This window comes from Geotrypetes seraphini, chromosome 6 (assembly GCF_902459505.1).
Source record: "Geotrypetes seraphini chromosome 6, aGeoSer1.1, whole genome shotgun sequence".
NCBI classification, from domain to species: domain Eukaryota; kingdom Metazoa; phylum Chordata; class Amphibia; order Gymnophiona; family Dermophiidae; genus Geotrypetes; species Geotrypetes seraphini.
The window spans coordinates 235,510,784-235,654,962 of record NC_047089.1 but is presented as its reverse complement, the minus strand read 5'-3'; the positions used below and the strand labels follow the sequence as shown (position 1 = coordinate 235,654,962).

The 144,179-nt window shown below is 44.2% G+C and overlaps 1 protein-coding gene across 13 annotated transcripts; it reads right to left on the bottom strand.

The window, feature by feature from the left end:
* Positions 1 to 54,222: 54,222 nt before the first annotated feature.
* KCNJ15 (potassium inwardly rectifying channel subfamily J member 15) lies at positions 54,223 to 129,056 on the bottom strand. 13 transcript variants are annotated; one of them, XM_033947397.1, is made up of 5 exons: positions 99,133 to 99,189; positions 98,295 to 98,352; positions 98,161 to 98,192; positions 97,920 to 98,025; positions 54,223 to 55,762 (listed from the first exon to the last, which is right to left on the bottom strand). In XM_033947397.1, exon 5 carries the CDS (start codon positions 55,752 to 55,754, stop codon positions 54,645 to 54,647), a length of 1,110 nt encoding a protein of 369 aa, XP_033803288.1. In that variant the 5' UTR covers positions 55,755 to 55,762; positions 97,920 to 98,025; positions 98,161 to 98,192; positions 98,295 to 98,352; positions 99,133 to 99,189; the 3' UTR covers positions 54,223 to 54,644. The 13 variants fall into 13 exon arrangements, with proteins under 13 accessions (XP_033803288.1, XP_033803287.1, XP_033803290.1 ...); XM_033947396.1 differs by lacking the exon at positions 99,133 to 99,189 and adding an exon at positions 99,081 to 99,109; XM_033947399.1 differs by having other exon boundaries at positions 97,920 to 98,192.
* Between the last annotated feature and the right edge of the window lie 15,123 nt (positions 129,057 to 144,179).

Below are 144,179 nucleotides of genomic sequence, written 5' to 3'. Positions count from 1 at the left end.
TATGGCACAAGCTTTAGCCAGGTTTCAATTGCTCTCACTTCCACTTTTGCCATTAGCTAAAGTAATGACCAAAATATTCTAATGATAATATTAAGTTGTTGCTTTGTTTTTTAATTTATAACATTTTATCGAAGGAAATAATTCAATATAATATAATACAAATAGATTTCATTTCAAATAGATTCCCAATTATAATATTTATACATATTTCTATCATTCCTTCAAAATATATTTCCATATGACTCAAATCAATCCCCCTACTACCCCCACCTCCCTTCCCCCCACTTCCCCTCCCCTTCTCCCTTCCCCCATCCTATTCACATTGTATTGAAGTAATTAATAAAACTATAATATAAAACGAAATTTATCATTCCTTCAATATACATGTCTATATGACCTATTTCATACTACTCCTACACCCCCCAATTCCCCCCCCTCTTTTGAATGGAAGATGACACATATTACCAGTTATAAATGTTTCCAAAGCTTCAATGTAAAATATTAACAATCATACTTCATGCTCTACAGGAAAGATTTTGAATATATGGGTCCCAAATTAAAAAAAAAAAAAAAAAAAGTGTACATCTTGGAAACTTACAACAACCCTAACTTCAAATAAAATTCAACAATGAAGTTGATTCCTCCAATGCCAAAAACTAGGAGGATCTTTCTGTAACCAATATTGCAAAATACATTTGTGACCAATCATGCACGCTTTTTGAAATAAAATACATCTACCTTGTCCATACACCCCACAAGCATTAGCTTTACCAAATAACACCCCCGTTGGAGACTCCATTAATTGACAATCCCATAATGAACCTCAGTATAATAGTATGGCAGACCAGAATGACTTAAGAGGACATTCCCACAATGCACGAGATAACGTATTCGGAACTTTCACACATTTAATACAATATTAAGTTTATTAACTGCAGAGACTCTGAGCATGCCAAGACAGATAGGGAAAATGCTTGAGCGTCTGAGCTCCTTTGGGAGGATGGGCTAAAAAAACAGAATGAATGGATAAATAAATAAATGGCAAGGGCCATATTTGGCGGGGATGACTGCCCCTGTTCCCGCTAAGCCAACTGCATTCCTGCCTGCGGGGTGTGGTTAGGGTTAACACGAGCAAGCAAAAATCCAGCAGTGATATGTCGAACAAAGAAAAAACGGCAGGAATGGTGTACAAGACGCCAAGCCTTTAATGAACAAACACTACAATGAACGCAAAACAGTTTGGATCCAAAAAGGGTGGAGGGCTCGGACCCGACATGGCCCGTGTTTCGAACAAACACTCCTTCCTCAGGGGAGCTTACCCAGCCTGTTCAGTTGTTCACATCACTGCTTCCAGTTGTTATTCACAAGGTTCCCCAGTATATCATACATTTTTGGACCCCTGAGGAAGGAGCGTTTCTTCAAAACACAGACCATGTCAGATCCGGGTTCTCCAACCTTTTCGGATACACACTGTTTCGTGCTCATTGTAATGTTTGCTCATTAAAGAATTGGCTTCTTTTACACCGTTCCTGCCGTTTTTTTGCCTTTGTTCTTCGTATGGTTAGACTTATCAGATGTCCAGGAAAACTCGGACATGTCCTCTTTTTAGAGAACTATCCGGGTTCCCGGATGGAGCAGTCTGTCCGGGTTCTAGAAAGCCTCGATGAGCTCCAGCTGCATCTGGAGGGCCTCCGAGCATGCGCGGATGGCGTTGCACCCATCCGTGCATGTTCCAGGCCCTCCAGACGCGACCGGAGATCATCGGGGAAGAAGAGCAGAGGCTTTGTGGGGGGGGGCGGGACTGGGGGGAAGAACAGGGTGAGGCCACAGGCGGGGCTGGGACAGAACAGGGCAGGACCAGACATGGAACAGGATGAAGCAACGTGTCTGGGGTTTTACCGTTCAGAATATGGTAACCCTAGGTATGGTGCTTCAATATCGTGTTTCCCAATTACTAGAGGAAGGCAAGTTCCCCAGAATCCTGCAGAGCTTGCCTGTGCCTCGCTATTAAAAATGATATAGTGAAACAGCACCCCCCACTGGCAAGTTTAAAATTTCTTTATTTTTGATATACCATTTATCAAATAGGTATCTAAACGGTCTAAAAGATAAGAATTAAAATAAAAGTTATAACTTATATAAAGTTAATAAAATCCAAATGCAAAGGGAGTTGGAACAGACTGACGTACACAAAACGAGAGGGAGGAGATTTAAGGTAAGTTAGTAAATACATCAAGATAAAAATAAAGGGGAGGAAAGAGGAAGGAACGGAGATACATTATGATCGGGCTCGCTTCAAAAAGAAACGTTTTTGGTTTTTCCCAAAATACTTCGAAGAGATACATGAGAATTGGTTGTGTTATGGTTCTATTGCTCGACCTAATATAGATATTATTGAAAAAAAAAAAGAAAAAGAAAAGAAAGAGCTGGGATTAGAAATTATAAGCATCTTTAAAAGGAAAAGGCTTGAGCTTAGATTTAATTTTTTCTAGAGAGTTTTCTAGACGGAGATCTAATGGGAGGGTATTCCACAGAGAAGGCGCTGTGACTGGAATTTTTCTAGAGAGTTTTCTAGACGGAGATCCAATGGGAGGGCATTCCACAGAGAAGGAGCTGTGACCTGAATTTTTCTAGAGAGTTTTCTAGACGGAGATCCAATGGGAGGGTATTCCACAGAGAAGGCGCTGTGACTGGAATTTTTCTAGAGAGTTTTCTAGACGGAGATCCAATGGGAGGGCATTCCACAGAGAAGGAGCTGTGACCTGAATTTTTCTAGAGAGTTTTCTAGATGGAGATCCAATGGGAAGGCATTCCACAGAGAAGGAGCTGTGACTGGAATTTTTCTAGAGAGTATTCTAGACGTAGATCCAATGGGAGGGCATTCCACAGAGAAGGAGCTGTGACCGGAATTTTTCTAGAGAGTTTTCTAGACGGAGATCCAATGGGAAGGCATTCCACAGAGAAGGAGCTGTGACCGGAATTTTTCTAGAGAGTTTTCTAGACGTAGATCCAATGGGAGGGCATTCCACAGAGAAGGAGCTGTGACCGGAATTTTTCTAGAGAGTTTTCTAGACGGAGATCCAATGGGAGGGCATTCCACAGAGAAGGAGCTGTGACCGAGAAAATGGATTTGTGAGTGGTATCATAAAATAGTTCACGGATTGATGGGATGGTAAGTAGGTTCTGATTATTGGATCGGAGTGTCCTGCAGGAGCATATGGAATCAGGAGTTTGTCAATGAAGGCTGCTTGATTGGAGTTTTTTGTTTTGAATGTTAGTAGGAGTATTTTGTAGGAAATAGGCAGGACCATAGGTGGAGGACTCCCACTCAGAGGGACCAGTGATGGCTACCAGAGCTCATGCGGGTACTGGTAAATGCTTCAATATCGATGACAGGCACCTGTATAACAGCTGTTCCCTCCCAAATGCCACCCTCTGCATCTCCCCTGACCTGTCCATTTTTTGAAGGACGATCAGAGGTGATACTCAGCAGCACAGATACGTTTAGTGCCACTGAAGTTGGGGGGGGGGGGGTACAGGGACACAGGCAATTTAAGCAGGAGGCGTGGCTAACTGGTAGAGCTGCTGCCTCTGCACTCAGAGGTTGTGAGATCAAATCCCAGGGCTGCTCCTTGTGACCTTGAGAAAGTCACTTAATCCTCCAGTGCCCACCGCTTTGAATGCCAAAGTCTCAAAAAGATAGTATACAAGTCCCCATTCCTATTCCCTTTCATCAAGCCCAGTATCCTGTGGCCAACCCAGGTCACAAGTACCTGGCAGAAACCCAAAGAGTAGCAACATTCCATAACTAAGACTGTGATGTCATAATGCCTCATTCCACCAATGCCTAGGAGCCATCTTCATCAGTGATGTCACAATGGCTTGATTGTCCTATGATTGGCTCACATAAGAATTGCCATACTAAGACAGACTGAAGGTATGGCTCACTGGTAGAGCTGCTGCCTCCGCACCCAGAGGTTGTGATATCAAATCCCAGGGCTGCCCCTTATGGCCCTGGGCAAGTCACTTAATCCTATCATAAAATATGCAGGAGAGTAGGTTCTATTCAATATACCAACTCTATCCTCTTCAAATTAATTGTAACACAAAAATTAACTAATTGTGTACCAAAATAACTGTAAATTGATAAGGAGGAAAAAGCCTCAGATCCCCCCCTCCTGCCAGAGTCTATCCCCCAGTGCTGACTACTTTGAATGCCAAAGCCACAAAAAGGCAACATACAAGTTCCCATTCCCTTAAATTACTTTGAATATTGGTCAGATTGTATTTTAAATACTGCAGCCATCATAAAAAAATTAAAAAAGTTTGACACGGGAATGTGGGAATGCCCTAGATGAAGTTCATTATCTGGCAACGTATCTATGTTTGAATGGAACGTCCTAACAAGCGAGAGACTCACAATGGCGGTGCCCCGCTGAGAAATCTAGATGCTAATGAACAGTACCACCTTGTAGCCCAGTTATTACAATATCCTGGTAGGAAATTCACATATGAAATTATTTTGCCAACAGAAATAGGAATACCTTGAATTTTTCCATGTCTATCCCAGTGAATGCTTAATGTCTAATGTACCTGGGGCAATGGGGGGCTTAAGTGACTTGCCCAGGGTCACAAGGAGCAGTGTGGGTTTGAACCCACAACCTCAGGGGGCTGAATTTAACCACTTGTGCTACTCTAGAATTCAAAATGTAGGAAAAGTGAGCTAAATATAGGACAATCAAGCCATTGTGACATCACTGATGAGGTTGGCTCTTAGGCCTGCACTCACTTGAGGAAAGACGAGAACGGGGGGACATGATTGAAACGGATAAGTACATCACGGGACGTATCGAGTCGGAAGACGATATCTTCTGTCTCATGGGACCCTCAACCACCAGAGGGTATCCGTTGAAAATCAGGGAAGGAAAATTTCATAGCAACTCCAGAAAGTACTTCTTCACCGAGAGAGTGGTGGATCGGTGGAACGGACTCCCACTGCAGGTGATTGAGGCCAGCAGCGTGACGGATTTTAAGAGGAAATGGGATACTCACGTGGGATCTCTAAGGGAGTGAACTCTGGGGGGCGGGCACTTGGAATCGGCAGACTTGGTGGGCTATAGCCCTTTTCTGCCGTCATTTTTCTATGTTTCTATGTTTCTAATACCAGCTCTGGTTATCAGAGGCTGAAACTTTTCACACTATTTATTTATTCAATTTTCTATACTCTTCTCCCAGGGGTGCTCAGAACGGTTTACATGAATTTATTCATGTACTCAAGCATTTTCCCCTGTCTGTCCTGGTGGGCTCACAAGCTATCTAATGTACAGTACCTGGGGCAAATGGGGGGGGGGGGGGGGGGAGATTAAGTGACTTGCCCAGAGTCACAAGGAGCAGTGTGGGTTTGAACTCACAACCTCAGGGTCAGAGGCTTTTCTATCACACTGTCATGCCAGGATGCTCTCTTTGTAATATATCCAGGCACGAAGTAGTATCTTTGGAAAGACTTGAGAACCCTTCTTCTGGATTTATTCTCTCAGAAAGTTATCCTATATACTTGTCCCTCCAGAAAGTAATTGTCCTGGTTTTTGCTAGACAGGAATGTTTCTATTTAGTGAAACTGAATCTAGCCACAGTGATCCTATTTTGTTTCTTGTGGCAGGAAGTTTCATCATTTTGTTACCTCAATGGAAAAATTGTCCGAGCAGGAAGTTCCTTGTTTATATTGCTTTGATATGAAAATCAAATTCAGGTAATTATTCTGCTCAGCAAGTTCTCCTGGGGATATGCACTGACAGGAAGTTGTTGTTTTTTTTTTTTTTAGCAGTATTTTGGTATCAGAGAAATCATGTTGGAAGAAATGTCCTGTCAAAGAATGCTTACATTGTAAAGTTATGTTGGTCTAAATTTTATGTAAAAGATTTCCTGGGATGTCTCATTCTAAAATCCAATATAATAAAGCCCTAAGCACGCATGCGCACTCCCATCTGCGTGTTCCATTTTCCGTGCGCTGTAGTCTCCCGCAGGTAGGAGTGCACATGTGCGAGAATCTTCGCGGCAGCTGTCCGAGGTGGATGTTGGCCGCTGCGGCTGTCGGTGGCTGCAGGCCGCCGCCGCGGCAGGCCTCGGCAGCTGCAGGCTGCTGAAGACTGGCTGGAGGAGGACGAGGAGGAGCTGCAAGAGCTCCGCAGAGGCAGGAGGTAAGGAGAGAGAGACAGACACAGATGGATGAGGACAGAGGGAAAGGGGGGGGGTAGAGGAAATGCTGCTGCTGCACAGGGAAGTGGTGTAGGGGGAGGGAATGCTGCTGTGGCTGCTGCACAGGGAAGTGGTGGGAGAGAAATGCTGCTGCATAGGAGGCAGGGCGAGAGACAGATAGATAGAAAGAAAAGAAGAAAGACACAGGGGTAGGGAGAGACACAGAAAGACAGCCAGCCAGCCAAAGGGGGCCAGGGAGAAAGACAGACAGCGGGAGGGAGAAAGACAGAAATAAAGACACACAGATATATATTCTAGCACCCGTTAATGTAACGGGCTAAAATACTAGTATAGTATATTTTGCTCTTCATTTATATTTATTGAATACAATCTGATCACTGAGGTTTTTACATTTACAAAGCCACGGCAGAGGTTTCTACCTCAGACCAGCGACGTTCATAGGATATCTATGAGCGTTGGAGTATTTATTTCGCCGGCCCTCGGTCGAAACCTCTACCGCACCTTTGTAAAAGCCAGCGATACTTTCTAGTACATTACGGAAATATTTAAGATCTGAGAAGGATTGTGTCTGTGGCAAATCATTTCTGCTCAGTTTTCCTTTTCAATATGTCTTCGGGAAACTTTCAGGAAAAATTCTGCAAGAAGACTGCTTGAGAAAAACGCGTCTTTGAAGTCTTAGGGCTCCTTTTACGAAGGCACGGTAGCGGTTTAACACGCGTAATAGCGCGTGCTAAACCGCCGGCCACGCTAACCGCTACCGCTTCCTCTTGAGCAGACGATAAGTTTTTTGGCTACTGCGGGGGTTAGCGCGTGATGAAAAGTTGCACGCGCTGAAGCCACTACGGCTGCTTCATAAAAGGAGCACTTAATTTCCTGTAGTAATTTCTGGTGAGTAAAAAAAAAAAAAAAAAATCTAAAGAAAAATAAGTGGGAGAAGAAGGACCTCAGGGGGGGAATGCAAGGTGCGGTAAGATTTCACCCGTTAACGCACCTTTATACTCCATGAGATTCAGCAACCTGCGGCATCTTGGACTGCTTGAAAATCACCTCACAAGTAGAGGAGGAGGGGGTGTCGCGCCCTTAGCAAGACAGCGCCCAGGGCAGACCTCACTCCCCATACTCTACCACTGCTGGCACTCAGCCATTTTTGTCTGCTCCGTTATTTCTGGTCCATGCTCATTTATCCTGGGGAGGGTCTGTCTGTACGAACGTAAGGAAGTTCTTCTTCACTCGGAGAGTGGTAGAGAACTGGACCGCTCTTCCGGAGTCTGTCCTAGGGGAAAACACCCTCCAGGGATTCAAGACAAAGTTAGACAAGTTCCTGCTGAACCAGAACGTATGCAGGTAAGGCTAGTCTCAGTGAGGGCGCTGGTCTTTGACCTAAGGGCTGCGGCGGGAGCGGACTGCTGGGTACGATGGACCACTGGACTATTCTTATGTTCACCATAGGCAGGTACAAATGGGAATACTATAGTCATTTTCTGCTCACAGCTGCTATATTTTTAAGCCATACGGCCTCAATGTTTCTTTTACGCAGCCTCTTAATCCTTTTATCACCTGTCAACAATGAACCCATGGTCCTGTAAAATTGCTACATAATTACCTTAAACCATTCCTAAACTGCTCCAAACTAGTTCTAAACATTGCTCTTTCAGGTTCTATTAACAGTATCTCACTGTTTACTTGCCTCGGAGCTATACCCTGAAATTAAAGGCTGCGTACCGATTTCACAATATAGGTTGTATCATGCAAGGTTGTGAAACCTAGTGATCATCTTGCACACCTAGGGACAAATCAGCTGGCAAACATTCAGAATACATAAGGTGATTGATTATGTGCTCATTCTGCACCAGGACTACACACACCACAACCAAATGGTTCCGCCCTCCTCCCTCAGCTCAAGACCATCGCAACAGTTCAAGATTCCCGTGCCATCTCTTCAGCAAGTCCACAGGAAAGAGACGTTCGAGTCCACATTCGAGCGTTAGCGTTATATCTATATTTGAATGTTCTAATGTGTGCTTATTAGGTGTTTCATGTTGACATTGTATTACATCTCTCTAATTTAAATTTCAGTGCTGTTAATAAGTATATTTTTTTGGAAACTGTTTCACGGTAGTCCTATTATTAAGTTTCACTTTGTTGATTTTGAGTTTACTTCATTGAGGGTTGGACAGGGAGCTAAATCAGGGTAAAAGACAAGAGCGGGGGCAAGACTGAAGTTGACCATCTGTGGATGCGATAGAGAAGAAAACTAGGTGTACCAATTGGTCCCTATTTGCATCACTGGTACTGGACAGACTTGCACGGTCTGTGTCCCATATGTGATAATTTGGTGTAGTATTGGGCTGGGGAAGGCATCAATGGCAACTCCACTAACTTGGAACTTGAGGATGTTACTGGCCAGACTTTATGGTAGAGATCCTGCAAACAGGATGGTTGGATAGGCTGGAGTGAGCTTGGACGGCAACTTCAGCATTTGGAACCTAAGACAATACCAGGTGGACTTTACAGTCTATGACCCAGAAATATCAAAGAAGAGACAAGTTAATTTAATCATGTATTTTTAATGGGTATAACTAATGGGCAGACTGGATGGACCATTCGGGTCTTTATCTGTCGTCATTTACCCAAAGAATAGCAACATTCCAGAGCTGAGATTGTGATGTCATAATGCCTCATTCCACCAATGCCTAAGAGCCAACCTCAACAGTGATGTCACAGTGGCTTGATTAGATGGCAACTTCAGCATTTGGAACCTAGGACGATACCAGATGGACTTTACAGTCTATGACCTAGAAATATCTAATCTAATCTAATCTTCTATTTGTGCGTCGCTCATACATATACAGACTCAGGGTGACTTGAAAGAGAGGAGAGGATAGAGAGGGAGGGAGGGAGGAAAGGAGGAAGAGAGGGGAGGAGGATAGGTAGGAGGGAGAGGGAGGGGAGAGAAGAGGGGGAGTGGAAGGGGAGGAGAAGAGGAGAGGAGAGGATGCAGAAGATTAAGTGTCGAACAGATGGGTTTTCAGTTTTCTTTGGAAGATGTGGCAAGGTTCAGTTTTGGTCATTTCTTTAAGGCCATTCCAAGTTTTTACTCCTAGAAAGGTAAGTATGGAGTGGAAAACTAATTTGTAGTGAAGATCTCTTGTGGATGGGAGATTTAGTAGCATCTGGTTGAGGGTTCTGTGAGAAGTAGACCACAAAATTGAGAAGAGTTGGATGAGTGGGGCCGCAGAGTTTCCATAAAGTATGTGGTGAACAATGCAAGATATTTTGAATGTTATTCGTGATGGGATGAGTAGCCAGTGCAATTGTTTGATGAAGGTTGTGACTGAGTCGTATTTTCTCCGGTTGAAATTTAGTCTTATGACAGTGTTTTGGATGAGTTGCATTTTGTGAATTAGAGCAGTGTTGATTTACATGTAGATGGAGTTGCAGTAGTCCAGTTGTGGTAGGATCGTCAGTTGTACAATTAAGGCAAAGTGGTGTTGGTGAAAATTCGGTGTGATCAGTCTTAGTTGACTCAGGGTGAAGAGGGATTTCTTTCAGAGACTAGATATTTGAGGTTCCATGGTAAGAGTGGAGTCCAGTATGCAAACTAGGATTTTGGAAGACTCATCAATGGAGAGGGTTTTGCCCGATCGAAGGATGATGCTTGTTGGTGCCGTTTGCTGGGCTGTGTGGAAGTATAGAACTTTGGTTTTAGTTGTGTTTAATTTCAGTTTGTTGGTTGTTGCCCAATTTTGGATTCTTTCTCTATTGTGTGAGATTTTGTTGGAGATGTCTTATTGATTTTTGGTTGTGGGAATAAGGAGAAAAATGTCATCTGCAGAGGACATTATCTGACGTCATTTACTATGTTACGCAGCAGAAACCCAAAGAGTAGCAACATTCCAGAGCTGAGATTGTGATGTCATAATGCCTCATTCCACCAATGCCTAAGAGCCAACCTCAGCAGTGATGTCACAATGGCTTGATTAGATGGCAACTTCAGCATCTGGAACCTAGGACAATACCAGATGGACTTTACAGTCTATGACCTCATAAATATCAAAGAAGAGACAAGTTACTTTAATCATGTATTTTTAATGGGTATAACTAATGGGGAGACTTGATGGACCATTCAGGTCTTTTATCTGCCGTGATTTACTATGTTACTAATGTCCTGTAACCCTCAGACACTCGTGAGAATGACATTCTAGCACAGTAATTACTCATTCTGAGATATCTCTTATTGTCTTGTTTGGGTTTTTTTTCAACTTCTTATTGTCTTGTTTGTTTTTACTAAGGAAACATCTGAAGCTATAATATAGGTTCGGAAAATTAATGTACAATTCTATCTACACTTCATAGCAGCACTGGAATGAAACGTCTCGTTGGGCTATGCAGCAGGAAACGTTATCTCCCCCCCCCCCTCCTCTACAGAGCAATGCTGAAAGCAAACTTAAAAACATAGCAATAGGATCAGGGAAAAAGCCTTGGCTGGCCAGCTGCAATTTTGTGAGTTCTCCAGCATTCTCCTTTAAAGATCAATTATGAGGAAAGACTAAAAGGGTTAGGGCTCTTCAGCTTGGAAAAGAGACGGCTGAGGGGAGATATGATCGAAGGATTGGGCTTTTCTGCTGATGCTTCCAGCTGGTGAGATAACCCCTACCTTATCAGTTTAGAACAGGGGTAGGGAACTCCGGTCCTCGAGAGCCGTATTCCAGTCGGGTTTTCAGGATTTCCCCAATGAATACGCATGAGATCTATTTGCCTGGGTGTCAGGTCAAAAGCGCGCCGGGACAAAGGCGCGCCCAGACAATTGAGCGCACCGCTCTAAATGACTGTTTTTAGGGCTCTGATGGGGGGGTGTGGGGGGGAACCCCCCCACTTTACTTAATAGACATTGCGCCGCGTTGTGGGGGCGTTGTGGAGGGTGGTAACCCCCCACATTTTACTGAAAACTTCACTTTTTCCCTGTTTTTAGAGAAAAAGTTAAGTTTACAGTAAAATGTGGAGAGTTACAACCCCCCAAACCCCCCACAATGCCGGCGCGATGTCTATTAAGTAAAGTGGTGGGGTTCCCCCCCCACGCCCCCCCCGTCGGAGCCCTAAAAAAAGTCATTTAGAGCGGCGCGCCCCTCCGCACTGCGCTCAATTGTCCAGGCGCGCCTTTGTCTTTTGCGCCGTTGTCTATGAACCATTTGCCTGCACTGCTTCAACGCATATTCCTTGGGGAAATCCTGAAAACCCGACTGGAATACGGCTCTCGAGGCCCGGAGTTCCCTACCCCTGGTTTAGAATGATAATGCAACTTGCAGTGTGCACTGCAAGTATCTTTTGAATTTATACAGCAATGAGGTGTTTTGCATGCATTTGCACATTTTGCATCTCATTACTACGTAACCCACGGTGACTTAAACATCGCTGCATTAGTTCCCTTTAAGTCACATGAAGGTGAGAATAATGCAATTTATTTTCAAGCCCTAATTCAGCTTGATAACTCCACCCTCCTCCATGTTGGCAAAGTTTAAACATACGAGTGTATTTCTTCAAGAACTATTCATAGGGTGAAAAATCTCACATGCTAAATGGCTTACAATTATGTTTAAATGTTCTAGAGCTTTGTTGTGGATAAAAGACTGGCAGAAGATGGTTAATCACTACATGAAATGAACACTGAAAGTAAATTTACTGTAAATACGGGACAGTTACCACAAACCAGGTGTTGGCAAAGCAGAAGAGAAATTACTTGGATCTTATTTTGTTTGCAATGTAAACCATAGTGCATTAAAAAAAATTTTTTTTTTAAAGAATCGCGAAGCACATTCCTACCAGAATCACTTAGATATGTTCCTTCACTCTAGAAGCTAAGAAATACACATTCATAAGGGTGGGATTTGCTGATTTTGGCAAACAGCCCACATGCTTTCTGCTGTGTATGCTGAAGGTCACAAAATATTTTCCCATCAGCCACATTTTTTTTTCTGTTGAATCAGCTGAACTGAGCGTGTGTTTGGGTGAGCTCGCTTGGTAACAAAGAAAAATAAAATCCCTTTAATTTTGTTGCTCTGAACCTGCATTTCAAGCCCAGGAACATAAGAACGTAAGGATTGCCATACTGGGACAGACCGACGGTCCATCAAGCCCTGTATCCGGTTTCCAACAGTGGCCAAACCAGGTCCCAAGTACCAGGCAGAAACCCAAAGAGTAGCAACATTCCAGAGCTGAGATTGTGATGTCATAATGCCTCATTCCACCAATGCCTAAGAGTCAAAGTCATCAGTGATGTCACAATGGCTTAACTGTCCTATACTTGGCTCACATACAAACATAAGATTTGCCATACTGGGAAAGACCGAAGGTCCATCAAGCCCAGTATCCTGTTTCCAACAGCGACCAACCCAGGTCCCAAGTACCAGGCAGAAACCCAAAGAGTAGCAACATTCCAGAGCTGAGATTGTGATGTCTAAATGGCTTCATTGTCCTATACTTGCCATACTCTGACAGACCAAAGGTCCATCATGCTCAGCATCCTGCTTCCAACAATGGCCAACCCAGGTTCCAAGTACCTAGCTAGATCCCAAGTAATAAAAACAGACTTTACACTGCTTATCCTAAGAATAAGTAAAATAAACCAAAAATATAATGTGATTTAACTTAAAGCATCCCTTGACTAAATCTCAGGACTTTATAGTGCTCATTTCTATCAATTAATTCATTTGCAGCCACATACAGTTCAAACTCATCTTACTGACCTACAAGTATATTCAGAACTCCTCTGGATCTCCTTTCTAATCTCTCCCCACACTTCCCCCACCAACTTAAGCCTCTCTTATCTAAACCCTTCTCCTCTACATCCAACTCTAGACTTCGACCCTTCTACCTTGGAACAAACTGCCTGACTTGATACGTTAATGGATTGCCTGAGTTCTTGCTGCCTCAAACCGAGACCTACCAGTGTATTTCTTGGAAGAAAACATTCCTACGATGATGGATAATCCCCTCTGATGGAGTCTTTCATACTGGTCCACATTAAGTACTACCCTAGAAGTGCTTAACCTGATGATGCTTTTAGTGAGCCCACACAGATTAAGGTGACCTATAAAAGCAGTACATTTGGCTTATTGAATACGTTTTATCTCTCTTGGCATTAAGACGTCTTTCAGCGTCAACATATTGTATGTGAATTGTTATTACATGGTAAGATATCCTGAAACCCAACATGGGGTCACCATAAAAGATGCAATTAAATCTGCAGACTTGTTATTCTGAAAACCATTTTGTTGTTTCTTTCCAGACCCATGCAACTGAAAGGCGATTTGTTCTGCATTATTTCAAGGGTTCTGGGCGGTATTGTAAGTTCATACATTTCTGAGCCCAATTATATTGGCAGCTATGAATATGTCTTGTTATTTAAAATGAGCTCTTTCACTTTGCCTTCACTTTTCCTGGCCCCTTTATGCTTTCTAATAAAAAAAATATTGATGTATCATTCAACAGAAGTGCTGTTTCAGCTCGTTTTAGCTATCCACATGATCTAGTGAATGGTCTGTTGTGAATCCCTTCTGTCTCTTTTGGTCTTCCCTGGGGCAGAGGATGTGCAGGGGATAACAAGGTCTGAAATGTCCTACCAGGGAGGATGATACAGGACATCGCTTTAAACAGATTCTGGGCACTCAACATGGAGGGCAATGGAGTCGAAAATTCAGGGAATAGATATGGGGAATAAGGAGCTGCTGTCGGGATAATAATAATAATAATAATAACAGTTTATATACCGCAGTACCGCTAAGTTCTATGCGGTTTACAAAAGATTAGTGAAGTACAAGTTGAGAGAACTTAAGGGAAGGGAGAGCAAGTGGGGGAGAGGAGAACCGTTAAGGAGGGGAAAGAGAGGAACGGGTCAACTGTCTAGGTACTTCAGGAACAGGTGAGTTTTGAGGCATTTCCTGAACACCTCATAAGTGGTGGGCGAGAGGAGTTGTTCTAGGTCTTTACCCCATAAAGCTGCTTGATGTGAGAGAAGGTGTCCATAGTGTTTTTTTAATTTGCAACCTCTGACCGGGGAAGAAACGAAGTGCAAGTGGGAGCTTTTCTTGTGTCTGTTGGCTGAGAAGGAGAAGAGATCAGTTATGTATTTAGGGGCAAGACCGTAAAGAACTTTAAAGCAGAAGCAGGCGAACTTAAATTTTACACGAGCTTCCAATGGCAACCAGTGTAGCTGTTTGTAGTATGGTGTCACGTGATCGAATTTCTTTAGACCGAAGATAAGTCTGACCGCAGTGTTTTGCATTAATTGTAAGCGTCGCATATTCTTTTGGGGGATTGCTAAATAGGCGATGTTACAATAGTCAAGTTGACTCAGTACGAGGGATTGTACCAGGATTCTGAATGCAGAGTTATCAAAGTATGCTTTAATGGATTTGAGCTTCCAGAGGGTGAAAAAACCCTTTTTGATTAGGGAGTCCACCTGGTCTTTCATGGTTAGGCATTGGTCCAGAGTTATACCCAGTATTTTAATGGTGGGCTGTATGGGGTAGTTAAGTTTGTTGATGCCTAGTGGTGTTTTGGTGTCGAGCGGGCGTGGTGAAGCGACAAAGAATTTTGTCTTCTCTGTATTGAGCTTGAGCTTGAAGTCTGTCATCCAGTGCTCCATCAAGTTTATGGCTTCTGATGCTTTGGGAATGGTTTCCGAGATGGAGTTGGCAAATAGGATGATGATTGTAAAGTCATCAGCGTAAGTGAATAGTTTTATCCCCAGCTGGGTTAATTGAACACTCAGTGAGGTCATGTAGATATTGAAAAGCAGTGGGGATAGTGGGGACCCTTGCGGTACACCGGATGGGTTGCTCCAGGAGTTGGAGAGATCATTATTGAAACGAACCTGATAGGTGCGGGACAAAAGGAAGCCGTGGAACCAGTTTAGCACTTCACCCCTGATGCCAATAGCGTCTAAGCATTGTAGCATTTTCATATGCCTACATCAGTGTATAGCAAAACTGTGTGCCGTGGCACAAGAGAGTGCCGCAGTGAGCTTAGAGTGTGCCGGGAGATGCCGGAGAGGAGGAGAGGCACCGGGGCTGGCTATACCTACGGGACGTGCTTCTCGGGGCGAGAGGCATGTCCTGTAGGCAGTCAAGCCAGCACCGGCACCTCTCCTTCCAGGGTTAGCAAGCTCAGGGCCCTCCGCGCATGAGCGGACATCGACATGAAGATGTCACACACGCACACGATGTCATCACATCAACATCCATACATGTCAAGATGCCCATCAGCCGCAGCCCAGAGTATAGGGTGCCGCAACTTCAAAACGTTTGCGACACACTGGCCTACATGGAAGAATCACAACTGTGCTGCCTGGATGCATTGGCGTAGCGAGGAGGGCAACAAGGGCACGTTGCTTTGCTCTCACTGCAGTACGCTCTTCCACACTCAGCTGCCGACACCACCCCGGATTTAAACCTGAGAATAGGAAGTGCTTGTTTTTATGTTTACCCCTGTGCTGGGCCGTGGTTGTTTGTTTTGTTCTGTGTTTGATGCCATCCAGTTTAGCTGCACATGGAACTGAAGGCAAGGCTGATAGCAGCTGAGTGCAGTAAAAGATGATGGGGAGAGAACGCATTGCTGGAGGTTGTGGTATGAGCAGATAGCGTAGCTGGTTTTAAGAAAGGTTTGGACAAGTTCCTGGAGGAAAAGTCCATAGTCTGTTATTGAGAAAGATCTGGGGGAAGCCACTGCTTGCCCTGGAACGGTAGCATGCAATGTTGCTATCTTTGGGGTTCCGGAATCTTGCTATTCTTTGAGATTCTGCACGGAATCTTGATACTCTTTGGGGAGTTCTAGAATCTTTTGTTACTCTTTGGGATTCTGGAATGTCGCTACTCTTTGGGGTTCCAGAATCTTGCTATTCTTTAGGATTCTGAATGAAATGTTGCTACTTCTTGAGTTTTGGCCAGGTATTAGGGATCTAGATTGGCCACCGTGAGAACAGGCTAGTGGGCTTGATGGACCATTGGTCTGACTCAGTAAGGCTATTCTTATGTTTCTTTTATTTTATTTATAACCCGCTTTTCCCAAAGCGGTTCACAAGTATAAACATACACAGTAAAATATACATAAAATACATATAAAACATCACACAATTTTTTGGACCCCAGTTCATTTACAAATGTTGGACAGTTCAAAGTCTAGTAGATGCTGGCATTGTCATCTTGAACTAGGGACACTGGATCACTTGTTGTTTTATTGTCCCTCGATAATCAATTTTTGGAAATCGATCTGGGGACATATTAATAGGATACTGGGAACATTGATTCCATTGTCCTACGATGTGGTCATATGCGGGACATTGTTGAAAGCTAAAAATCCATTGGGCAGGTATAAAAGCAGACTTCTTATAATTATGACGGGGATTGCCATGCAAATTATCACCAGGAATTGGAAGAATTGGACAGGCTAAATTTTTTCTTTTGGTGGGAATCTTTGTGTCAATGTTATAAATATGAAAAAATGAACTCGGAAATATTGGGCCATAATAAAATATTTAAAACATGGGATCCATTAGTGGAATTTGTCAAATCAGATTAATTGTATAATCTTTTAATTCTTATTTGTTTTTTGCACACATCCAGAGATGTGGGAAGGAGGGGGGGGGGAGGGGGAATATGTTTTGTATTATATTATTTGATTGGATGTTAGTGCTGTTCTTTGTATTACTTGTTTGAAAAATTTTTGCACTTTGTATTAGAACTGAAAATCAATAAAGAATTACCAAAAAAAACCCAAAATAGCGCTTACACCTAAACAACAATGTTAATGCCCATACTTCATATGACAAAATAAATGCCTCTTCAATAGTTTCTTAAACCCATCGAGATTACATTGGTTTCTGATGTACAAAGGTAGGCGATTCCATTCCTGGGGTCCCCTTACAGGAGAACATAGCCAGACGTGAGGAGTTCAATCTCAGGTCCCTCTGACGGCACAGACAAATCGCCATGATGAACAGAATGCAATTTTGACAAAGGAACACAGCTATACCATCGCAAGCAACCTGAAATGAGCACAGAAAACACGCTCAGATTTGAGATGGTAAGGCAGACTTCTGGTGTTCCGAGCCAGAGTTTTACCTGGCTCATGCCAGGAAGTGATGTCAGAGAGGGATGAAGCTAGCACGAATAGCGGATAAGGGATGCTGCTCGCAACCATCGAAGATTTGACGACATACGGGGAGATGGGGGTGTGGAAGGATGCATGGGGAGGGGTAAGAGGATAGGTGACAATGCCCCCTCCAAAGAGGTACTTGGGGCAGTCCGCCTCCCCTCCCCCACTACACCAGTGATTTAATCATTTTGGGTAGTCCACTCAACATTGGCCTATAGAAATAGTGAAGTTTATCAGTCTTCTCCTTCCTCGGCTTGATTAGCTTGAAATACTTTCCAAACAAGTTGAATCTCTGCTCTGTTGATAGAGCTTCTGTTGTAAACCGAGAAAATAATCTTGTAGACTAGTATCTCTGTTGCTTTTAATAATAAAATGCATTTTTTATCCCAAAACAGAATGTGAAACAAAAGCAATAAATCTTATTAGGTTGGCCGTTTTGCAGTGAGTGTCATGACTGCTGATTAACATATTCTGGAGCATCATAATTAGTCCTTCCAATAAATTACTACGCGTATTTTTAGACTGCTAGGTGTTTCTCTTTAATTATAACCACCCACATGGAAGGAAGGCAACAAACAGGAAGACCTGTGGAGATTGACGGAAAAGGAAGTGAGGCTGGCCAGGTTTCCTTATGGATAAGAATCCTGTTTTCTACTGAGTAGAAATACAGTTTTGAGAGCTGATTTCAGGAAACCTTTGAATATCACTATGTTTTGAGGGCTCTAAATCTACCTAGCTATCTCACACCCACTAGCTCCTGTCAATCTAAGCACTCTAGGCTCCTCCTATATTTACATGTTCCATAGAAGAGCTCTTTTGTTCTACACCCACTGGCCATTTTATGTCAGTTTATTTAAGGTTAATGACTTCTACTGAATCAGTGCTATTTTCAAAGTCATCGAAAAAGAAATGATAGGAGCAGCCTTTCTACAGGATAAGCAAGTATACAGAAACCATAGTGGGGATTGGGTTATTGAGGGGGGGGGAGAGGGCAGATGAGAGCGCAAGAGCTAAGAGGTGGGATTTTAGTGATGGGGTGGGAGGAGATAGGTGAGGGTGGTAGGGTAACCAGGTTAATCCAAAATGAAGGAAACCCCCCCCCCCCCCATGAACAAACTAGGTAAACCAAAGAAGGAGTGTGGAAGGGACTGAACACATCAACCTTAAGGAACAAATACAATTTTATTATAAGCAAAAATAACATAAAATCATCATATCATATATGTAAAAACAAGCCTTATAAAAAAAGTCTAAAATCTTGTGAATTTTGTGGACCCAACGCGGTCCGTGTTTTGGCTTCTGTGGAGAAGTCTTCCTCAGGGGTCGGCCCAGTAGATGGCGCTCAATGAAAAACTCTTCAAATGACAAGGCTGGATGGAAGAGGCATCTTTGGTGGTTTAGATGCCCTCTTCCATCCAGCCTTTAAGCCTTGTCATTTAAAGGGTTTTTCATTGAGCGCCACCTACTGGGCCGACCCCTGAAAAAGGCTTCACAGACTGCAGACTTGCGCCCAGCATTCCGTTTGGTTTTACGTTTTGCGAATACAAATTGGTTTTGGATTTCAAGTCTTCTTGCCACAATTGCCAAAGTGGTTTATCATATCTTGGATCCCCGAGGAAGGCGTGTTTAGCCAAAACATGGCCTGTGTCGGGCCCTTGTATGATATATGTGGATTTAGTCTTTATTATCATTACTGCTTTTATCAAGAATATTTTTTGAATACACTATATCCAAAGATCTGAGATCATTGTGTTTCCACAGTTTTGTTCGTTTGGGCAGTGGTTAAAGCTACAGCCTCGGCACCCTGGGGTTGTAGGTTCAAATCCACGCTGCTCCTTGTGACCCTGGGCAAATCATTTAATCCCCTCATTGCCCCAGGTTAATTAGATAGATTGTGAGCCCACCAGGACAGACAGGGAAAAATGCTCGAGTACCTGAATAAATTCATGTAAACTGTTCTGAGCTTCCCTGGGAGAACAGTATAGGAAATTGAATAAATACATAGTGTGAAGTTTCAGCCTCGGATAACCAGAGCTGGTATTGTGACATCATAATGACTCATTCCACCAATGCCTGAGAGCCAACCTCATCAGTGATGTCACAATGGCTTGATTGTCCTAGACTTGGCTCACTTTTGCTTCATTTTGATTTCTAGAGTGGCGCAGTGGTTAACCCTTTCAGGACCATAAGGATCGTAGGCCAATTTTTGTGGTTTTGACGACATTTTTATGGTAAAAAGGGCTTGCAGATGCCAAAAAATTGATTTTTTTTGTGAAATATCATTATTTTTTTTTTAAAAAATCACACTTCTGGCTTATGGACAGTGTGGCAAGTGAATCTTCTCGTCAATCTGGCAACGACGCTAATGAATGAATGTCGGAACCAGTTTGTTTACATAAAGGCAGTATCATATGGAATCCGTACATATCAAATTTAGAACTGTAGACTATCCCAATCAAAATTTATAGGATTTTAAAGTTATGGGACAAATATGTCTCTTGGTCCTGAAAGGGTTAAAGCTACAGCTTCAGCACCCTGAGGTTGTGGGTTCAAACCCACGCTGCTCCTTGTGACCCTGGGCAAGTCACTTAATCCCCTCATTGCCCCAGGTTAATTAGATAGATTGTGAGCCCACCAGGACAGACAGGGAAAAATGCTTGAGTACCTGAATAAATTCATGCAAACCGTTCTGAGATCTCTTGGGAGAACAGTATAGAAAATTGAATAAATAAATATGGGGAAAGGGTTGAGGAAACTGTAACAGTAGAAAGATTCAACAAGAGCTAGGTTGGGATTCTTAGACTATGTTTATTTATTCTTAAACGTGATGTATGTGTATATTCAGTGGTGTAGTAATGGGGAGCGGGGGGGGTGGGGGTGGCGGATTGCCCTAGGTACCCTCTTCCTCTCCACCCCCCCCCCACTCCTCTCCTTGCTGCGTGCACCCCTTGCCTTACCCCGTACCTTTTTTTACTTCCCTGGCATGAAGTTGCTGCCTATGTTGGCACTGGCGGTCTCTCCGATGTCACTTCTAGAGACCTGCGCTTTGGAAGTGACGTCACAGGATGAGCCAACACCGACGTGGGCATGCTGCTCGTGCCGGAGAAAATTAAAAGGTATGGGGAAAGGGAAAGAGGTGTGGCATGGTGGTGGTGGCTGGGGATGAGGAGGGGGAGGGGGAGGGCTGCTGCCGGCCCAGCCGCCACTCACCATTACTACGCCACTGTGTCTGTTCGTTCACAAATGTTCCGTATGCACCTTTTGAGCCGCGGCACACTAAAGGTAATGGCCGTGGCTCCTGGAAGTGCGCAGATATCGCCATGATGACATCACGCATATGCGTGACATCATCATGTCAATGTCCACGTGTGTGCGAAGGCCCTCCAGGCGGACGCTGAGACGCCAGTGGGAGATGCCAGAAGGGAAGAGGGCCAGCGAGAAAGATACAGTAGGTGCTGGTGTCCATTGATTGCCTACAGGACGTGCCTCTCGCTACGAGAGGCAGGTCCTGTAGGCAGTCAGCTGGCACCGGCGCCTCGGCACATAGTTTGAGATACACTGTTCTAAAGAGAACCGTGTTTTAAGAGATGGTATAATGCCAACTAATTTCAATTTATAAATTGTTTTGGATGGGAGACCTAGTATGGATTGGTAACTCAGATAAACGCGAAATCGTCTAGAAAAGGTACCTGCATAGCTTACGAGAGAATTAAAAAAAAAAAAAAAACCTGGGGAATTTGTTGAACCATAAAAGAACGATCCCCCAAATCCAGGAGAACAGTGGTTCAGCTCAAGCTATGGGGGCACGCGCCCTGTGGCGAACGCAGTTTATGCGATACCTCTCTTACTTGTTCTACTTGGGGGAACATCCCAAATCTAGTAAAGTGTACAAGTTAAAACAAAGATCCTCCTGCAGAGCATTCTGGGCTATTTACGTTATCACCTGCCCTGGTGATCTGATTTACATGGGATGTACCACGAGGAAAGTAAAAACGAGATTGGACAGAGCACGGGCGCAGATTACATACGGCTACAACTACAGCTCCCAAAGTGCCCCATTGTCTGGAGCTTCAACTTTGGAACAACTTTGGAACAACTCCAGTGGTTTGTGTTGGAATTTATTTCAGAAAACTTCATAGGCCATAAATTACATTACATCCAATACAGAGAACAATATGGAATTTTTTTAAATGAACGCTTTATTCCCGAATGGTTTGAATGAAAACATTGAATGGAATACTATTTAAAAGTCCTGTCACGTGTGTCCTCTGACATCATTGTGGTTCCTTCTTAATCGGTTTTCACTCAGTCCTTGTCCGCAGTCGCTGCTCGGCTCAGCGGCTTGCGCACCTATTTTGTTCCTTATTCCTGCTGTCTTCATGAAATTGCATTCGCAGCAAGAGGAGGTTCCTGATGAAGGATTTGTTATCCAAAACCGAAATTCAGCAGAACCGCCACCGAGCTGAGAAACAAAATTCATCAGCCAACACGGCAAGATCATCAGGAGCTAAGATTGCCTTTATTAGCTCTTCTAAATCCTTTATATTTTTCAGGGCTGTGCAGTTATTGTGCGTTTGAGATTGTGTGTGCTTTATTGATTTTCACATTTAAGTCTGGTGTGGTTTACACCGATTCACGATTAGACACACGTGGGTAAACACTACGATGGTGTGTTGCACTGAGCGTTGGCTCAGTTCAATGTAGGCCAGCATTGTAAAGGCCTACATTTAAGGTCTAAAGAGGCACATAAGGCCTAAAGAGGCACATAAGGAAGCCTACGGATGCCTAAGGCCTCTTCCGGGGCATGTCACACCCACGCCGACCTTAGGCATCCGTTTGCATCCCTGAGTGTCTCCGTAGGTGCATCCCGATTGGTTTGTTAAACAGCGATAGGATGCCTACCGCTGCCTAACGTCAGGACACTATTTGGAGAATTTGGCCCTAATTAGGAGCCTACTTGCCCTCTTATAACTAGGCACCTCCTTATAAAAACTATCCTTCACCAGTCTATGTGTATTTTGGAACGACTAAATGAAAATCCACTTTCTTTTATCCTCCTTTTCTGTACAAGTACAAAGCAGAATGCGTCTCCACCTCAATTTTACTGCATACTGTATAATAATATAAAGAAATCCATGTGGGAAGACTCTCCATATTGGTCTACGAGCCATATTTAATAGATTAGAAAAGCCGGAGACAAACATTCCAACTTCAACATTGTCAACGCCTCTTCCCACTCTACTTCTTCTTGCATATAATTTGAACAAACAATATTCCCTGTCCCGACTGGTTCATGTTATAGATGTTTTTGTCTAGACTCTAGTGTTGACTGTGTGTTCATACAAATATATTACTTGGCTTCTGCAAAGATCTACAGTAGCAGTCAGACTTATTAAACTCGGCTGCATAGTGGTAGGATTGATTGTTCCTCATCCAGGATTTTGTAATTTTGTGCTCTTGTTTCATAGAGAATATTGCAAAGTAAATTCTTGCAGGGAGAGAAATTCTCATCTTATTCTTATGGCCTACCTGTTAGTTGGGTGTGCCACCATATTGCTTCCAATTATCTGAAACCAAGCTGTTTCCAACATGCCTGAAACCCCATAAATCTGACTAGAGGTATTTTGAACATGCAGCGCTATCATGAATTCTTAACTAGCTTCAATCAGCATATTTCATCGGAGACATTAGAAGAGCAGATTTGGGATAGGTTTTTGGCTTGTAAAGCTTTCCCAATATTCCAGAATTGGATGCCGAAGGGAAGAACTTGATGTACGAGTAGATCTGACCTTCATTATTTTTTCCGTTTCTCATGCCAGTTATTACATGATCACTAACTATATTATTCTATTTCAGGAAAAAAAAAATGTACTGGCATACTGGCAACTGGTGTTGTGATGGAAAATCATGGATTTGCTTACTTGACTTTTCCAAATCTATGCTCAAGGTGAGCTACGATTCAAGCATTGCAGTTATCCTCTGTCTACCGGAGAAAATGGAATGCGATTTCTCCAAGGTCACATTGAGGATCAACGGAAGAAGTAAATTTGATGCAAGACTCTCCTGGTTCTCATCTCAGCTCACTATGTTAACATATCACAGGACTCCACAGACCCCAACATGGGAAAGACACCTAGCTTAAGGGGAGTCAAATGAGAAGACAGTCCCTGCTCTAAAGAGAAATCTAAACAGACAAGACAGACAAACAGGATGTCAGATACAGTTAAAGAGAACGGTTAATCTGCTGGCTGGGCTGGAGGGCAGAAGGGAGCACAGGACAATCAAGCTATTGTGACATCACTGAGGAGGTAGGCTCTTATTGGTGAAATGAGGCATTATGACATCACAATCTCAGCTCTGCTTCCCAAAGACTGAAACTCTTCACGCTACTACTACTATGAATTATTTCTATAGCGCTACCAGACACACGCAGCGCTGTACAGAGTCACAAAGAAGACAGTCCCTGCTCGAAAGAGCTTACAATCTAAACAGCCAAGCCAGACAAACAGGAACGGTTAATCTGCTGACTGGGTTGGTGGGCAGTGGGGAGTAGGGTTATGGATCGAAGGCTATATCAATATGTTACCGTGACATGAGCCTTGATCATGGAGCTATTGTTCTGTAGTTTCAAGACACTAATCTGGTTTTGTGTCAAGTAAGAGAAAATATGCAATAATGAGAACATGGAAATAAGAATCTGTTTTCAGACTTAAGTCCAGAAACTGTAAGGAAAAAGAAAGAATTGTGGTAATCCTAAGAAGGAGTTGCAGGAAAAAGGCCTAAAAGCGGGGGTGAGGTTCCCTGCCAAGTTGGTGACAACTGCTAATAGCTGGCAGCATTTTCTGTCCTTCCTGAAAGAGACAAAGAAATGATTTAAATCACTGGATGCAACTGCAAAGGGCCAGGAGCAGCCAAAAGGGTGCATGAAAGGAGTCTTCCTGACCAAACGACTCACCAGCAGTTGGCTTAGAGGAGGGGAGGTATCTGCTGGTGGGAGACAACCTGCTCGCCAGAGAAGAAATGTTAACTCTTCTCCATTGCCATCCGTGAATCTCTCCAGCATTGTCTCTTCATCTGATGATGAAATGACTGAGCATCTACCTGATAGGGGGGGGGGAGGGGGGCTGCATGTGGCCTACGACGAGTTTGGCACAATGGTTTGAGCGGGGGGGGGGGGAAGGGGGGGAACGAGGGCCGCAATCCAGCTAGGTTTTCAGGATTTCCCCACGAGATCCATTTGCGTGAACTGCCTCCACTGTATGCAAATAGTTCTCTTGCATATTCATTAGGAAAATCCAGGAAATCCAACTGGATTGTGGCCCTTGTTCCCTCACCCCTGGGCTACAGCTACAGCCTCAGTGCCCCGAGGTTATGGGTTCAAGTGAGAATGACACTGAAAGAATTTGTCACCGTCCCCGTGGATAACCACGGGGAAACAATCCCCACGTCATTCTTTAAGGAGAGAGGGAAGAATCGGAGTATGAATGGGCACAACCACTGACCCTCAATTCTTGCATTGAAGAATGCTGTTGTAGAAGGACTGAGGTTGAGATAGACACTAAAGAATGCCATGGGATGGTTAGACCATAAGACCATAAGCGTTGCCATACTGGGACAGACTGAAGGTCAATCAAACCCAATATCCTGTTTCCAGCAGTGGCCAACCCAGGTCCCAAGAACCTGGCAGAAACCCAAAGAGTAGCAACATTCCAGAGCTGAGACTGTGATGTCATAAAGTCTCATTCCACCAATGCCTAAAAGCCAACCTCATCAGTGATGTCACAATGGGTTCATCGTCCTATAATTGGCTCACATAAGAATCAGAGTATGAATGGGCCCAGCCACTGACTCTCAAGCCTTGTGAAGAATGCTGGTGTAGAAAGACTGAGGTCGAGATAGACACTAAAAAATGACAATGGATGGTTAGAACATAAGACTATAAGAATTGCCATACTGGGACAGATCGAAGGTCAATCAAGCCCAATATCCTGTTTCCAACAGTGGCCGACCCAGGTCCCAAGTACCTGGCAGAAACCCAAAGAGTAGCAACATTCCAGAGCCGAGACCGATGTCATAAAGCCTCATTCCACCACTGCCTAAAAGCCAGACTCATCAGTGATGTCATAATGGCTTCATTATCCTATACTTGGCTCACACAAGAATCAGAGTATGAATGGAACCAGCCACTGACCCTCAAGCTTTGCATTGAAGAATGCTGGTGTAGAAGGACTGAGGTTGAGAGAGACACTAACCCCCTTATTTACTAAGTAAAGTACCCATCTGCTCAGTGGCGTAGCGAGGGTGAGAGGTGCTCGGGGTGGTGCCGCCACCTTTCCCTGCCCTCTTCTCCGCTCCCACCCCCATCTGCTCCTTCCCCGCCCGCCCCCTTTCCTTCCCTCGTACCTCTAACATTCTGGGCGCGAACAGGAATCCCCAACCAGATGCTTGTGCCAGCATCGACTCTTCCTCTGATGTCACTTCCTGGACCCGCGCCTAGGAAGTGACAACGCTGGCATGAGCAGCAGGTTGGAGTTGTTGCTCGTGCCTGGAATGTTATTGAGGTACGGGGCAAGGGGCGTGGCACGCATCGCGTTAGTGGAGAGGCGGAGAGGAGGATGGGTGCCAGTGCCCAGGGTGGACTACCCCGTCCCCCTTACTATATCTGTGTTTGTTATTCCCTCTATAGTCCCCTACCCTATCTACCTCATCATTCCCTTTGCAATTCCCTACCTGACCCACGTCTATAGATTCACCTTCTTTATCCTGTTTGTCTATCTTAATTAGATTGTAAGCTCTTTTGAGCAGGGACTGTCTCTTACATGTTTAATGTACAGCACTGCATGCATCTGGTAGCGCTATAGAAATAATAAATTGTAGTAGCAGTAGAAATAAGACTACCATGAAGCAGTTCAAAAATATACTCATGAGCAGCACTGAAATTCAAATGAAAAGAGATATAATATTTTTGTAGCCCTCTTCAGTTAGTACCAAAAGAAATTGTAATTTTTGAAGGCTCAAAAAAAAAAAAAAAGAGAGAGAGATAAACTTCTCCCTCCGTATTCTCTGTGATAGGGGATTAACAGACCTGCGAATACAGAAATACTGCAAATAACTTTTTCATGTTATTTGCTGTTTTCTATTAAAAACCATCGTGAATATGGTGAAACCGCCAATAACATGGTGGGAGACTTGGCCAGTTCCTGAAGAAGAGGCAAAATATGATGAGGAAAGTATTGGCAGTCAGCGATTTTCTCTGTAAACGCTTGGAATCAGCGATTTCTCTATGCAAACTGATGTAATTGGGGGGGGGGGGGGGGAAGAGGAGCCAGCAAACTAAAAAAACGCAAATAATCGAAACCACTAATGCTGAAACCGTAAATACGGAGGGAGAAGTGTAATGCTGAATTCTAATTGTAGGAGAGCTGAGAAATGAAAAGAAATACAGGCAGAGGGGCTTTTTTTGACAGGATGTCTAAGGCCGACTTTGGACGTTTCCCACAAAACGTCCGAAACTGGACTTCCAGAAGGGTCCATTTTCGAAAATGCTAAACGTCCAAATTGTTTTTCTTGAAAATGGTCTAGTTGGATGTCTTGGCCACCAGGACTTCCAATCAGATGTCCAACTTCAGGACATTGAGGAAGAATAGGGAATAAGACCTTCATGAGAATGAAGGTGAAGATCCCTAGGAGACCCCAAAAGTTATATTTTTAAGAGAGACATTGTGCTATTGAATTTTATTCCCCATTTTTGACCGCAAACTGTCCAAGTTAAAAATGTCCAAATAAAGCCCATTTGGACAATGGAGGGGCCAGATTTTTAATGCACTGGTCACACTGTCATGCCAACAGAACATTGGGGCACATTAGAAGGCACTGCTGTGAACGTCACATAAACAGTGCCAGAGGTACATCTCACCATAATCCCTTTATAATGTACTAGCTGATGCCCCGGCATTGCACGGGTATTTAATAATAGCAATAACACAGTAAACGGATTGAAATAAAGATACTTTATAGTGGTGAATGAAATTATTGTTTTACAGCTTAATAAAAAGTACAATATTCAAATTATAATGTGAAATATTTGACAAAATGAATACAATACAACTAACGCAAAACGTGATTATAAACAACAATTTTAGTTTCACCTCCTGGAGCAAGAACAAATAAATTCTTGAGTGAACCCACCCTTGAGCAAGCAACATAGAGTTGTGGGCCGCGAGACCCCCAGAACATATCACCCCAGGTTTCGTTCAAATTGGTCAAGACGTTTTTGCGTGATCGCGGCACATACACACATACATACCTCCGATTTTATATATATAGATGGTGAGCCCTCCAAAACTCCCCCAAAACCTACTATACCCACTTGTCCACCACTCCAATAGCCTTATGGCTGCAGGTGGCACCTATACGGTAGTATAGTAGGGTTTTGGAATTTGTGGAAAATTTAGGATACGAAGGATTTAAATGCCTATTAAAATTCTCAAATTGTTCCAATTTCTTATGCATTGAGGCATTGTCTTTAACTGATGCAAATGATGAATTTCCTCCTTCATTTGCTTGGTTTGGCCTGTAAAGTCCGATTTCATTAATTCAGCAGTTTTTGTAAAGATTAATGTATAATTAGAAAGAAAGAAAAAAGAAAAATGTCACTTATCTCTTGTTGATAGTTGGCCGTTCTCCGTTCTCACAATAACGGTTCTCCCTCCCTGTGTTTCTTTTACCCGCATGATTTGTAAAATCAATGCAGGGATCCAAATCATGGGGATGAAAGAAAACGCCGCAAGGGAGAACCGTTATTGCGAGAACGGAGAACGGCCAGCTATCAACATGAGCTCAGTGATATTTTTTTATAATGCTGAGCCATAGTTTATTGTTGGAAGATTTTTCTACAAGACGCTTTTCACCACTAGTTTTTCACCGACTCAGTTGGGAGGTTTTTTGGGCCATATGAAGCTGAACTGAAGCCTTTTTTCTTCCACTTTTGAGAGTGTGAAGGCTTTGAGCAAAATTGCTATGATGGTGAACCCAGGTTAGGTAAAAATTTTCCTGCATTTACACTTGAGTAAGGATATTTTTGATAGCATTTTTTTGTGCCGACTGCAGGGCTGGCGCTAAAAACTGCACTACAGTTTTGTATAAGGCGGGGGTATATGAGGGGGATCGCCGTCCATTAATAAGGCATTTTAAACATGTACTACTGTATGCAGTTTGTCTATGCATGTTATCTATAACAGTATCCCGGGAGGGGGGGGGGGAGGGCCCTATTATTAAAACACTTTCAACAAAGTAAAATACAAAAATAACATATTCCGGTACGCTTTGATTTCTATTATCATCACAGAAAATGAAGTAGCATTAAATACTGTCGGCCTCTTTTACAAAGCCACGCTAGTGGCTGAGATGCACTAATGGCCCCGAAGCCCATAGAGATTTAAAGGGTTTCAGGGCTGTTGCGACCCGCGGGCTCCTGAAATGCGCAGTGAGCCTGGGCCATAGTGACCGATACTATTCCCCAGCATGTTCCCTCCAACTAGGGAATCCTTCAGGCTATCTAGGCAACAGCCTAGGGTGAAAACAATAGGACAAATGTCCACAGTGAAAACAGGCAAGGAAATCACACACACTCCACAGGTTCAAAAATAAAGCTAGACTTTTATGCCTGACTCGGAGTCAGGTTTGCTCTGAGGTTCTCACGTAGCTAGGTTGTGATATTTTCCAAATACATTAATGCAAAAAACCAAAATATATAATGCTGGGCCAACCTGGCCACATTGGTTTCATAGAAAGTCAGAATAGCTATTTCCAAAATGAGAAAAAAACCCACAAAAACCAAAACTATGGCTGGGCTTTAATTTTAATAGCTCAGTCCTTGTCACCAGCCTAATTGGGATAAGGTAAGTTCAGCAATGAGGCAACATACACACAGGTCTTGCTGTACCACAATGAACTTTTCATAAGCAAAAGATAAACTGTTCAAGCTAAAGCACTCTTACACTCCCTGACTGCAGTCAAGGAATCTATCCCAAACGGAGCTCCTCTGTGGCTGACATTCCCTGCAGTGGCTTATCAGTAGTAATTAGTCTCCAGCTGTTGTGGAGAGGAGCATAAGCCAAAAGCTCAGTAGTGAATTGTCCAAGCAGAGAAAGGTCATAAACACTATAACATAGCTCTGAAAAGTGAGCCAATTCTGTTGTACACCAGAAATAACACAGTCCCAAGCTTTCACCAAAAACAACAGGTAAGAAAAAAAATATCAAACACTCCCACCTTTTCAGCTTATGTCCATGACTTCTAGCCTCTCCCTAGGCTCACTGGAAAAACCAATATCCATCGGTTCACCACTTCCAAACTGCTTCTCAATGGTGGTTTCAGATTCTTCTGACAGGTCCACCATCTCACACTCTTCCCCTGGCTCATCAGCATTCAGTTGGTGAGGGAAGTCATGCTGCCTTTCTGGGAAACGCTCACAGCTCCTCTGCTTCTCCTCCTCTCTGGGTCTCAGCTGCCCTGTTTTAACAACCTCCAATTCACCTCTCCCTGCTCTGAAGAGGGGGAAGGGAGAAAGCTCCCTCTGCAGCTGTGTCTGCATAACTGACAACTTCCTGCCAGTTCTCTGGCTTTCTGGGAGATGTAGTTTCCTAGCTCCTGAGTTTCTTTGAGCTCTAATAGCAGGCTTGGGAGAGTAACCTGCAACTGGACTGAACTCTCCCTGGCAGTCAGTGTCTAGCTCAATGTCGGTACGAGGAAAGTCAGCGCTATCACACTCAGCAGAACCAACCTGGTCAGCTCTCCTGCATAGGGGTTTACTGCTCCTCCTATCTAACCCTGTGCCAAAGCTAGAAAGAGAGCTAGATTTGTCACACCGTGCGGCTTTGTAAAAGAGGCCATGTATCTTCTTCAAAATGGGTACTAACCTCCCTCCTCCCGATTCTATAACATAGAAAATCTTTTGTTTTCTGTGATAACACCATTACAAAACATTTCTTCTAATAAACTGTTCTGTAGAACATCCCCAAACTCCCTAAAAAATATATATTTATATGCAAAGGAGATGAAATGAAGATGAAGGAGAGAAACATCAGAGCTTAAATTGGATCAGGATCATGGGGTCTCCTATAGCAGACAACTATTTCAGTACCCACTTCACCGGTGTTTAATCATTTGTTTCTCCCCCCAACCCCACCCTACCCTTTCTTCACACATCTTTAATAAATATTATATCAACTTTCACTGCAATGAATTCTAAGCACAGTACAGGGTAAAGCTTTGGATTCTTGCCCAGAAATAGCTAAGAAGAAAAAAATTAAAAAAAAAAAAAAAATTTTAAATTGAATCAAGTTGGGCAGACTGGATGGACCATTCGGGTCTTTATCTGCCGTCATCTACTATGCTACTATGTAAAAAGGCAATAAACGTGTGAGACTTAATTGTCCCCATGGACTCCGGTGCTGCTCAAATTATTCAAAAACCTTATGATATATCTTGAATTCTATTATCGGCAGACAGCAGCTCGCTTTTTGTCAGTATTTCGACCCGTGTCAACTATAGTTTAAAGATTTGTCACAACCTGTGAGTATAACGTGCACAAGTACCTTGCAACTAGATCAACTGCATATTTAAAATCGCTCCCTTAGCATGTCAGACTACAGGGTCCTTGATTTTAAACGGTTACAAAAACAAAATTTATTGGAATGTTCGTTCACCTTTGAGGCTACAGTTTCATCATATGGCATCTGCTGATGACATACACTCGATGTGCGCCCCACCTGTTTCTCGGCAAATGTCGATGCGATAATTGAACTCGGACCAGACTCTCCGAAGCATATCCGGCGTGATCGCGTTTATAGATTCAGTGATGCGTTCCTGCAGATAATCCATAGTTGCGGGTAGTGGAGGTACGTACACTCTGTCTTTCACGTACTCCCAAAGGACAACACGGTAATGTCCAGTGATCTCGGGGGCCACTTGAGGAACACCTGGTCATTTTGTCGCGTTGCATTGTCTGAAGGTTGTAACTTCTGCACCAATTGCAGCTTATAAGGGTGAAAGTGCAAGCGACTGGGTAAGATCTTACTAACCGTACTTTTGGGGACTTTTATTTGCTGTCATCTTATTTATAAATATATTCCAATAAGTTTTGATTTTGTAACCATTTAAGATCAATGAGTGTTTTTGTGGGCACTCTTTATATTTGAAGCCCCTATGGACTATCTTAGAGCATTTTTGCCGTTCAGAATAGTACCTTCTAGGGATTTGCACATTAAAAAATTCTGTTCATTTTTGAGTCATTTTCAGATTTTTCCTCGTTTTTCAAATAGTTTAATTGGAATGTTTCACCTGAGTTTTAATTAAAAAAAAAAAAATTAACAGTATGAATTGATTTAACATGCATTAATTCATATGTTAATTTACACATATCTAACTGCAACAGTTCAAAAAAATGCAATGTACAATGCCACAAGAATGTACTAAGGCAATGTTCAAGTTTCAAGTTTTTATTAATATTTGATAAATCGCTTATTCAATTTGCTAAGCGATGTACAACCTTCTAAAAAACAAAACAAAACTAAGTTACAATGAAACTAACAAAGTAACATGATTCTTACAAATAAAACAAACATGAATCGGGGAGGGAAGGAGGGAAAAGTTACAATTCTTTCTTAGAGGGAATAAACAAAGAAGGAACAAACGAAAGGAAGGGGAGAGAGTTAAAAAGCCTGAAACATTATATCATGTGCAAAGGTTAAATATTAAAAGCATCTTTAAAAAGATAAGTTTTTAAGGAATTTTTAAAAGAAGTAAGGTCCTTTTCGTGCATCGTTTGAGCAAAAATGGCAACATGCTCAGTATATAGATTATTTTAGATAATAACATCATCTTGATATTTTTTAAAAAAAACAAGATCTGTTCTGTGGTCGAGTGACAGTTTTTCCGGATGTCTCGAGACATACTCAGTTTAAAAGGAAGCAATTCCTTCAGCTAAAGCATAAGGGCTCCTTTTATCAAGGCACGCTACGGGGGTTAGCACGTCAGACATTTCATCACGCGCTAACCCCCGCGGCAGGCCTAAAAACTAGCAAAAGCATGCATCAACTAACAGGAACTGCCTTTCTTATGCATATCCCAGTGTGAAAGATGCAGCTTATTTTAATCTGCTTTGCTTCAGTTCCTTAAGAAACGGCGTTAGCGACTAGCGCGGCAGGCGGTTGAACGCGCGGTATTCCGCGCGTTAACTGCCTACCGCACCTTGATAAAAGGAGCCCTAAGGCTTTGGCAGTGGGAGCCACTTTCTTTTTAAAATTCCCATGCAAATGCCTTAATTCGAATGGAAGTGATAAATCTGTGTTCTTTGATCCAACCCAGCTAGAAGATTTTATTAAGGAAAAACCTTTGTTAAAAGTTTAATTTCTGTTATCGCTATTTTCATTCGGGATGATGATGTATGATATATATATATATATAATAAGCCACAACTCAGCCTGTCCATGATGGTAGATTATATAGAGAGTTGATTTCCTAGTTTAAATTCTGGCGACCAGTGTAATGTGGAATAGATCAAGTTGATTTTTTACCTTATATATGTTTTAATGTATTTTATATACAGAGTTTTTGTGGATATTCATGAATATTTGTTATTATTGTAATGAATAATCATAACAAAGAATTAAAAAATAAAAATAACATCATCTAGATGGTATCTAAGCGACCAGCTTCTTGTATTACATGGATATTATTGTATGACTAGTGTTTAAGCCCGTTACATTAATGGGTGCTAGAATAGATGTCTGTCTGGTTTTTTTTTTCTTTGTCTCTCTCTCCTTGGATGCTGTCTATCTGTCATTTTTTTATGTCTGTGTCTCTCCCTGGCCCCCTGTCTGTTTGTCTTTCTTTCTGTCATTCTTTCTTTCTCTCTCTCTCCTTGGCCACTGTTTGTCTGTTTTGTTTGTTTTTTTCTTTCTGTCTCTCTCTCCTTTGATGCTGGCTGTCTATCTGTCTCTCTGGCCCTCTGTCTGTCTGTCATTCTTTCTTTCTCTTTCTCTCCTTGTCCGCTATCTGGGTTTTCCCCCCCCCCTTTTTCTCTCTCTCCTTGGACGCTGGCTGACTGTATGTCTTTTTTTCTTTGCCTCTCTCTCCTTGGCTGCTGTCTGTCTGTCTTTCTGTCTGTCTCTATCCCTGGCCCCCTGTCTGCCTGCCTGACTGTCTCTCCTTGGTCCCCTTCTGTATTTCCCCCCACTAGAGCAAAACTGTCTGCCCCCCAGCACACCCCTCCCCCCATAGCAGCCCCCTTTCCCTCTCTCTGACTGTCTCTCCGTGGCCCCCTTCTGTCTTTCCCCCCCAGAGCACCTTTTCTGTTAGTCTGCCAATGTCCCGTCTGTTTGGCTCCCTGTCCTTCTGTGTCTTTCATTGCCACCTTTTCTGTCAGTCCCATCTGTGTGGCCCCTGTCCGTGTGTGTGGAGATGTCAGGGGGATGTCGGTGGAGGTCGGGGGAATATTAGGGATCTTACAGGGATTGTGCGCCTTCTCCCACCTACCTTTTTTTTTTTTTTTATCAAATGACAACCTCGGCAACCGGCACATAATAACCACTGCTGGTAGAAGAAAATGGAACGCGCTCGCCACACGCGCTCAAGCGCACTTTACCAACTTTTTTTTCTACTATAATTTCTCTGCCAACCACGGAGCTACGGACGCATGGAGCCACCAGGTTAGAAGTGCGCATGCGCGCTAAGGGAATTATTATTATTGATTCTTTTTCCTTTGTACAACTTGTCTGTATCTTGCCTCGCTAACATTTCTCTTTTTGTACTTCTTGTATATTAAAATCAATATAATTTTTGAACTAAAAAAAAAAAATAATAATAATGCAATGTAATCTCAACAGGTAGCATGACCCTGCCACTTCTCCATTAAAGCTAATTGAGAGAGAAAGAGAGAGAGAGAGAGAGAGAGAGAGAGAGAGAAACAGACCAGCAAGGAAAATGAGAGAGAAGAGACAGTGCAGGTTTTCTTTTTGGAAACTGGATTTTGACAGTTTATATTTTCTTAGGGGAAAAAAAAGGCAACGGTCTTGTACAACAGTGGGGGATGGGAAGGCAGTGCTCTTGTCCTTAGCCAGATGTGCGCTTCTGATTTAAGGTTACCTTTTCACCTGCCTACAGAATCTGTGAAAGATTTCCGCAGAAATATATCTTATCTTGATCTGTTGTATGTACACACGCTTATTTAATCTGTCACATCCGGGAAGACGTACTTCTGCAAACGAATAACAGAAAACAGCCAGAAATGGAGGGACTCCTGCCAATAAAACTGGGAAAACTTGGGGAATTTATTTAAGCACGCTGAAGAAGGCATGGGTCATTGCCTAAGGCCGCCAACGCCGTTTCTTAAGGAACTGAAGCAAAGCAGATTAAAATAAGCTGCATCTTTCACACTGGGATATGCATAAGAAAGGCAATTCCTGTTAGGTGATGCAGGGAAGGGGTAAAACGCGGACCTGACGGACCTCGCGGAACTAAACCCGCACGTCCTTAAAAATCTGAGGTCCGTGCCGCTTATAGTTAGTTTCTGGCTCTGACAGACCTCGGTGACAATTTAGCGCTGACGGATCCGTCTCAGCATAGGGAAGGAAAAGTATTAGGATCCGTCAGCGCTAAATGGTCACGGAGGTCTGTCAGAGCCATAAACTAACCACAGGCGGCACGGACCTCAGATTTTTAAGGACGTGCGGGTTTAGATCCGCGAGGTCTGTCAGGTCCGTGAGGTCCGCATTTTACCCCTTCCCGTTGATGCATGCTTTTGCTAGTAAACACTGCTGGATGGATATAGTATTAAGGATGATAATAGACATTGCATCAGCAGCGGGTTTCAAAAGCATTTGCATTGTATTTTGCTTCGTAATAACTACTGCTGTTCCCAGTTTAGGCCCCCGATTCACTAAACTCACCGATCCGGATCGTTATTGGACGATTCTTGGCCGCGTTTTGCCGAGCGACCGACTTACAACAGATGCTGCGCGCAAATGATCTCATCGGATGCATGCCCTACAGCGATCCCATGGATTGCTGTGGAGCGATCGAAACGCATGCGCAGAGTACCCTTGTTGGTTATAGGTGCAATTTGCGCATGCGTTTGCTCTTCGCAAAAGCGAGCTCAAAAGAAAGGGGGAGGGGTGGCTTCAGTTTACTTGCTGGCCCTACGAGTGGACATTTTAAAAGGAACGATTAGAATTTTTGTGCGGCCAGATTATGGAACAGAACACGCTTTAAACCACGGGCTCGCACTGCTCTTTTTGCAGAATATATCAAACAGGAATTCTTACACATATGTAAAGATATTTTACAGTTTTATTTTTTTATTTTGATGGTTGGTTTATATGGGGTTGTAATCTCAATACTAATATTTCAGGGCAGGAGACTCGGCAAAGATAGTAAAGCAACTTCATTTCGGATCAGCAAACCCAATCAGTGTTTCTTCTTCTGCTTAGTGAATCGATGGCGTCCTACTTTTGCATGCCATTTCCCCTCATTTGCATGGTGGATCGGATCGGGTAGGAGATTTAATCAGCAGCAGTTTAGAGAATCGGGTTGGGAGTCAAAGGAACGATTTGCGATCGTCGGGACAGGATCGGAAGGTTTAGTGAATCTAGGCCTAAGGCAGCTAAGATTTAGGGGGAAGATTCTCTAATGTTCTCGGTACTTATTGCATTTCTGACTACTCTACCAATGTAATTGACAATATTCTCTGTAACATCGCTGTCTGTGTACAGTCTCTTCCTATGTAAACCGCTCTGAACTGCTTCTGGTATTGCGGTAAACAAAAATAAAGTTATTATTATTATTATTATTAAAATCTAACGGGCCGCTGTCAAGGCCATTATTGTTACAATTTCAAAATGACAAGTCATTCTCAAAAAAACATGCATGCAAATGAAGTTCATGGAGGTCCGTGAAGGGTCACTAAATTTACACGTGATGAGTCATAGGTGATAGCGTAGAATTCACCATGAAAAGAGGCTTAAATGTGTCGGGAAAAGCAACGCATGCGGGGTTTCCCTGTCATAAAGCAACAAAGAGAGATGCAAGCGTCGGATTTCAACAAGTGTACATAAGACACACCTGTAATACATGCACTCAAAAAGCATGCCTTTGATTCCCCCCCCCCAAAGAAAAGTATTATAATTTATGTGAATCTTTTAATTTTTTAAATGTCAAATTTTATCATGAGCCACAGCCAGAAACATATGAGACACGTCTATTATACATGCGCTCAAGAAGCGTGCTTTCGTTCCCCCCCCTCCCCCCCAACACAAAAGCACGCAAGATGCTATGACATTTAAAAAGGGATGGTTAACAAGACTAAGAAAGTTATAATGCCCCTGTATCGCTCCATGGTGCGACCTCACCTGGAGTATTGCATTCAATTCTGGTCTCCTTATCTCAAAAAAGATATAGCAGAACTAGAAAAGGTTGAAAGAAGAGAGACCAAGATGGTAAAGGGAATGGAACTCATCTCATATGAGGAAAGATTAAAACGGTTAAGGTTCTTCAGCTTGGAAAAGAGACGGCTGAAGGGAGACATGATTGAAGTCTACAAAATCCTGAGTGGAGTAGAACGGGTTCAAGTGGATCAATTTTTCACTCCATCAAAAAGTACAAAGACTAGGGGACACTCGATGAAGTTACAGGGAAATACTTTCAGCCATCCTGTCATCTATCTTATTCTCTACTCTCAAGCTTAAACATCTCGTTTCTCTGTAAGCCCCTCCCATCTCCGTCTTTGCTGTCACACTTCCCCTTCGCCTCGATGCACTCTCCTACTTCTTCTGCTCACCACGGAAGCTATTAATCCCAACTCTGGCCCTCCATGCCATGTGCCTCCTCACACGAGTAACCACCCCAACCTTCCATCCTCCTCTCTCCCTTTTTCATGTGCCTTGTGGAACGTTCACTCTGCGTCCAACAAACTTCCCTATATTCACAACCTCTTTGTCGCCCAATCCCTCCACCTGCTTACTCTAACTGAGATGCGGTTTTGCCCCAAGCACTTTAGCAGCTGCCCTCTCCCAAAGAGGCTACCAGTTCTCCCATACACCCTGCCCTACTAGTCAAGGCAGTGGTGTTGGGTTTCTTCTCTCACCTTCTTGCAGATTTCTCCTCTTCTCCCACCCCAATTGCACCACTTTTCTTCATTTGAAGTCCGCTCTGTCTATTCACTCCTCTACCTCTCTAGTGGTCCTTTATCGTTTCCCCAACATGTCTCCTTCTGCCTTTCTCACTGAGTTTGATTCCAGGATTTTCATCTTCCTTAATTCATTTTCTCTCTCCCTCCTTCTTGAAAATTTTAGCATTCACACTGATGATCCCTCTGACATTTATGCCTTTTAGTTTCTTGTTTTAACCTCCTCATTTGACCTTAAAGTTATGCTCCATCACCTCTACTCACCAGCATGGCCACTACCTCAATCTTGTGGTCTTCTTCCCTAACTGCCCCCTCTCCAACTTCACCACTTCATTGATCCCCCATCTCTGACCATCATTTATTTATTTATTTCCTCCATTTGTGCGTCACACAAACCTATACAAGCTCTTGGCGGCATTACAGAGGAAGGGGTTAGAAGAGGGTAGGGAGGACAATGGAGGGCAAGAAGATACAGGAGAAGAAGAGGATACAAGTGATTAGGTGTCAAATAGATGAGTTTTCAGTTTCTTACGGAATTTGATGTGGTTAGGTTCCGTCCTGGTCGTTTCAGTAAGGTCATTCCATGTGTTTATACCTAGAAAAGTGAACATGGAGTGGAAAACACGCTTGTAGTGCAGATTTTTTGTGGAAGGGAGATTTAGAAGTATTCTGTTGAGGGTTCTGTGGGAAGTAGACCATGCCTTGGAGAAGAGCTGGATGAGAGGAGCTGCGGAGTTTCCGTGAATGATGCATGAAGTTTTGAAGGTTATTCGTGACGGGATGGGTAGCCAGTGCAGTTGCCTGATGAAGGCTGTAATCGAGTCATATTTTCTCAGGTTGAAGATTAGTCTGACAGCAGTGTTTTGGATCATCGGTTAACCTTCACACTTACCCTCCCCCTCAGTCATATCCAGCCATTATCTTCAAACCCTCGATCCTTCCGTGCTCTCCACCACTGTTTTAACTCTCCTTGCATCCACTAAGTCGGTGTTTCTCAACTCGGTCCTGGAGTCCCCCCTTGCCAGTCAGGTTTTCAGAATATCCACAATGAATACGTATGAGCTTGATTTGCATACACTGCTTCCATTACAAGTAAATTTCTTTTGTGCGTATTCATTGTGGATATCCTGAAAACCTGACTGGCAAGGGGGGACTGAGTTGAGAAACACCGCACTAAGGGCTCCTTCTATAAAGGTGCGCTAGCGTTTTTAACGCATGCACCGGATTGGCGCACGCTGTAGCGCATGCTAGCCGAAAATCTACCATCTGCTCAAAAGGAGGCGGTAGCGGCTAGTGTCACGCGGCAATTTAGTACGCGCTATTCGGCGTGATAAGGCTCTAGCTGAGGCTTTGTAAAAGGAGCCCTAAGTTATCCAGGTCTATCAATGAGGCTGCCTTGTTCTAAAACTCTATTCTCTCCTCTGCTCTGGACACCTTTGCTCCCTCTGTTTCCCTTTCTGTCAGATGCACCAAACCTCCAAACTGGGTCCTAGAGGTTTTTATGTGGATTGCTAAGTTGATTTTTAAAATAAGAACAGAAGAATTGCCGCTGCTGGGTCAGACCAGTGGTCCACCCTGCCCAGCAGTCCGCTCACGCGGCGGCCCTCAGGTCAAAGACCAGTGCTCTCAATGAGTTCAGCCTCACCTGCGTACATTCCAGTTTAGCAGGAACTTGTCCAACTTTGTCTTGAGTCCCTGGAGGGTGTTTTCCCCTATAACAGATTCCGGAAGAGAGTTCCAGTTTTCTACCACTCTCTGGGTGAAGAAGAACTTCCTTACATTTGTACGGAATCTATCCCCTTTCAACTTTAGAGAGTGCCCTCTCGTTCTCCCTACCAAAGATTTCAGTTTAGCAGGAACTTGTCTAACTTTGTCTTGAATCCCTGGAGGGTGTTTTCCCTTATAACAGATTCCGGAAGAGCGTTCCAGTTTTCCACCACTCTCTGGGTGAAGAAGAATTTCCTTATATTTGTACGGAATAAAGCCCATATCAGGAACATAACTCCTCCAGAGTGTCTTTTTGATTTCTCTTGGTAACCCTACCCTACCCTGGCATCCTGTTTGTCTGTGAGCTCATTCGAGCAGGGACTGTCTCCTTCATAACTATGTACAGTGCTGTGTATGTAAATAATTGGTACATGTCTATGACAAGTCAAGTTTTCCCCCTAAGGCATTAAAATGGACTTGGCTGGTAGCTTAGCATAAAAAAACAAAGCCTGTGCGGACATTTAAAACCATTAGCTTAGGTTCAAAATGAATTCAAACTACTCAGCTTAAAGTAAACCAGTCTCCCTTTTTATTGTCCAAAATATGACTAAGGGCCTGATTCACTAACCTGCCCTATCGTGACCGATCCGTGTCTGATCTGGGCAGGGCCGATCGATTCTGGAAGCCAGAATATTTTAATGGGGGTGATCAGAAGCACGCCCCCATCTGCCGACAAGGATCCCTAGGTAGCGATCCAGACGCATGTGCAGACCATATGCTTTGCCTGTAGATGGTCTGCGTATGTGTTTGCTGTCTGGATTTTTTTTAAAAAAAATTTTTTTTACTGGCCCCGACTCACCTGCCCTCTGCCGCCCTTCCCTGCAGTGCGAGCCTGTGGTTTTAACCCGCGGGTTTAAAGCGGGTTAAACCACGGACTCACACTGCAGGAAAGGGCGGCAGAGAGCAGGAGAGTCGGGGAGGCAGAGAGCAGGTCGCGGCAGAGAGCAGGGGAGCCAGAGAAAGAGTCGGGAAGGCAGAGAGAAGGTTTATTTCAGGACTGCAGGGCTGGCTTGACAGTCGGAAAGGACGTGAGCGACTGGTCCCCGACAGTAGCTTCTTGTTGATCGGCCAGCCCAGTCGGTGTTCAAGAAAAAAGCTTAGCGAATCGCGTCCCTGCCTATTTTGCATGCCGTTTCCCCTCATTTGCATGCAGGGATCGGAATCGGATCGGCACACAGGTTAGTGAATCGGGTCGCAAACCGATCGGTACACGATTGGTTTGCTTAGTGAATCTAGCCCTAAGTCATTTAAAATTTCATGCCACATTATAGGGTAAAGAAAGTGGTTTCTGACAATAAGACAAAAAACAAAATATTCATGTTCTTGGTAGTACAGTAAACACAGTGTAGGATCTGTTGATTTATTGCTGCCTTCAGGAGCGGAATGAGCTGAAACCTCAACTGGAAATGTTCTTTCTTTAAATTCTAGATTCGAAGATCATCAACTCTGCAGATCAGTGACAGAAAAGTCAAGTCACCTTGATTAGTACGAACTTGAATTGATCCTTGGCTGGAATGTAGATGTTGACATAGGGTGTTATCATTGTTTGCCCCACTCAGTCTAATTCAATTTTTTTAAAATTTTTTTTATTCATTTTTACATCTTTCAACAAGTGTATCAATAAATGACATTTGAAACTAAATACATCACTTGAGTTTCTATTATAAGGAACCTTAAATCATAAAATTTAACCCCTCCCTCCCATCCCTCTCATACCCTATGCATTCACATATATCATATAAATTTTCTTTCTTATTAATCTAACCTATAATATAATTCAGAAATCCTCCCCCTCCCTCGTTTGCATTGTACTTATAATGGAAAAATGGTATCTATTCATCACAATAATTTGTCAATGGCCCCCAGATCTCTTTAAATTTCACACAACAAATTCCACCAAAAATTGTAATTGAGTCTACTTCAAGTTTTCCAATTACTTGTGATATGTTGTATGACGACCCTAGTCATAATCAATAGAAGCCTGTTATTTTTAGAAGAAATTTGACTTTTTGCTGTCATTGACATACCAAATAGAACTGTATCATACGATAATGCCACAGGATTTTTCAATAAACAATTTATTTGGCCCCAAATTGATTTCCAAAAGGCCAAGATAAATGGACAATAGAATAATAAATGATCTAGAGTCCCTGGTTCAAGATTACAATGCCAGCACCTATTAGACGTAGAGCTATTCAACTTTTGTAATCTAACTGGGGTCCAAAAAGCTCTATGTAGGCGAAAAAAAAAAACAAGTTTGCCTCATAAATGCGGATACTGTAGATCTCATCCTCCAAGACCAAATTCGTGGCCATTGAGGCGCAGAAATTTGATGCTTAATCTCAATGCTCCAAATATCCCTAAGACCAGTTTTAGGCTTTTTCTTTACTAATCCGGTTATCAATTTATACCACTGTGCGGCCTGGTGTCCCAGAAAGTCTACCTGAAAGCATAAGAATTCTAAACTATATTGATTGTGAAGATTTTTCCATTCAGGGAACCCCGCCTGAATGGCCTGCTTCAGTTGCATTTTTGCAGTTTGTGATTTATTAAGACCATACTTATGTTGCAACTGTGAAAAATCAAGCAGTTTACCATTAGAAATAACATCGTCCAAAATACGTATCCCTGCAATCATCCAATGCTTCCAGATGACCTTAAATCCGCCAATTTGAATCTTGGAGTTCAACCATATAGTCTGATTTGTTGATTTATGTATTGGAACAGGTGTTAAATTACTGACATATCGTAAGGTTTTCCATGTATCCATAAATCTATATATATAAAATCGGAGGTATGTATGTGTGTATGTATGTGTGTGTATGTGCCGCGATCACGCAAAAACGGCTTGACCGATTTGAACAAAACTTGGTATGCAGATCCCTCACTACCTGGGATGATATGTTCTGGGGGTCTCGCGGCCCACCTGCACACGTGGGCGGAGCTACAAACAGAAAATCAGATTTCACCCATTCATGTCAATGGAAAAAATGTAAAAAGCTGCCATTATCACTGTAATTCAAAATCGGCTTGACCGATTTGGACGAAACTTGGTATGCAGATCCCTCACTACCTGGGGTGATATGTTCTGGGGGTCTCGCGGCCCACCTGCACACGTAGGCGGAGCTACAAACATAAAATCAGATTTCACCCATTCATGTCAATGGAAAAAATGTAAAAAGCTGCCATTCTCACTGTAATTCATAAACGGCTTGACCGATTTGAATGAAACTTGGTATGCAGATCCCTCACTACCTGGGGTGATATGTTCTGGGGGTCTCGCGGCCCACCTGCACACATGGGCGGAGCTACAAACAGATAATCAGATTTCACCCATTCATGTCAATGGAAAAAATGTAAAAAGCTGCCATTCTCACTGTAATTCATAAACAGCTTGACCGATTTGAACGAAACTTGGTATGCTGATCCCTCACTACCTGGGTTGATATGTTCTGGGGTCTCGCGGCCCACAACTCTATGTTGCTTGCTCAAGGGTGGGTTCACCCAAGAATTTATATGTTCTTGCTCCAGGAGGTGAAACTAAAATTGTTGTTTATAATCACGTTTTGCGTTAGTTGTATTGTATTCATTTTGTCAAATATTTCACATTATTATTTGAATATTGTACTTTTTATTAAGCTGTAAAAAAATACTTTCATTCACCACTATAAAGTATCTTTATTTGAATCCATTTACAGTGTTATTGCTATAATTAAATACCTGTGCAACGCCGGGGCATCAGCTAGTATTCTATAATTTCTTTATACAGTCTAGGCATTTTGGTAATGAGAACATGACATAAACGCAAAAGAAACATTCCAACCACAACCAGTCTGGGAGGACTGGGAGCTCTGGGAGGACCCAATACATACCCTGGCGCAAAATATAGGCTTGATGATACATATAAAAATTGGGAAAATTTACACCACCCTCTGTAATTGGTTTTTGTAAAGATACTAAAGCGATTCTAGGAGTTTTATCTAGCCAAACAAATTTTGTAAGAATACTGTTTAACTTTTTATAAAAGGACCTCTTAAAGAAAACTGGTATCATATCCATTTGATAGCAACCACAGGCAATATCATCATTTTAATAGTTTGAACTCTCCCCCACCAAGAAAGTCCAATTCAGTTTAATATGGACATATGTATTCTGTTGTGCTATCAATAGTTCAAGGTGGATTTCTAAGATTCAGATACACTAGAAAGAATTCATTACATTAGAAAGAATTCAGATACATTAGAAACAGTGGTATTCAACCCTCAGGGACCACCTGGCCAGTCGGGTTTTCAAAGTCTCTGTCGTCCATAATCATTTCAGACATCCTGAAAACCCGACTAGTCAGGTGGTCCCTGAGGAATGGCTTGAATACCACCGATTTAAAAGATATTTCTGAAACAGCCAAATCTTTAAAGGGCTTTGGAATTCCTTCTTAGAAGCTACAGTAAATGTCTCAATTCTGCTGGAAGAGCTTTCCATACATCAGAGCTCCCCCCCCCCCCCCCCCCCAAAATAGTCCCACGTCTCATCTTCCCCAGCCGACATTGATTGCCAGATGGTAGATACAACCTCATTTCACCTGCTGAGTGCATCTGCCATTTAGGGACATAAAGGGATCCATACGCTGGGGCCACACCGTATGGAATTTAAGAACACAGTCATATGTCTGCTCGTCTTCCCCACAAAATAAACTTGGCAGCCATATTCTGCAATACCCGCAATTTATATAATTGTACGTCTGGGAGTCCCAATAATATAATGATATTTGTATATTTCGACATTCTATCATTGATGAAAGAAGTGTATACCGGTCTCATCATGCAGAGATGAAAAAAACATCTCTTATGTGCAAGGCATAACATTGGCATAACACTTCTGCAAGAGGAGAGCACATCTGCATTTCCCTGGGTAAGAGACGTTTCATTCTTTGGCAATAGGTTTGTAAGATTAAGGCATTTTTCCAGTTGTCGTGAGTCTCTTTCCTCAGAATCCTGGAAACTGGAATACGTTAGCTTTAGTTCACCATCCTACACATTACAAATAACCAGCTAAAATGCATGTTAATAGCAGAGTCTCTAGGAAAGAGAGCTGCTTACTAGAGAATGACACAGTGACAAAATTCATCACCGTTCCCGTCCCCGTGGATAACCGCGGGAAACCATCTTCATGTCATTCTTTAAAGAGAGAGGGAAGAATCAGTATGAATGGCCACAACCACTGACCCGCAAGCTTTGCTTTGAAGAATGCTGGTGTAGAAGGACTGAGGTTGAAACAGACACTACAGAATGACAGTCTCTGGTATCCAGAGCAGATATTGTGATGTCATAATGCCTCATTCCACCAGTGCCTAAGAGCCAATCACATCAGTGATGTCACAATGGCTTCATTATCCTTGCCTCACATAAGAATCAGAGTATGAATGGCCACAACCACTGACCCGCAAGCTTTGCTTTGAAGAATGCTGGTGTAGAAGGACCGAGGCTGAAATAGACACTAGAAAATGGCATGGGATTATTTCCTGCGGTTATCCGTGGGGACGGGAACGGTGATGAATTTTGTCACCGTGTCATTCTCTACTGCTTACATGGTGCTTGGAAACCTAACTTTGCAACGGTGGGATCAGCATTGGCAAACCAAACCCTATAAGTCCTGGAGGATGGAGAGGACTCTTGGGAGACCGGATCCAGTTTTTAGCAAAATAAAGAACTCTGAGGGAATACCCAGACAATAAAGGGAATGGAACAACTCTCATAGGAGGAGAGACTAAAAAGGTTAGAGCTGAGGGGAGATATGATTCAAGTCTACAAAATCCTGAGTGGAGTAGAACAGGTACAAGTGGATCGATTTTTTCACTCCATCAAAAATTACAAAGACTAGGGGGGGATGAAGTTACAGGGAAATACTTTTAAAACCAATAGGAGGAATAGTTAAGTTCTGGAACGCATTTCCAGAGGTTGTGGTAAGAGCGGATAATGTAGCTGGTTTTAAGAAAGGTTTGGACAATTTCCTGGAGGAAAAGTCCATAGTCTATTATTGAGAAAGACATGGGGGAAGCCACTGCTTGCCCTGGATTGGTAGCATGGAATGTTGCTACTATTTGGGGTTCTAGAATCTTGTTGCGCTTTGGGATTCCGGAATCTTGCTATTCTTTGGATTATATATGGAATGTTGCTACTCTTTGGGTTCTGACCAGGTAAAAGGGACCTGGATTAGCCACCGTGAGAATGGGTTACTTGGCTAGATGGACCATTGGTCTGACCCAATAAGGCTATTCTTATGTTACAGTATGTTCTTATATTTTCCTGGCTAGGTAGACCTACTTGAAAATTGTCTTCATTCTCTCAGACTAAAAACATACATGGACTTTACAAGCGAGTGGATTTTCAGTTAGATTGAGGGGAGGTAATCATGTTTTAGGCAGAGAAGGAAGACTAAACAACACACATAACAGACAGATTGGAATTTCAACTCTATGCGTGTTGCTTTTGAGCAATTTTTTTGCCTGCAAAATTTCCAGCTACAAAGTCCATTTATATTGTGTGGTCCCTGACTTACAATTGTAGGGCAGTTTTCAACATAATTTCTTTTACAAAACCGCGCAAGAGGATTTTACCGCCGGCCAACGCGCTGCATGTTCTGCGCTGCTTCGATGGTCATAGAGTTCCTATGAGCGTCGGAGAAGTGTAGACCATTCAGCCCACTGGCTGGCGCTAAAAACCTCTTGCGCGGTTTTGTAAAAAAAAAAAAAAAAAGGGGGGGGGGGGCTGGTAGGTGAAATAGTTGCAGAAGGGCACACAAGCAAAATATCTGAATGTGCTCTCCAGATCTGATCCACCTCAAATAATATGGAACTGACTACAAGGGGGGTCAACTGACTACAAGGGGGCCCCTCCTTTCCTGCACCCACCTGCACTGCAGTGATTGCTTGGGTGGGATTTACACTTCTGATTACAAGTTCCACAGTTAAAAAGTACTCGTGAGCTTTGTACCTATGTAGCTTAATGAAAACATAATGATATAATAAATGGTGGCAGAAAGATCAGCTTGGTTCATCCAGTCTGCTCAGCAGTCACATTCGTTATCAAGGCAATATTGAACCAAAAATCCAGTAGTACCACTGCAGAGGGTGTAGGAGAGGGAAGCCATTAAACACCTTAAAGGGAATATGGGGAGATTCTGGATATTACAATAAGGGATGAAATAGGAAATGGAAGGGGAGATGCTATATTGCAAGTGTAGGGGAGTAGTGAAAGGCATTGGGGGGGGGGGCAACACAGTTAAAGGTTTGATGACTGAGATAAGATCTGCTATCAGACCCTGATATTCATTGCGGATAGCGTAGCTGGTTTTAAGAAAGGTTTGGACAAGTTCCTGGAGGAAAAGACCATAGTCTGTTATTGAGAAAGACATGGGGGAAGCCACTGCTTGCCCTGGATCGGTAGCATGGAATGTTGCTACTCCTTGGGGTTCTAGAATCTTGCTATTCTTTGGGACTCTCTGTGGAATGTTGTTACTCTTTGGGGTTCCGGAATCTTGCTATTCTTTAGAATTCTGAATGGAATGTTGCTACTTCTTGGGTTTTGGCCAGGTACTAGGGACCTGGATTGGCCACCATGAGAACAGGCTCCTGGGCTTGATGGACCATTGGTCTGACCCATAAGGCTATTCTTATGTTCTTATGTAGTGGTATTACATTTTACTTGCTAAGTTCCACAATATGGTGCCTTTCCCTCCCCCACTGAGAATGTCCCCTATGGTGATAGCAATTTTTCGAAAATATCAGAGGTCACAGTAGACAAACAATGAATGAGCTCTTTACAGGAAAACTGAGAAGTCACTTGTTCACTTAAAAATTTCTATACTACCTTATTGGTGTTGAAAGGCAGTGAAAGCAAACCAATGAACTTGGTAATTAGGCTGTGAGTGCAGATAAATTTATTTGCTAAATCTACTGAGCAAAAAAAAAACCCGTGGAAACAATGTTCAAGGTTTTCGTTTTTATTTATTCAAAGCAACTCAAAACAAAGCTTAAAAACAATCCGCGCTTGCATTGAACGGACCCAATACAGGCCGTGTTTTGGCACAACACCTTCCTCAGGGGTCCAATGAATAAGGATGTAGCGAAACTAACCAAATGTGGAGAAATTTAGGCACTACAGTTCATCAACTCGCTGAAAAAGACAGTGAAAACATCCTTATTCACTGGATCCCTCATTCTCCCTGTTTTGTCCAGGAAAATTCAGTTCTTCCACAGCATATCATCACTGCCTAAGTACACAACACACAGATCAGGCTTTTGTTGCGTGGTCTTTGCTACCACCACTTTTTGGGACCCCTGAAGAAGATGTGTTTGTTCGAAACGCAGACCGTGTCGGGTCCCAGATTTTGTTTGTTTAAAATAAACTTTGCCTGTATCTTGTGCATCTGTCTGCAGTATTTTTCTTTTGTCTTCTGTTCACCGTATTTTATTGCAGATGTGTTGGATTTTCTTTTTTTGTCCTTAATAAATTATTAGCAACACAAAACGTGGAGTCTCAATATTGTTATAGCCGCGGTTGTCCAGAGCACTGAATAGATAAGTAAGAGTTAGAGAATGACACGGTGACAAAATTCATCACCGTTCCCGTCCCCGCGGATAACCGTGGGAAACCATCTTCATGTCATTCTTTAAGGAGAGAGAGAAGAATCAGAGTATGAAAGGCCACAACCACTGACCCGCAAGCTTTGCTTTGAAGAATGCTGGTGTAGAAGGACTGAGGTTGAGATAGACACCGAAGAATGACAGTCTCTGGTATCCAGAGCAGATATTGTGATGTCATAATGCCTCATTCCACCAGTGCCTAAGAGCCAATCACATCAGTGATGTCACAATGGCTTCATTATCCTTGGCTCACATAAGAATCAGAGCATGAATGGCCACAACCACTGACCCACAAGCTTTGCTTTGAAGAATGCTGGTGTAGAAGGACTGAGGTTGAAATAGACACTAGAAAATGACATGGGATTATTTCCTGCGGTTATCCGCGGGAACGGGAACGGTGATGAATTTTGTCACCGTGTCATTCTCTAGTAAGAGGCTCTGTCTCAACGTCTTTATCTCTTGCAGATTCAAGTTTTATTGATGTGACCTTTAATGAATATGACCCGACCACAGGCTGTGTTTCGGCTACGCGGAGCCTTCCTCTGGGGTCATGTGGTCAACAAACCAAGGACTATTAGTTCATCTGGAAGATATATCATGAAACCGCCAAAGATGTTGTACAAAAAAAGTGTGAAATAAACCGTGTCTCCACCAATATCGGTTACTACTGATGGCATTATTTTGCTTCAGTGGAGACACGTTTTTTCCACGTGTTCTTTATACACAAAGATTGAGCATAACATCTTTACTAGTTTCATGGTATATCTTCCAGATGAACCAGCCGTCCTTGCTTTGTTGACCACATGACTAGGGCTTCCAGACGTGCGGATTTCCCCGGACATGTCCTCCTTTACGAGGACATGTCCGGGAGTCCGAACGGCTTTTCAAAACCCGGCACTTTGTCAAGGTTTTGGAAAAGCTACCCCGAAATCGCGTCGGGCAGGAGGGCATCCATGCACGTGCGGATGCCACCTGATGTTGTGCGTGCGTTCGCATGATGTCATTGCATCCGTGCATCTGCGGTTGCCCTCCCGCGGTCAGTGGGGGGTGGGGCTAGGATGGGATTGGGGGCGGGACTGAGGTATAACAGGGCGTAGGTGGGTGAAACTAGGCAGGCCTGGGGGGGCGGGTTTAGGGGGTCTGGATTTTACTAAAGTAAAATCTGGTAACCCCAGACATGACCCCCGAAGGCTCTGCATAGCTGAAACACAGTCTGTGTCAAGTCATATTTATTAAGGGTCATATCAATAAAACTTGAATATGCAAGATTAAAGACTTTGAGACAGAGACTCTTACTTATCTATTCAGTGGTCTAGACCACTGTTTTTCAATCTTTTTACACCTAAATAAAATAAAATAAAAGAATTAACCGGCATCAGTCCATGGACCGGCGGTTGAAGAACACTGGGCTAAGTCGTGGGCCAGACCCCGCCCATCTCTACCCAATCTCCACCCCAGACCCCGCCCCTATAATAGTACTAATTGCACCTTGTACGTCCCATGCCTCAACTGGAAGCTTTCCCTCTGACATTGCAACGTCAGAGAGAAGGCTTCCGGTTCAGGCGCAAGACGCGCGTAGGAGCCACTGCCCGTAGCTTTGTGCACTGAATCAGTTAGGAAGAGGGAGCTGGCTCGAAGATAACGCCGTATCGATCGCACCGCGGACCGGCGGTTGAAGAACACTTGTTTTGGGCCTGATGCACATGCCGGCCCTGTGGACCGGCAGGAAATTTCTGTGGACCGGCACTGGTCCATGGACCGGTGGTTGAAGGACACTGGTCTAGACAACCGCGGTTGTAACAATTTTGAGACTCCACGTTTTGTGTTTCTAATTACAGCTACTGTGGAGATTTGTGTTTTCTCTTGTTTGTGTTCCTAAAATTCTTAGCACCAGTCTCACCTTCACTCTTTGCACTCTCCGTCCTCCCCAGGAAGGCTCCACATAAGTCATATAAAAGTAGTCACTATGGGCTCCTTTTACTAAGCCGCGGGTGCGACATTTCATCACACGTTAACCCCCCATGCTGGCCTAAAAACTACCGCCTGCTCAAGGGAGGCATTAGCGGCTAGCGTGGCCGGCGGTTTAGCGCGCGGTATTACACGCGTTAAACCGCTAGCGCGGCTTAGTAAAAGGAGCCCTATGATTTCTGGGCCCACATTTTTAAGCAATTTTAGAAGAAACTATTTGAGCCCATGAAAGGCTGCTTTGCATACTCGAGCCCTTGTACAATTACCCCATATAGGTAGGGCTTCTGTTCTCAGAGCTGACTTAAACCATCGGACCAGAGAAAGACATTGACTCAAGACATCAGTGATAAAGGGATCCAAAATCTTCAGCCTCTGACTTCACTGCCAGTGTCATCTGGTCCGATAGTTAAGCCTTCTCTTCCCCCCACCCCCCCCTCCCTTCAGCCAGCCCTTGGATCATCCCTCTGCCAGGTCACACCCACAGAAAATTGTATCCGAGGAGGTGGGATGCAGCACAAGAAAGACCCAGGGGCTGGCAGAAGGGAGTGCATGGGGAGGGGAGCAAGAGACTGGGCCAGGAGGTGGGGAGAGAGGGGAAGGGGCCAGGACCGAGGGAGGGACACAGGGAGACAGATCAGCTGGTATAAGCATTTTATACAAAGGACTTTTCTTGTCGCCTACAGCATTTTGCAGTGCATTAACAAAGAAAATCTATTAATTATGGTAGGGAAACTATTGTCAAAGGCTCAGATCCCCAGTAGCTTATGCTAGGCAGCGATAAAATGCTGGATCTCGATTTAAGGTAGCGTTTCTCAGCTCGGTCCAGGTTTTCAAGATATCCACAATGAATATGCATGAAAGACATTTGCATAGAATGGAGGCAGTGTATATGGTTCATAGACAACCCCGCGATAGACAAAGGCGCGCGCCGACAACTGAGCGCAAGACGGAGGCGCGTGCCGAAGAAAATTACAGTTTTTAGGGGCTCCGACGGGGGGTTTTGTTGGGGAGCCCCCCCAGTTTACTTAATAGATTTCGCGCCGGCGTTGTGTGGGATTTGGGGGGTTGTAACCCTCCACATTTTACTGTAAACTTAACTTTTTCCCTAAAAACAGGGAAAAAGTTAAGTTTTCAGTAAAATGTGGGGGGTTACAACCCCCCAAACCCCCCACAACGCCCCCACAACGCGCGATCTCTATTAAGTAAAGTGGGGGGTCCCCCCCACGCCCCCCCGTCGGAGCCCTAAAAACAGTAATTTTCTGCGGCGCACGCCTCCGCGCTGCGTTCAATTGTCTGTGCGTGCCTTTGTCCCGGCGCGCTTTTGACCTGACACCGTGTATACAAATCATGATTATGCAAATTCAATGTGGATATCCTGAAAACCTGGCTGGCCAGGGAGGGTACTCCAGGACCGATTTGAGAAACACCGATACTCTCCCAGCGCTGAGCATTCTTGCTGAAAGTGGCGGCTGTTTTCTGGATCACATTATTGAGATCAGTTCTCTGGTGGGATCTGAAAGTCCCATCTTAAGCCCCCCCCACCTCCCCCAATCCACTTTCACTTGAGAAAGCTATTTTGCCATAATCAGAGTATTTAGCACAGGGGTAGGAAACTCCGGTCCTCGAGAGCCGTATTCCAGTCGGGTTTTCAGGATTTCCCCAATGAATATTCATGAGATCTATTTGCATGCGCTGCTTCAATGCATATTCATTGGGGAAATCCTGAAAACCCGACTGGAATATGGCTCTCGAGGACCGGAGTTCCCTACCCCTGATTTAGCATATTGAGATGGCTCCATTAGTAGAAGCTTGTAAGAAGGGCACAGCAACATCAACTGACTCTAGCCATGACGTTTGGCAACATACACATGCCGGTATTAAAAACTCTATATTATAACACCTCTGCAGAAGCCCCTTATAGCTCTGTATTGAGGACATGTATTGTAACGCCTCACAGAAGCTCTTTGTAACTCAGTATTGTATCACCTCTACAGAAGCTCATGTATTGTAACACCATTGCAAAAGCTTGTGTAAACAGCTCTGAATTGACTCCCCAGTCATTGGTAGCGGTATAGAACAGAAGCTCTCAATAAACAGTATTTTTGTCTAACATCATGTGCAACATTAGAATGAGTTTCTTAGGTGTCAGATGCGATAGCAGCATTTTCAAAGGTAAAAGGTCTTGGTTAGCTGTCTCCTCATTATTCATTGAATCTACGGGTGTTGCCTGTAGTTTTGCACTAATGAGAACATTGCTGGCTGTTCAGTTACCATATAAAGCATAGTACGGCATTCATTTATAATACACAGCACTGTCCAAGAGAGTAGAATTGTTCCTGCTACCAAAAAAAACCTACGATGCAACTGATTTGTTCAGTGTCAAGAAAAGAGAGATTGACGAGTGACAGATAAGAGATGGATATGTCATCATAATTTGGCATCATGATTCCCCTTTTCCAAACCCAGCAGTCGTCTTAGCATTTCACTTCAATTCGGGTTGAGCGGATTGCAGTTCACAAAACCAGGGCACAGACTTATATGTTAGTGTGGGGGGCCTTCTTAAATTGGGGAGCCGCGCTGAATGCTCCACGCTGCTCCCGATGCTCATAGGAACTCTATCCCCCCCTCTTTTGCTAAGGCGTGCTAGCCGATTTAGCGTGTGCCAATTGATTTAGCGTACGCTATTGATTCGCACGCGTGCTAAATGCTAATGCGCTTATTATATCCTATGGATGCGTTAGCATTTAGCGTACGCTAATTGTTTTGCGTGCGCTAAATCGGTTAGCCCGCCTTAGTAAAAGAACCCTTGAGAGCGTCGGGAGCAGTGCGGAGCATTCGGCGCGGCTCCCTGCGCTAATAACCACTATCGCGGTTTAGTAAAAGGGGGAGAGGGTGGTTTGTTAAAAACATTGTAGGTTTCACCAGTTAGTGAAGAGCTGGTGAGTGTCCTCGCTAACAAAATGGGCAATGCCTCTCTGCCGAGGGGTGACATTTAAGGAACATGTTCTTAAACAGCGATTAACCGTCTCTTGTAATCAAGCAGCACCTCCTCCTGGTTTACAGCAGAGACGGCAACTGGTTTAATGAACCACCAAGAAATTCCAGGGTTTACCAAATGAGATGTGAAGCGTAAAGATAAAACTGCATTTGATGAGAACCCTTCAAATGGGCTCATCTGCCTTGGAGTTCAAATACCTCTGCCCGGTACGTGGAGGATTATGGCAGACAGACTCTGTGCAAAAGTCCACAGAGAGGCATTTATCAGATTTGGGGAGAATTTTTAAAAAAAGGCAATTTTGATACAGTAAAAGATGCAAATAACCTCTGTTGTTGTTTTTTTCTACTTAGCTTATTTCCATAACCACTCGTACTTAAAATCTAATAACGAGTGCAAACAAGACACTTTTCAAACAGTGGCATTAAAAAAAAAACCAGCATTGTTTAACAAGATAAAGTGCAGAAAGGATCAAGGATTTTTTAACCTTCGTGCAGTAATGAAGGCATTTTGGGCCTGATTCTAAAAACGCGTCCCGATTGCAGGCGGCAGTAGGAGTCCTACTGTCATCTAACGGACCAATTGGGATGTACATGTTTGTTTGTTTTTTTAATTGATGGTGCAAAGGACGCCTACAAAGTAGTCATTTTTGTGCTAGGCATGGTTTATGCCGGAAAAGGCCTTAGGCACTTCTCATAGGTGCAAGTCAGAAGCCTTAAATGTAGGCCTTTAAAATGCTGGTGTACATTCAAGGCGTTTGTAGAAGAAAATAGATGTGATTCTGGATGCGTCTACCAGTGATTGACACCTGATAGGTGCCCGTATTGCAGGCGCCTACCGCGGCAGGCAACGTTTCTAGAATCAGGCCCCTTTTGAGGACGTGTCCGGGGGGTCCAGCTGGCTTTTCAAAACATGGCACTTTGGGTTTTGAAAAGCTTCCGACGTCGGGACGGCATCCGTGAATGCGCAGACGTAACACGGTGGCATCCCCTGCACACGCGTGATGTCATCACGTCGCATGCATGCATGCATGCATGCAACGTCGGTGCGTCGCATGTGCGGATGTCGTCCCGACACATAAACAGGTTAAGGGGTGGCGGGGCTGGGAGAGGGATGGGGTATGAGGTGGGTGGGCCTGAAGGTGTCCGGATTTTCCTTTAGGAATATCTGGTAACCCTAAGGCCCTTTCTGTACATGTAGATTTTCCTCGTACTAGAGAAGCAAATTTGATTTTTAAGCTCATTCTCAATGACAAGTGACTGAGGCCCAGTAAGATTTCAGTATAGTGAAGTCCACATAAATTAGTACCTTATATACAATACAGTCAAAGCATAAATATACAAAGCTCTTCAGAGGTACATGGGAGTTTCTTTCCTGTTGGTCCCTCCGACTTTTGTATTTACAATGAAAGCTGTTTAAACAAATATCCATATTGCATTTTTAGATTTATAAGACAGACACCCCTTACCAAACAGAAAAAAAAAAAATTATGATCACATGTAAAGGCAGTCGTTAAGCTGATAAAACAATAATTGAAATGATTCACATTGCAAATGATAGTTTTTTCTGAAGGAACCTATTTAAGACTAAACCAGATGTTCACCATTCCATGAGCTGCCACAGAGCAAGTAGCGGAATGTCTCTTAACTTGTTTAAAAAATGCTTCCTTTTTAAAACGGTCTTTAGTGTTCGAAGGCCTATGGCGACGCTGTCACAAAATACTAGGCCGTGACAAACCAGTCCTCTGATCTCAGTTGCTCTTCCTGCCTGTATTTCTCTTCCAATTCTTGTTTCTCAGCATTGGAATAATAAAAGGTGCCATCCGGGCTCCTCCTGATTTTATCAAAATGACTGAAATCGGCAACGTATTTTCCACTTTGGGAAACAGAAACCACAGGCACAAACTCATAACCCCAGCAGATCTCTTCCGGGAGGTAAGACGTTCTGCTTTGGCATATAGCGCTGGTGGATTCCACGGTGGCATTGAGGAGGACCACAAGCTCGAAATTCTTTTCCTTTACGTTATGAGGGGTGAGATCTCGGAGGGGGCTCTTCTCATCCAAAACATGATAAAAAGTTAAGGGTAAAATGAGAAAAGGGCTTTCAGAAGCGGAGTCAACGTTGAAGTTGACGTTGGATTGGTTCAGCAGGATCTTCTCGCCCTCTTTGGTCTCGTACGTGTGAAGCAGTTTTCCGTAGAGCTGGCACTGGATCAGTAGGCTCTTTCTCATATTTGCTACTTGAACCACAAGGCAAAGCTTGCCGTTGTGTTTCATAATTAAGGCATTGTGGCTGAATTTAATGGTCTCTGCTCGTTTTTTTGGCCTTGCAATTTTTGCCAGGAAAGTGCCAGTGATGAAGATTTCAATCAAGGTGGTAATGACCAGCTGAGACACCAACAGAAAAATTGCATGGGGGCACTCCTCTGTGATGTGACGGGAGCCGTATCCAATGGTTGTTTGAGACTCCAAGGAGAAGAGAAAGGCCCCGGTCAGAGAATCGACATTAACGACGCACGGAGTGTGGTTGGCATGGAATTCCTCTTCTCGCAGATCGCCGTGAAAAAATGCAATGGCATAGTAGATGACTCCAAAAAAGAACCAGGTTATGATAAAAGTCGCACTAAACAAAGTGAGTTTATACCTCCATTTCATGTCTATAACTGTAGTCCATAAGTCTTGAAGGTAAAGCAGAAAAACTCCGTCTACTTTGTCAATCTTCACATTGCTGTGGCCAGTTTTTGACATTACACGGGGCCTGTCTTTCTTTTCCCCATCACCTTTATCGCTGTCATGCAGGTTGTTTGATAAAATGAGTTCAGTAACTTCCATTTTATGTCCTGAAAGAATGACAAAAGTTCATTACAACACTGAAATGCTGTCGAATAAGTGAACATAATACTTGCTATGCTTGCCCATTATTGTCATAACCCCAGTATGTAACAATATTTCTGACTGGTTCAGAGAAGTTCATGCAGCAGAATCCAAAATGAGTTAATTAGGAAATAAAAAAAAAAGGCAACAGATATTAAATTTAAAATTTGGTATCAATGATCATATAAAATTTTTTAAAAACATCACAACCCGTGTCTCAGCAGGAAAACAAAAAAATGAAAATGGGTAAATCTATTAATGAAATTTCACTACCGCGCTTAAGATATAGTACCGTGGCAATCATAGGGGATCCTTTTACTAAGGCACGGTAGCCGTCTTAGCACGTGCTAAATATTAGTGCACGCTAAACGCTAACGCGTCCATTATCGTCTATGGACGTGCTAGTGTTTAGCGCACGCGAAATCGTCTAGCGGGCCTTAGCTAAAGGACCCCATAATTATCAATCTACACCCAAATAAAACTAAAAATGAAATGCAAAAAAAAAGAGAGTGGAAACCAGAACAAAAATTCAGACAGAACACTGTTTGGAAAACAAAATATAACCAGCCAGAAATCTGAGAGAATACCCACCTTCAGAAAAAACACAGCTATGTTTAGCCTATGAAAGAGTTCCCAGTTGCCTGTAGTCTGTGCTCCATCCCATAGCCTAGAACAGGGTCTCTCAAACTTTCTCGAGCCGGGGCACACTAAAGGTAGTGGCCACGGCTTGAGGCACCCAGAAGTGTGCTCATGTCGCTGTGATGACATCAAACATATGCGTGACATCATAGTCCAGATGGGCCCTGAGACACCTGTAGGGGGCGCCAGCAGGGAAGAGGGCCAGAGAGAAGGAGAGGCACTGGCGCCAGCTGATTGCCTACAGCAGTGTTTCTCAACTACTTCAAGCTAAGTACCCCCTAAGTCTAACAAATATCATGTGAGTACCCCAACCACAGACCTCCCTAGACCCACCCAAGCTCCGCCCCAGATCCCATCCCCTTTACTAATTGTAATGCAAATTTTTTCCATTCATTTTTCATACACACACAATAAACACGGCACATATAAATTCTCAAAACTGACACCTTTCAATTACTATATTGAAAATAAAATCATTTTGCCTACCGGCGATCCTCTGAGGCTGCTGTAATTAGCTTTAAGGGTGAGACTGGGAGGCCGGAGGACGCGGAAGCCGGAGGACGCTAGAGAGAAGGGGGAAACATGCAGGCCTTCGGCGAATCGGGCAGCACTGGCGCTGTACCGCGTAGGGAAGTCAGCTGGCAGGCGCCTCTCTTCCTCCTCAGTGTGCCGCCGCACACTTGGAATCTGAGGAGGCACTCAAGTGTGCCTCGGCACACAGTTTGAGATACACTGGCCTAGAACCACTACCTCAGTGCTTCTCAAACCTCTCCTAGAGGCACACCTAACAGGCCGGGTTTATGAAATTATCATAATGAATGTGCATGAAATAAATTTGCAGATAATGGGTATTCAGTAATACACAGTATGCAAATCTGCTTCATACATATTTATTGTGGCAGTCCTGAAAATCCTGACTGGCTAGGTAGGCCTTTAGAAATCAGTTGAGAAACCCTGCCCTAGATACTAGTGGAGTTGGCCCTGCTGCCTCTGCTTCTTTCCTTGGCTTCTGATGGGTTGAAGCTACAAGGGGCCGCTGAAAAGTTCTCAGCCCAGCCAAGAAGAGAATGAGGTGGAGCCGTGAAACTTACAAGTTATTCAACACTTTTCTTGACACTTTTCATTTTAATGAGGCAAATGCATCTAGTAAAAGGGCACAAGTATAGGAAAACCAAGCCATTGTGACATCACCAATGAGCCTGGCTCTTAGGCAATGGTGGAATGAGGCATTATGACATCACAATAGGAGGGGCTGCTGAAAGGTTCTCAATCCAACCAAGAAGAGAATGAGGTGGAGCCATGAAACTTACAAGTTATGCCACACTTTTCTTGACACTTTTCGTTTCAATGAGGCAAATGCACCTAGTAAATGAGCACCAGTATAGTGAAACCAAACCATTGTGACATCACTGATGAGGTTGGGTCTTAGACACTGGTGGAAAGAGGCATTATGACATCACAATACTTGGGGCTACTGAAAGTTTCTCAGCCCAACCAAAAAGAGAATGATGTGGAGCCATGAAACTTACACGTTATTCCACACTTTTCTTGACGCTTTTCGTTTCAATAAGGCAAATGCATCTAGTAAACGGGCACAAGTGTAGGGAAACCAAGCCATTGTGACATCACCGATGAGGCTGGCTCTTAGGCATTGATGGAATGAGGCATTATGACGTCACAACAGGAGGGGCTGCAGAAAAGTTCTCAGCCCAGCCAAGACGAGAATGAGGTAGAGCCATGAAATTTACAAGTTGTTCTACACTTTTCGTTTCATTTCATATCATCGAAACGAAAAGTGTGGAGAAACCTGTATGTTTTATGGCTCCATATTATTCTCTTCTTGGTTGGGCTGAGAACTTTTCAGCATCCCCCCTCTTACCTTTAAAATACTTAGCAAAGCATACGAGTCATCATTCAAGACAGAATGGGGCTCATGATCAAAAAATAAAGACATCCAAAAACTGTCACAGGTCGGCACGTGGACGTCCTAATTACAGAAGGTCTAAGTGCCGATGTTAAAAACTGACTTTCTGGACATCTAGCGAGGTGTTTTGTCCACTGTGCATCCAGAGGTTTAGGGGACATTTTTGGTGGCATGTTATGGGCGATCTTTGGGCAGGTTAGACATCTTACGCCAATAATCAAACCTCTCCCAGGATGTCCTAGACGGAACTTACTGTAGATATTTTGGACTAAACCTGTTTTAGAAGCATCTAAGTGCCACAAAGGTACCCAAACTTACCAGACAACCATTTGAGAGATTAATAATGACCCTCCCCACATACGTACACTCCCCCAGGGTCACTAATCCCCTTCCACCCGACATAGATCTAAATATAACAGTGCATACCTCTAGACCAGCAGCACTTGGTATGGGAAAGTCTAGTAGAGTGAGTGGCCTGGTGAACCATAGAGAGAAGGGCCCAGGCCCATAAGCCACTCTAACCACTACATTTATGGTAGAAAATGTGAGCCCTCCAAAACCCTACTCTACTCCATATAGGTGTTATCTCTATCCATAAGGATTATTGGGGTTGTAGACAGGTGGATATAGTAGGGGTTTTTTTGAGGGGAGGGGGCTCATCATAAATGATAAGGGTGTTATGGAAGCAGAGGTAGGTTATAGAAGCAGAGGTAGGTTATAGAAGCAGAGGTAGGTTATAGAAATGGTCAGGAACCACTTCACAGGTCATAGACCTGATGGGCCGCCGCGGGAGCGGACCGCTGGGTGCGATGGACCTCTGGCACCGACGACGCCAAACTGTGTAATATAGTAAGTGAAAACAATCTTAAGGATAGTATGACGCAGGATCTGATCACGTTGGAAAACTGGTCCTCGACATGGCAGCTGGGCTTCAACGCTAAGAAATGTAAGGTCATGCATCTCGGCTGTGGAAATCCATGCAAAACTTACACCTTGAATGGAGAAACACTAGCTAGGACTTCAGAAGAACGGGACTTGGGTGTGATCGTCAGTTCAGACATGAAGGCTGCCAAACAAGTGGAGCAGGCCTCATCCAAGGCAAGGCAAATGTTGGGATGTATCAATAGAGGCTTCATCAGCCGTCAACCTGAAGTCATAATGCCGCTCTACAGAACCATGGTGAGACCTCACCTGGAATACTGTGTGCAATTTTGGAGACCACACTACCAAAAAGATGTGCTTCGAGCTGAGTCGGTCCAGCGAATGGCCACTAGAATGGTCTCCGGACTCAAGAGTCTCCCATACGAGGAAAGACTGGACAAACTGCATCTCTACACTCTTGAGGAGCGTAGAGAAAGGGGAGACATGATTGAGACGTTTAAGTACATCACAGGTCGTGTCGAGGCGGAAAGCGATATATTCTTCCCCAAGGGACCCTCGGTCACAAGGGGGCACCCGTTCAAACTCAGAGGAGGGAAATTTAATGGTGACACCAGGAAGTATTTCTTTACAGAAAGGGTAGTAGATCACTGAAACAAACTTCCGGTGCAAGTGGTCAAGGCCACCAGTGTACTCGACTTTAAAAATAAATGGGACATCCAGTGGGATCCCTACGGGGGTTGAGCTAAGGAACTGGGTCATTAGCACTCAGACTTGATGGGGTGGGACAGAAGAGTGGGCAGACTTGATGGGCTGTAGCCCTTTTCTGCCGTCATCTTTCTATGTTTCTATGTTTCTATGGTCTGACCCAGTGGAGGCAACTTCTTATGTTCTTATGGTGACGTTCATAGCAGTGCCCTCTAAGGTGTCCCACTGCTCTGTTGGCATGCCTATGTGGCCAATCCATTACAATGCAGGCCCCTCCCACATCCAAATGGTCTGGATTTGGATATTTTGGACTTGGACTTAAGAATATAAAAAATAACCTTACTGGGTCAGGCCAATGGTCCATCCAGCCCAGTATCCTGTCTTCACAGAGGCCAATCCAAGTCACAAGCACCTGGCAAAAACCCAAATAGTAGCAGCATTCCATGCCATCGGGCCAGGGCAAGAAGTGGCTTCACCCATGTCTGTCTCAACAGTAGATTATGGACTTTTCCTCCAGGAACTTGTCCAAACCTTTTTAAAAACCATCTACTCTTACCACTGCTCTTACCACATTCCCTGGACGTTTCTGTGGTCAAAAATGAGGTATGAAATTAGGTGTCCTAAGGTTGGACATCCTGTCGGCCAAGATGTCCAGGTAGGCAATTTTCCCAAAAATAAAATTTTTGTGGGCCGTCTAGTGGTTTGCCTTTAGAAAATGGACGTTTCTGAGCCTCCAAATTTGAACGTCTTGAAGGAAACGCCCAAATTGGACTAAGATATCCTTTTTTGAAAATGTCCCTCCATGTCTGTAACCATGGAGGTAAATAATAAAAAGGAGCAGCTTCTTAAATGCAAGAGGCTTTTTATGCAATATATTTTAACATTATGCCTCTATTTTATTTGCCGAGTTGCAATATTTTTGATTGGATAGCTCAAAATGTATTGCAACAAATTTAGAACAGGCTTGTCCAAGTTCAGTCCTCAATGGCTGCAGGCTGACCTTATTTTCAAGATATTTCTAGAAAATATGCGCGAGAAAGATTTGGAGGTGGCGTGCATGCAACTCTCTCTCATGCATATTCATTAGGGATTCCCTGAAAATCTGGCCTGTTTGCAGCTCTCAAGGACTGAACTTGCCTGATCTTGAACCATACAGCATAGAAAATTCTAGAGCAGTGGTTCCCCAAACCTGTCCTGGGGGACCCCCAGCCAGTCAGGTTTTCAAGATATCCCTAATGAATATGCATGAGAGAGATTTGCATACCTGTCACTTCCATTATATGCAAATCTCTCTCATGCATATTCATTAGGGATATCTTGAAAACCTGACTGGCTGGGGGGTCCCCCAGGACAGGTTTGGGGAACCACTGCTCTAGAGGCTTAATTACTAAACTAAACTTAAACTTAGGGGTCCTTTTATCAAGCCGCACTAGCGGGGTTAGCGCGTCGGACATTTCATCACGCGCAAACCCCTGCGGCAGGCAGTTTAACGTGTGGTATTCCGTGCGTTAAACCCCTACCGCAGCTTGATATACCGGGTCTTCAACCAGAAAGGAGCTCGACTCGGTTAACAGTAACTAAAAAAAAATACTGAAAAAAGTAACAATCAGAAAATATTAATATGATTGGTTAAAGCTGCAATTGAATCTTCGGGCAGCCGTCAGCAGCAACACGGTGAGGCTGCCGTTGGCTTGCCCTGGAAGTCGCCTCTCTGCAGCATCCTGCCTACATGGGAACAGTTACTGGGGAGGGGGTGAGGGGAGGACCAGGGTCAGGCTTTCTTCTGACTGTACTACTATTATTAATTATTTTAGAGCTCAATATTGGGGTTGCTCAAGCATCCACAGAGCTGGCTGCTACGTTGTGTACAATTCTGAAGACTACACTTTCAAAAAGGTATAAATGGGATGGAGTGAGTCCAGAGGAAAGCTACTAAAATGGTCGGTAAGTAAGGGGGGCGGTCCGCCCTGGGTGCCATCTTGGTGGGTCAGTAGAGTGGGCAGACCTGATGGGCTATGGCCCTTATCTGCCGTCATCTTCTATGTTTCTATGTTTACCAGACTTATGTAGTGCTGTACAGAGTCATGAAGGAGACAGTCCCTGCTCGAAAGAGCTTACAATCTAAATAGACAAGACAGACAAACAGGATGCCAGGGTGGGAGATACAGTTAGAGAGGGATGGTTAATCTGCTGGCTAGGGTGGTGAACAGAGGGCAGTGGGGATTAGGGTTATGAATTGAAGGCTATATCAAAAAGGTGGGTTTTCAGTCTACTTTAAAACAAGGTAAAGGACCTCTCAGAAGTCTTATTCTTTCTAGGGACCAGATCTGAATACAAACTTTGGCCCATAGAGTTTGTCTTCTCGACATTCACAGCGATCATTGAACTCACCTGCTTGTGCAATGCATCCAGAACTGCCTAAAATTAAAGAATCAATGACAAGAGTGCTTTTTGAAATCATATAGAATTGGTCCAGAGTAGGCTACTAAGATGGTTGGTGGTCTTCATCATAGGGTATGTGGGAGGAAAGACGGGAGAGCAGAGATGTGATAGGGAAGTTTAAGTACCTATGTGGCATAAATGCGAATGAGGCGAGTCTCATTTGAAAGGAAGCTCTGGAACGAGAACCAATGCTAGGAAGTTCTACTTCACCCAAAGGGTGGTGGACGCCTGGAACGTGCTTCCAGAGGGTGTGATAGGTCAGAGTACGGTACTGGGGGTTCAAGAAGGAATTAGTTGATTTCCTGAAGGAAAAGGAGATAGAGAGATATAGATAGAGGATTACTATACAGGTCCTGGACCTGATGGGCCGCCGCATGAGCGGACTGCTGCATGATGGACCTCTAGTCTGACCCAGCAGAGGCACTGCTTATGTTCTTATGAGAGGGCATAGGATGAAGTTAAAAGATGATAAGCTGAGAAATAAATTAAGGTGGTAGATGCATAGCATAGTCTCCCGGCAGAGGTGGTGGAGACAAAGAGTGTGGCTGATTCAAGAAAACATGGGATAGGCATGTGGGATATCTTAGGGCAGGGGTAGGCAATTCTGGTCCTCGAGAGCCGGAGCCAGGTCAGATTTTCAGGATATCCACAATGAATATGTATGAGATAGATTTGCATGTATGCCTCCTTGAGATTCAAATCTATCTCATGCATATTTATTGTGGATATCCTGAAAACCTGACCTGGCTCCAGCTCTCGAGGACCGGAATTGCCTACCCTTGTCTTAGGGAAAGGAGGAAAAAGTGGATGATGCAAATGGGCAGACTGGATGCGCCATTTGGTCTTTATCTGCCTTCATGTTTCTAGGTTTCCATGTCCTTGATATATATCTGCTTGTCATTCTCTTATATTAATATTATTTTTCACATTCTTTAATTAAAATTAAGCAACAGCCCCACCCTGCAGAGAATCCGATTGCCAAATAATTGCTTATGGCACTATCTAGACATCCCAGAATGAAAGATAGTTGTTGACTTCTTATGAAGCGATCCGTCAAATCTTACAGAGTTTCCATATCATTTCCTCAAGATCCAATCTGGGGAAAGAGAATATTTCAAACACGTAACAGTAATTTGGATTTTTATAGATAGTTGTAACCTAGTGCGATGGTTCTCAAAACTGCTCCTGGAGGCACCCCAACCAATCAGGTCCACAATGAATATTCATGAGGAAGACTCGCATGTGGCGGAGGCAATGCATGCAAATCTCTCTCATGCATATTCATTGTGGATATCCTGAAAACCTGACTGGCTGGGGTGTCTCCAGGATCAGGTTTCGGAGTTACCGACCTAGGCCCCCGCTGCACAAAAGCTTTCCGCGGCTGTAAGAGTCGTTAAAGCACTCTTACTGGCATGATTTATAGCAGGAATGGGAACAAGACCTTTCACCGCCCTGTGGGAGTGGTGAAAAGTCTTGCTCCTGTGGTAAAAAAAAAAATTGCGCCCGTGTCAGACTCGGCATCTCCTCCCCAGCTCCTCTTGCGCCTATTTTACCTTCAGGAGTCAGCCATGCCACAATGAAGACAGAAGGAACCCAAAACCAAAGCCCGAGACCAATGTGATTTGAAAAATAAAATTACCAGACAACAAAAGGTAGAAAAAAAAATTATTTTATATTTTGTGATTAGAATATTTCAGATTTGAAATATGTATCCTGCTAGAGCTGGTATTAGACATAACTGGGGACTGCAAAGCCCAGACTGTGCGTGCTTCTTTAGCTTCCAGCTGGCTTAGGGCTCTCTCTCTCTGACCAGGGGGCAGTTGCCCTAGTTGCTCTCCCCTAACACTATTCCTGCCATGTGTGACTGAAGTATTCTGTTAGCTTGATTTTTCTATGTAGCATTCTGTAGTAATTTGGTTTGTTCAGTTTTCACAATAGTTGAGGGGATATTTGTGAATGGGAGGGGAGACAAGGGTTTCGTTGATCGTTGCTCTGTATTATTTGTGTTTATAAAATGACAATTGTTCAGAATAGTCTCTTTTTCTACTTTAATAAAATAAGTTCAGTGTAAAATTATAACTATCTGAGGCTTGTACGGATGGGATCTGACAGTCTGCAGGACGGGGACCGAGCTTGCAGGGCGGAGACAGGAACTGAGCTCGCAGGGACGGGGCAGGGATGGAGATGAGCTCAGGGGGACGGGACGGGAACGGTGATAAATTTTTTCCTCGTGTCATTCTCTAACAAGAATTTCAACCTGCTCCTCATGACCCCATCGTCTCTCCCGTTGATGTCGCCCAGAATTGACGTCAGTGGGAGAGACAACGCGGTCATGATGAGTGAAGGAGAAGGGGCGCACACGTGGTGAGGGGAGGAGTGGGAAGGGGCAGGGTGGAGAGAAGGAGGGGTGCTAGGGCCTCCCCCAACATGGTGACCGAGGTGGTCGCCCCCCCCCCCCTCATTACTCTGCCACTGAAGTGAGGCAAGTTGAAGAGAGAAGAAACTCCCAAATATATAACAGCCAAAGCTAAGGGAAATGCTTTTAATTGCAGAAAAGCTTCAAACCATGCTTTGAAGAGAATATAGACAAAACCAGATGTTCTAATTATTCCCTTTGCTGCTCAAAGTACCTACATTTTTGGCAGGGTTTCAGCACACTTTTCCAGGACTAAAATACCTGACATAGTTGTTAATGAAAACAAACTTTTACGATCAGATAATTCAAATTTTCAGAACTGCAGAAATATTTTCAATGCCAGCAGGCTCTGAGGTGTAAGGGAGTTTGCACCGTGCAGGAGATTTAAAAAAAAAAAAAAGCCTATGAAAATCCCAGAGAAATATCTGTAAAGGATTCCGTCTGGATCAAGAATGTCTAAGCCAATCTCTTTTATTTATTTTATGATGGGAACAATTAGATTGATTAATTTGGTACATCGTTAGAACATGTCTCCTAATGTGTTCTATCTCCTTTTCTTGAACTTATGTCTTCTCTCATGTCTATTTTATTTCTGATGCATTTATTCATTTGTGATTCTTGTTTAATTATGGACGCACTTCACATTTGGTAATGATATTGTTATACTGTGTTCCTTGTTGGAGCACTCATATTGTTGGCTTTGTATTTCATCTTTTATAAAATCAATAAAACTATTTGAACTAAAAAAAAAACAACCTTTCGAAAATCTATGAAAACGTATCTTTTTGAAAAATTTGTAAATTCAACGTCAATTATACTCTGTATTCTTTAAGAATGTATTGTCACTGAACTGTTCAGTCTCTCTTGAATGTGAACCGCCTAGAACTAAATGGTATGGTGGTATACAAGAATAAAGTTTATTATTATTAAAAAAAAAAAAAAAAAAAAAAGAATGTCTAAGCTCACATTCTGAGGCGACCACATGACCTGCCCTATTCAGAGAAATCCCAACACGATTGTTAAAAAAAAGTAGTTTCTTTTGATACATTTTCAGAGTAAGGATTATGTTTTTTGGGATCCAGTACAATTGGAACAATTTCTTAAAGCTCATGAGAAATAAGGTTTGATTTTTTTTTTTCTTTTCTGATTTTGAAATGTGGGGAGATAAATAAATATATTTTAGTGCCGGGGTAGTTAGGATATTATCCTGTTTCTTGGATAAATAAGCACTTTCCTCTCATTAATGTGAGCTTGATGGAATTTAATTTAGACGTTTCCTGTAAAGGTAATATATCCTTTAAATGCATGATGATTTCTTTCCATATCCTTTATTTTGCGATGACACAATGTTAAAACATTTCTCTAATAAAAAAATTAAAATAGTCTGTTCCCCCAACAGTTTTGTGTACTGAGTGCTATAAAAATAATTAAATAGTAACTTTCCAAAGACCTGGCCACCTTTTCCAGGGGTACAGATAGAGGCAAGTCAGGTAAACGTGTCATATGTGGATAGACAGATTTTCAGCTGCCAGGAACCAGGTGCGTAGTTTCAGGAAACACACCCTCTTCCGCGTAAAAAAGAGAGGTGTCGTGGAGGAGGCAGGCATAATGTATATATAATATATATAATACACAGCCACATCCGGACATCTGGTAACCCTAGACAGGGGTGTATCTATGTGCTATTTGGGAATTTTTATTTTTTTTTACAGTGCCGCAGCAGCGATACTCCTGTGACACATACACCGACACCCATAGGAATTGAATGGGCTTTGGTGTATTTGCCACAGGAGAATCACTTTTGCAGCTTCATATCCAAATATTCTAGGTGGCTTCCAAACAATAGCATTCAGAAAATTTTTTTTAAACAAATTGAGTAATACACCAACTCATACTCATTACATATCCACTGCATTACAAAAAAAAAAATAAAAAATCTACCCATTCAGTGGCGTAGCGAGGGTATGAGGTGTTCGGGGCGGTGGCACCCTCTGTGACCGCCTCTCCGCCCCTCTGCTCCTTCACCACCCCCCAATTCCACACTCATGCCCTTCCTTCCCCCCCCATACCTTTTTAAATCTTCGCCAGCGCAAGCAATTTCTCCAGCCTGTTGCTCGAGCCGACGTTGGCTTTCCCTCTGATGTCATTTCCTGGCCCCGTGACCTGGAAGCGATTTCATAGGGGAACCAAGCTGGCGCGAGGAGCAGGCCGGAGAAGTTGCTCACGCTGCTGAAAATTTAAAGTGGGGAGGGTGTGAGCGTGGCATGGGTGGGGGGAGCAGAGAGGTGCCGGTGCCTCCACCAAGGCAAGGGCTCTCTGCCCCTCATCCCCCCCACCCCTACCTACTACACCTCTGCATTCAGGCAATAATCCCTTGGGCATAATGAAATTTGCTCATTATATTCTTCAAAAAATAACCAAGTTTTAGCTCCTGCTTGAATGGCGCAACAGACATAAGAGGCCTCAAGGCCTGAGGCGATCTATTCCACAGACTAGGACCACTTGTTTTAAACATTGACAAGTGGTATACATCCAGTCATATGGCATAGGGTCCTTTTACTAAGCCGTACTAAAATAAAGTGGCTTTACTGCATCCTTACTTGGGACTTTCTGACATGCTAGGCCATATTTAGCGCAGCTGGAAAATGAGCAGTTTTCCAGATTCCTGAATTAATGGCCATGTGCTAATTTTGCCTTTGGCGTGAGCCCTTTAAAAAAAAAGGTCAGAACGCAAGCCCTTACTGCTAATCTATCTTGGAGGTGGGAAAGGTTCACACACCGATTAGATATCGCATGGGAATGGAGATGCGTTAACTGACTAGCACGGAAATGCTTGTTCCTGGCCCCGTTCTATTCCGTCCCCCAGCCCCACAGATCAGAAAATGTGTAAATTGACCCACATTTCATAGCATCAATGAATGAAATCGAATCACGCTGTTCCTCCCCCAGCCCTGCCCTCCCCCCCCTAAACCTCTTTGAGCTCGAAGGCCGCATTTGGAAGCTTTCGTGCTTGTGTGGCCGTGGACGCAATGACATCACACGCATGTGTGCATTTGTATGGCATCACGGTGACGGCTGCGCATGCACCAAGTCTTCCAGACGCGGCCTCTGAGCTCAGGACTTCCAAAACCCGGACATAGAAACATAGAAACATAGAAAATGACGACAGAAAAGGGCCATGGCCCATCAAGTCAGCCCACTCTAATGACCCATCCCCCCCTGGCTTTACACCCTTAGAGACCCCACATGGATATCCCATTTTCTCTTAAATTCTGACGCGCTGTTGGCCTCGATCACCTGTAGAGGGAGTTCGTTCCAGTAATCGACCACTCTTTCGGTGAAGAAATACTTTCTGGAATCACCATGAAATTTACCTCCCCTGATTTTCAGCGGATGCCCTCTGGTAGACGAGGGGCCTATAAGGTGGAAGATATCATCTTCCACCTCAATACGACCTGTGATATATTTAAACGTTTCAATCATGTCTCCTCTCTCTCTTCATTCCTCAAGTGAGTACAGCTGCAATTTATTTAGCCTTTCTTCATACGGGAGATCCTTGAGACCTGAGACCATCCTGGTGGCCATTCGCTGAACCGACTCAATTCTCAGCACATCTTTCCGGTAGTGTGGTCTCCAGAATTGAACACAATACTCCAAATGAGGTCTCACCATGGATTTGTACAAGGCATTAAGACTTCAGGTCTCCTGCTGACAAAACCTCTATGGATACAACCCATCATTTGCCTGCTGTTTTGGTTTTTTTTTTAATTTCTTTATTCATTTTAAAACTTTCAACAAATAATTCATTATACAATCATATACACTCTAATAATACTTATCACTGAAATCAAACTATAACTTCGCCCTCCCATACTTCCAGTATAATCATATAATTTTATACATATAAAATCCTCCCCCTCCCTCCCCCCCTTATACTTCAATAATCAAAAGGAGAGAAATAAATGATTAATTACTCAATTATAATTAATCCCAGACCTCCATAAACTTTTTATAACTTCCTCGTTGGACAGCTATTATTTTCTCCATTTTAAAAATATGGCACAATGAATTCCACCATAAACTACGACTTAATCTATCATAATTTTTCCAATTCCTCGTAATTTGCTGAATAGCAGCTCCTGTCATTATGAGTAAAAACTTATTGTTTTTATTAGATATTTGACTTTTTTTCCTCATTGAAGTTCCAAATAATATCGTATCATATGAAAGTGCCACCGGATTTTCAAGTAAATTATTAATTTGACTCCAAATAGATTTCCAAAAATTATATGTTAAAGGGCAAAAAAACAATAAATGATCCAATGTTCCAGCTTCAAGATGACAGTGCCAACATCTATTAGACTTAGAGCTATCTAATTTTTGCAAACGCACCAGGGTCCAGAATGCTCTATGTAATAGAAAAAACCAAGTCTGTCTCATAGATGCAGACACTGTACACCTCATCCTCCAAGACCAAATTTGTGGCCATTGAGACGCAGTAATTTGATGCTTGATCTCAATGCTCCAAATGTCCCTAAGACCATTTTTTGGTTTTTTATTTATAAATCCAGATATTAATTTATGCCACTGAACAGCCTGGTGCCCCAGGAAGTCCACCTGAAAACACAAGAAAGGCAAACTGTACTTATTATTGAGATTTTTCCATTCAGGGAACCCTGCCTGAATGGCTTGCTTCAATTGCAAGCATTTATAATTTTGTAATTTATTAAGATCACAAGAAACTGTTTTATTTTACTTTTGTGATTATGATAAACACTAGTCTTTAAGCCCGTTACATTAACGGGTGCTAGAATATATGTATGTCTATCTTTCTTTCTGTCTCACTCCCTGCCCTTGTGTCTTTCTTCTTTTCTTTCTGTCTCCCTCCCTCCTATTATTTGTCTTTCTTTCTATTTGTCTCTCTTTCTGCCCCCTATGCAGCATTTATCTCCCCTTGTCTACTTTCCTGTTCAGTAGCCATATCAGCATTCCCTCCTCCTCCATTTCCTTGTGCATCAGCATTTCCCCCCTCCCTACTTCCCTGTGCAGCATTTTCCTCCCTTGGGTGCTAGAATATATGTGTGTGTCTGTCTTTATTTCTTTCTCTCTCTGTCTCCTTAGCCACTTTTCCTGTCCATTCTCCCTTCTTTTTACCTCCCCTGTGTCCACCACCACCCCTTCACTGCTCCCCTTATCCAGCAGCAGCCCTTCTCCCTTTGTTTTACCTCCCCCCTGTCCATCATCACCTCTTCCTGCTCCCTCTGTCCAGCAGTAGGTCTCCCTTCATTTCCACCCCCCCCCCCCGTCCATCAGCATCTATTCCTGCTCCCCCTGTCCAGCAGTAGGCCTCCCTTCATTTTTTCCCCCTGTCCATCAGCATCTCTTCCTGCTCCCCCTGTCCAGGAGTAGGCCTCCCTTCATTTTTCCCCCTGTCCATCAGCACCTCTTCCTGCTCCCCCTGTCCAGCATTAGGCCTCCCTTTATTTTCCCCCCCCTGTCCACCACCATCCATTCAAGCTCCCCTTATCCAGCAGCAGTCCTTCTCCCTTTGTTTTACCTCCCCCCTGTCCATCAGCACCTCTTCCTGCTCCCTGTCCAGCAGTAGGCCTCCCTTCATTCCCCCCCCTGTCCATCAGCACCTCTTCCTGCTCCCCCTGTCCAACAATAGGCCTCCCTTCCTTTTTCCCCCCTGTCCATCATCACCTCTTCCTGCTCCCATTCAAGCAGCCTGTGCAGCAGTCTTCACACGCTGCTTCGGGTTCTTCTACTGCCCTGATTTACTCTGGCACGTCCCTGATGACATCATCAGAGACGCGGCAGAGCAAATCAGGGCAGTAGAAGTGCCTGAAGCAGCATGTGAAGAATGCTGCTTAAATCGCCGGGTAGGTAGTCGGGTCAGCGGCAAGGGAAGGGTGGTGAGCGGCAAAGGACTCTCTGAGAGGGGGGGGGGCAAATGCGCTGTGTTGGGGGGAAGGGTAGGCAGACGCGGGGACCGGGCTGCGCGTTTTCACAGCTTCTGTGGTGCCTGAGCTGCAGGAGAGGGAGCGAGTTGTACGTGGCGGGGAGGCCCCGACTTCCTGAGCTGCAGCTTCTTCGTCGTTGAAAGTCGCCGCTGCTGCTGCCGCCGCCGCCACAGCTCCTGTCTCGCAGCTGTGTAATTTTTTTTTTAAATTTGAAAGCCGCCGCCAGGGCCGCGCATGCGCAGTCGTATTTTCGCGACAGCTCAGGGAACACGTTTTTTTTAGTGCGCATGCGCGGCCTACCATTTTATTATATTAGATATTTGTGTTGCAATTGTGAAAAATCAAGCAACTTTCCATTCGAAATAACATCATCTAAAGTACGTATGCCTGCCTTCATCCAATATTTCTAGATGATCTTATATCCACCAATTTTAATCAAGGAGTTTAGCCATATGGTCTGATATGTTGATTTGAGGATTGAAATAGGTGTTAAATTATCAACATATCTTAATGTTTTTCCAAGTATCAACTAATATTCTGTGATCTTTATATAATTTAGGCATTTTGATACTAAGGACATGACTTAATCTCAAAGGAAACATGAGTTGCCATTCCAAAGTCAACCAATCCGGAAATTCTTTCATGAGTTCAGGGAGGATCCAATACAATACATACCTTGACGCATAATATAGGCTTGATGGTATCTATAAAAATTGGGAAAATTTACCCCACCCTCCGCAATTGGCTTTTGCAAAGATACCATAGCAATTCTTGCAGATTTTCCAAGCCAAATAAATTTTGTTAGAATACTATTTAATTTTTTATAAAAGGACCCCAGAAAATAAATTGGTAACATGCTCATTTGATAGCAAACTACAGGCAAAATCATCATTTTAACAGTCTGAACTCTCCCCCACCATGACAAGTGCAAAGGGTTCCATTGTTCACACATCTCGGTAACCTTTTTTAGTAAAGTTTTTTCATTTATTTTCATCGTTTCTTCTAATGCGTTTTGAATCCAAATTCCTAAATATTTGATGCCTTCATCTTTCCATATAAATGAAAATGAATCAAATAATCTTGCCGGGTTTTGGAAATTCCTCCGGGCACCCGGACAGTCGGATAACCCTACTCTTAGGGCCTGATTCTGGAAACAGGGCCTGCCACAGTAGGCGCTTGCAAAACTGGCACCTACTGCATGCCAATCACTGGTAGGCACCGTTTTCACAACCACATCTATTTTCTTCTACAGACGCCTTAAATGTAGGCCAGCCTACGAGAAGTGCCTAGGCACACCTACGGATGTGCCTATGCCGGCCTTAGGCATCCGTAGGCGTACCTAGATGTCTCCCTATGTGCGCGAACAATGCCTATATTGTTAGGGTTACCAGATTTTACAGTCGTAAAACTTGGACCCATGGCCCTGCTCCCAGGCCCACCCAATTCCACCCATCACGAACCTTTTGCCCCCCCCCCCCCACCTCTTTTCATGCTTGGAGCCACATCGGAAGGGCATATGCATATGCACAGATTTGACGCTCCACCCCAATCCAGACCTGCCCAAGCTCTGCCCCAGACCCCTCCTCCATAATAATAGCATTAATTGTAATGCCATTATTTCCATTCATTTTTCATATATACACAATATAATCTTAACACCACATAGCTATTGTTTTGATGTATTAGGCCCAACGTCTTTAATTGTATTCCTCTTCCTGGAAATGACCAGTTATCTTTTTGATGTAATCCGCTCAGAACTGCAAGGTACGAGCGGAATAGAAGTCATTAATGTAATGTAATAATGGTAACCACAAAATTAAACTACACAAAGCATCTCTGCACAGCATTACTTCCTGTCTCCTCCACCCCCATGTGCAATGTCTCCCTCTCTCTCACTGTCCAGCATCTCTTTTTCTCTCATTCCCTCCCTTGCTGCAAAGGGCATGGGGAAAGACAGAGAGAGAGGGATCCAGGGTGCATCTCTCCAACTCCCTCTATTGCCGCATCCAACATTTCTCCCTCTCTTATCCCCCAGACTGTGTGCACACTTTCACTCCTGCCCACCAGCCCCATGCTCAAAATTTCTCCTTCTATCACCCTTCTCCAGCATCATGCCACATCTCTCCCTTCATTTCCTCTGCAACCATGTCCAACATTTCTCCCTCTTGCATCCTTTTCCATCTGTCCCACTGTTCCCTTTCCACCACCACATCCAACATTTCTCCCTCTCATCTCTCTATTCCTATGCATCTCTACCTCACTCCTCTCCCACCGCCATGTCCAACAATTCTCTCCCTCCCTATGTTCAACAATTCTCCTCTCTCTTTCTTTCCCCTCTCATTCACACACCCAAGCCAAACAATTCTCCCTATTTCCTCCCCCACCTCAGCATCTCTTTCCCTCTCTCGTTCCATTCTTCCATCCCTTATCCCAAATTTGTGCCCCCTCCCTCCCTTTCTCCTTCCCTCCTGTGACCCAAGCTAATGCCCCCTCCTTTCTTCCTTCCTTCCTTCCATCCTTTGTCCCAAGTTCATGCTCCCTTCCTTCCTTCTGTGTCCCAATGCACCCTTCCCTCTCCCTCCCTCCCTTCTGTGTCCCAAGTTCATTCCCCTCTCTCACAGGTGTGTACCTGTGTTCTGACTGGCTCTAAGACTCCAAGTAGGCCTTCTCCTCCTTCCTTCCAGATGCACTTGTTTCTTCACAAAGCTACAGGCAATGGTTCTTATATGCTGCCTGCGGCTGTCCCGGAAGCCTTCCCTATGTTATCAGAGGGAAGCTCCCTCCAACATCAAACTGCCGTGGGCAATTTGTAGGAACCGCTGCCCATGGCTTTGTGAAAAAAAAAGTGCGGCTGGAAGGAAGAAGGAGGAGGAAGCCTACTTGGACATCTGAGCCAGGAGACAGGTACACTGTGCAAGCCCCACAAGAGGTGATTCCATCCCCATGGGATCCCCTTATCCCCATAAACAGCATTTCTTACATCTCTCTTCCCTTCCCCACTCTTCACTGTGCACATCTCCTTCCTCTTTCCCCTTCATCTCTGTGTACCATCTCCTCCCTCTCCCTCCCCTTCTTCTCCATCCCTGTGCACAATCTCCTTCCTCTCCCTCCCCTTCTTCTCTCCATCCCTGTGCACCATCTCCTCCCTCTCCCTCCCCTTCCCTCCATCTCCTCCATCCCTGTGCAACATCTCCTCCCTCTCCCTCCCCTTCTTCTGCATGTCTGTACACCATCTCCTCCCTCTCTCCCCCCTTTCGTGGTCTGACACCTGTCTTCCCCCTTCCTCCATGTAGCGATACTACCTAAATGGGCAGAGACACTGAGGTGCTGATTCTATAAAGGGCACATAAAGTTAGGCACCAAACTTAGGCTCCCTTTTACGAAGCCACATTTGAGTTTTTTTATCGCCAGCCGCCGCGGTATAAGCTCCGACGCTTATAGAATTCCTCTGAGCGTCAGAGCTTTTATCGCAGCGGCCGGCAATAAAAAAAAAGCCCCTAACATGACTTGATAAAAGGGGGTCTTAATTGACCTTTAATAGCCTCAACATTTAACATCTAAGTGGGCGTTTCTATGGGCGGAGCACGACTTAAGCACCACTAAGCACGTTTTACATAGGCGCCTCTAACTGCAATTCTGTAAACGGCGCCTCAGTGCAATTGACCTGTGGCCGGCACCATTTATCTAGACGCCGGCTGATTTAGGCTTATAAAATCGGCCTCTGAATGCGTCTGATTTGGAAATGTTCAAGTCATTTTTGAATGCAAGTTTGACAACATGGCTGTAGGCTGATCTCATTTTGTCTTGAGTTATTCTTACTAAAATATTACAACGGTTCCTCTGGCGTAGCCACTCCCCCCAAAAAAGAGAGAAAACCACACTGCAATTATACTGTCGAGGTTGCCACAGCAGCAGCCAGAGAGAACCCGGGAAAGGGCATTTAAACAGCCAACCATAATAGCTACCCTGTTTCCCCGATGATAAGGCAGGGCCATCAAATAAGACAGCCCCCCCTTTTTAGAAAAAAATGTAAAATAAGGCACCCCCCCTCCCCCGCAAATAAGCCACCCACCGATACCTGCGCTTACCCGAATCGGGTGGTACGGTGGGTGACTCCGTGTGGTCCCTCCGTCTACCGTATTTGCCTCCATGGCTGCGTGCCGCGCCTCGTCATGAAGTGAAGAGGAGGAAGTGACAGGACTGCAGCGCGCGCCCGTGACTCCGCGCAAGGAAACACAGGCAGCTTCCCTCATCCCTCCCTAACGGAGACTGCAGGAGTTTGTTCACGGCCAGAACATCCAAAAGTGAGACACGCAGACAAGGTTTCTTTTGCTGTGAGCAATACCACTTACTGTATATAAAGCCTGTTTAAAATGCATACGGTATATAAACAATGGTTTCACATTGTCAAGTCCCCTCTGATGCTGCACTACAGAATAATCTCTTTACTGTGTTTCCCTGATGGAGAACATTGGGGACATTAAATGGTACAATATATGGTACGATGGATAAAGCTGGCCATACACGGTACGATTTTTCGGCCGACCGTTTTCTTCCTCCAAAGAACGCATTGCGAACGTACCTATCGCGAACGTAATAAAATTCTGTTTTTTTTCAACAATAACTGTGTACTGTAGCCTTCTTCATGGGTAAATAAGGCATCCCCCCGAAAATAAGCCCTAGAGCATATTTTGGCCTTCCAAAAAAAATAAGACAGTGTCTTACCATCGGGGAAACAGGGTAGCACATACTTTTTATTCCAGAGGAAGTTTTAAAATATAAGTAAACAAACTGTGGATTCTCAAAGGATTAAAAACAAAAAATGATTGGGGGGGGGGGAAAGACCAAAAGACAAGGGATTAGAGCCATTAAAAAGTCAGCTGGCTATTATGAAGATCCAAACGAGTCCTTCAAGTTTGGATATAACACTACAGCAAACGCGTTTCCCTCTGGGTTTTAGAAACAAGAGGCTACGCTAAAACATTAATAAGATAATCGAATCTAATGCTCGATTTTTTTTATACCGATTCATCCCAACAGGAGGGCTCGACTCGGTTAACAACACGATAAAATTATACGGGAGGTTAGAGCAGAAACTATCCTCCTCTTCGACAAAACTGCGATAGCGCGGGGAGCCGCCGCTGAATGGCCCGCGCTGCTCCCGATGCTCATAGGAACTCAATGAGCGTCGGGAGCAGCGCGGGCCTTTCGACGCAGCTCTATGTGCTAGAAACTGCTATCGCAGTTTCGTAGAAGAGGGGATATATCTTTGAGGCCAGAATTTTATCTTTTATGATTGATGATTTGAAAAAAAAAAAGATCATTAGTAAATTCCCGAAATAAATATGTCTTCAGTATTTTACGAAAAGTGGGTAGATGAGCGAGAACTCTTAATTATAGAAGAAAGGTTTACGAATAATAAAGAAAATGATCGACAAAAATTGGTCATAGTTTTTATACCTTTAAGAGTGGGAAAGCCAAGTTTATATTTCTGAGAGCTCCTAGAATTGGAGATTTCTTGTGAATTAAATGAGACAGGAGCCAAAGGAGAAAAAAATACCATATAGGATTTTAAAAATTACAGTTGCACATTGAAATTAGAGCTGTTTTGTGAAGAGACACTCAGGCGTCAGGTGTTTGGTTCCCTTTCACCGCTACCAGTGAGTGAAGAGGCACAGAGATCCTTTTTTTCCCCCAATGAAGTCCAAACCTGTGCATAGCAGGCAATCTACCAGAACTGTTTTCTTTCACACACCCATGTATTTTCATTCCCAGGCTAGAGGTGGGCTGCTTGGTTTGCCTCGACCCGCCCAGATTCCAGGCCACGGTTCAACTGAGGGCCAGGGTTTTCTTTTTCCTCCACGGCCAAGATGAAAACTGCACTTTTCCCCCTTCTCTGTTTTGTACATCATCTTTGTTGGTTGAGGAATAGGGTTACCGTATGGCTCCAGAAAAAAGGAGGATGGATTGAGACATCTGGGTTTTACTTCCGTTGCTTTCAAAGGAAGTAAAATCTGGATGCCTCAGTCCAGATGAATGGCCTCCTTAGTTTGCATTCGTATGACTTTCCAGTAAGATAGACTGAGGGTAGATTCTTAAAAATTTGCATTAAAAAACGATGGGCCACTATTACAGCCGCTGTAGTAGCAATTTTAAAAAGACGAGTCATTCTCATAAAAACGCTCATGCAAATGAGGTTGGCAGAGAGTAGTGAAAATTTGCTAAATATGCATGTGCCCTTCGCTGGTGATAGCAATGCGATGCAGATAGCAATGGGCACATACACAGAAAAGATACCTCCCCCCCCAACAAATCGAGCCACTGAAATCAAGCAACCCGCCAACTGACAGCAGGATAGATGCCAACTCTCTCCCGCCGCCAAGAAACATACACCACCCAGCTGCAAGAGAGATGCCCATGCTGTCCCATCACCAAGCAACACACCCCCTCAGCAGCAGGAGAGATGCCCACTCTCACCAGCCGCCAATCAACACACACACCCTGGCAGCGGGAGAGATGCCCACTCCCTCCTGCCACCAAGTAACTGCACCCTCCCAACAGTGGGAGAGATGCCCACTCTCTCATACTGTCAACACCCCACCCCTACCCCGTACCTCCGACAACCCCCACCCTCTCCCCCTTACCTTACTTAGATGGCTGACCGGAGGGATGCTTACTCCCTCTGGCCAATATAAAACCCAAATAAGAACAACGTAAGCCATTCAAATATAAAAGTTCTTTTAGACCACTGTAGTTTAAGTGTGTCAAACTGGGTGCAGTGCTCCCTCTGACTAGCAGGCCCACCTTTTCAAAATGGTAGGCCTTCCCCTCCCCGGTGCATCCTGGGATGCACTGGTAGGGGCCTAAGGCTCTTTCCTGGTCCATATGGGGAGGGACATAAGACTCTGATTGGCCCATACGCTTAAGGCCCCTTCCATAGGAAGTGCCTTAATCTGGGCCAATCAGAGCCTCAGGCCTCTCCCCGTTGCATCCGAGGATGTGAGCCCACCAGGACAGACAGAGATAAATGCTTGAGTACCTGAATAAATTCATGTAAACCATTTTGAACTCCCTTGGGAGAACGGTATAGAAAATTGAACAAATAAATAAGATGTTGGGACTTGTGGGAGGGAAGGGGAGAGAAAGACAGAGGAAGGAAATGCTTGGTTACAAGGGTGGAGTAAAGGACAAGGAAGTTGATGCTAAAAATGGTAGAAACATAGAAACATAGAAAAAGCAGCAGAAAAGGGCTATAGCCCACCAAGTCTGCCCATTCCAAGTATCCCCTCCCCTGAATTTACTCCCTTAAAGATCCCACGTGAGTATCCCATTTTCTCTTAAAATCCGTCACGCTGCTGGCCTTTATCACCTGGAGTGGGAGTCTGTTCCAATGATCCACTACTCTTTCGGTGAAGAAGTACTTCCTGGAGTCGCCATGAAACTTCCCTCCCCTGATTTTCAGCGGATGCCCTCTGGTGGTCGAGGGTCCCATGAGCCAGAAGATATCATCTTCTGACTCGATGCGTCCCGTGATGTACTTATATGTTTCAATCATATCTCCCCGTTCTCTTCTTTCCTCAAGTGAGTACAGCCGCAATTTTTTAAATCTTTCTTCATACGTGAGATCCTTGAGCCCCAAGACCATCCTGGTGGCCGTTCGCTGAACCGACTCGATCCTCAGCACGTCCTTTCGGTAGTGTGGTCTCCAAAACTGAACACAGTACTCCAAGTGAGGCCTCACCATGGCTCTGTACAACGGCATCATAACTTCAGGTCTCCTGCTGACGAAACCTCTGCGGATACACCCCATCATTTGTCTTGCCCTGGAGGAAGCCTTCTCCACTTGATTGGCAACCTTCATGTCCTCACTAATGATCACCCCTAGGTCGCGTTCCGCCGTGGTCCTAACCAAGGTCTCACCATTTAGTACATAAGTTCTAAGCGGGTTTCTCTTACCCAGGTGCATTATCTTGCATTTTTTAGCATTGAAGCCTAGCTGCCAAGTAGTTGACCATTGTTCCAGCAACAGTAGGTCGTGTGTCATATTATCAGGTAATAAGCTTTTGCCTACTATGTTGCAAAGTTTGGCGGCGTCGGCGAACAGTGATACCCTTCCTCTAAGTCCTTGCGTCATATCTCTTATGAATAAGTTAAATAGAATCGGGCCCAGGACCGAGCCCTGCGGCACTCCACTGATCACGTCCGATGCTTCGGATGGGGTACCGTTCACCACCACCTTCTGAAGTCTACCGCTCAGCCAATCCCCAACCCATGTAGTTAGAGTGTCTCCTAATCCTATCGATTTCAGCTTGTTCAGTAATCTTCGATGAGGGACGCTATCAAATGCTTTATTGAAGTCCAAATATACCATGTGGGAGAGTTGTGAAGGAGATGAGTGAGAGGAGAATATTGAGTACAGAGGGTAGAAATGTGATAATGGGGAGCAGATAAAAGGAAATAGGAAGATGGGAAATGTGAAAGCTAGGGGATAAAAGAAGGGGTTAGAAAGTTGATTAGATTAAAAGTAAAAAGGAATAAAGCAAGAGTTACATTTGAGAGGATAGAGGTAGAAAAGAGATAAATGGAAGACAGCATTTTAAGAGAAAGATAAGAACAGCCATACTGGGTCAGACACTATCCTATTCTTTTACTAAGGTGCGCTATGCTTTTTAGCGTGCGATAAATATTAGTGTGTCCTAATCATGCGCTAAACGTTAGTGCGTGCATGTTAATCTATGGACGCGTTTGCGGTTAGCGCACGCTAAATGCGGGCTAAAACGTTTAACGCCCCTTCGTAAAAGAGGGCCTATGTTATAAATTGGACGTTCCTATCTTTGACATGACTTTGCCTTGGTTAAATACAATGGTTAAACTTAAAAAGCTGTGTCATTGAAAGCAAATAGAATCCAAAAAAATCGATTCAACAGGATAAATCAAATCGAAACAATTTTCCCCTGAATCGGGCAGCACTAGTACAGAGGATAGATGTAGTAATGGGAAACAGGTGAAAGATAAATGGGAATAAGAGGCAAACTGGGAAATGGGAAAGCTAGGGGGTAAGAGGAGATGGAAAGTTGATTGGTACAGTAGGTGAAAAGTAGAAAGGAGTAGGGTGAAATTTGAGTGGATGGGGCAAAAAAAAAGGAAGGAAAGAGCTAAAAAGGGAAAAATCAATATGGCAGAGACAAATACTGTATATTCAGTGGCTTAGTGAGGGTAGAAGGCGCCTGGGGTGGTGGCACGCCCCCCCCCCCCGCGCCATCCTTTCTACCCTCCTCCTGGCTCCCCCTGCTCCTCCCTTCCCATCCCGTACCTCTTTAAATCTTTGCCAGCGCGAGCAGCTTCTCCTGCCTGTTGCTCATGTTGGGGTTGGCTTTCCCTCTGATGTCACTTCCAGGCCCTGCGACCCGGAAGTGAATTCAGAGAGGCCGTTGTGAGGAGCAGGCTAGAGTAGTTGCCCGTGCTGGCAAAAATGATAAAGGGGGATGGGGAAGGGAAGGCGTGAGCGTGACTTAGAGGGGCAGAGAGGGGCCAGCACCCCCACCAAGATGGTACCCGGGGCGGTCCGGGCCCCTTACTATGCCACTGTGTATATAGAGGGAACAAGGTAGGAAGAAAGAGGAGAATTGGAAAAGAGACAACAGCCACTGGAAACAGAAGAAAGACAGGAAAGCAGACAAGTAACTGGAACCAGCATAACAGGACATGAAACTGTCCAGAAAACAAAGGTAGAATAAAGTGTCTTATTTGGAATGTATTAATTGAAATATGTTAGCTTTGGGAAATATTAATTGCAGATGTCTTTGTACTGCATACAGTACAAAATTTGGAGCCCCTGTTCAGGTTTTGTATTTCACAATGTGCCTGGTAGTGGAGAGCTTTGTGTTGCGATTGCTCAGATAACATGAAAATTTTTACGCTGAATTCCTTTGATTGGGGTGGGGGGGGGGAGTGAGTGAAGGGTGTCAGAGTTCTCCTTGGTCTGGAAGAGTTGTTCCGAGTTAGGCGAGTGCTCAGGTAGGATGGTCCATTGCCATGTAGGGTTTTGAAGAGTATGCGGTAGAGTTTCAAAAAGTATTCATGCTTGTACCGGTAGCCAGTGTGTGTCTTGGTATTTGGCGGTGATGTGGTCAAACTACCCACAAATGCAGACCTCCTCCCAACCCCGCCCTCACGAACACCTCTGCTCAATTTGAATTAACTTATGAACGAACAGGCTATACCTACATACATTCAGCTTCAGATCACATATGCAGTTTTACATATACATGACTCCTTCCGCATACATATGATTTTTAAAATTAGCCCCTTTGGGTTGCAATAAAGATTAGAACATAAGAATTGCCGCTGCTGGGTCAGACCAGCGGTTCCTCATGCCCAGCAGTCCGCTCCCGCGGTGGCCCTTAGGTCAAAGACCAGTGCCCTGAGTCTAGCCTTACTTGCGTATGTTCTGGTTCAGCAGGAACTTGTCTAACTTTGTCTTGAATCCCTGGAGGGTGTTTTCCCCTATAACAGCCTCCGGAAGAGCGTTCCCATTTTCTACCACTCTCTGGGTGAAGAACTTCCTTACGTTTGTACGGAATCTATCCCCTTTTAACATTAGTGAGTGCCCTCTCGTTCTCCCTACCTTGGAGAAGGTGAACAACCTCTCCTTATCTACTAAGTCTATCCCTTTCAGTACCTTGAATGTTTCGATCATGTCCCCTCTCAATCTCCTTCAAGGGAGAAGAGGCCCAGTTTCTCTAATCTTTCGCTGTACAGTAGCTCTTCCAACCCCTTAACCATTTTAGTTGCTCTTCTCTGGACCCTTTTGAGTAGTATCGTGTCCTTCTTCATGTACGGCGACCAGTGCTAGACGCACTATGGCCCGGTACAGCGGCATGATAACCTTCTCCGTTCTGTTCGTGATCTCCTTCTTTATCATTCCTAGCATTCTGTTCGCCCTTTTTGCCACCGCTGCACATTGCGTGGACAGCTTCATCGACTTATCGATCAGAACTCCCAAGTCCCTTTCCTGGGAGGTCTCTCCAAGTACCACCCCGGACATCCTGTATTTGTGCATGAGATTTATGTTACCCGACATGCATCACTTTACACTTATCCACGTTGAACCTCATCTGCCAGGTCGATGCCCATTCCTCGAGCCTGATTATGCCACGTTGCCTGTATTAGCCTGTATTGGATAATAGCGCCGTCTTGCATTTGCTGAAAACAGCATAAGACATGATGGTGCATGTTGAAATAGTCGGAAAAGACATTCTTGGGAACATCGCATGCCAATGAGCTCCACCCACTATTTACTATGGACTCACTAATAACAAAATGGTTATCTTAGGCTATGTTTTTATTTATTCAATTTTCTATACCGTTCTCCCAGGAGAGCTCAGAAAGGTTTACATGTGTTTATTCAGGTACTCAAGCATGTGTTAACTGCATTTCTCTGTATACTTTTCTCAAAATCCACTGCTCCCCCAACCCATACAAAAGTATAAAGGTTAACTGGCAGGGAGATTTTAAGAACATAAGAATACTGGGACAGATCGAAGGTCCATCAAGACAAGTATCCTGTTTCCAACAGTGGCCAAAGCAGGTCCCAAGTTCCAGGCAGAAACCCAAAGAGTGGCAACATTCCAGAGCTGAGATTGTGATGTCATAATGCCTCATTCCACCAATGCCTAAGAGCAAAACTCATCAGTGATGTCACCATGGCTTCACTATCCTAGACTTGGCTCACATAAGAACATAAGAGCTGCCATACTGAGACAGACTGAAGGTCCATCAAGCCCAGTATCCTGTTTCCAACAGTGGCCAACCCAGGTCCCAAGTACCTAGCTAGATCCCAAGTAGTAAAACAGATTCAATGCTGCTTATCCTAGGAATAAGCAGTGGATTTCCTCACGTCATCTCAATAATGGCCTATGGACTTCTCTTTTAGGAAATTATCCAAACCTTTTTTAAACCCCGCTAAGCAAACTGATTTCACCACATTCTCCAGCAACAAATTCCAGAGCTTAATTACACGTTGTGTGAAGAAATATTTTCTCCGGTTTGTTTTAAATCTACTACTTAGTAGCTTCATCGCATGTCCCATAGTCCTAGTATTTTTGGAAAGAGTGAATAAGTGTTTCACATCTACCCTTTCCATTCCACTCATTATTTTATAGACCTCTATCATATCATCCCCCCCCCCTGAGCTGTCTCTTCTTCAAGCTGAAGTGCCCTAGCCACTTAAGTCTTTCCTCCTTCATCCTTTTATCATTTTTGTAGTCCTTCTCTGTACCTTTTCTAATTCTGCCCCATTAAGACTGCAAGACTGCCCCCCCCCCGAAAAAAAATCATTACACACACATCCATGTATAAATTCAATGCTCATGCCTTCACCCTCCCCTCCAACCCACCATACACACTATACATATAACCCCTCTCCTTTTGAGGATCTCCTTCAAATTAGCAAGATGCCCTTCACAGGATGGAACCCCCAACCCCATTCTACCCCACGGAATGGTATCGAAGGATGTCTCTCACTTTATCACTGCATTTGATGGCCATAGCAGCTGCAGGGTTAGCAAAAGTTTCTCCCATCCCTCCAGAATGACCAGGTAGAGTGGAAGGAGGGTCTGGGAACTCGAACCACAGCGGAAGGGTCACAATGGTCCATGGAGGGATTTGGGATGAAGTCATTATGTCATTGTATAGATCCATGGTGAGACCCCATCTGGAATACTGTGTACAATTCTGGAGGCCTCATTACCGCAAAGATGTGCTGAGACTGGAGTCGGTCCAGCGAATGGCCACCCGGATGGTCTCAGGACTCAAGGACCTGCCGTACGAGGAACGGCTGGATAAGTTGCGGCTATACTCACTTGAGGAACGCAGAGAGAGGGGAGACATGATCGAGACGTTCAAATATCTCACGGGCCGTATCAAGGTGGAAGAAGATATCTTCTTTTTCAAAGGTCCCACGGCTACAAGAGGGCATCCGTGGAAAATCAGGGGAGGGAAGCTGCACGGTGACACCAGAAAGTACTTTTTCACCTAGAGAGTGGTTGATCGCTGGAATAGTCTTCCACTTCAGGTGATCGAGGCCAGCAGCGTGCCTGATTTTAAGACAAAATGGGATTGTCACGTGGGATCTCTTCACAGAGAAAGGTAGGGGAGGGTCATTAAGGTGGGCAGACTGGATGGGCCGTGGCCCTTATCTGCCGTCTATTTCTATGTTTTCTATGTTTCAGTGTGGAGGGGAGAGTTGGATGACAGAGGAAGGATTGCAGTGATGCAGATGGCGTGGGAAGGGGCTGTTGGTGTAGGGAGTTTCCAGCCTTGATGAAAGTATTGGAGGTGATGAAATTCATCTACTAATGCCAGCACTGTTGGCATGGTGTACTTCCTAGCACTTTTTTCTGTGAATGTGCCTAGTAAATCTGAGAGTAAGGGCTCCTTTTATGAAGGAAGGTCATTGCTGGCGTTCGCATCTAGCCCACGCTAAGCATGCGCTAAAAGTAAAACCTCTATCACAGCTTAGTAAAAGGAGCCTTTTCTATTTAAAATTCCATTGGTTTCAGCTACAGCCTTCATATCTTTCTAACTAGGTGTTATTTTATGCCCCAAGGCGTTTATTACGATCTTTGAATGACAATAGGGTAGTCGTTCCTCATATCGCGAAAGCACATTTTGCTTCAACTAGAGAGTGTGCATTCTTTTACTTAGTTCCGCGGCTATGGAATAACTTGCCCATAGATTTGAGAAAAGAAGAATCATATATATAAATTTTAAAAGCACTTTTTTTTTTTTTTAATTTGCTTTCTCAAATTGAAAAATTGAGCCTGGGACTGTAATCTGTAGTTATGTAGCGATTAATTTCTGTTATGGAAATTTTTAGCTGTATGTATTAGTTATGGTTTATTGAGATTCGATTGTTTTATTGTTTTATTATTAGAACTGATATTATTGAGATGTTGATTGTTATAGTATTTTATGAAAAAAAGAATTAACTTTTGTTTTTATTCTTTCCTTTCCTATTTTTAAATGGAGTTCTTTTCTTAACGAATGTGAACTACTTGGATCCTTTTTAGGCTTTTATGCGGTATATAAAGTTTTAATTCAACATAAACATACGATGTGCTCCAAAGCACTTTCTACATCCTATGACAGTGCATTTAAGGTTAGCAACAGTTCAAATGTGCCAACTGCCATGTCACCTGAACCGTGTGTTATGCCAGCAATAACGCTACCAAATGCATGATTGGTTTTTAAAGTCTGCTTCAGAAGCCTAGGAAAAGCTTAGTTTGACCAAATGGTTTTCTTGGTGGGCAAGTTTATGTGTAGGTTACAAATACGAAAAGATGAATGCAGATATATTAGGGAATAGCAAATTATTTAAATTGGTTTGAGGGCCGTCTGCATCCTTTGTTAATTCCATATAGTTGTCTTTGTTTAAAATGTAGTTTATTTTTATACGTATCCAGAACGGGGTGGGTGGGTGGGGGGGGGATATTTTTCTGGTTCATTTCTTGATTAAATTGTTGGATGGGAGGGGAGGGATGTTTATTTTCTGCATTGTTATTAATGAAATTTAAGTGCTTATTTTGTTATTAATGTATATATAATTCATGGCACTTTTATAAGGGACTTGGCAGAAGGGCTTCGGGGTAAAATAACATTATTCGCCGATGACGTCAGACTAAGTAATGTAGTGGGCAAATGCACAATAGATGATGTTTCAATGCCCGAAAACATAATGCACGACCTACTCCTATTGGAGCGCTGGTCTAGGTCCTGGCAACTCAGCTTCATTGCCAAAAAATGCAAAGTTATGCAAGACTTATACCCTTAAATCCATGCAAGACTTATACCCTTAATGGCGAGATCCTTACAAGAACGGTAGCAGAACGCGACTTAGGGGTGATTGTCAGCGAGGACATGAAGGCTGCCAATCAAGTGGAGCAAGCTTCATCCAAAGCAAGACAAGTCATGGGTTGCATACGCAGGGATTTCGTCAGCCGTAAGCCGGAAGTCATTATGCCATTGTATAGATCCATGGTGAGGCCCCACCCGGAATACTGTGTGCAATTCTGGAGGCCGCATTATCGCAAGGATGTGCTGAGACTGGAGTCAGTTCAGAGAATGGCCACCCAGATGGTCTCGGGACTCAAGGATCTCCCATACGAGGAACAGCTAGACAAATTGCAGCTATACTCACTCGAGGAGCGCAGAGAGAGGGGGGACATGATCGAGACGTTCAAGTATCTCACGGGCCGCATAGAGGCGGAGGAAGATATCTTCCTTTTCAAGGGTCCCACGACAACAAGAGGGCATCCGTGGAAAATTAGGGGAGGGAAACTACGAGCTGACACCAGGAAATTCTTTTTCACAGAAAGGGTGGTTGATCACTGGAATAGTCTTCTACTGCATGTGATCGAGGCCAGCAGCATGCCTGATTTTAAGGCCAAATGGGATCGTCACATGGGATCTATTCACAGGGCAAAGGTGGGGGAGGGACATTAGCGGGGGCAGACTAGATGGGCCGTGGCCCTTATCTGCCGTCATTTTCTATGTTTCTATGTTCTATGTTTGTATTATCTTTGAAAATTAATAAAGATTTAAAAAAAAAAAAAAAAAAAGATTGTGCTGTTTGCATAAAATTTCAGGATCTAGGATTGAGAGATGAAGTGCTGCAGTGCTTTTCCTCATATTTACTGGGACGCTCTCTACGGGTAAAACAAAAAAATTGGGATGACAATTTCAAAAGAAATTGCGGTAATGAGGGGGAGTCCCTCAGGGGTCTGCCCTTTCAGCGCTACTGAGAAAATATGACTCCATGCAAGTTTCCAGTTTATTATTAATTTGATATACCAACTTATCATTTATTTCAAGGTGGTTGTACAATAGAAATTTGGAGATCTATCTGGGATCAAGTGAACAATACATTGGAAAATCCAGTGGCATTGGCGTACGATACCATCCTATTTGGTACGTTAATGAGAGCTAAAAGTCAAATATCTGCTAGGAATAACAAACTTCTCTTTGTAATGACAGGGGTTGCCTTATAACTTATTTTGAAGAACTGGGATAAGTTAAATGACACTTTCTGGTGGGAGTCCCTTTGTCAAACTTTTAAAATGGAGCGTTTGATGGCTATACAGCAGGGAAGGTACAGGAAATTTATGGATGTTTGGGAGCCGTTGACTACATTTTGTAAGGAATGATAACTGACTTTATTTTACTGACCTTTAAACTAGAGAATGACACGGTGACAAAATTCATCACCGTTCCCGTCCCCGTGGATAACCGCGGGAAATAATCCCATGTAATTTTGTAGTGTCTATTTCAACCTCAGTCCTTCTACCCCAGCATTCTTCAACGCAAAGCTTGCGGGTCAGTGGCTGTGGCCATTCATACTCTGATTCTTATGGGAGCCAAGGATAATGAAGCCATTGTGACATCACTGATATGATTGGTTCTTAGGCACTGGTGGAATGAGGCATTATGACATCACAATATCTGCTCTGGATACCAGAGACTGTCATTCTTCAGTGTCTATTTCAACCTCAGTCCTTCTACACCAGCATTCTTCAAAGCAAAGCTTGCGGGTCAGTGGTTGTGGCCATTCGTACTCTGATTCTTCGTTATCTCCTTAAAGAATGACATGAAGATGGTTTCCCGCGGTTATCCGCGGGGACGGGAACGGTGATGAATTTTGTCTCTGTGTCATTCTCTACTTTAAACATACACATCCAAGGTGGGAGGGAGGGGGAGGGGTTTGTACTGGAATTGTTTTGGGGAATTTTTAGATAGTTTCTTGTGGGTATTTACTTTCTTGATTAATAGGTGGGAGGGTGGGGGGAAATAATTGCTTATTACTATATGTAAGTTTATTACGCTTTTCTTGTAATATTATATGTACATGAATTATTTGTTTGCACAATTATAGTTGGAAAATTTAATAAAGATATTAAAAAAAAATTAGGGTAATACAAAGAATACATCATAAAAACCCATTAACCTAAACGGACCAAAAACAAGACACACGACTGGACAAACAGGTAGAAATCGAAGAGGGGAGAACTACAATAATGTATAAAGAAAAGAGGTGATACGAGGAAAGGGACACGAGGGCGGGATTATGACAAATAGGCCCAGTGCAATTGGACAAAAAAAAGTTTTTAAAATCCTTATAAGGACATTCAAACTTGGAAAGCATCTTTAAAAAGAAATGTCTTAAGAGATGACTTGAATTTCTCGAGCTTTGTTATCGCTCTTAATGCGTTTGGCGCTGAGTTCCAAAAGGCTGGGGCGACTACAGAAAAGATAGTATTTCTTCTAGTATTTCTACCTCAGACAACGCCACCGGCTACCCATCCCAGCTCAAATAAAATTCAAAACATCATGCATCATATAATCTACGGAAACTCAGCTGCCCCTCCGATCAAACTCCTATCCGACGCGTGGTCCGCTTCTCGCAGACTACTTGACAGGACCCAACTGAGCCTCCCCTCAATGAAAAATCTCAAGTCCAGAAGAATTTTCCAATCCATGTTCACCTTCCTGGAAGTCGAAATCTGGAATGATCTCGCAGAGGCAACAAGAACAGAAGCCGACCACGCCCAATTCCGGAAAAAAAAACAACCCTGAAAACTCTTCTCTTTGACAATTAATTTTGTAAGATCTCCATACGCTCCGGTTCTTTTGCTTCGTACGACTAAGGGCTCCTTTTACTGAGATGCGTTAGGGCTTTAACACGCGGAATAGCGCACGCTACAATGCCGCGGGCGCTAGACGCTTATGCCAGCATTGAGCTGGCGTTAGTTCTAGCTGTGTAGCGCAGGATTAATCTGCTGCGTGCACTAAAAACGCTAGCGCACCTTAGTGAAAGGAGCCCTAGGTCTCCTCCTCCTTTCTCCCCCCCTTTCCCCCTTCCTCCTTACTTCCCCTCTGCCCTATCTACCCTGTGTCTTTTCAAGTCCCCTAGAGCCTGTCTAGTTTTGTGCGACTTACAAAGATTAGATTAGATTAGGTTTAATATTTACATGACTGCTAAAGGAGGAATGCTCAAGACAGTAGGTGTATACTCATTGGCGTATTAAGGGGGGGTGGGAGGGCTGTCTGCCGAGGGCTCCCTCTTGGTGGGGGCTCCAGCACCTGTCCTCCTTTCTGCCCCCTCCTTCCCATGCCACTACCACGCGTGTGCACCGCTTGCCTTCTCCCGTACCTTTTTAACGCCTAGGAGGCGACATCAGAGGAAGAGCCGACGCTGGCGCGAGCAGCAGCTTGAGGTTGCTGCTCGTGCCACGAACGTTAAAAAGGTAATGGGGGAAGAAAGCGGCGTGTGTGCGAGGCAGGAGGAGCAGGGAAGGAGCAGATGGGGGTGGGGGGGGGCAGAGAAGAGGGCAGGGGAGGGGTGCCACCGCCTCAGGCGCCTCTCACCCTCACTACGCCACTGTGTACACTTTAGGCTATGGTGACCCGTCAAAAGCGTGCTGAATTCCGACAATCCCGCGGTGAAATTTGCGCACAGGACATATGCACACTGCCGCTTTTAAGCCTTTCCGTTAGTGCTGTGATGGGGTTTGGGAGGGTAACCCCCAACACATTTACAAGTCCTCATGCTCCCGTTGGGGGAACCCCCCCCACACACACACACACTACACTGAAAACTCCCAAACAGCGAAAACAAAAAGGAAAATTGGAGTTTTCAGTGTACTTGGGGGGTTCTCCTCCAAAGGGAGCGCGAGGACTTGTAAATATAGTGTAGGGGTGGGGGGTTCCCCCACACACCCCTCACAGCACTAATGGAAAACCTTAATAGTGGCAGAAGTGGCAGCACGCATATGTCCTCCATGCAAATGTCGCTGCGGGATTGTCGGCACGCCAAAGTCTGGCGCGCTTTTGACGGTGTACCATAGGTTACATGCAGATGATATATTGGGGGGTTTGGAGGGGGGGTTCCTTTAGTGGATGGATATCAAGAGTTAGAATCAACACTGAATTTTTACATGGAGATTGTTGTATCTTGGATGACATGGCATGGATTACAACTCAACATTGGTAAAACAGAGGTGATGCTTTTGGGAAGAGAAGTAGACGTGATGTGGCCAACTGTTTGAATGTGAACGTTAAGCAAGAAATGCACTTGTTGGGTGTGATTTTTAGATTCAACTTTCTGCATGAAATGTCAGATAGCATGTACTATTGCACAATTGCACCTTCTGTATAGATTAAAACCAATGGTATCGCCTTTTGATCTTCATACTGTTGTACAAGGAATGATTCTATTCCAGTTAGACTACTGTAATGCCTTTTACCTGGCTATAACTTCTACAAGGCTGTACAGTTACTGTTGACTGCTACAGCAAGGGTGATTGCTGCTGCTGCTAGGTCAGCCCATATTACCCCAATTTTGAAAAGTTTACATTAGTTGCTAGTGCTGCAGAGGGGGCAATTATTCATCAACCTATATACCATACTGCTCCAGCACATTTTCAATGGAGGTGTATCAGTCAGGAAGAAGCCTAAGTTCAGACCATGGAATGTTGTTATCAGTGAACAGAGGGGCAAGATTGCATTATGCTACTATCAAGGCTTCAGTGCGTTCTGTTGCTGAAGTAAAAGCTCTGGAATGCACTTCCCGGGCAATTACAATTATGTGCTGAGCGAGCCGTATTTAAGAAAGTTTTTAAAACTCTGCTTTTTTGTAACAGCGTTTAAGTGACATTGAAGACTGTAGGAGCAAAGATATTTTGGCAATCTAACAGCTTTTAATGTGTATCTCATTATTCACACACACACCCCTTTCAAAACCATAGCACGTTTTTTAGCGTCAGCCAAAGCGGTAATAGCTCCAACGCTCTCTATGAACGTTGGAGCTGTTACTGCTGCAGCCGGCAATAAAAACTGCGCTATGGTATACAAGAATAAAATTATTATTATTATTTAAACTCTTAGGAATTAGGAGGTCTACAAATTTTAAAAATAAATTATAAAAATGTATACGTGCCTAAAGATTTTTTTGGTTAATTTTGTATTCAAATCAAACAGAACATATAGGAAGTGGAAGAGAGAACTTGATCTTCAAAGTTCCTTGCTTTTAACACTTAACCCCTACTTGCTTATAAAGTGCCCATACCTGAAAAACTCCCTGATCCTCCACTTGTCCTGTTTGTCTGTTTGTTAGATTGTAAGCTCTACTGAGCAGGGACTGTCTCTTGAATGTTTTCGTGTGCAAAGCTGCGAACGTCTAACAGCGCTATAGAAATTATAAGTAGTAGTAGTTGTAATATATTTGGCAACAGTGTCAAAAGAATAACCAGACAAAATTCAAAGCCACCAATCAGTTAACTCACTTGTTTGTAGCTAACCAATCGTTTTCAGGGGCACTTAACCAGTTAGTTCACTGACAATAACTGGTTAACGCTGAACTTCAAGCCAGCTATGTCAAGGGCATTCTGGGAGCAAAGTCCAGTTACATCCCAATACTCGGATGTGGCCAGCCAGGTTTGATGGATAAATACCACATAAATAGCTGTCCTATGTGTATCCACTAACCCAGTGTATCGCAAACTGTGTGCCATGGTGCACTAGTGGGCCTCCTGAGATTTCAGGTGTACCAGAACACACTGGGGAGGAGGAGAGGTGCTGGTTCCGGCTGACTGCCTACAGGACGTGCCTCTCGCAGTGAGAGGCACACCTTGTAGGCAATCAGCCGGCACCAGTGCCTCTCCTCTCCGGCCCTCTTCCCTGCTGGCACCCCTCACCGGTGGCTCAGGGCCCGTCTGGAGGGCCTTCGTTCATTCTTGGACGTCAACGTGATGACTTCACACATGCATGCGACATCATCAAGGCAACAGCCGCGCACTTGCGGTTGCGTCGAGCCGCGGCCGCTACGTGTAGTGTGCCGCAGCTCGACAAAGATTACGGAAAACTGCACTAAACTATGGCCAGATAAGTCTGGATATTAACTTAACTGGTCATACACTGTGTGAGGTGCCATCGACTCGCGTTCGAGTCCTAGCGACTTGATGAATTATAGGTCTAAAAAGAAATCGGTTATGTGCTAGGCCAGTAAGGTCCTCCAGCGTCATACACTATCCAGCTTTAAAAAAAAAAAAAAAAAAAAAAGATCAATGCTGAAACCTGGATAGGGCCTGGCACTAAATAACCAGTTCTAGCGTAGCTGGTTTTAAGGAAGGTTTGGACAAGTTCCTGGAGGATATGCTATCCTAGGGAACACGGTCCTCCATTTTGATAGCTTTCACCCTTACAAATTACGTTTCAATTTGCCTATAGCCCAATTCCTCCGTATTCGCCGGATTTGCTCCTCTATGAGTGAGTTTAAACAACAAGCGAGAGCCCTCTCTGAGCGCTAGACAGAGGGGCTATCCGGATAAGGCTATTAGACAGGCATATTTGCTAGCTAAATTCGCCCAACGTGACCTCTTGCTTCAGGGGGCTAGTCCTCCTTCTGATACTATAGATGAGACCTTGACTTGCGTGCTTCCTTTTTCTAGGGCAGCCAGTAAAGTGGTGGGCTTGATGAAACGGCACTGGCACATAGCACAGACCCACAGCATATTTCAATCTTTCCCTAGGATAGCATATTCTAGGAGGGTCACGTTGGGACAGAAATGTAATTCCCAAAAATATGGGGGGATTCGTGAGAGAGTAAGGGGGAGTCACACCAAATGTGGCAGATGCCAATGGTGTGCCTATACCATTGAGGGGGATTCATGGGAGGTCCCCGGGAGAAATGTGATTTTATACTCCGAGATAGACACTGATTGTACTTCCCAGGATGTGATTTACGTGATCATCTGCCCCTGCGATTTGATATACGTGGGGCGTACATCAAGAGCAGTTCGTGTAAGACTCAATGAGCATAAATCACGTATTGTGAATGGGGTCCGACAAGCCCCCCTGGTAGACCATTGGATCACTTATAAACATAAGATCGATGAGCTGAGATGGCGTGTCATTAAAAGAGTTATTGGGAGGGACGGTGGGAAAGATCATAATAAACTTAATGAGAATGAGCAGAGGTTTATCTTTTCATTAGATACTGTAGCACCTTCTGGCTTGAATGCTGAGATAGAGTGGATGTCTCTGGTAGGTTAGTGTTCCATCCAATCAGGCCCTGGGGGGAGGTGCAGGGATTATGAATGACTGTAGTTTTTTACTATATATAACCCGAGGCTAGACGCCGCGGCCATCTTACTCTGAGCAATACTATGAGTCGGATGACTAGCGCGTACTCGGTAAGCACACATTTTTTCTAGTAATAAATGATATTGAAGGTGTAGGTTTTGAGGGACAGTTACATAAAACTTATGGATAACTGTTTGTCTTTTTAAATTTGTATTTAGGGAGACCCTTGATACAGCGCCATTTGGCGCGAAACATGTCGGGTTAGACTCCCAGACGTTGGCTGATAAGAGCTAAGTATTTACACCACTCTTTATATTAAGAAAAACATTTTTAAGTATTTAAGTATATATGACGGATTTTTCACGATTCTATAAAAATCAAAAACATATGAGCAGCCGATGATGAAGTGCCACATAAATCTCCACGCAGTCACAAGATAGCACAGCGGTGGAGTGGTGGGGCTGAGGCACACTCATGAAAAATTGAAAGCATTGTTACTGAAATGGTTATGCACTAGTCCAGTTTTGTGATATTTTCATTTAAAAATAAGGGGGCATTTCTGTAACTTTTTGCCTTATTTATGTGCTCCAATACTGCACGTTGAATGCCAATTCTACAGTGGCATCTGGATGCCAAGCTTCTGTAATAGATTAATTTGGCACTGGTGCGCCTTCTTGTACATGCCAAGAGTTAAATGCCCTGTTAATAACAGGCATAAATCTTGGTGCCTAAGTATGCCAAGTGATGTGCATAACTTACAGTAATTTCTAAGTTGCACAGATAACTTTGAGACGAGTGAGGGCAGGATGCATATTTAAATGCATAGATTTAAAAAAAACAATTCTTTAATTTGCCCACTTTAACAAACTAGGTGCAACAAATTATACTGGCTCTATGACTGGTGTGAAAGATCACACTGAAAAGTTCTGGTCAAAAAAAAAAAAAGCAGAATTTACAAAAGGTTCAAAGAAGAGTGACCAAAATGATAAATGGGATGGAACTCCTCTTGTATGAAGAAAAGATAGAGCGGTTAGGTTCAGTGGCGTACCTAACATATGTGACACCCGGGGCCCATCATTTTTTGACCCCCCCCCCCCATCTGTACAGAAAACATGATTTTTAGTAACAAGCCACACGTCACACATGAGTACCTAGGAAAAGGCAGCATCTTACTGCAGTGAGCAGTACAACATCAATACACCCATTGTAAAACTAAAGAAGCCAGACTAGTACAGATCAATCTTGCAGTCAAGCCTAACAAAAAAACCATGTCTTTCGAACACACAGAACACAGAAAACACCTTCGCCTAGTATGGAATATGTCATCACAAACTAACCCCTCCCTCTTTTACAAAATTGTAGTGTGGATTTTAGCCACAGTGGTTAACAGCTCTGACGCTCATAGAATTCTGAGCATCAGAGCTGCTACCACCACGGCTGGTGCTAAAAAAACGCTCCACCCAGTTTTGTAAAAGGGGGGATAAAATAGAAATACATAGAAAAAGGTTAAATTGAACCAGTAAGAAGCTGGACTCTGCATACAATGCAACACCACAGAAACAGTGACACGTCTCCTAAAGCAATAAATAAATTAAAAAAAAATTTCTACCTTTGTCTTCTGTGGTTTCTGCTTTCCTCATCTTCTTGTAACTCTCTTCCTTCCATCCACTGTCTGCCGTCTCTCTTCCCCTATATGGCATCTTCTGTTCTTCTATGCCCCTTCCAGAAACTGTATGCCTCCCCCTTCCATCTCTCCTTTCACCCCCATTGGTCTGGCATCTCTCTCCTCTCCTTCCCTCTCCGACACCTCTCCTTTGCAATCCCTTTCCCTTTTTTCCCTCATTTTTCTTTTCAATTTATTTCCTGCATCTGTCTAGATTACATTCTTACTACCCTCTCATCAATGTCCTTTTTTACTGTCTACCTAAAGCTTGCCACCTCTTTCCTTCACCCCTTCCAATATCTAACTCTATCCTCGTCCCTCAATCCAGCATGTGCCCTTTTTTCTTTCTCCTCCCCACTTCCTTCCAGCGTCTGCTCCCCCTCTCCCTCACACTTCCATTCAGTGTCTGTCCCTCTCTCTACCCCTTCCATCTACAGCTCACCTTCTGTCTCACCTCTTCCAATCACTGCCCTCTCTGCCCTTTCCATCCAATGTCTGACTTCTCTCTCTTCCATACAACATCTTCCTTCTTTCTATGCTCCTTTCATAACTATCTGTCCTGTGCCCCTTCTCTCCTTTGTACATGATTGAATTCAGCTCTGCCACCTCTCCATTTTTTTCTCTCTGTCACCAACCCATGCCCTATGCTCAGGCATCTCTCTCTTCTCCTTTCTTTCCTTTGCACCCCACAATCTGGTATCTGCCCTTCCCTGATTCTCTGGCATTTCTCTCCTTTCCTTCCATCTTTCCCTCCCCCTCCATGCTCTGAGATCTCCCCCTTCCTTTTCCCTTAGTCTGGCATACCTTCTTCCATCCCTCCAAGCCCTGGTATCTCCTTTCATTCCCTCCCTCATCTTCCTTCAATCCTGTCACTGAAGGCGATAAGCTCCGTTGGACACACAAATGTGAAGTCAAGAGGGTAAAAGAAAAAACGAGATATTTTCCCAGGAAATCTTTAAATTCACCCTTGATGACTGCTGTTCCTTCCCAGTAGGGTGCTGGCTTAGAAATCATGGCCCGGCTGAGGTGCAGCGAGTGGTCCGAGACGGGGACGTGGGAAGCCACCTCCGGGTACACCTGCCCCCCCCACCCCCCCGCGTAGAAGTGGCACGTCTCGTCCGGGCCGGCACCCCAGTGCTACTTCTCCTCGGCCGCCTTCCCTCCGCCCGCCACCAACAAGATGAGGCAGAGGAGCGGCAGCTGCCGAGATGCCTCCATGCTGCAAGTTCGCCCACCCGGAACTCTTCCTGCAACAGCAACTTCCTGTTCCCGCCTAGGTGGGCGGTGGCTGCAGGAAGAGTTCCGGGGCAGGCCGAGGTTAGAAGTCTCCTCCATGGACACAGCGCCGCAGCTGCCATGACATTTAAAATAATAGCGATCGGGGGGGGGGGTGGAGCAGGTGTGGGGAAGTCCGAAGCTGCAGGGCCGGCATTAGAGGCAGTGAGAACAGCCGGATGTGCACCCCCCCAAGGCGTGCACCCAGGGCGGACCTCCCCCCCCCTTGGTACGCCACTGGTTAGGGTTCTTCATCTTGGAAAAAAGACGGCTGAGGGGGGATAGGACTGAAGTTGTTGAAATCCCAAGTGGTTATAGAACGGGTAAAAGTGAATCAATTTTTCACTCTTTCAAATAGTGCAAAGACCAGGGGACACTCTATGGAAATACTTTTAAAACAAATAGGAGGATTTTTTCTTTTTGCTCAAAGAATAATTAAGCCCTGGAACTCATTGCCACACGATGTGGTAACAGCAGTTAGCGCAGCTGGGTTTAAAAAAAGTTTGACAAGTTGCATAGTAAATGATGGTAGATAAAGACCTGAATGGTTCACCCAGTCTGCCCAAAAGCTATCCTTTCTTTGATATTACTGGGTCATACACTGTAGAAGTCCACCCTGTACTGTTCTTTAGATTCCATCTACTGGAGTAGTAGTAATCTAAGCTAGAGAATGACAAAAGGACAAATTTTTCCCCATCCCTGCAGTAACTCAATTTCCCCATTCCATCCCCATGAATTTTGTCGCTGTTCCTGTCCCATTCCCTGTAAGCTCTGCCTTAACCACACAAGCCTCGAACACTTATGATTTTAAAATGTTTGAGGCTTGTGCAGATGAGGACGGAGCTTAGGCATTGGTGGAATGAGGCATTATGACATCATAGTCTGAGCTCTAGAATGTTGCTCCTTATGATTTTAAAGTATTTGAGGCTTGTGCAGATGAGGACAGAGCTTAGGTATTGGTGGAATGAGGCATTATGACATCACAATCTGAGCTCTAGAATGTTGCTATTTAGGGTTTTAAAGTGTTTGAGGCTTGCTCAGATGAGGAAGGAGCTTAGGGATTGGTGGAATGAGGCATTATGGCATCACAATCTGAGCTCTAGAATGTTGCTATTTAGGGTTTTAAAGTGTTTAAGGCTTGCTCAGATGAGGAAGGAGCTTAGGGATTGGTGGAATGAGGCATTATGACATCATAAGAACATAAGAATAGCCTTACTGGGTCAGACCAATGGTCCATCAAACCCAGTAGCTTGCAGGAATGTGGCAGGGACAGGAAAATGAGTTCCCACAGGGATGTGGAAAAATTTGTCCCCGTGTCATTCTCTAGTCGACGCTCACTCCAGCCTATCAGAACCCTCTCATCATTTGTGAGATACAGACTGTAAAAGTTTGCCCTGCACCATCCAGAGGTTCAAAAATACTGAACTTCCTGTTGAAGCCTTCCCAGCCCATTCTAAACCAAATTACTATACACGGGGCACAGCTCACTCCTGCCCAGCACACCGCTGGACCACCAGGGATTCAAAAAGGTAGTATACTCAAATTGACTTATATTCAAATATATATGGTGTATGGACCATTGGTCTGACCCAGTATGTATATTCTATATAGAGTAATCTTCACATAGGCTAAAATATAGGGTTTTCTTTATAGAATTACCCTCCATATATTCAGGCTATAAAACATAAGAAAATAAGAATAGTCTTACTGGGTCAGACTAATGGTCCATAAAGCCCAGTAGCCCGTTCTCACGGTGGCCAATCCAGGTCCCTAGTACCTGGCCAAAACCCAAGGAGTAGCAATATCCCATGCTACCGATCCAAGGCAAGCAATGGCTTCCCCATGTCTTTCTCAATAACAGACTATGGACTTTTCCTCCAGGAACTTGGCCACACCTGTCTTAAAACCAGCTATGCTATCTGCTCTTACCACAACCTCTGGCAACACGTTCCAGAGCTTCACTATTCTCTGAGTGAAAAAATATTTCCTCCTATTGGTTATAAAAGTGTTTCCCTATAACTTCATCGAGTGTCCCCTAGTCTTTGTAATTTGTGACGGAACTTTTTTTTCCACTTACTTTAGGGCATTCCACCGGTGCCACCGCAGCTCTCCGAGATCTATTTAAGGGTCCATGGTCTCAAGTAGCAGTCTTGCCCATGGGCTCTAAGCTCTTAAATCCAGCCCTGCTTTGAAATATATATTAGTCAGTAAACAAGTTGTCAGTGAGATCTTAACACATTTGATAAGCTTTCAAGACATACGCTCTCATTAGCAAGGGTAGAGGTATTATGTATTAATTTCCTTTCATCTTCTATTACCTGGCACAGTTTTCCCACTTCCGTAGAGATCCCTGCTTAGTTTAAAGAGATACAAATGAAGAATCCAATTATAAATGGTAAACAATGTACGATTTATGAAAGTGTCGCAATGTGTTTGAAGGTAAAAGCCTCACCCTCTCACACCTAGTCTGGCTTCCACCTCGGAGGCAGCTGTCAGCGTGTTTCTTTAGCCTTTCAGAAAAAAAAAATGTAAACAGACAAGTTATAGGTGGCCCTGTTTCATGAACTGCCTCGTATGCGAAGCCATTTGGTGTGGGCGACCGTGGTAACTTGCCCCAGAGCCTGTAGGAATTTAAAGGGCTTTGGGGGCCATTGCTGTGTGGCAGCCACTAGCACAGCTCTGTAAAAGGGGGAGGGGCTTTAAGCCAACCCCATGCATTTGTGAGGAGCTTTTTGAGAGCTCAGTTGCCATAAAGTCAGTTCAGACTGAATACGAGATGATCCTGCCCTAATATAAATTACAGGTTGCATTTTGGTGGTGGTGGCTGTTTTCAAAACTGTAAAGCACATTAAGGGGCCAAAATCCCGCCCCATTTCCACCCCAGACCCCGCCCCATAATAGTACATTCATTTTTCATATATACACACACAATATAATCTTATTAACACATAATGGTTAACCACAAAATTAAACCACACAAAGCACACTGTAGGCTTCTCAACATTCATTCCTACCACAACACAGATAACCCCTATGCAAATACGGGGCCCAAAACTAAAAGTACTAATATATAAAAAAGAAACCCTAAGATTCAAGACTCTGCATGCAGTAAACCCCCCAGAGAAAAAGAAACAAATGCATTTCTTCCTCAGCAGTGCTAAATAGAGACAGCGGATTAAAAATTCTCAAAATTGACACAATTCAAACACTAAATTGAAAATAAAATCATTCCCCCTACCTGTGTTGTCTCCCTCCCTCCCTGCTGTGCCTCCTTCCGGTGGGTGTCTTACCTTCTGGCCATTTTATGCGGCCCCGCGGTCCAATGCCCCCATGTTATAATGTGGCCGGCTCCCTCCTCCTCACAGCCGAAGTATGCACGAAGCCGTATGCAGCGGCTCCTCACGCGTTCTGCGCCTGAACCAGAAGCCTTCTCTCTGACGTCGCAACATCAGAGGGAATGCTTCTGGATGAGGTGCGGGACGCGCGAGGAGCCACTGCACGTGGCTTCGTGCACACTGCAGCTGTGAGGAGGAGGGAGCTGGCCACAAGATAATACCGGGGGCTTCGGAACGCGGGCCGCATAAAATGGCCAAGTGGGCCAGATTCGCCCCGCGGGCCTTGAGTTTGATGCCTGTGCTGTAAAGAGCAATAAAGTGAAAGGAAGGGGTGAGGTTGCAATTTATTTATAGAGGGATAAAAAAAAAAAAAAAGCCACAGGAAACAACCAGCAAAATTTGCTACCGTGGCTACTGCTCCTTACCATTTCTTTAACTATTCAAAACATAAATTCATTGCATCAAAGAACAAAACGCCTCAAAACAAACACAAAGGTGTTGAAATTTACAACTGTCATAAAATAAAGCTTATATTAAAAAGAGTGCAATCTATTGCAAGGACTTTAGGTGGCACTGTTCTATCCAAAGGGAGGAAGTACTATACCTGTAGTGAATTGCACTTCTCCCTCCGTATTCGCTGTGATAGGGGATTAACAGACCCGCGAATACAGAAAAAAATGCAAATAACTTTTTCATATGTTATTCACTGTTTTCTATTAAAAACCATCGTGAATATGGTGAAACCGCGAATAACATGGTGGGTGACCTGGCCTGTTCCTGAAGGAGAGGCAAAACGCGGTGAAGAAAGTGCTGGGAATCGGCGATTTTCTCTAGGCAAGTTGATGTAATTTGGGGGAGGAGCCAGCAAGCTAAAAACCGTGAATAATCGAAACTGCGATTACTGAACCCGCGAATACAGAGGAAGAAGTGTAGTCTCATTTCAGTTCTTTTCCAAATGAAATACTACTCTATATTTCTTTTTTTTTTTTTTTTGTTCAAAAGATTTTATTGATTTTATAGAAAACACAGGTATACAATTGTTAACTAGGACATGATACAATCAGGTCGCATGTGTATGCATAATAAACAGAGAAAATTCAGTAATCCTGAGACAATACAACTGATTGATCAATTACTCTATATTTCTGTCTCATGTAACAAGATTAGAAAAATGTACTAAATAGTCTTATTTCAGATTCCTGATGACTTTTTCTTAAATATGTAAGACAATTTCACTCTGTAACAAAAGGGACTTAATAGAGACATTGGTTTCATCACATGTATTACCAAGCACGGATTTTTTCTGCAGCTGTGTATTATGTCTGTTTTCTCAGCTATTAAATGCTTCACAGGCCCCACCCTTCCACCCATAAATTCTTTAGGGCTCTGAAAATAAACGCCACCACTCTAATGCAATCTGTAATTTACTTGTAAATTCAGACACCACCGTCCTTTGCTCTTTTTACAGTAAACTGATAAAAGGATTCTAGGTCCCAAAAGCTTATCCCGAATGTGTTGAGTTAGTCCAGTAAAAAGAGCTCACTGATAACTGGATTCCTGACTCCTATTTTTACCTAGGGACGGGGCTGGATTTAAGAATTTGGAGTCCATTGGCAAGGCTGGTAGATAAGAGCAGGGATCCTCCACTGTAGGGTTACCTGGAGGGTTACCTGTAGGGTTACCTGGAATAAAATGAACTTCTTAGAATCTAAGACGGACTAAATCCACTAGTGAAAGGAGCCCTTAGTGATGATTACGGGCTCCTTTTACTAAGCTGCGTAAGCGTTTTTAGCGCGTGCAGGATTGTAGCGCGGCTAGAACTAACTCCAGCTCAATGCGGCTTAGTAAAAGGAGCCCCTATGACTCCAAATAGAGGCATTTAAACCTCTGACCGCGGAACAAGACAACGAGAAATCACGTCACTGTGCTAAGTCCAAATAACCCAGCTGATGTTTTTCTTAACAAGAATGCAAGCGTGATTGCTCTGCTGATCTTTCAGATTCTTACGCTATAATGTTAGATGGTTAACCAGATTCATATGACAATAAAAGATAATGGATATCTTTTCCAGTTTATTAATCATTATCAAGACTCTGGGTCAGGAGGAGAAAAGTTATCTTCAAGTAAGTTTATTAACTCACTCTTGGAATTTAAAATCTACTAGAATCCCAACTAATGGGGGCAACTCTCATTAGTCATAAATATATGATTTTTCGGTACGCCAACAAATCCACGCATGACAATTGCACTCCGACAAATGCGCCCTGACAATTAAACGCACTGACAATTGTGGCCCGTCAATTGTGCCCCGTGAATGAATCTGCCAGAAGTGGATAACTGAAAGGCCCTGATTGGCTCAGACTCCTCAGGCCCCTCCCAAGGGATGGAACCTGAGGAGTCTGAGCCAATTAGGGCCTTCCAGATATCTACTTAGGTAAAGGGTTCCCATAATCATGATGTAAACCAGGGGTGTCCAACCTTTTGGCTTCCCTGGGCCGCAATGGCCCAAAAAAATTATTCTGGGGCCGCACAAATGCGCAAATGCTGCAGCAAGACAGAGGAGGGAGCCGGCAAGACGGTTAACACCCGGGGGGCAGCAGAGGAAAACACTGCATCACCCTCGACCGGGGCCACACAAAATACTTCATGGGGCCGCATGCGGCCTTCGGACCGCAGGTTGGACACCTCTGATGTAAACCTTACCCTAACACTAGATAGGAAGTGAATGATCCCCCTCATAATAGTATCTACCGTCAGGGTACATTTGACGGGTCCAATAATAATCCACCTTATCTTGAATCATGTATTACAACCAGCCAGGCTCTAAAAGGTAGATAAAGACGGAATTACATAGGGGCCACTTTACCAACCTGCATGAAAAAATGACCTGCGCTGTCCTCAGCGCGGGTCTTTCACGAATGCTAAGGCCACTTTTAACACAGCAGTGTTCAAAGGAGTAATAGAAGACAGCCTCACAACAGTAGAAGTGGGCTTGGACCAGGTATACAACCAGATCGACAAACTTAAAAGTGACAAATCCCCTGGGCCAGATGGAATTCACCCGAGAGTCTTAAAAGAATTGAAGGTTGAAATCGGAGAGTTATTGCAAAAACTTGCCAACCTGACAATTAGAACTGGATAGATACCGGACGACTGGAAGATAGCGAATGTCACGCCAATTTTCAAAAAAGGATCGAGAGGAGAACCGGGCAACTACAGACCTGTGAGCCTTACGTCTGTCCCTGGAAAGATGGTTGAAGCACTGATTAAAGATAATACAGTCCGGCACTTAGATACACACGACCTGATGAAAGCCAGTCAACATGGTTTCAGGAAAAGGAAATCATGTTTAACTAATTTACTTCAATTTTATGAGACCGCAAACAAACAAATTGATAGTGGAAAACCGGTGGATATAATATACTTAGACTTCCAGAAAGCGTTTGACAAAGTTCCACACAAAAGACTTCTCAGGAAACTACAAAGCCATGGAATAGAGGGGGATATACAAAGATGGATAGGCAAATGGCTGGAGAACAGAAAACAGAGAGTGGGCATAAATGGGAAGTTCTCCAAATGGGAGAAAGTGACTAGCGGTGTACCCCAGGGCTCGGTACTTGGGCTGATTTTATTTAATATCTATATCAATGACCAAGAAGAAGGAACATCCAATGAGATCAAGTTTGCAGACGACACAAAGCTATGCCGGGCTATCAGATCTCAAAAGGATAGCGAGGAACTCCAGAGTGATTTGTGTCAGTTAGAGAAATGGGCGGAGAAATGGCAGATGAAGTTTAATGTGGAGAAATGCAAAGTAATGCATTTAGGCAGAAAGAATAAGGAACACGAGTATAGAATGTCAGATGCAACTCTGGGTAAGAGCGAACAAGAAAAGGACCTGGGTGTACTGATAGATAAGACCCTGAAACCGTCAGCACAATGTGTGGCGTAGGCAAAGAAAGCGAATAGAGTGTTGGGCATGATAAAGAAGAGAATCATGAGTAGATCGGAGAGGGCTATAATGCCGCTTTATAGAGCAATGGTCAGACCCCACTTGGAATACTGCGTCCAACATTGGTCTCCCATCCTAAAGAAGGATATAAAACTGCTGGAGAGGGTGCAGAGACGAGCAACGAAGCTAGTAAAGGGTATGGAGAAACTGGAATACGAGGATCGACTTAAGAGACTGGGATTGTTCTCCCTTGAGAAGAGGAGACTGCGAGGGGATATGATCGAGACCTTCAAAATACTGAAAGGAATAGACAAAATAGAGCAGAAAAAACTATTTACATTGTCCAATTTGACTCGGACAAGAGGACACGGAATGAAGCTAAGGGAGGACAAGTTCAGGACTAATATCAGGAAGTTCTGCTTCACGCAGAGAGTGGTTGACACCTGGAATGCTCTCCCAGAAGAGGTTATTTCGGAATCGACCGTCCTAGGATTCAAAAGCAAACTAGATTTGCATCTCCTTACGAGAGGCATAGAAGGATATGGGTGACTAAAAATTACGTCAGGTGTACACCTGGCAGGGCCTCCGCGTGTGCGGATCGCCGGACTAGATGGACCGAAGGTCTGATCCGGAGATGGCGCTTCTTATGTTCTTATGGCCCTGTTTTCCATCTTTCCTATTCATGATCACGTGCTCATTTCCTCATGGACGTCCGGGCATATTGTGGGAAGTAAGGCCCTGATTCTATAACATTCATCTAAAGTTAGGCGTTGTTATCGGCACCTAGCTTAATCGGCTTAAACAGTGCTGATAATGACACGCGAGACCTGACATCAGGATGGAAACATTCTACAATAGATTTCCCCAAAAATTAAAAACTCTCTTTTTTGAAAGCATACACAACTAACTTGACATACTTAGGGTTACTAGATTTTCCGTCTGGAAAATTCAGACCCTGCAGCTCCACCCAGTCCCACCCATTCCTGCCCTGTCACGCCCCCAAGCCCGCCCCCAAGCCCCGCCTCCAACCCAACACAGCCCAGCCCCCCCCATTGCCTTCTTTGGTCAGGCAGGACATCCGCGCTGGCGTGGATACAACGCAATGACATCACGCACACATGCGTGTGATGTCATTGCCTCATAACCACGCAATGTGCAGATACCCTCCTACATGAAGGAAAGCTTTTCAAATCCCGGACAAAGTGCCAGGTTTTGAAAAGCCGTCTGGACATGTCTGGGAGAAATCCAGTCGTCTGGTAACCCTAGACATACTTACCCCCTCTTTTAAGAAACTGCGATAGCAGTTTCTAGCGCGGGGAGCCACGCTGAATGGCCCGCGCTGCTCCCGACGCTCATAGGAACTCAAGTAGCATCGGGAGCAGCGCGGGCTATTCAGCGCGGCTCCCCGCACTAGAAACTGCTATCGCAGTTTCATAAAAAGAAGCCTTAATGTCACTAAATCCCATTCCCTGAATGTTATACCAGTGCAGTATTAGAGCCTCCACCTCCCTCCTCATTATTCCATTCATAACTTGGCCCTCCTCAAACTGCTATAAAGCATTATATACACTCTGCAATTCCTTACATTGTAAATCGCTTTGAATTAGAGGTCTGCACGGGAACGGGGATCGCGGGAATCCCGCAGGTCCCGTGGGGGTCCCGCGGGAATCCCCCCTAACCCACGGGACTCCCACAGGGATGGAAGGCTTTGAAAGCAGGGTTCGTCCATATAATATAATGGACACGTCAGCCTTAGTAAAAGAGGGGGTTTATAAGTTAATTACCTGAACAGAAAACAAAAAAAGGGTTCCACCAAAGAGATTCCACAAGGAAAACAGCAGCACAAACACAAAAGAAACTGTGGAATTGATGATCCTGTCAGAAGTAATTGCTGCTTTTTATGGGGACAGGCGGGGATGGAGGTAATTCCTTGCGGGGACGGGTGGGGACGGAGAGGATCCTGGCGGGGACAGGCGGGGATGGGTGGGATTTCTGTCCCCGGGCAACTCTCTACTTTGAACCTGTTTAGGCATAGCACGGCTCAGAAATACTAGATTAGATTAGATTACCACGGCAAGAATTAGCATTAAATTTGAGATGCTAAAACCCTACACATACCGTGGCTTAGGAGTGGAGTTCATTAGTGGGGCACTAACTGACTTGAAGATGTTGCCCCCAAAATTTAAGCACTGAATATACAGACTGGGTCGGAGAGCTTTTGGATAACTGATGAAAGCAACAACGTAAGTATCTGATTCTACTCCAGTCTTCCTTTCAATGCGTTAGTGACAGCACAGCAGGAGAACAACTTTCAAATGCCTGACATTTCAGGTATGCGCTCCTGGTTCCAAAGTCTGGCTTTAACCCTTTCGTGTTCCGACTGTTGTTTTATGTAACCTGTCTATGTCTGGAAGGGGGAGGGAAAGACAATCATCTAAAACTTTAAAAATAATATATCTATATAGAAAAGTTCATGTTGAAATTAGTGAAGGGCATGCTTTTCTTGGCCACTTTTTTTTTTTTTTAAAGGGGCGGCTGAGATATTACAGAAGAGGCTTCCGGCACCTTCCATGTCCAGTCTTTTGAGGACAAGTACGCATTTGTCAGGCTTGGCCGCTGGAAAGCTCAACTGCAGAGGAAGTATGAAACGCACACCAGCTGGAAATAAAATGAGGATACTGGTCTGGTAATTTGGGCTAAGAAAAGGCTAAGGCTTCTTTTTCAGTTCTGCAGCAGCTGAAGCCGACTCGGGGAGTAGCCAGGACACGTTACCCTGCACTGACTTTTAGAAAGTCTCCTTTTATTTTTACAATTGTACGACGTCTTTAAAAGTACTGGATAAGAAAGCTAGTAAGAGCAAAGATATTGACCCTGTAGAATCCAGAGAGAAAGTCCAAAATAAACAAAAAAACACCCCATTGTGGAATGGTGATGTTCCTGAGATAGGCTTTATTGGGAAATCAACTTAGTAATCCATATAAAAACCCTCTAGGACCCAGTCCGTTGGGAACATTGGACCCAAAACGGTCCGTATTTCAACGAGAATGTCTTCCTCAGGGGTCCCTGCTAGTCCTTGGGTTGAAGATATATGGAAAAACTAACAGTCCGAGGAAACTGATTCACGGAAGCTCCGCATATGCCAGGCTCCGATATCTAAACATATGCGATCCCCATTCCTGGTGTTTTATTCCCCCCTCTTCCCTTTAATTAATTTGTTTTTAATGATGCAATGATTAACTTTCCCCTCCCCCTTTCCCCTCAAGCTTATGTTCGTATTTGTAATTTGTCTATTTAATGTTCAAACTTCCCCCTCCTACCCCCTACCAAAATTTATTTTAATCTTTTTATTTTTATTTTTTTTTAGCATTGTAAACCGGCCAGGTTCACGTCGATGGTCGGTATATTAAAATTAATTAAACTTGAAATCTGAACTTGGACTTGATTCAGGCAGAACTGTGAGGGGACGGGCATAACTGGGCAGGCCTGTGGGCGGGGCCATGGGTCCGGATTTTAGTTCCGGAAAAAATGGTAAGCCTGGATTTGGGGAGAGGAAGTGGAGGGCTCACGAACTGAAACTCCTATTCTGTGTTATGCAGGTTGCCCTCAGCATTTAGGCTGTAGGGCAGATGGCATCAGAGGACTGTCCGGGTACATGAAGGGATTTCCAAAAACCAGTTGTTCAGCCAGGTTTTGGAAGTCCCCGTGCTCTGGGCCACATCTGGAGGCCGTGCATGTGAGGATGTCAATGCGATATCAAATGCATGTGAGCTAGAGGTCTGCACGGGACGGCGATCGCGGGAATCCCCCCCAACCCACAGGACTCCCACGGGGATAGAAGGCTTTGGAAGCAGGGTTCATCCATATAATATAATGGACACGTCAGCCTTAGTAAAAGAGGGGGGTTTATAAGTTAATTACCTGAACAGAAAACAAAAAAAGGGTTCCACCAAAGAGATTCCACAAGGAAAACAGCAGCGCAAACACAAAAGAAACTGTGGGATTGATAATCCTGTCAGAAATAATTGCTGCTTTTTATGGGGACGGGCGGGGATGGAGGTAATTCCTTGCGGGGATAGGTGGGGACAGAGAGGATCCTGACAGGGAGGGTGGGGACAGAGAGGATCTTGGTGGAGATGGGTGGGGATGGAGAGGATCCTGGCGGGGACGGGTGGGGACAGAGATGATCCTGGCGGGGACGGAGAGGATCCTGACGGGGATGGGTGGGGTCGGAGAGGAACCTGACGGGGAAGGGTGGGGACGGAGAGGATCCTGATGGGGATGGGTGGGGACGGAGAGGATCCTGATGGGGACGGGTGGGGATGGAGAGGATCCTGGCAGGGACGGGTGGGGATGGAGAGGATCCTGATGGGGTCGGGTGGGGACGGAGAGGATCCTGGCGGGGACGGGTGGGGACAGAGAGGATCCTGACAGGGACAGGTGGGGACGGAGAGGATCCTGACAGGGACGGGTGGGGACGGAGAGGAACCTGACGGGGAAGGGTGGGGACGGAGAGGATCCTGATGGGGACGGTGGGGATGGAGAGGATCCTGGCAGGGACGGGTGGGGATGGAGAGGATCCTGATGGAGTCGGGTGGGGACGGAGAGGATCCTGGCGGGGACGGGTGGGGACGGAGAGGATCCTGGCGGGGAAGGATGGGGACGGAGAGGATTCTGACGGGGATGGGTGGGGACGGAGAGGATCCTGACAGGGACGGGTGGGGACGGAGAGGAACCTGACGGGGAAGGGTGGGGACGGAGAGGATCCTGATGGGGACGGTGGGGATGGAGAGGATCCTGGCAGGGACGGGTGGGGATGGAGAGGATCCTGATGGAGTCGGGTTGGGACGGAGAGGATCCTGGCGGGGACGGGTGGGGACGGAGAGGATCCTGATGGGGACGGGTGGGGACGGAGAGGATCCTGGCAGGGATGGGTGGGGACGGAGAGGATCCTGGCAGGGACGGGTGGGGATGGAGAGGATTCTGGCGGGGACGGGCGGGGATGGAGAGGATTCTGGCAGGGACGGAGAGGATCCTGGCGAGGATGGGTGGGGACGGAGAGGATCCTGACAGGGAGGGTGGGGACAGAGAGGATCTTGGTGGAGATGGGTGGGGATGGAGAGGATCCTGGCGGGGACGGGTGGGGACAGAGAGGATCCTGGCGGGGACGGGGAGGATCCTGACGGGGATGGGTGGGGACGGAGAGGAACCTGACAGGGAAGGGTGGGGACGGAGAGGATCCTGATGGGGATGGGTGGGGATGGAGAGGATCCTGGCAGGGACGGGTGGGGATGGAGAGGATCCTGATGGGGTCGGGTGGGGACGGAGAGGATCCTGGCGGGGATGGGTGGGGACAGAGAGGATCCTGACAGGGACAGGTGGGGACGGAGAGGATCCTGACAGGGACGGGTGGGGATGGAGAGGAACCTGACGGGGAAGGGTGGGGACGGAGAGGATCCTGATGGGGATGGGTGGGGATGGAGAGGATCCTGATGGGGACGGGTGGGGATGGAGAGGATCCTGGCAGGGACGGGTGGGGATGGAGAGGATCCTCGGGTGGGGACGGAGAGGATCCTGGCGGGGACGGGTGGGGATGGAGAGGATCCTGATGGGGACGGGTGGGGACGGAGAGGATCCTGGCAGGGATGGGTGGGGATGGAGAGGATCCTGGCAGGGACGGGCGGGGATGGTTGGGATTTATGTTCCCGCGCAACTCTCTGTGTGAGCCTGTGTGTGACATCATTACGTCAACATCCGCGCATGCACAGTCACCCTCCAGACCTCTGGAAAGAAAATGGGAGGCTTGGCTGGGGATGAAACGGAACGAGGCCAGGTGTCCTCTTTTTTCAGGAGGAAATCCGGCAACCCTAACATTGGCTGAGTGTTGGAAGTGGAAATAATTATTGGTAGTGGGGGGAGGGGGGATGGGCAGGATAGGGTGAGGGGAGGTGAAGCATGTGTTTTTCTTTTCCCTAGGTAGCAACAGGAGCGGGTAAAGGGAATATACACTTTTGACTAGAGGTTGCAGCGCAGGGATTGGCTAATGCAAAAAGGGAAATTTTCTTTCAGGAATTTTTTCAGGCTTGGGGCACTGTTTGGTCTAGGACAGGGTTTGGCAATCTAGGTCCTTGAGGGCCACAATCCAGTCAGGTATTCAGGATTTCCCCAACAAATATGCATATACAAACAACAACGGGATTTATAATATCTGTTCAGTAGCTCTCATAAATTAAACGATAACTCCATAAACAAAAAAAGGCTGTATTTTTACTCATTAATTATATATATACTAATTTATTATGCAAATAATTTACTCATAAGTTTATTCCATCATACTTTTTTAAAACCCATAAAGGCAATTCATACATACATTCATACATATTAACTATACACATCTGAAACCTTCCCAATCTACCCTAGAAGTTCCAACTAAAAGTTTATTCATTAAGTGAAACAATGTTCATATAAATTTCATAAAATGTCTTCAATACTGTGCCAACTTTCACTTTGTTGGTCTTGTTCTTCCGGAGTTAGTTCTTCTTCATATGAGATCTATTTGCATGCACAGCCTCCATTGTATGCAACTAGAATTCATAGATATTCTTTGGAGAAAATCCTGAAAACCCGACTGGATTGCAGCCCTCATTGCCCACCCCTGGTAGGAGATGATGGGGATAGAATTGGTAGTTGGAGAGGGTGATTGGCAAAACTTATTTCCCTCCCACTCTCCTCCACATTGTGTTGCGTGTGGGCATAAGTTTGTGGTGGACTGGGGCATATACTTGGGAGTTATTATTTTTCCTTGAGAGTTGTTGGTTGTAGATAGGAGCGGGCGATCTTAGCTTTGGGTAGTGGTGGAAGAAAGGGGTATTGGGCACAGATGGGGCTCAAAATCGATATGGATATTTAAAAAGTAAGTGAAAATGAAATGGCTCACTCATGGGTGACTTGTCACTGCGGGTCTTGCTATGATTGATGTACTGAATATTTTGACAAGGCTAGTTTGGTACTGACTAGTTGCTGTGGGTTAGATAAGGCCAAACTTGAAAAATAAGTTTAGCTACTCAATGAACTGTACTTGAAAAGTTGTATATTAATGAAGTTCTAGTTAATTTGTAATAATAAAGCTGACAATGTTATGTCACAGTAAATTGGATTTTGGTCATATGTGTTTCATTCTGTATGGATGGATGGCTGTGAGTTTTTAGACAATGATAGAAAAGGGGTTGGCGTGAATGCTGAGCACCCCCCCCACCCCCACCCACCCACAACGAGAGCGCCCCCTGAGAGCGAAAACGGGAAGGCATAGGGCGGCGCGCATTTGACAGGTCACCATTCTGATCACGTATGCATATTCTAAATGTTGGCGCCCACCTTATAGAATCATCTCCTTAGAAAAAGAAATACCCCCTCCCCCTTTTACAAAACCACTTTAGCGCTGGCCACGGCAGTAAACAGCTGCGGTGCTCATAGAATTCCTGTGAGCATCGGAGCCATTACCACCGCGGCCGACGCTAAATACAGCGCTACGGTTTTGTAAAAAGGGGGGGGGAGCATACAACAACTACACAAGAATTTACTTTTCAACCTTTAGATAAAAGAACCCAGAATGGTCTCCATGAATCAGGTCTTCAAACACCTCGGAATAATCGCAATAAATTTTCCACGCTAGGGAAATAATTCTGTAGAATGAGTGCCAACATTTGGGCTTCAAGAATGTGCGTAAATGAATACTTTCATACGGTGTGGGCCCGATTCTGGAAACGGCGCCTGCAAAACAGGCGATTACCGCGGGTCACCGTTTCCAGAATTGTGCCCATTTTCTGCCACAGACGCCTTAAGTGAAGTTAATGGACGATACGGAAAATTTTTGACAGCACCGAATATCGCATCACATTTATTTAGAGAAGGAGCCAGAGGGGGTCCAGAGGAAAGCAACGAGGATGATAAAGGGTATGGAGAACCTCTCATATGCCGAACGGTTAAACAGGCTGGGGCTCTTTACCCTGGAAAAGCGGAGACTGAGAGGGGACATGATACAGACGTATAAAATCATGAAAGGCATAGAGAAGGTGGAGAGGGGCAGATTCTTTAGACTAGCAGGGGCAACTAAAACAAGAGGTCATTCAGAAAAACTGAGAGGAGACAGATTCATAACGAATGCAAGGAAGTTCTTCACTCAGCGGGTGGTAGACACCTGGAACGCGCTTCCCGGAGAGGTGATAAGCCAGAGTACAATTCTGGGGTTCAAAAAGGGACTGGATGACTTCCTGGAAGCGAAGGGAATAACAGATAGAGGGTACAGATAGAGGTTTACCTCACAGGACACTGAGCAAATAGGGTATGGACATTTTAGGTTAGGTAGGGAACACTTTCAGGTCATGGACCTGGAGGGCCACCGCGGGAGCGGACTGCCGGGCACGATGGACCCCTGGTCTGACCCGGCAGAGGCAATGCTTATGTTCTTATGAGCCATTGTTTGAGAAGATACGTGCACTTTGGTCCCTTCGCTTATAACATTATGGGCTCCTTTTATCAAGGTGCGGTAGGTGGTTAACGCGCGGAATACCGCGCGTTCAACTTCCTGCCGCGCTAGTCGCTAATGCCTCCATTGACGAGGCGTTAGTTTTTAGGCTTACTGCGGAGGTTAGCGCATGTTGAAATGTCCAATGCGCTAACCCCCGTAGCGCGCCTTGATAAAAGGATCCCTATGTATAATAAGTGAGATGATAGAGAATGGCGCTGTCTTTTTTTTTTTTTTTTTAAATAAGAAATTGCACAAATAGCTACGTTGTAGCCATTTTCCGAGCACTTTGCACCACTTATTGTGCTCATATGCATGAGAGAATGTGAGTTTGGGTGTCAGGTCAAAAGAGCGCCGGGACAAAGGCGCGAGCAGACAATTGAGCGCAGCGCGGAGGCGAGCGCTGAAGAAAATTACTGTTTTTAGGGCTCCGACGGGGGGCGTGGGGGGGAACACCCCACTTTACTTAATACAGATCGCGCTGCGTTCTGGGGGTGTTGTGGGGGGTTTGGGGGGTTGTAACCCCCCACATTTTACTGAAAACTTCACTTTTTCCCTGTTTTTAGGGAAAAAGTTAAGTTTACAGTAAAATGTGGGGGGTTACAACCCCCCAAGCCCCCCACAACGCCGGCGCGATTTGTATTAAGTAAACTGGGGGTGCTCCCCAACAAAACCCCCCGTCGGAGCCCCTAAAAACAGTAATTTTCTTCAGCGCGCGCCTCCGTCTTGCGCTCAGTTGTCGGCGCGCGCCTTTGTCTTCCGCATTGTTGTCTATGAACCGTGAGTTTGTGTGAGTGGAATTGGTATAATTGGAAGTGAGAATTATTCTAGAGTTTTTAAAACTACCGTATATTGAACAGGAAACCTGGGATTTAGTGATATAATGTTCCCTTATCATTCGTGAAAGCCTTAAATAAAAGCGAGCATTTTATAGGCTTTCATTTAAGGCGCCTGATTCGCACCTACGAGAAGCACACGGACATGCCTACGGATGCCTAAGGCCATTTCCAGCATAAACCACGCCTACGCCAGTCTTAGGCATCCATAGGCATGCCTAGGCATTTCATGTGATTCTATGAAATGGCACCTAAATACAATGATGCCTAGTTTAATGGTGGGCATTCTAGAATTGGGATGCTTTTATCATTCACCTACAAATTCCCCGAGGTTGTGGGTTCAAACCCACGCTGCTCCTTGTGACCCTGGGCAAGTCACTTAATCCCCCCATTGCCCCAGGTACATTAGATAGATTGTGAGCCCACCAGGACAGACAGGGAAAAATGCTTGAATACCTGAATAAATCCATGTAAACCATTCTGAGCTCCCCTGGGAGAACAGTATAGGAAATTGAATAAATACATCATATGAAAAGTTTCAGCCTCTGATAGCCAGAGCTGGTATTGTGACATCATAATGCCTCATTCCTCCAATGCCTAAGAGCCAACCTCATCAGTGATGTCACAATGGCTGGATTGTCCAATACTTAGCTCACTTGTACTACATTTTGATTTCTAGAGTGGCGTAGTGGTTAAAGCTACAGCCTCAGCACCCTGAGGTTGTGGGTTCAAAACCCATGCTGCTCCTTGTGACCCTGGGCAAGTCACTTAATCCCCCCATTGCCCCAGGTACATTAGATAGATTGTGAGCCCGCGGGGACAGACAGGGAAAATGCTCACGTAACTGAATACATGGTGAATACTATGCCACTGCTACTACTGCTACTTATCACTTATATAGCATTGAAAGGCATTTGCAGGGCTGTGCATTTTGACATATAATAGACAGTCCCTGGTCAGAAGAGTTTACAATCTAACTTGGACAGACAGGCATGACATCTAGGATTGAGGATGCAGAACCCAAGGTGAGAGGAGTTGGGAGTTGTGAACAGTCTCGAAAAGGTGGGCCTACGGCGCAGCAAGGCTTAAGGGACGGAGTCCGGAGTTGGCAGCTGAAGAGAAGGGCACAGATAGGAGGGACTTAGCAGCTGAGTGGAGCTCAAGGGTGGGAGGAGGGGGGATCATAGGGGGAGAGAAGTGAAGAGAGATAATGAGGGGCAGCCGAGTGAGTGCACTTGTAGATCAGTAAGAGGAATATGAATTGTATTCAGAAACGGATGGGAAGCCAATGAAGTGACTTTGGGAGAGGGGTAGAAACATAGAAATTGACGGCAGATAAGGGCCACGGCCCATCCAGTCTGCCCACCCAGTCTGCCCAGTCTGCCCACGTAAGTATAGCGGCTCTAACAGAATATGAGTCATGCAGCCAGAAACTCATCTACCCTGGGATATCCTGTCTGTTTGTCCAAATTAGATTGTAAGCTCTTCTGAGCAGGGACTGTCTATTGAAAGTTATACGTATAGTGCTGCGTACGCCTTTCAGCACTATAGAAATGTTGAAAAGTTGTCACCTCATATTCTTTTGGGTCTTTATTGTTTTTCCTCTCTTTATATGAGTCACCTGTGTAGAAGTCCATAATTGCTAGATGAAAGACGCATATGAATGGACTAATAGAGTCCTAAGGGGTGTAGCTGACTCTAGAAGGAAAACATCATTTCTCCTCCCTCACACGGAGTTATTACCTCCTTTTCTATCACAGGTTGAGCAACTCCTCAGAGACACGGCTGTTTTGAGGGCAGCGAGCCGTGAGAAAGACCATCTAAGTGTGTATTCTTGAGACAACTCCTATGCTCAGCCAAAAAAGTCCTTAATGATCTTGTGGTCCTTCCTACTTAAACAAGAAGGGGGAAATTCTTTAAAAGACGTCTACAAAGATAGGCACCTAGCCCTTGTCTGTCATGCTTAGGAGCCTATTACAGAGTCGCACCTAACTTAAAACGTAGGTGCCTGTAATCTAGGCCAGGCTTTAAACTGATCCAAATATAAACCGAAGTAACTTTTTTTTTTCTTCTAAAAAGGAGAAAAAAGGTTAACTGGAATATAAATGGAGGATTTATATTCAAGTGTTCTGTCGTGCCGGGCTCTGCACTCAGCCTCCCTCTCTCCATGCGCTGCCTGACAGGCTCTGCACCCAGCTCCCCCCCACCTATCTGCCCTGCCAGTTCTGCACCCTGTCCCCTTGCATGCCTGCCGTAGGCCCTGTGGTGCAGCAGTGAGCCAGGACAGGAGGGATCCCTTCCGCCTCCCATCCCGGTCGATTCAGAAACATCACACCTCCCTCCTGCCTCGCAAACTTCTAGAAAACCTACCTTGAAAGTCCTAGTGGTCCAGCGGTGAACCAGGGCAGGAGCGATCTTCCTACGCTGCTGCCCCGTGCAGAGTCGTTATCTACAATGGCTGCAGCGAGTTCTCACAGCAACCTAGCAAAACCAGGGGAACTCACAACGTTGCCATGGGAACTCAAGGCAGCCATTTTGGATAACCACTCTGCACGGGGCAGGAGCGTAGGAAGATCTCTACTGCCTCGGTTCACCACTGGACCACCAGGGTTTTCAAGGTAGGTTTTCTAGAAGGCTGGGGGAGGGGAGGGAGGTGGGATGTTTCAGAATCAGCCAGGACCGGAGATGGGTGGGATCCCGCATGTACAGGCTCACCGCTGGACCACCAGGACTTATGGCAGGCTCAGGGGAGGCCTGCAACACGTCCGGGAGGGGGAAGGTATGCGCTGACTCAAATATAAACCAAGCCCCCTCCCATTTTTGGGCCGTTTTTGTGACCCCAAAATCTCAGTTTATATTTGAGTATATATGGTATATATTAGGTGCCTAACCTCCTCTTTTACTAAGGTGCGCTAACCGATTAGCGCGCTCTAAACGCTGATGCGTCCATGCAAGCGTTAGCGTTTAGCGTGCGCTAAATCAATTAGAGCATACTAATCGATTAGCACACCTTAGTAAAAGAGGGCCTAAGTCCCTAAACACGCCTACTTTGGAGTTAGGTGCTGTTAGATATATAAAGGGCTTTGGGGTTTTGCCGCATGGCTCTGTGAAAGGAAGGGGGGGGGGTAAGTTAGGTACCTAGCTTTAGGTTTCTATTTATTTAGGTGCCTTTTATAGAATTTTCCCCAAAATGTAGCCAGCCACAAGAAGTGGATAAGAAAGCATAGTTTATTGACGGGCCCAACACGTCAGGGGTCAATAGAAGGTCACACAATCAGGAAGCGTCCAGATTCCTAAAATGTCAATGTCATCTAATGCAGTGGTTCCCAACCCTGTCCGGAAGGACCACCAGGCCAATTGGGTTTTCAGGCTAGCCCTAATGAATATGCATGGAGCAGATTTGCATGCCTAGCACTTCCATTATATGCAAATCTCTCTCATGCGTATTCATTAGGGCTAGCCTGAAAACCCGATTGGCCTGGTGGTCCTCCGGGACAGGGTTGGGAACCACCGATCTAATGCTTTGTGAAAGCAAGTGGATAGGAAACAATCAACCTGAAAATTCACCTTTTAGTCATTAAAAATTACATTCAACAGGAGTTGTTCACACACACAGATAGCCAAATGGATTTCCATTGATCCTGCTGGTTGCAATTTTTGGTGGATGTGCAAACCTAGGGTTGCCAGATTTCCTCTTTTGTTTCATGAGTAAATCAAGGCACATTTTTGTTGTTTATCTGCAATTACATCACTTTCATTTCCAGAGATAAATAAGAAAAAGATTGACATTGATATGTGAACATTTCTTAAGAAAGAACTGAATATTTCATGGGGTGTCCTAATTTTTTTTCAAATGACTGTATACTGAATAGCATATTTTGGTGGTAAGAGGGATAGCGTAGTTGGTTTTAAGAAAAGTTTGGACAATTTCCTGGCATTATGACATCACAATAGGAGGGGCTGCTGGAAGGTTCTCAACCCAACCAAGAAGAGAATGAGGTGGAGCCATGAAACTTACAAGTTATGCCACACTTTTCATTTCCTTTCCTATCATTGAAATGAAAAGTGTCAAGAAAAGTGTGGAATAACTTGTAAGTTTCATGGCTCCACATCATTCTCTTCTTGGCTGGGTTGAGAACCTTCCAGCAGCCCCTCCTATTGTGATGTCATAATGCCTCATTCAACCAATGCCTAAGAGCCAACCTCATTGGTGATGTCACAATGGCTTGGTTTCCCTATACTTGTGCCCTTTTACTAGAAGCATTTGCCTCATTAAAATGAAAAGTATCAAGAAAAGTGTGGAATAACTTGTAAGTTTCATGGCTCCACATCACATCTCTTCTTGGTTGGGCTGAGAACCTTTCAGTGGCCCCAAGTATTGTGATGTCATAATGCCTCTTTCCACCAGTGCCTAAGACCCAACCTCATCAGTGATGTCACAATGGTTTGGTTTCACTATACTGGTGCTCATTTACTAGGTGCATTTGCCTCATTGAAACAAAAAGTGTCAAGAAAAGTGTGGCATAACTTGTAAGTTTCATGGCTCCACATCATTCTCTTCTTGGCTGGGCTGAGAACTTTTCAGCAGCCCCTCCTGTTGTGATGTCATAATACCTCATTCCACCAATGCCTAAGAGCCAACCTCATTGGTGATGTGACAATGGCTTGATTTCCCTACCCTTGTGCCCGTTTACTAGATGCATTTGCCTCACTGAAATAAAAAAGTGTCAAGAGAGTGTGGAACAACTTGTAAGGTTCATGGCTCCACCTCATTCTCTTCTTGGCTGGACTGAGAACTTTTCAGCGGCCGCTCGTAGTTCTACCATTTTGCAGCTGCCCTTTGTAGTTTTAATTTTGGGGATTAAACACATGCTGAGTTCTCATGGCCTGTTCTGCGCATGGATGTTAAATATATGGGTCAATTGCAAGAGAGTGACATTCCAAGTATAATAATAATAACTTTATTCTTCTATACCGCCACAATCTTGAGACTTCTAGGCAGTTTACATTCAAGAGAGCTGGACATTCAGCGAGTTACAATATGCCGATATTTAGAGGAAATACAGAGTACAGCAACTTTAAGAAAGCGAAAATATAAAATGTACAGTTTGCTATGAAATTTCCGAGAGGACCTGTTAGGAAAAGGTCGCGAATTCCAAAAAATACAGCGAAAATTACAATATACAGTTTAAGAATTTTCAGGGGGGACATATTAGAAGAAATGTCCCGAATTACAAAATACGGTTTGATTAGGATTTCAGAGGGGGCATATTGGGAACGAGACAAGAAAAAAGTGTTCGGTGAAGATTCTGTTTAGGTGATATATCTGTCGAATAAGGCAGAGGGAGCCCTTTGTTCAACCACCACAACACACTGCTGTGCGCCAGTGTCAACCAAGGCAGCCTCACCCCCAGCGCATCTCTTGGGATTCCACCACGTCTGAAGTGAAAACTGAAGAGGACGCAGACAAGCTCTCACCCACAAAATCACATCTATGGTTGCCACCATGAGACCCAACATCTGTAGGTGCTACCAGGCTGTTGGGGCCGAGATTGCTAACATGTCCCGAATCGCACTCCGGAGTTTGAGTTTGCTGGATTCTGGAAGAAATATCAGGTTCCGACCTGTGTGGAACTGGATTCCCAGATACGCCATATCCTGGGTCGATTCAAGGTGACTCTTCTTCACATTGATCACCCATTTGAGATGTTCCAGCAAAGACACACTTGGCGAACCGCCAAGCGGCCCTGCTCCCATGAAGGAGCTCTGATCCTTATGAGTTTTCTAAAAGCGTTGTAGGTCAGTCTAGCTTTATTAATGTAGTTGTCTAGCCAGTGTAGTTGTCTGTTTGCTTGGTATGCGAAAGTTCTATCCAGAAAGGTTTTGTATTTACAATTGGTAATGCTTGGGTGTGCAAAAAGATAGCGGTTTCTGGGATGTATCTCTCTACTGCTATGCTAAGGATTTTCAAATTGTTTTGTTTTAATAATAATTTATATTCCGCAATTCCACAATTCCATGTGGAATACAAATTATTCAGGTACTCAAGCACTTTTCCCTATCTGTCCCAGTGGGCTCCCACTCTATCTAATGTACCTGGGGTAATGGGGATTAAGTGACTTGCCCAGGGTCACAAGGAGCAGTGCGGGATTTGAACCCACAACCTCAGGGTGCGGAGGCTGTATCGCTAACAAATCAAGAAAATGCAACTTCAAGGCGTATATTCACAAAATGTGCAACGTATAAACACACCGATAAGATGATTCGAACCACTTCAATATATCGGGGGATAAAAAGACCTCAGAGACCTTCAAAAAGCCACAATGAAACATAGAAACATAGAAGATGACGGCAGAAAAGGGCTACAGCCCATCAAGTCTGCCCACTCTGCTTACCCACCCCCTGTCTATGCCCTAATGACCCAATTTCCTTATCTTGACCCTCATAGGGATCCCACATGGGTATCCCATTTATTTTTAAAGTCTGGCACGCTGTCTGCCTCGATCACCTGCACTGGAAGCTTGTTCCAATGATCAACCACTCTCTCTGTGAAGAAATACTTTCTGGAGTCACCATGAAATTTTCCGCCCCTGAGTTTGAGCGGGTGCCCTCTTGTGGCCGAGGGTCTCTTGAGAAAGAAAATATCATCTTCCACTTCGACACGTCTCGTGAGGTACTTAAATGTTTCGATCATGTCTCCCCTCTCCCTACGTTCCTCGAGAATGTAGAGTTGCAATTTGTTCAGTCTCTCTTCGTACGAGAGACCCTTGAGCCCCGAGATCATCCTGGTGGCCGTCCGCTGAACCGATTCAATTCTGCGCACATCTGTACTGTAATGTGGCCTCCAGAATTGCACACAGTACTCCAGATGAGGTCTCACCATGGCCCTGTACAACGGCATTATGACTTCAGGCTTTCGGCTGACGAAACTTCTATTGATACAACCCAATATCTGCCTTGCCTTAGATGAAGCCTTCTCCACTTGATAGGCAGTTTTCATGTCTGCACTGATGATTACTCCTAAATCTCGTTCTGCTGAAGTCCTAGTTAAAGTTTCTCCGTTCAAGAAGTACGTCCTGCATGGATTTCCGCTTCCGAGGTGCATGACCTTACATTTCTTAGCATTGAAGCCTAGCTGCCAGGTTGAGGACCAACTTTCCAATGCTGCTTTAAGTTAGCAAACGAAGCAGGTCACGTCTCAATCGCTGGTCACAACCCCATGTGATACTTAATGTGCAATATGCAGAATAAATTTTCAATAATAAATTAGTCTGAATGCATAAAGATAGCGCAAAACTTTAAGAACAGCACTTATCTTGCGCAGTAAACGCCACGGTGAAACTCCAGCACTGCTCTTCAAGCCCTGCGTGGCCTCCGTGTCACCAGGATAACCCAGGCTTCTTCAGGGAAAGTGCTGTTGCGCTTTGCACTGCTTGAAGAGCAGTGCCGGGGTTTCATTGTGGTGTTTACTACATCAGATAAGAGCCGTGCTCAAAGTTTTGCGCTATTTATAATTGAAAACTTATTTCGCACTTTTCACATTAAGGGCTCCTTTTACTAAGGTTTTAGCACGCGCGCTAAATGCTAACGAGGCATTGCGTTAGTATTTTTCGTTTAGCGCAGGGTTTGCTTGCGCTAAAAACACTAGCGCACCTTAGTTTATATATATTTATCTTTATTCATTTTAAAACTTTCAATAAGTGTGATACAGTATACAATCAACTTACGTTTAACATCACTTAAAGCTCTTCCAATACTCCTTCATAACAAATACCCCTCTCCCCTCCCATCAGTTTCCCACTCAATAGACCTTAAGTATCCCGTCCTCCCCCTCCCCCCTCCCTGGATGTGTACAATCAACAAAGGAAAAGAAAAGATATTATCCAGTGGTTCCCAAATCTGTCCTGGGGGACCACCAGGCCAATCGGGTTTTCAGGCTAGCCCTAATGAATATGCATGAGAGAGATTTGCATATAATGGAAGTGACAGGCATGCAAATGTGCTCCATGCATATTCATTAGGGCTAACCTGAAAACCCGATTGGCCTGGCGGTCCTCCAGGAGAGGGTTGGGAACCACTGATTTAGATGATCCCAGTTTTTCCAATTTTTCGTAATATGTAATAGTAAAAGGTGCCGTAAGTATCATATGGGGTTTTGACCAATGTTTCACTTGCTAACTTCCATAATTACTCTGTGGATAATAATATATTTTATAGGAAATCTTAACAATCTCTTTAGACCAAAAAATAATATGAATTTATAAAGTTTTTTTTAATTTTTTGTATTATTTTGATTTTAAATTCCCTACAAAATTTTATAATGTGACAAGCTGTTTTCACATAAGCTCCAACATGGTCAATAGCTTCATCCAGGGGAGAGTGTTTGTGCAGTGGTTAAAGCTACAGCCTCAGCACCCTGACCACAATGCTCCCTGTAACCCTGGGCAAGTCATCCAATCCCCCCATTGCTCTAGGTCAGGGGTAGGCAATTCCGGTCCTCGAGAGCCGGAGCCAGGTCAGGTTTTCAGGATATCCACAATGAATATATATGAGATGGATTTGCATGCACTGCCTCCTTGAGATGCAAATCTATCTCATGCATATCTATTGCGGCTATCCTGAAAACCTGACCTGGCTCCGGCTCTCGAGGACCGGAATTGCCCACCCCTGCCCTAGGTCACGGGTGTCAAAGTCCCTCCTTGTCGGGTTTTCAGGATTTCCCCAATGAATATGCATGAGATCTAGTCGTATGCACTTCTTTCATTGTATGCTAATAGATCTCATGCATATTCATTGGGGAAATCCTGAAAACCCGACTGGATTGCGGCCCTCAGGGAGGGCCTTTGACAGCCCTGCCCTAGGTACATTTGATAGATTGCACTTTGCACATTAAGTATCACATGGGGGTTTGACCAGTGATTGAGACAGGACCTGCTTCACTTGCTAACTCAGAGCAACACTGTGGCTGTAGCTCTGACCACTGCACCCCCCCCCCCCCCAATTCTCTGCCCTGTCTCTGATCTTCCTTAGCCATCTCCTTAAGCAACTGCCTCAATCTTATCTCCAGGTGGTTTAAAAACCAAATCTTCTTTTTCTGAATTCTTCTAAAATGCAAGTCCATACTCTTCTCTAATCCCTACAACTTTTTTGTCACTCGTCCCTCTGTGGATGGTCACTCACTTCACTTTTAAAGACGGTCAAAATTCTGGGTGCCATTACCAAACTCACATTTAAAGCAATTCGGTTCTGTTTGCTTTTCTTTTTTCTTTTGCTGCCCACTCTTCTCCACCACTGATTCATTCTCTCTTTCTTGCCTTAGTTATTTCCCGTCTGGATTACTGCAACTCTTCTAGGCAGGCCCACTCCAGAAAACATCTTCGACTCCCGCAATCCACTGCCGTTAAACTATTCCATTGCGCTCACCGCTTCGACCACCTGACACCATTGCTGCGCTCTGAACACTGACCACCAATTTCATCTCGTGTCAAATCCAAAATTCTCCTGCTTGTACTCAGGGGCCTTCTACCGACTCCCCCAGCCTCCATTAATAACTTACACATTCCATATACGTCCTCGCATGCTCTCCGCTCCTCCAACAACAAACCGGCTCACACTCCCATCTCCTTCGACCCTTTGCCTTAACATCTTCCATGAAACAACTTTCTGTCACCTAGGTCCCAAGCTATGGAATTCTCTCCCTTCTCTCCTCAGGAAACAATTGCTCAAGACTCACCTTTTCTCTTCGACCTTTGGCTCCTGCCAACCCTCTTAACTCTTTCCTTCATTAGAACCAAACTCCCCCTGCCTTCTTCCTTCCCTTCGCCCTTTTATAATACTATCTTGTAAACCGTAAGCTGCCCGCTGGCCCTCTTGTGGTAGATTGAGGATCGTAAATAATAATGACCTGGTCGTTATTCGATGCAATTCAGCCAGCTGCTGACCAGAAAAAATTTCTAGGATGGGGCTTGCTGCTAATTTTCAAGTGACGCGTAACTGGCTAACCCCCACTTTTACGAACGCCTAGTGCGGGTTTTAGCGCCGGCAGCGGCGGTAACTGCTCCGACGCTCATAGAATTCCTATGAGCACTGGAGTAATTACCAGCGCTAAAACCTGCGCTATGGGCTCCTTTTACTAAGGTGCGCTAGCGTTTTTAGCGCACGCAGGAAATTACCGCGCACCATGCTTCTAGAACTAACGCCAGCTCAGTGCTGGCGTTAAGGTCTAGCGCGCGGGGCAATGTAGCGATCGCTATTCCACGTGTTAAAGCCCTAACGTTCGTAAAAGAGGGAGTTAAGTGTCAATGTAATTCATGGTTAGCTTCTCACTCATAGTGAGTGTTCAGGATGCAGAGACGCTCTTGGCTGCTTAAATGCTGATACTGAGCCCTCACAGCTAGGTTTAGTGCATAAAAGGGACCGCGTAAAAGCCTGCACTATCTTTATGTGCTCACCCACGGCTACTTAAGTGCTGAATATTAACTTAAGCGACAATGGGGCTCATTTTCAAAAAAAAAATGCAGACATCCAAAAAACAGCATAAACCGGCTCTTAGACATTTTAATCAAGTTTCAAGTTTAATAAAAATTTGATTAATCCGCTTCATCAGAATTCTAAGCGATGTATATATCACTAAAATTACAAAATTTAGGGAACAGTACAGCAAATGACAAAAACTAAGTCTTGCAAGACTAAGGATTAACATGACAAACCCATTCAACACAAGGAAAAATAGGGAGGGGAATAAAAAAATATTTCATAGAAGGTAAGACATTCAAGGAAAAAACGAATGGAAAGAAAAAATCAATGAAAAAGCAGCACACTTTAAAGAAGCTATGCAGTAAAGTTAAAATCAGGCTTACTAATTATCAAATGCATCCTTAAAAAGAAAGCTTTTTAATTTGCTCTTAAATTTATCCAAGTTGCGTTCTTCTCTTAAATAAATAGGGAGCGAGTTCCATGTTTGAGGGGCTGTGATAGAAAAAATAAATTGCCGTCTTGTATTAATAATTTTGAGTGAAGGGATTGTCAGTAAGTGTTGTTCATTCGATCTCAATGTTCCATTTGAAGTGTTTGGAATCAATAATTTCAAAATAAAAGCAGGCGTTTTATAAAGTAAAGATTTGAATGTACTGCAAACTTAATTTATATGTTATCCGGTGAGCTACCAAAACGTCCAAGTGCTGATTTTCAAAACTAAAATTTTAGATGTCTTGCAGGGCATTCACCCCCCAGGACATCTCCATGTTAAGGGGGTTTACAAGAGGCGTGTTTTGGGTGGGTTTCGGACAGGTACATCTAGCAGTGATAATCGAACCTTTTTTCAAGGCATCATTCGGATGTTGAAATTTGCCAAAAAGGTACTCAAATTTACCAGATGACCACTGGAGGGATGGAAGCAGGTCCCCCACACTCTCCCAGTGGACACTGACCCCCCCCTCCCACCCCCCAAAGATTTGAATGAAGCAGTACATACCAGCCTCTATGACAGCTGCAGATATTATGGGACGTCCTAGTACAGCAGCAAGCAGGTATCTGGAGTAGCCTGGAGGGTGGTGTAGTGGACCATAGAGAGAGGGATCCAGGCCCATATTCCACGGTACCCACTACATTTATGGTGGAAAGTGTGAGCCCACCAAAACCCACCCAGAACTTACTGTACTGCCATATAGGTGACATCTGCAGCCATAAGGGCTATTGGAGTGGTAGATAGTTGGGTATAGTAAGTTTGGGGGAAGATCTGGAGGGCCCACCATACACTCTAAGAGGGTTCTGGTGAAAACCCTTTATGTGAAGGGCACAGCAGTGCCTTCTAAGGTACCCACTGCCCTGTTGACGTCTGCGTGGCTAGTCCTGAATTGTTGGAATTTGATTTGTTTTGCCTCTATATGTGGATTGGTTTTGTCATCTACCATGGAATGGATCGTTTGATCTAATGCCTTTTTGCTTCCTTAATTGTTGAAATCTGATTTGATTTGGTATATTGACATTTTATATTGGGGGGATATGAATGATGTTGTCTAGTTATGTCTATGTTCTATGTGGAAATTGGAGGGAAATAAGATTTTATGTATGTGGTATGTAAACCGCATAGTTGTATGCGGTATATACATTTTAAATAAATAAATAAAGATGCAGGTCCCTCCCGTGTCCAAATGGGCTTGATTTGGACGTTTTGAACTTGGAGATTTTTGTATTTGAAAATGGCCCCCAAAAAGTTTAATGTCCTAAGGGCCAAGACATTAAATAGGTCATTTTTGACAATTAAATTTGGACAACTAAGCAGTTTCGAAAATGGACGTTTCCCTGCCCCGAATTTTGGATATCAAGCAGGAAACATCCAAAGTTGGACTTAGACGCACTGACGAAAATGCCCCTCCATATATTAGCGGGCTTTAAAAGTAACTGGATATTCACAGCCAAAACCCGACAGGACCCAGCATTGAATATCAAGGAATAATTTATGGATGGTGAGCAAAACGCTCACTGACACTGGATGAATATCCGGCCCAACAATAATAATAATTCCCTCGAGGTGATAGAAGCAAGTTGTTTTTTAAAAAAAATAAACAATAATCACTATCCAGTGAAGAAATTAGAGCTACAAAGAACACAGCTGAGGCTTTGTACTCCATTTTCACTCTGCAGCAATGAATGTCATATTTAATCATGCACATTAGAAGAGCAGAGCTAGAGCAGTGTTTCTCAGCTCGGTCCTGGAGTCCCCCCTTGCCAGTCAGGTTTACAGGATATCCACAATGAAAATATGCATGAAATAAATTTGCATATAATGGAGGCATTGTATGCAAATCAAATTTATGCATGCTCATTGTGGATATCCTGAAAACCTGACTGGCAAGGGGGGACTCCAGGACCGAGTTGAGAAACACTTAGGGCTCCTTTTACTAAGGTGTGCTAGCGTTTTTAGCGCATGCAGGAAATTACCGCGAGCTATGCTTCTAGAACTAACGCCAGCTCAATGCTGGCGTTAAGGTCTAGCGCGCGCGGGGGAAGGGATAAAACGCGGACCTTACGGACCTCACGGATCTAAAACCGCACGTCCTTAAAAATCTGAGGTCCGTACCACTTGTAGTCTCTGGCTCTGACAGACCTCTATGACATTTTAGCTCTGACGGATCCTAATGCTTTTCCCTCCCTATGCTGAGACTAGCGGCAAAACTTTTGCCCTGAGGTCGGTGCCGCTTTTAGTCTCAGCATAGGGAGGGAAACGCATTAGGATCCGCCAGTGACTAAAATGTCATAGAGGTCTGTCGGAACCAGAGGCTAAAAGTGGCGCGGACCTCAGATTTTATTAGGGAAGGCAGAGTCGGGGGCCTGAGCTGCAGGGAAAGCGGTGGAATAAGGGTAAAACGAACTAAAAGGCGGGCTTGTCAATGCACGGACCTCAGATTTTTAAGGACGTGCAGTTTTAGATTCACGAGGTCTGTAAGGTCTGCGTTTTCTTCCTTCCCTACGTGCGCCATTGTAGCAGGCGCTATTCCACGCGTTAAAGCCCTAGCACATCTTAGTAAAAGGAGCATCCATCGTACACAGACAGCTATATTATACAAGATTTCACATGCTGCATTTATTGTTCCATTTTTAAATATCCTGTTATTTGCCCTCTTCCAGTGACTTCCTGAGTTGTAAAGTGTGCTGACTGTATCCCTATATGTCTCCTCAGCAACTCCTGCGTTTTCTTTTCAAACTTTTAGGCAGAGCCAGTGCAAGGGTAGTCAGCCTTGCGCGCACACGCACGCACGCTCCTCCGACAAACACAGACATAACATCTGATCGTTAAACCGATTTATGATCGTCGCGGAAAATTCTTAAAAATGCGTGGCTAACGTATATCGCAATGGTTCGTTGAGTTTGCGTAGCTATCAGGCCCGACAGTTTGGCTTTGGCCACAACTGATCTTTGCCGCCCCCTAGGCGAGGGCCTAGTCTTGCCGAGCGGTTTGGCCAGCCCTGCGGCTGCTCGCTTGCCGCTGGAGCTCCCCTGTTCTTTCATCAAAGAGCACAACTGAAGCCGATGAAAAGGATAAAACCAGAGAGAATAAACACATAAGGATGATTTACAGAAAACGACAGACAGATCTAACCCAGTTAAGAAAAACAGAAGGTTTTTAAACAGGAAAGTCTGCACAGACAGAAATATCTCTTCCCCCTCCCCTCCCCCCTTCCTCAACCTCTAACTGTAAACTTGTAGTTTAACCAAAAAAAAAAAAAATTGCACAGAGTTTTTTTGAAAGGGTCTCAATAAGCATCCGATGTCCAAAAAACTGTGTCTGGAGCATGAAAGGAGAAAATGCCGTTTATAATACTCCTTATGCAATTGTATCATTCACAGGTTAATTTGGTAATTAATCGGTTGCTTAGGGCTCATATAACAAAGGTGCGCTAGCGTTTTTAGAACACGCGCTACCCAAAAACTATCGTCTGCTCAAGAGGAGGCGGTAGTGGAATTTTAGCATGCGCTATTCCGCGCGTTGAAGCCCTAACGCACCTTTGTAAAAGGAGCCTTTCGTTTCCAGAAGCGACCAAAATTGGTTTGCTTGAGGAACAGCTGGATGAGGAAAATACAGTTTTTGGTAAGAAAAAAACAAACAAACAAGAAACCTCCAGGTTAGCAAGCCTAAGATTTATTATTATCAATAATATTGTAGTTGTAATAGGAGTGTAAATTCAATTTAGCCACCTTTCCACCATTTGCAATAAAAATGGATAAACATCAACAGAACAGGAAACACCACAAAATGTCAGAAAAATTTGGCACCTTCAGATATTGTCAGAAAATGCAACCTCTTTTAATATTGTATCACTCCACTATGTCTAAGATATTGCCAAGGGTTCCGTTCTCCCTCTGAAACCTGCAAACGCGAAATAAACCAGTCTAAATTAGAGGCAGCCAACAGCAACCCACTTGTCCTTTGAAAAGCTGAGACGTGAAATGACTTTAAGCAACTCCAGATTTCTGGCACACTCTGTGTCTCTTACCTGGGTGTTGCAGTCGCAAGTAGACGTCAAAGCATGGCAAGGGACCCAAAAGCAGCCTTTTGGGAATGAGCCGGACCTGTTTTAAAGGGTCCTCGCCTTTTTTTTTCTGGACCCTATAGAGCTCGGCCACTGCAAAGCAACAAGTTGGCTCAAGTCTGGAGTTGGGATTTACCTGGACGAGGGCAGGAGATCCATGGAAAGGAATCCGAGAGGCGGGATGTCAGCAGCACTGATGTCTCAAGGAAATCAACCCGACCCAGCAAACTTTATAACTGCAAGAGTGCTTTTTGCAAATCAACACCCAGTTGTGGCGTGCTATGCAAATACCTGCCTGGCAGAGCAAGCCGATGTCCTGAGCTCTTTAAAGGCGGCTGTTAATCTTTGAAGAAAACCACTGCCCCTGCAAATCGGCTTCTTACAGAAGGAAGGCCTTTTGCATGCACAGGTTCACAGGCAGACTTTGCAGGCTGAGCTTCCAAACGATGCACTGATCTTCTCTTTATCCCTCTACCCCCAGCTCTCACCCCATTACAAAAATGTTAACACTAAGGAAGCAGGCTGATATGTTATAAAGCACAGTTTACAGTCAAAAGTCACTGGAAACTTCAATTTGCAAGTTGTTCCAACACCCACATTTCCTTTGAAAGGACCAAAGAAAAGTGTCTGGATCCACGCCAGTGTTATGATTTTGTTTATTTACAGCAGACTACAAAGATGAGGAGCCCAAACTGAGAAGGATCACTTACCGTGCCAGCGTAACAGGGCGAGCCCCCTGGTACTGAGGAAATTCCATCACAAATAGCCCCACTCAGCCCTGGGTACAAGCGAGACATTCCAGCGCTGAAGCCTCACAAATGGAAAAACCACAAAACCAGGAGTCGGCTGCCTTCCGAGGCATGCACACCAGCATAAGCAAGCATGGCAAATCCGGAGCCATGGCAGCACGGGGAGTTGAAAGCTAAGCGGCATTTCTGGTCTGGGCTAGAGCGGATTATATCACAGTATGCTGGGTTCAGAAGAATGAGATGGTACTTATGGATGCCAGAGAGGGTACAAAATCCACTGGGGGGGGGGGGAGGAGAGCGAAGGAGGCTGGTTAACTAGCACCCTGAGATTCAAAGACAGGATTTTATAGAGGTGTATTAACCCAAGTACATTTTAAATAAATACCAGTACATAAAAGGTATTTTCAGACTTGAGCACCAAGTAAGTATTATACTAAAACTTCTTGCTTGCTAGAATTAGAGTTAAAGGGACTTAATAAAAACTCTGATTTACTGGGGTTGGTCATTAACATTCGTACGGTGGCCTCTATGTATAGAGTTGCACGGGGACAGAATTACCCATCCTCAGTCTAATCTAACTCATGCCCACCCGTCCCTATTAAGATTCATTTCATCCCCACAATTAATCTCCTCCGTCTCCACCTGTACCCACCGAGTTGACGCTATTTTTTGCTTGCTCACAACCCCAACAGCTTCCAATGGTTTTGGGGGATGATATTCACTATTCAATCAATGAGTGTTCCAAGCTTCAGTCTGGTTTTCCAGCTGTCTCGCTGGGCATTCCAGACCTCATTCTGGTGCTCCAATTGCCTCTCTCCGTACATTCCAAGCCTCATTCTGGTGCTCCAATTGCCTCTCTTAGTACATTCCAAGTATCATTCTGGAGTCACCAGTGATTTTGACTACACTCCCACGGGAACCTCATGGCATCTTCTCTCATCCCTGTGGGAATCCCATGGCGACTTCTTCCATACATGCAGAAAGGGATTCCTACAATCCCCATTCCCATGCAGCTCTTTTACTTCTTTGTCATTATATTTGTCTTTCTCCTTATCTTTCCCATGTTTGGTAGAGAGAGAGAGAGAGGGAAGAAGCTCCCAACAAAACCATATGTATGTACAGAAAAGTTGATATGGATTGGATGCCAAAGCAAAAAGCTCGTATTAGCTGGCATCATTGCAGAGGTATTCATGGAATCCTTCAAAAAAAATGTCCCACTTATGATCCTCATGGACCCCCCAGGCCCTGACATATCCTAAAGTTGAATAGAACCGCAACGTTATTTATGCGCGCATATTCAAAGAACACAAGTTTCTCCTCCCTTCCCCCCCTCGCGCTCCCCCCCCCCCACACACACACACTCTTTAGAGAATACTACTTAGTGAAGATTTTTCACCTAACTTTTGGTACCAGTGGTTTCACTGATTCTATAAAGTCCACCTAAAGTTAGGCTCCAATATCAACTCTTAAATTAATTGAACTTGGTCAGTGCCTGGCATTGGTACTCAACACCTCACAATTGGCTTTAATTGGACATAATTGAAAGTTAGGCGCCTATCTTGTAAAACTCGATTCAATAAAAAGCAGGTACCTAACCCAAAGTGCCTGCATTAAAGGTGAGCATGGTCAGGGACTTGTTTTCAGTTCTGGTCGCTGTATCTCAAAAAAGATACAGCGGAATAAGAAAAGGTTCAAAGAAGAGCGGCCAAGATGATAAAGGGGATGGAATTCCTCTCGTATGAGGAAAGACTAAAGAGGTTAGGGCTCTTCAGCTTAGAGAAGAGACGGCTGAGGACAGATATGATTGAAGTCTACAAAATCCTGAGTGGTGTAGAACTGGTAGAAGTGGATCAATATTTTACTCCATCACAAATTGCAAAGACTAGGGGACACTCGATGAAGTTACAGGAATATACTTTTAAAATCAATAGGAGGAAATATTTTTTCACTCAGAGAATAGTGAAGCTCTGGAACACGTTGCCGGAGGATGTGGTAAGAGCGGTTAACGTAGCTGGTTTTAAAAAAGGTTTGGACAAGCTCAAGGGGGAAAATGTCATGGTCTGTTATTGCAGATTAAATTTAGAGCGGGGTGGATGTTAGCGGTTACGCATGGATCCCTGACGAAGCGGATGCGAAACATGTCGGGTCCTACCGCTGTATTACACGATAAGATAAGTACATACTTAAGGAATACAATAAAAGTACAGAAAGTTTAAAATTTTTTTACTAAATACATTAAAATTTGGGACCAGTGAGGAGATATACACCCAAGAGCTCCCCGTTTAGAATTTTACTAATAACGGTTGGAGGCGGGTGGTTCTGAGGTCCATTAACAATCATGATGTATATCTGAAGTGAAAGAAGAACTTATAGAGGAGTATTCTTGGTGACGGATGTTGAAGAGAGACTGTTATTGAGAAAGAATTGGGGGAAGCGACTGCTTGCCCTGGATCGGTAGCATGGAATGTTGCTACTCCATGGGGTTCCGAAATCTTGCTACTCTGAGATTCTGGAATGTTGCTACTCCATGGGGTTCCGAAATCTTGCTACTCTGAGATTCTGGAATGTTGCTACTTCATGGGGTTCCGAAATCTTGCTACTCTGAGATTCTGGAATGTTGCTACTATTTGGGTTTTTGCCAGGTACTAGTGACCTGGATTGGCTACTGTGGAGACAGATGGACCATTGGTCTGACCTAGTATGGTTATTCTTATGTTCGTTAAGGGCCTCATTGTGAATTATGTGCCGTTAGGCTCTGATATTGGCATCTTACTTTATGCGAAGAAAACCCTGGCATACGCAAATAGGGGATGTCTAAATCTTAAGGCACTATGTATGATTCAATAATGGGCGCCTGGGTTTTGTAGAATCAGTGCCATTTTTGGTGCCTACTTTTAGGCAGATTTTATAGGATCAGGGCCACAATTTATAGCATTCTGTAATGCTGCACCTAACTTTTGGAAACACCCACTATCCACCCAGGCTCCTCCCAAAGCCATGCCTCTAGAGCAGGGATCTCAAAGTCCCTCCTTGAGGGCCGCAATCCAGTTGGGTGTTCAGGATTTCCCCAATGAATATGCATTGAAAGCAGTGCATGCACATAGATCTCATGCATATTCATTGGGGAAATCCTGAAAACCCAACTGGATTGCGGCCCTCAAGGAAGGACTTTGAGACCCCTGCTCTAGAGTTTTGCATTTTGAAATTTAGGCACGGATGTTATAGAATAGCGCTTAGGGCAGATGCACGTGTAACTTCAAGTTGTTGCCAATTAAAGTCTCTTTCATTTGAAAGGAAGCTCTGGAATGAGAGGCATAGGATGAAGTTAAGAGGTGAAAGGCTCAGGAGTAATCTTTTACAAAAATGGTGGTAGATATGTGGAACAGGCTTCCGGAAGAGGCGGTAGAGACAGAGACTGTGTCTGAATTCAAGAAAGCCTGGGATAAGCATGTGGGACCTCAAAGAGAGAGGAAGAGATAATGGTTACTGCGGATGGGCAGACTGGATGGGTCATTTGGCCTTTATCTGCCATCATGTTTCTATAACCATAAAGCTCTATGACCTCACAATGCAGGTGTAAAGAGCCTTAGCCAATAGGGAGAGGAGATGCAAATGTTAAGAGCCGTGGAGGGGCATAATCAAAAGAAATGTCTAAGTCCGGTTTTAATCAAAAGAAATGTCTAAGTTGCTAGTCACCCAAAGTCAGCTAAGTAAAATGTCCATTCCCGAAAAATACGTCCAAAATATATATATATTTTTTTCAAAAATTGTCTAATTGGACGACCAGCCGTTTAATTGTTCAGACCGCTAAGTCGTCTATCGTTATACCCCATTCTCGTCCAAAAATTTGTCCAAGTCAAAAACGCCCAGAACAAGATCTTTTGGATGTGGGCGGGATCAGTAAAGTGATGGACTGGCCACCCAAACATTGTGCCAGACTAGTGGGGTACCTTAGAGGGCACTGCTGTGAACTTCACAAAAAGGGTGCTATATAAACATCTCACCACAACTCCCTTATAGGTCATGGTGAGACCCCCAAAACACCCCCCAGAACCTACTAGACCCACCTGTCTACCACCCCAATAGCCCTTATGGCTGCAGGTGCCACTTATATGGCAGTACAAAAGGGTTTTGGGGAGGGTGCACGTGTTTCACCATGAATGCAGTGATTAGAGTGGCTTATGGGCCTGGGTCCTCCTTTCCATGGTTCACTAACCCACCCCCAAGACCACTTAAGCCACCTTTGTGCAGCTCTACTAGGCTTTCCTATGCCAGGCTGCCAGGTGCTGATGTTCTGGAGGCAGATATGTAAAGTTGTTATTATGATTTTTATAGGGTGGGGGTGGGGAGTCAGTGATCATTGGGGCAGTGTGTGTGGGGTCTGTACTTTGTGTCTGCAGTGATTTTCTGGTCACTTTGGATACCTTCTGTGGACTTAGACATAGTAACATAGTAACATAGTAGATGACGGCAGATAAAGACCCGAATGGTCCATACAGTCTGCCCAACCTGATTCAATTTAAATTTTTTTTTTTTTTAATTTTTTTCTTCTTAGCTATTTCTGGGCAAGAATCCAAAGCTTTACCCGGTACTGTGCTTGGGTTCCAACTGCCTAAATCTCTGTTAAGACTTACTCCAGCCCATCTACACCCTCCCAGCCATTGAAGCCCTCCCCTGCCCATCCTCCACCAAACGGCCATACACAGACACAGACCGTGCAAGTCTGCCCAGTACTGGCCTAGTTCAATATTTAATATTATTTTCTGATTCTAAATCTTCTGTGTTCATCCCACGCTTCTTTGAACTCAGTCACAATTTTACTCTCCACCACCTCTCTCGGGAGCGCATTCCAGGCATCCACTACCCTCTCCGTAAAGTAGAATTTCCTAACATTGCCCCTGAATCTACCACCCCTCAACCTCAAATTATGTCCTCTGGTTTTACCATTTTCCTTTCTCTGGAAAAGATTTTGTTCTACGTTAATACCCTTTAAGTATTTGAACGTCTGAATCATATCTCCCCTGTCTCTCCTTTCCTCTAGGGTATACATATTCAGGGCTTCCAGTCTCTCCTCATACGTCTTCTGGCGCAAGCCTTCTATCATGACCTGATTTTAGATGGCCTAAGTCACAACTTCCAAGTTCCGTCTAGGCAGTGTTGTAAACCTTTGGTTGTACATGCAGTATGACTAAGTCTAGGATGGCCCACGGCCCGCCCAAATCCCTCCCTCGACACCCCTTTTAGCTCTGGGCGTCCAGCAGCACTGTGAAGGCCTAAGTCGTTTTTAGATACGTCTACAACTCGGTTCGATTATTGGCACCTGGACGACTTGTGTTACTGATCGTCCAAGTGCCGATTTAGGCTGGTTTTTAGATGCATTTCTGTTTCAATTATGAACCCCATAGCCAATAGGGAGAGGAGGAAATAGTGGATGCTGCACATGGGCAAACTGGATGGGCCTTTATCTGCCATCATGTTTCTATTTATTTATTTAAAAAGTTTATATACCACATAAAGCCTACGCAGTTCACATAAAAAACGTATAAAAATGTGACAATACAAACATAATAGTTATAAAGCCAAATCACACTTAATTTTAGAATAGCATCAGAGTCCATAAACCAGATCCTTGGCCTATCACAAGCCACACCTCTCAACCTCAGTCAAATCCCATCGCATAAATGCATTGACAAAACAAGTATGCTTTTAATAGTTTCTTAAAGCCTAATCTGGACACACATACCTGCAAGGTTCCAGCCAGAGTGTTCTGTGAAACATTTCCCCAGAATGAGTGCAGAGGAGAAGGGAGCCCATCTACACCCTCCCAGCCATTGAAGCCCTCCCCTGCCCATCCTCAATCATGTCTCCCCTCTCCCTGCGCTCCCCAGAGGAGCGCAGGGAGAGGGGAGACATGATTGAGACGTTTAAATACGTCACCGGACGTATAGAAGTGGAAGATAACATCTTCCTTCTTAGAGGCCCCTCAACCACAAGAGGGCACCCTCTCAAACTCAGGGGTGGAAAATTTCACGGCGACACCAGGAAGTATTTCTTCACGGAGCAAGTGATTGATCGGTGGAACGGGCTTCCAGTGCAGGTGATCGAGGCCAGCAGCGTGCCAGATTTTAAGAATAAATGGGACGCCCATGTGGGATCCCTAAGAGGGTCAGGGCAAAACACTAGCTAATCTTAAGGAGAGGGTCTATAGTGGGCAGACTTGATGGGCCTTGGCCCTTTTCTGCCGTCATCTTTCTATGTTTCTATGTTTCTAATGATTGTTGCAATTGTCCAGGTCTCGTCACGTCTGGGCGGGTAGGACCGACGTTTCAGCAATCATATAGTGGCTTTTCCCAGAATATTCATGTTTACATATCTCATGTTTGATTGTTAGCATATTTGATGGGCAACTGTCTCACAGAAAGAAAGATTGTAAAACTGAAATCTAACGAAAACACCTGTGAGGTTACAGAACTTAGCGCAAGATTCTCAAAACTTTAACGCGGTCGCTAAACTGTTTTCCGGCGGTTTTGCCTGCACCTATTTTAGCGGCAGTATATCAAAACGGATTATCTCCGTCTTTAGCGAGGTTTCAAGCAGTCTCCGACAATGGCACGCCAATGGGCTCTTTAACATTGAAATGAGCCCTCCGGTGGATTCTTTAAAATTTGCCGAGGCATTTTCGAAGAGTGGCGCCAGCTTCTGGCAACAAAAACCAGCGACTGGTCCGGGAGTGCCGTTACAGTGCCAGCACTTGTGTTTTGAATGTGGCTATTGAAAAAAAAAAAAGTAGCTATATTTTATAAGTGGAGGGTAGTAAAATCTCGCGCTTCTTTTGAGTTTATGGGGGAGACAGGCATGTTTCATGCGCGCTTGTTAAAAGCCAACTTTTCTTCTTGAGCGCGTGTACGATACCCTTCTCTTGTGTGTTTCTGTGCTGTGGGTCATGATCAATAAATTTTATATAAAACCAATTACAAGAGTTACCTGAATTATTGTTTTTTGTAGAGAAAGGCAGGGCATGTTTTAGGCGCAATCGATAAAAGTCGACGTAGCTTCTCCCCTCCCACTCCCTTCCCGCTAGTCCAATTGCTTTTGTATGCCTATGGTTGACACACCGCTTACGGCTTATATGGCGTCACTGGTGCTTTGCGGCAGGGAAGATTCACAAAGCATGCTGGGATTTGTGCCGCCAATTCAGGTATTTTAGAAGCTATGCTCAAACAACGCCTGTGTTGATTGCATTGCGTTGCTTTCCAGTCACATGCGCACATTCACACCTCTTTCCTTGTATATTCTTCGCACGTGCTGGTCAGCAACTCGACGTGACTCAACGCATGTAAATTGAGCAAATCTCCTCCGCTGTCCGGCGAATTTCCCCCGCTGTCCGCCGACATCATCTGCATGTGAGATTTTTGGAGAATGTCTCGCTTTTTTTAAATTCGCTCTCACAATGGCTGCGTTTTTATACACAGATTTTTGAGAATCTTGCCCTTAGTAGACACCAGACCCTACGAAGTCTCTAGCATTCTATTACTTATACTTCAATACAACTTCTTCCCTCACCGTGAAAATTCAAAGTGGTTTACAGGACCAAAAAATAACAGAAAGTATAAAATTCAGCTGAATAATTGATCTACTATTTGCTCATAGGTTTGCTAAACTAAAAAAACCGCAATGAAACAAGAATGTAAACATCAAATCTTGACTGGAATAGCATTCCTTATTGAAGCTGCCTTAAAAGCAAATGATTCTTCGAGAATCTTTTATAACTGAACAGCTGTCAATGAAGGAAACAATAAAGTAAGATAATGGAATTGTCTCCAATCAGAGACACTAGAAGAAAAGTTAAAGCCGTAAAACAAGCTCCCGTGGTATCACCCCATGGAAAGCCTTCAAAACGAAGCAGGAAATCTTAAAATCTATCCTCTCATTAATTTAAAAGGCAGTGCAGTTCTTTGAAAAGAGGGGATAGAAACATAGAAACATAGAAGATGACGGCAGAAAAGGGCTACAGCCCATCAAGTCTGCCCACTCTGCTTACCCACCCCCTGTCTATGCTCTAATGACCCAATTTTCTTATCTTGGGATCCCACATGGGTATCCCATTTCTTCTTAAAGTCTGGCACGCTGTCTGCCTCGATCACCTGCACTGGAAGCTTGTTCCAATGATCAACCACTCTCTCTGTGAAGAAATACTTTCTGGTGTCTGCAGCAGCCACTCTCTCCTCTCCCTATTGGCTAAGGCTCTTAACATTTGCATCTCCTCTTCCTATAGGCTAAGGCTCTTTACACCTGCATTGTGATGTCATAGAACTTTCTGATTATAGAAACATAGAACCATGATGGCAGATAAAGGCCAAATGACCCATCATAGAAACATAGAAACATAGAAGATGACGGCAGAAAAGGGCTACAGCCCATCAAGTCTGCCCACTCTGCTTAACCACCCCCTGTCTATGCCCTAATGACCCAATTTCCTTATCTTGACCCTCGTAGGGATCCCACATGGGTATCCCATTTATTCTTAAAGTCTGGCACGCTGTCTACCTCGATCACCTGCACTGGAAGCTTGTTCCAATGATCAACCACTCTCTCTGTGTGAAGAAATACTTTCTGGTGTCGCCATGAAATTTTCCGCCCCTGAGTTTGAGCGGGTGCCCTCTTGTGGCCAAGGGTCCCTTGAGAAAGAAAATATCATCTTCCACTTCGACACGTCCCGTGAGGTACTTAAATGTTTCGATCATGTCTCTCCTCTCCCTACGTTCCTCGAGAGTGTAGAGCTGCAATTTGTTCAGTCTCTCTTCGTACGAGAGACCCTTGAGCCCCGAGATCATCCTGGTGGCCGTCCGCTGAACCGATTCAATTCTGCGCACATCTGTACTGTAATGTGGCCTCCAGAATTGCACACAGTACTCCAGATGAGGTCTCACCATGGCCCTGTACAACGGCATTATGACGTGTTTAAACTTGGTTCTTCCAAATATAAGTCGAGCAGCCGTATTTTGTATTAACTGAAGTCTATGACGTAAGTGAGCAGAAAGACCAGCATTCGTTAAATTGCAGAAATCAGGGAAAATACTGCAAAAATGAGAGCGATCAAACAATGACGGAACAGGTCTCAGTTGCCTAAGCTTAAAGAAGCATTTCTTCATCGAGTTATTTATATGAGATTGACAAGTTAGCGTTGAATCCATCGTTACTCCCCAAACCTTTGAAGTGCGGTCAACTAAATCGCTTTGAATTTTTAATAAGGCGGTATATCACATTTTTAATAAACCTGAAACCATCAAATGAGAGTCGGTAGCAGAACGAGACTTGGGGGTAATCGTCAGTGAGGACATGAAGTCTGCCAATCAAGTGGAGCAGGCTTCGTCCAAGGCAAGACAAATCATGGGCTGCATACGAAGGGGTTTCGTCAGTCGTAAGGCGGAAGTCATTATGCCATTGTATAGATCCATGGTGAGGCCCCACCTGGAATACTGTGTGCAATTCTGGAGGCCGCATTATCGCAAGGATGTGCTGAGACTGGAGTCGGTGCAAAGAATGGCCACCCGGATGGTCTCAGGACTCAGGATCTACCATACGAAAAACGGCTTGACAAATTACAGCTATACTCGCTCGAGGAGCGCAGAGAGAGGGGGGACATGATCGAGACGTTCAAGTATCTTACGGGCCGCATCGAGGCGGAGGAAGATATCTTCTTTTTCAAGGGTCCCACGACAACAAGAGTGCATCCGTTGAAAATCAGGGGCGGGAAACTACGAAGTGACACCAGGAAATTCTTTTTCACTGAAAGAGTGGTTGATCGCTGGAATAGTCTTCCACTACAGGTGATTGAGGCCAGCAGCGTGCCTGATTTTAAGGCCAAATGGGATCGGCACATGGGATCTATTCACAGGGCAAAGGTAGGGGAGGGACATTAAGGTGGGCAGACTAGATGGGCCGTGGGCCCTTATCTGCCGTCTATTTCTATGTTTCTATGTTTCTATTGCTACACTACTTGGAAAATCCAAGTTGGGTGCTCCAAACCAATGGTTTTTGCAGGATTACGTTTAAGATTAAATTAATCCGCCCAAAGCTGAACCTTTGTAATACAATCAAGTATCCTTGCCAAACAAGATTCTCCAGTATCCTTTCAGTAACTAAAACTCTATGCTGAATTTTTCCCAGTAGCAATGCAGTGACTAATTCTCTCTCTCTCTCTAGCCAGTTTTTCTCCTTGGTTCTCCTAGCCAACAATTTACAAATATCTTATAAAACCTGGGCAACCTAGGACTCACTCCTTCTGGAATGAATTACCTAGAAGGGGAAGATTTAGGAAACTGGCAATCCTAAATGCTGAGTTGGGTATATCTGACATCATAGTGATCATTTTTCTCAGTAGTGGAGAGTGAACAGTGGAGTGCCACAGGGCTCTGTACTGGGATTGATGTTATTTAACATGCTTAATAAATGATCTGGAAACTGGAAGAGCAAGTGAGGTGATTAAATTTGCAGATGACACTATACTATTCAAAATTGTTAAAGCACATGCAGACTGTGAAAACTTAAGAAAACAAGAGCTGCCATACTGGCACAGACTGAAGGTCCATCAAACCCAATATCCTGTTTCCAACAATGACCAACCCAGTTAACAAGTACTTGGCATAATCCCAAGGAATAAAACTGATTTTATACTTCTTATCTTAGGAATAAGCACTGGATTTTCCCAAGCCATCTCAAAAATGGCTTATGGATTATTTTTTTTTAAATGAAATAATACAAACCTTTATTAAACCCTGCTAAGCTAAATGCTTTTACCACATTCTCCAGCAATGAATTCTAGAGTTTAATTATACATTGAGTGAAGAAATATTTTCTCCTATTTGTTTTAAATCTACTACTTAGTAGCTTCATCGCATGCCCCCTAGTCCTAGTATTTTTTGGAAAGAGTAAACAAGCGATTCACATCTACCCTTTCTACTCCACTCAGTATTTTATAGACCTCCATCATATCACTCCTGAGCCGTCTCTTCTCCAAGCCGCTTTAGCTTTTCCTCATAGGGAAGTCGTCCCATCCCTTTTATCATTTTTGTCGTCCTTCTCTGTACCTTTTCTAATTCCACTATAATTTTTTTGCGATATAGTGACCAGAACTGCACACAGTATTCGAGGTGCGGCTGTAATATATAAACATATAAAGGCAATGTAACATTTTCATCTTTGTTTTCCATTCCTTTCTTGATAATTCCTAACATTCTATTTGCTTTCTTAGAAGCCACTGCACATTGAGCTGAGGGTTTCAACGTATCGTCAACTATGACACCTAGATCCTTTGAGATCATCCAGTGAGATCATCAAGTTTGCAGACGACACAAAGCTATGCCGGGCAATCAGATCACAGGAAGATAACGAGGAACTCCAGAGAGACTTGTATCAGTTAGAGAAATGGGCAGAGAAATGGCAGATGAAGTTCAATGTGGAGAAATGCAAAGTAATGCATTTAGGCAGTAAGAATAAGGAACACGAGTATAGAATGACAGGTGCAACTCTGGGTAAGAGCGAACAAGAAAAGGACCTGGGTGTACTGATAGATAGGACCCTGAAGCCGTCAGCACAATGTGCGGTGGCAGCAAAGAAAGCGAATAGAATGTTGGGCATGATAAAGAAGGGAATTACGAGTAGATCGGAGAGGGTTATAATGCCGCTTTATAGAGCAATGGTCAGACCCCACTTGGAATACTGCGTCCAACATTGGTCTCCCATCCTAAAGAAGGATATAAAACTGCTGGAGAGGGTGCAGAGACGAGCAACGAAGCTAGTAAAGGGTATGGAGAAACTGGAATACGAGTTAAGAGACTGGGATTGTTCTCCCTTGAGAAGAGGAGACTGCGAGGGGATATGATCGAGACCTTCAAAATACTGAAAGGAATCGACAAAATAGAGCAGAAAAAACTATTTACATTGTCCTATTTGACATGGACGAGAGGACACGGAATGAAACTAAGGGGGGACAAGTTCAGGACTAATATCAGGAAGTTCTGCTTCATGCAGAGAGTGGTGGACACCTGGAATGCTCTCCCAGAGGAGGTTATTGCGGAATCGACCGTCCTAGGATTTAAAAGCAAACTAGATGCACATCTCCTTACGAGAGGCATAGAGGGATATGGGTGACTAAAATTACGCCAGGTGTACACCTGGCTGGGCCTCCGCGTGTGCGGATCGCCGGGCTTGATGGACCGAAGGTCTGATCCGGAGATGGCAGTTCTTATGTTCTTATAGTGCCTCATTCCACAGTGCTTCAGAGCCAACCTCATCAGTGATGTTACAATGGAGTAGCAACAATCCAGAATCCCAAAGAGTAACAAAAGATTCTAGAACCCCAAACAGTATCAAGATTCTAGGCAGAATCTCAAAGAATAGCAAGATTCCAGAACCCCAAAGAGTAGCAACATTCCAGAGCTGAGATTGTAACACGGACAAGAGGACATGGACTGAAGCTAAGGGGGTACAAGTCCAGGACAAATATCAGGAAGTTCTGCTTCACGCAGAGAGTGGTGGACACCTGGAATGCTCTCCCAGAGGAGGTTATTGCGGAATCGATCGTCCTAGGATTCAAAAGCAAACTAGATGCACTTCTCCTTATGAGGGGCATAGAAGGATATGGGTGACTACAAATTATGCCAGGTGTACACCTGGGAGGGCCTCCGCGTGTGCGGATTGCCGGGCTTGATGGACCGTAGGTCTGATCCGGAGATGGCACTTCTTATGTTCTTTTCCTGGGCAGTGACTCCTAGCACAGAACCCAGCATCACATAGCTACAGTTCGGGGTCCTCTTTCCCACCTGCATCACTTTGCACTTGCTCACATTAAACTTCATCTGCCATTTTATGCCAGTCTCCCAATCTCACCAGGTCCTCTTGCAATTTTTCATAATCCTCTTGCGACTTAACAACTTTGAACAATTTTTAGGGACATTTTCAAAACAAAAACAAGATCCCAAAATTGGCCCTTGGGTCTTTTTTTTCTGTGAAATGTCCAACTGCCGATAATCAAAACAAAGAACTTAGATGTTTTGCTGGACGTTCGTCCTCCAAAATGTCAAGCCCAGAAAGGGGCATGTTAGAGACATATTTTAGGCGGGATTTTGGCGGGCTGTGGGGCGGTTTAAATTTGGATGTTTTGCAGTGATAATTGAACCTATTGCAGGATGTCCTAGACCAGGGGTCTCAAAGTCCCTACTTGAGGGCCGCAATCCAGTCGGGCTTTCAGGATTTCCCCAATGAATATGCATGAGATCTATGTGCATGCACTGGGGAAATCCTGAAAACCCGACTGGATTGCGGCCCTCAAGGAGGGACTTTGAGATCCCTGACCTAGACGGAACTTCCGAGCTAGACCTGTTTTAGAAGCATCTAAGGGCCAAAAATGTACAAAACTGACCAGATGACCACTGGAGGAATTAAGTATTGACCCCCACCCTTCCAGTGGTCACTAACCCACTCCCACAACCCAAAAATTATGAATGAAACAGTACATACCTGTCTGTAAAACAGCAGCATCTGGTATGGTAGGGTTACAGATTTTACTTTAGTAAAATCCGGGCCCGCCCCCCAGGCCCACCCAGTTCCAAGCATCCACACACCATTATGCCCCAGTTCTCCCCCAATCCTTTCTGATTTAATATGGTTCACTTATTTTTCTAAGCTTGGCTCTTTTTAGTATCTGTTTGATGGTCCTCCATTACATTTTTTTACACAAGCTGTTTTAATGTTTTATGACCTCCTTCCTCACTATTCTCTTAGATATTAGTTTTTATTTTTTTATTCATGTTTGACTCAAGTTCTTTTCACCTTATGTCATTACATTACATTACTGACTTCTATGCCGCCTGTACCTTGCAGTTCTAAGCGGATTACATCAGAAGATAACTGGACATTTCCAGGAAAAATTACAATTTAGGGAGCCCCATACGTTCTACTATATCTCCTTGGCTATGGTCCCCTTTTTAGATCATTACATGATTTCTCAGCTGGTTTTTCAATGTGCATGTTTCCATTTTCCATATATGTTGCATATCTCACAAGTATTCTCTTCTTGGTGACATCAGCCTCCTAAGTTTTACTATAATTTTAATATAGTTTGTATAGTTATGTTTTTTTAGCTAGGTTGTTGATACTAAAGAACTGACAGTACATGAGATTTAGTTTAAGTATAGTTAATACCCGTGTTTTTATGCATACCTGATAAGAGTGAAAGGATGCTAATGTCCGTTGGTACTATCTATCAGAAGACAACCAGAGCCTGGGACCAACATGATTTGAATAATGACCAGACAACAAAAAGGTAGAAAAAATAATTTTATTTTCTGTTTTGTGATTACAATATGTCAGATTTGAAACGTGTATCCTGCCAGAGCTGGTGTTAGACCTCGAACGTGAGCTAGGATTTAACAGAGAGAGGAAAAGTACTTTTTGTTTACACTACAGCGCCAGTGTGGTTAGGAGAAGGCAAAGTGGGTGAAGAGGCTATAAAAGGGGTGAAGAGGCTATAAAATAAACCCACCAGGATGTTTGAAAAAAAAAAACAAAAAAAAACAACTCAAAACACTCAATTGGGCAGCAAAATAGAATCGAATCGAAAAATCGATTCAACAGGCTGAATCGAATCGAATCGAAATTTTTCCCCCTGAATCGGGCAGCACTAATGGACAGCATCTGAGAATGCGCTGGTGTGACGCAATGATGTCATGTGCATGAGCGCGATGTCACCGCATTGCGCGGATGTCGTTCCAACGTCACTCATTGCTAGAGGCTTTTCAAAACCCGGACAAAGTGCCAGGTTTTGAAAAGCCGGCTGGATCCCCAGACATGTTCTCAAAAAGGAGGACATGGGGAAATCCAGGCATCTGGTAACCCTAGGGATATGAGTCGACCAAAACCAACCAAAATCCTACAATATTGCCATATAAATGCCACCTGCGGCCATAAGGGCTATTGAGGTGCTAGACAGGTGGGTATAGTAGGTGCCTCACCGCTCTATTGGGATGTCTATGTGGCCAGTCTATTACAATGCTGGCCCCTCCCACATCAAAATGGTACCTATTTGGACATTTCTAACTTGGACTTTTTTGGGTTGAAAATGGCGAATAAAGTTAAAAGTCCTGGCGGCCTAGACGTTTTGGCAGCCAAGATATCCAAGTAGGGGATTTTCTTTTGTAGTTCCAGTAATTTTTATTGGTTTTATAAACAATAGAAATACAGAAATATAAGAGAAACTTCCGAGAAAACTACGGACGTAATCGAAAGAGAAAGACACCATCAAGTAAATCACATTGCATGAGAGTAGAGATCGGGCTAAAGGAAACAAACAAAAATACGATACAGCATTTATATGTTAATATATCAGCTATCAGTTATGAACGTGGATATAAGATGAAGAAGAAATAATAGGTGATAAGTGAGTACAATGTCAGGAATAAACATTACAGACAATAACTATGCTAAATCAAACAGAAAGCTAGCATATCGGAAAATACAACAACAGAATGAATGCCCATAGTAAACATATTGAATATTAATATGAATAAGACAAAAAGAGATCAGGTAAGTATACAGTCAAAGGTCTATACCACAAAATTCTTTTAAAAAATTCTTTTAAAAAATTTAAAATTCTTTAAAAAAAAAAATCTTTATTAAATTTTCAGTTCTTACAAAAGTGCAATATAGCATACTTGTCATACATCTGAAAATTAAGAACTTATAAGCTATCAGAAACAGTTCATCAACCCTTAACATATTAAAAACCCCTCCCTTCCCCTCCCTCAAGAAAATTCATAAATCTGAAGATCATTTAAGTATATACCTCCCTTCCCTGGATCTGCCATTATTACATCAAACAATTTAAACCAGGGGTGTCCAACCTTTTGGCTT

Coding starts and splice junctions, on each gene's coding strand:
- KCNJ15 (XM_033947407.1), bottom strand. CDS start 55,754: ATGGAAGTTACTGAACTCATTTTATCAAACAACCTGCATGACAGCGAT.